Source organism: Hyperolius riggenbachi, chromosome 12 (assembly GCF_040937935.1).
Source record: "Hyperolius riggenbachi isolate aHypRig1 chromosome 12, aHypRig1.pri, whole genome shotgun sequence".
Classification (NCBI taxonomy): Eukaryota; Metazoa; Chordata; class Amphibia; order Anura; family Hyperoliidae; genus Hyperolius; species Hyperolius riggenbachi.
The window spans coordinates 156,867,365-157,011,543 of NC_090657.1; the positions used below are offsets into that span (position 1 = coordinate 156,867,365).

Genomic DNA, 144,179 nt, shown 5'->3' on the forward strand with positions numbered 1-144,179 from the left:
ACCTAAGACCCCCCTGTTGGTGCCTAAACCTAAGACCCCCCAGTTGGTGCCTAAACCTAAGACCCCCCTGTTGGTGCCTAAACCTAAGACCCCCCAGTTGGTGCCTAAACCTAAGACCTCCCTGCTGGTGCCTAAACCTAAGACCCCCCTGTTGGTGCCTAAACCTAAGACCCCCCAGTTGGTACCTAAACCTAAGACCCCCCCTGTTGGTGCCTAAACCTAAGACCCCCCTGTTGGTGCCTAAACCTAAGACCCCCCTAGTGGTGCCTAAACCTAAGACCCCCCAGTTGGTGCCTAAACCTAAGACCCCCCTGTTGGTGCCTAAACCTAAGACCCCCTATGGATAATAATGTTTTACAGACATTAATAAATAAAAAATGTAAATAAAAAAATGTAATTAATTTTTTTGGGTGGATAATAATGTTTTAGAAATAGTGATTTAGTATCTTTATAAACGTTATTCGTCACGGGCTCATTTTGTAAAGTTAAATCATCACAAACATAGTTATAAATCCTTAAAAATCTCCGGGCGCCGTTTGTTAAAACGTTAATAATCTCCGGCGCCTTTTTTTCCCTGTTCGGCGCCCATTAAATGATATTTATAATGGGAGTGAATGGGGCGCCCTTTTTGTTCACTTGTCTCATGCGCCCAAATCTCCTGCTTCCGTGCTCTATAGGCAGTAGCAGTTAGGCCTGAGCTGCAGCCACTAGGGGGCGCTCTATAGGCAGTAATAATGTTAGGCCAGTGCTGCAGCCACTAGGGGGCGCTCTATAGGCTGTAATAATGTTAGGTCAGAGCTGCAGCCACTAGGACGTGCTCTATAGGCAGTAGCAGTGTTAGGCCAGAGCTGCAGCCACTAGGGGGCGCTTGATAGCAAGTAATAATGTTAGGCCGGAGCTGCAGCCACTAGGACATGCCCTATAGGCAGTAGCAGTGTTAGGGGTGTTTCCCAAGGACTCCTTACTGAATAACTGCTGGCTTAGGGCTCCTTCACATCTGAGCCCATTTTCTGCGGTTTAACGCAAAGTTAATACTCTTCATTAACCAAGGTAAAATGAGTCCATAGACTTTCATCTTACCTTTCACATCCGACGCTGCGTTTTGGTGCATCGCGGTTCGACGCACCCGGAAGCTTTTGATTGTCGGGAGCCGACGTTTTCCTGCTCGGCGTTTACCGCTGCTAATTGCGTCGCACCGCAACATCCTGGCAACACGCCGGAGGCCATAATGCGTGAAGGATAACGGCTCCTGCATGCGTTGTCAGATGTGAAAGATCCCTTACTCAGAGGAAGAGCCCTTAACCCGTACACTGTCCAGCCACTTGAACGACTTCTGTATCTGTGTTCCCCACTATTTAGCCCCATCTACACGATACAATTTTTTGTGCGATTCGTTCCGATCTAATTCAACTGATCTATTAAATCAGACATGTACGATCGGGATTTGATAGTGTGGTTGAATGTCATTGCAAAACAATGGCAAAGCGATCACACTACTGATCGAATCCCGATTGGACATGTCGGATTTAATCGATCAATCGAATTTGATCCGATCGAATTGCACAAAAAATTGTATTCGTGTAGATGGGGCTTTTGAGGTGCACTGTGTACAGCACTACATAATATGCTGGTGCTGTATAAAGGGTTAGTATTAATCTGTGCATGCACTGCTTCTTACTGCTGCATGCAAAGTCAAGTCCCAGCACTTGCAGTTGGAGTCCCTGCAGAAAGCTGTGCAGTTCTGTATGGAATCTCCTAAGCCAGGGGTCTCAAACTCAATTTACCTGGGGGGCCGCAGGAGGAAAAGTCAGGATGAGGCTGGGCCGCATAAGGAATTTCACAATCGCGGCGCATCGCCGCCACGGCCCGCCCCTCTCACTCTTCCTTCACAGAGAGGGGCGGGAATAGGCGGTGATCCGTGCGGTGATTGACGTCAGGAGGGGATGAGCTGAGGCTGAAAGCTATGCCCCTTCCAGGAAATGCTGGCGGAATGCCCCCAGGCGATTTGGGGGCTCTGCAGCCCTCGTTTAGCGGCGGGGATGAGGCGGATTACTTGGGAGCACTGAAGCGAACTATAAGGAAGCTTTTGCCGGCGAGGGCCACAAAATATTGTATCGAGGGCCGCAAATGGTCCGCGGGCCGCGAGTTTGAGACCCCTGTCCTAAGCTATCTGCAGAATATGAGGCTGGGTCCTGGTGATATGAAAGGTAAAGTTATCCAGCTGTGACAATTCCCTGCAGCTATACATATGTTTATCCACTAGATGGCGATCTTAGCATGAGAATATTATGTGTTTTTACTATACAGTTCATTATGAATACCATATCTGTCCCTGAAGGGGCCTGATCTGCACAGCACTGTCTGGAGGTCATGTTTCAGGGGATCACAGTTCACGTGTCGGCGTGGTGTTTGGTTTGGGAAAAACACGAATAATGCTGTTTGGGGGAGAATTGGGGTGCTCAGTCTTATTATGCCATTTTGTGTCACCACAATATTCACAGAAAAATGCTCTCAACTTAGTGTGCAAATACTATATTCATATAAACTACCGCAAACTGTGACGAAAGGCACTATCATCTGGCCAAACAGGAGAAAAAGCAACCAATAATCTATTTGTATCTGTGCATAGAGTAATCACAGAGGTGTAAAGGTATGGTGATTAGAGATGTGGCGAACATCTCCAAATCCCTGGGGTTTTTACTACTTCCGGGTTGCACTGACCCGGAGTAGTACGCCTGCGCTGCCTGACGGAGCGCGTCCTAGATCGCGCTCCTGTTGCCAGGCACTTTCTGCGCATGTGCGTAACGTCATGAACGACGTCACGCTCATGCACATAGAGCCCCAGAGGTGTTCGCTGGGCGAACAGTTCGCCGCATCTCTAATGGCGATATAATCTATGTGTATCTGTGCATAGAGTAATCTCTGAGGTTTTAAGGGGCCCATACACTGGTTGATTTCAGCCATCGATCGATCAATTCTATAGAATCGATCGATCAGAAATTGATTCTATCAAATTCCCCATTTGATTGATTTGCAGCTGATTTCGATTGATTTCAATCAACTTGATCTATCTGACAGAATGGAAAATCTAGGTCGATATGCTGCTGGCAGCAAATTGATGGCCCATAGAGTTGCATTGGATCTATTGGTCCCGTAATGCATTTAGATCGATTTCCAATAGATTTCATCCTGAAATCTATTGGAAATCTGTTCCTAATGTGTGGCACACATCAGATAGATTCCTGCCAAATTGGACTTGACAGGCATCTACCAGAAATCTATCTGATGGTCGAATCTGCTGCAAATCTATATGTGTATGGCCACCTTAAGGCTATGGTCAGGGCCGGCCTGCTCATGAGGCGGGGTGAAACATTTGCCTCAGGTAGCAGATCTGGGGGGGCAGCACCCGCCTGTCCATGCGCTGGGGGCCGCGCGCCGAGCTGGAGGGTTAGCGGGCAGAAAAGGGGTATTGGGCCTAGCGGCGGGGAGGGGGGTCGGACCCCCCCTCCCTCGCCTGAGTCCCCCGATCTGCGCTCCCCTCCAGCGTTAAGTACAAGCCTGCATATGATGAAGAGGCAACGGGCGGGGGAATCACTCACCTCTTCCGCGTTCCATCGTGCGCTCCACTGACGTCACTTCCTGCAAGGCCGTCCACTTACAATGCAGTGGGCGGCGTTGCAGGAAGTGACGTCAGTGGAGCACGTGATGGAACGCGGAAGAGGTGAGTGATTCTCCCGCCCGTTGCCTCTTCATCATATGCATAATGCAGGCTTGTACTTAACGCTGGAGGGGAGCGCTGATCGGGGGACCCAGGCAAGGGAGGGGGGGTCCGACCCCCCTCCCCGCCGCTAGGCCCAATACCCCCTTTCTACCCGCTACCCCTCCAGCTCGGCGCCCCCCCCCACGGCTGGGGGGGGGGGGGCGGCGATTTTTTCAAATTTTGCCTCAGGAGGCAAAAAGTCTAGGGCCGGCCCTGGCTATGGTGATATAATCTATTTGTATTTGTACACAGAGTAATCTCAGAGGTGTAAGGCTATGGTGATATAATATTGTATCTATGCATAGAGTCATCTCAGAGGTGTAAAGGTGCGTACACACGCACTACTACAGAGAATGATGGGTCCGTCAGAACGACTGCCCAGCGGGAGGGTCTGACGGACCCATCATTCTCTGTAGTAGTGCGTGTGTACGCACCTTAAGGTTATGGTGATATAATCTAATTGTATCTATGCATAGAGTAATCTCAGAGGTATAAGGCTATGGTGATATACATACAGTCCAGACAAATAAAAGGACTCTAACCATCCACCCAGGCCCACCATCAGGGGGGACACCTAACACTAGAGTGTGACCCCCACCTCCCGATCCAGCCACTGTTACTCACTGAGCCTCTGTCCAGCGGTATTCTCTAATCGGTCCTCAGCTGTGCCTGCCCCTAGTAATCAGTCCTCTGCTGGGGCTGTCCCCTCTAATCAGTCCTCAGCTAAACCTGCCCCCTCTAATCAGTTCTCAGCTGGGCCTGCTCCCTCTAATCAGTCCTCAGCTGGGCCTGCCCCCTCTAATCAGTCCTCAGCTGGTCCTGCCCCCTCTAATCAGTCCTCAGCTTAGCCTGCCCTCTCTAATCAGCCCTCAACTGAGCCTGCACCCTCTAATCAGTCCTCAGCTGAGCCTGCACCCTCTAATCAGTCCTCAACTAGGTCTCCCCCCTCTAATTAGTTCTCAGATAAACCTACACCTTCTACTCAGTCCTCAGCTGAGCCTGCCCCATTTAATCAGTCCTCAGCTGAGCCTGCCCCCTGTAATTAGTCCTCAGCAGAGCCTGCCCTCTCTAATCAATCCTCAGCTGAGCCTACACCCTCTAATCAGTCCTCAGCTGAGCCTGCCCCCTCCATTCAGTCCTCAGCTAAGCCTGTCCCCGCCAGGAAAAAAGCGCGATATAAATGTTATTTGTCTTGTCTCTTGTCTTGTCTAATCAGACCTCAGCTGAGCCTCCACCCTCTAACCAGTCCTAAGCTGAGCCTACACCCTCTAATCAGTCCTCAACTGAGCCTGTTCCCTCTAATCAATCCTCAGCTGAGTCTGTACCCTCTAATCAGTCCTCAGCTAAGCCTGCCCCCTGTATTCAGTCCTCAGCTAAGCCTGCCCCCTGTATTCACTCCTCAGCTAAGCCTGTCCCCTCTAATCAGACCTCAGCTGAGCCTCCACCCTCTAATCAGTCCTAAGCTGAGCCTACACCCTCTAATCAGTCCTCAACTGAGCCTGTTCCCTATAATCAGTCCTCAGCTGAGCCTGTACCCCCAAATCATTCATCATTGATCCTGCCCCATCTGATTAGTCCTCAGCTGCGCCTGCACCCTCTAATCAGTCCTCAGATGAGCATCCACCCTCTAATCAGTTCTCAGCTGAGCCTACATCCTCCAATAAGTCCTCAGCTGAGCCTGCCCCTTCTAATCACTCCTCAGTTAAGCCTACACCCTTTAATCAGTCCTCAGCTGAGTCTGCCCCTTCAAATCAGTCCCCAGCTGAGCTTGTCCCCTCTAATCAGTCCTTGGCTTAGCCTGCCCCTTCTAATCAGTCCTCAGCTGAGCCTACACCCTTTAATCAGTCTTCAGCTAAGCCTCCACCCTCTAATCAGTCCTTAGCTAAACCTGCCCCCTCTATACAGTCCTCAGCTGAGCCTGCCCCTTCTAATCAGTCCTCAGCTGAGCCTGCCCCTTCTAATCAGTCCTCAGCTCAGCCTGCCCCCTCTAATCAGTCCTCAGCTCAGCCTGCCCCCTCTAATCAGTCCTCAGCTCAGCCTTCCCCCTCTAATCAGTCCTCAGCTCAGCCTGCCCCCTCTAATCAGTCCTCAGTTGAGCCTGCCCCCACTAATCAGTCCTCAGCTAAACCTGCCCCCTCTATAAAGTCCTCAGCTGAGCCTGCCCCCACTAATCAGTCCTCAGCTGAGCTTGCCCCTTCTAATCAGTCCTCAGCTGGGCCTACCCCTGCTAATCAGTCCTCAGCTGAGCCTGCCCCGCTAATCAGTCCTTGGCTGAGCCTGCCTCGCTAATCAGTCCACAGCTGAGCCTACACCCTCTAATCAGTCCTCAGCTGAGCCTGCCCATCAGTCCTCAGCTAGGCCTGCCCCCTTTAATCAGTCCTCAGCTGGGCCTGCCCCCTTTAATCAGTCCTCAGCTGAGCCTAACCCTTCTAATAAATCCTCAGCTGAGCCTGCCCCCTCTAATCAGTCCTTATCTGGGCCTTTCCCTTCTAACCAGTCCTCAGCTGAGCCTGTCCTGCTAATTGGTCCTCAGCTGAGCCTACACCCTCTAATCAGTCCTCAGCTAGGCCTCCCCCCTCTAATCAGTCCTCAGTTAAACCTACACCCTCTACTCAGTCCTCAGCTGAGCCTCACCCCTCGAATCAGTTCTCAGCTGAGCCTCCACCCTCTAATCAGTCCTCAGCTGAGCCTACACCAGGGGTCTCAAACTCGCGGCCCGCGGGCCATTTGCGGCCCTCGATACAATATTTTGTGGCCCGCGCTGGCAAAAGCTTCCTTATAGTTCGCTTCAGTACTCCCAAGTAATCCGCCGCATCCCCGCCGCTAAACGAGGGCTGCAGAGCCCCCAAATAGCCCGAGGGGCAATCCGTCGGCATTTCCTGGAAGGGGCAGAGCTTTCAGCTTCAGCTCTGCCCCCCCTGACGTCAATCGCGGCGCATCGCCACCTCTGCCCGCCCCTCTCACTCTTCCTTCACAGAGAGAGCTGCTGATTGACTTTTTTTTGTGAAATCCCTTATGCGGCCCAGCCTCATCCTGACTTTGCCTCCTGCGGCCCCCAGGTAAATTGAGTTTGAGACCCCTGGCCTACACCCTTTAATCAGTCCTCAACTGAGCCTGCCCCTTCTAATCAGTCCTCAGCTGTACCTGCCCCCTCTAATCAGTCCTCAGCTGAGCCTGCGCCACTAATAAGTCCTCAGCTAAACTTGCCCCCTCTAATCAGTCCTCACCTAAACTCGCCCCTTCTAGTCAGTCCTCACCTAAACTTGCCCCCTCTAATCAGTCCCCAGCTGAGCCAACCCCTCTAATCAGTCCTCAGCTGAGCCTGCCCCCTCTTATCAGTCTCCAGCTGAGCCTGCCCCCTTTTATTAGTCTTTAGCTGAGCCTGCACACTCTAATCGGTATTTGTACTCTGTAAAGTGCTGCAGAAGATGTCAGTGCTATATAAATACATAATAATAATATGGTAGGACATTAGCCTATGACTATGGTAGGATTAGATAGTGAGCTTCTCTGAGGACCGTCAGTGACATGACTATGTACTCTGTAAAGTGCTGCAGAAGATGTCAGCGAATTCCAGTAATTTGATGAAAAATTTCCTCTGCAGCGCTATAGCCTTGATTATGGTCTATGGCTTCGCCTGATTCAGGTGCCACATGGTGCTGTGCAGGTGCCCAGATGACCCAAAGATGTCAGTGCTATATAAATGCATAATAATAATATGGTAGGACATTGCACTATGGTAGGATTAGACTGTGAGCTTCTCTGAAGACAGTCAGTGACATGACTATGTACTCTGTACAGTGCTGCAGAAGATGTCAGTGCTATATAAATACATAATAATATGGTAGGACATTAGACTATGACCATGGTAGGATTAGATTGTGAGCTCCTCTGAGGACAGTCCGTGACATGACTATGTACTCTGTAAAGTGCTGTAGAGTTAATCTCCGAAACAGCGTCTGTCACTGTCCCTGGGCTTTATCTTTTATGCTATAAAGAGCTTAAATACATCTTCGTGGTGCTGCTAATCTCTACTCTTCATGCTCTGTAAAGTGCTGCAGAAGATGTCAGTGCTGTATAAATACATAATAATGGTGGCTGGATAGTGTACTGGTTAAGGGCTCTGCCTTTGACATGGGAGACCAGGGTTCGAATCCTGGCTAGGTCAAGTACCTATTCAGTAAGGAGTTCAAGGCAAGACTCCCTAACACTGCAGGGTGGCCTCCTGAGCGCGTCCTAGTGGCTGCAGCTCTTGAGCGCTTTGAGTCCGACAGGAGAAAAGCGCTATACAAATGTTCGGATTATTATCGGATTATAATAATAATATGTTAGGACATTAGACTATGACTATGGTAGGATTAGATTGTGATCTCCTCTCAGACAACAGAGTAACCAAGCAGCCCAGGGTGACCCAAACCACTAGGAATGTATAAGGCGATAATAATATGGTAGGAAATCACACTATGACTATGGTAGGGATTAGATTGTAAGCCCCTCTGAGGACAGTCAGTGACATGACTTTGTACTCTTTACAGTGCTGCAAAAGATGTTAGTGCTATATAAATGCATAATAATAATATGGTAGGACATTAGACTATGATAGTGGTAGGATTAGATTGTGAGCTTCTCTGAGGACCGTCAGTGACATGACTATGTACTCTGTAAAGTGCTGCAGAAGAAGTCAGCGAATTCCAGTAATTTGATGAAAAATGTCCACTGCACCGCTATAGCCTTGATTATAATCTATGGCTTCGCCCAATTCAGGTGCCAGGTGGTGCTGTGCAGGTGCCCAGATGACCCACACGCAGTAGCAGACGCCACTGGGGCTGCCCGCAAATCACAAAACTCAATAGGATTTTCAGTGTGATTTTTTTATTGCGATTGTGGTTTGCAAGAGAGAAATGCAGGATGTTTGTGATCACGCAATCAGATTGGATGCACAGAAAAATGTTCCAGCGACAGGGAACACACTTGCCTTTCAGTTTTCCGCGCGTTTTTCTGCATACTTTTTTTGCACACCAAGGGCTTGATTAATGAAAGCGTGATAACTGCTATCACAGCAGTTATCACGCTATCTGACACGCGCAAAGATTTTTACTTCGAGTGATAAGTGAAGGTTTGTGTGCGATCACGTGCGCGTTTCACGTGAAACACGCACCTGATTGCGCGCAAACCTTCGCTTATCACGTGAAGTAACGATGTGCGCATGAAAACCTTTGCGTGTGGCAGATAGCGTGATAACTGCAGTGATAGAAGTTATCATGCTTTAGTGAGTAAAGCCCCAAGTGTGTTGCTATTCAGGAAAATGTGCACATTTTTTCACAGCAGCTGATGTAATTGATAGAGAAAACTGCCAAATTGTGCAGTCATCATGCAGAATGTCAGTTTTTTTTCTGTGCGCGAAAAACACAGTAAGGGCTTGATTCCCTAAACCATGATAACTCAAATATTACACCTTATCAAATATCATACCTTATGAAAAGATATCACATGTTATCAAAGTTAACACGCCTTATCAGAGTAGCATAGCGAGTGCTACGAACGTATGCCTGCTAATTGGCAATGGCACTCGTTCTGCCCTGTGCCCCTGCGGGTTCCTAGAGCTCGCTATGCTACTCTTATAAGGCGTGTTAACTTTGATAAGGTGTGATATCTTTGATAAGGTGTGATATATTTTCATAAGGTGTGATATCTTTGATAAGATGTGATATTTGAGTTATCACGGTTTAGTGAATCAAGCCCACAGTGTAAACTAGCACATTGATTGAAATGAGTTCTCGCAGAAAACGTGCACAATAATCTGCAGATGTGTTTGCATTTTGCATGTGATTGGAAACGGATCGTAAAACGCAGCAAATCGTGTGTAGCATAAAACAGCCCTGAGTGACGGCCAGGGACACAATCCCCCCCACCCCCCCTTTCTCACCGTCCCCTCCCCCGGCTCCTTGCCATTAAAGGAGCCGCGCTGCTTCTGCCAACTAATTAAAGGGCAAACGCTGGGCTGACCTTCAGGTGTGGCGAGGGATTCTGGGGAGGGAGGGCCGATAGTCAGAGCGAGGAGAAGGAGGGCTGTGTGTATCAAAGGCTCTGTGATGTGATGGGAGGATGCTGATGCTGCTAGACTGCTCAGCCTCCTCTCCTGTCTCCGGCTGTCATGGCGACTGCCAGCAATGTTACTCCTACTAATTGCAGCTGGTGGCCCATCTCTGCTATAGACAATGATGCCGGCAGCACAGAGGAGAGCCAGGAGCATCCTGAAGCCTCCAGCCCGGCTCCCAGGTCCAAGGACAAGCTGGTTCTCTACCACTGGACCCAGTCCTTCAGCTCCCAGAAGGTGAGGCCATGCATGGGGGGGTGGGGGGACGCTGCACCGTACATTGCATGCAATACCACCGAGCCCAGTGCAGGCTGCAGAGACACCCAGGCGGGGGAGAGTGAGGTCATGCATGGGGGGTGGGGGGGGGACGCTGCACCGTACATTGCATGCAAGACCAGCGAGCCCAGTGCAGGCTGCAGAGACACCCAGGCGGGGGGAGTGTGAGGCCATGCCAGGGGGGGACGCTGCACCGTACAATGCATGCAAGACCAGCGAGCCCAGTGCAGGCTGCAGAGACACCCAGGCGGGGGGAGTGTGTGTCCATGCATGGTGGGACGCTGCACCGTACAATGCATGTAAGACCAGCGAGCCCAGTGCAGGCTACAGAGACACCCAGGCGGGGGGAGTGTGAGGCCATGCCAGGCAGGGACGCTGCACCGTACAATGCATGTAAGACCAGCGAGCCCAGTGCAGGCTGCAGAGACACCCAGGCGGGGGGAGTGTGAGGCCATGCATGGTGGGACGCTGCACCGTACAATGCATGAAAGACCAGCGAGCCCAGTGCAGGCTGCAGAGACACCCAGGCCGGGGGAGTGTGAGGCCATGCCAGGGGGGGGACGCTGCACCGTACAATGCATGCAAGACCAGCGAGCCCAGTGCAGGCTGCAGAGACACCCAGGCGGGGGGAGTGTGAGGCCATGCCAGGGGGGGACGCTGCACCGTACAATGCATGCAAGACCACCGGGCAGAGCCGGATTTGTACTCTTTACCGCCCTAGGCCACTGTCACCAGCCTCCCCCCTTCAGAATAGGTAGAGAGATGACCCCCTTCCCTCTAGTATAGGTAGCCAGATGACTCCCTTAATCCCTCCTTTTCCCACACAACCCTTTCAGTATAGGTAGCCAGCTCACCTTCACATCACAGCAGCCATCAGTGTCATTCATTTCTCCACTCGTCTCCAGAGCAGAAACTTCCTCTTCCTTTCCATCTCCAATGCTGCCCAAGTGCATAGCCGCCTGCCACAATGCAAACATGCACAGAGAGCAAGGTGGCTGCTGCAAAGGCGGCTAGTAGCAGAGTACCGCGGTCAGGCACTAGTCTGATGTCCCTTCATTGCAGCATTTGAAAGCATACAAATGCTGCACCAATTTAGCCTGCTGCTTTGGTGCCCTTGCTCCTGTGGTGCCCTAGGCCATGGCCTAGGCGGCCTTGGCCTAAATCCGGCCCTGCTTCCGGGCTCAGTGCAGGCTGCAGAGACACCCAGGTGGGGGGAGTGTGAGGCCATACATGGTGGGACGCTGCACCGCACAATACATGCAAGACCAGCGAGCCCAGTACAGGCTGCAGAGACACCCAGGCGGGGGGAGTGTGAGGCCTTGCCAGGGGGGGACGCTGTACCGTACAATGCATGCAAGACCTCCGGGCCCAGTGCAGGCTGCAGAGACACCCAGGCGGGTGGAGTGTGAGGCCATGCCAGGGGGGGACGCTGCACCGTACAATGCATGCAAGACCAGCGAGCCCAGTGCAGGCTTCAGAGACACCCAGGCGGGGGGAGTGTGAGGCCATGCCAGGGGGGACGCTGCACCGTACAATGCATGCAAGACCAGCGAGCCCAGTGCAGGCTGCAGAGACAGCCAGGCGGGGGGAGTGTGATGCCATGCCAGGGGGGGACGCTGCACCGTACAATGCATGCAAGACCAGCGAGCCCAGTGCAGGCTGCAGAGACACCCAGGCGGGGGGAGTGTGATGCCATGCCAGGGGGGGGGGCGCTGCACCGCACAATACATGCAAGACCAGCGAGCCCAGTGCAGGCTTCAGAGACACCCAGGCGGGGGGAGTGTGAGGCCTTGCCAGGGGGGGGACGCTGCACCGTACAATGCATGCAAGACCTCCGGGCCCAGTGCAGGCTGCAGAGACACCCAGGCGGGTGGAGTGTGAGGCCATGCCAGGGGGGGGACGCTGCACCGTACAATGCATGCAAGACCAGCGAGCCCAGTGCAGGCTGCAGAGACAGCCAGGCGGGGGGAGTGTGATGCCATGCCAGGGGGGGATGCTGCACCGTTCAATGCATGCAAGACCACCGGGCCCAGTGCAGGATGCAGAGACACCCAGGCGGGGGGAGTGTGAGGCCATGTCAGGCAGGGACGCTGCAGCGTACAATGCATGCAAGACCACCGGGCCCAGTGCAGGTTGCAGAGACACCTAGGCGGGGGGAGTGTGAGGCCATGCATGGTGGGACGCTGCACCGTACAATGCATGCAAGTCCAGCGAGCCCAGTGCAGGCTTCAGAGACACCCAGGCGGGGGGAGTGTGAGGCCATGCCAGGGGGGACGCTGCACCGTACAATGCATGCAAGACCAGCGAGCCCAGTGCAGGCTGCAGAGACAGCCAGGCGGGGGGAGTGTGATGCCATGCCAGGGGGGGACGCTGCACCGTACAATGCATGCAAGACCAGCGAGCCCAGTGCAGGCTGCAGAGACACCCAGGCGGGGGGAGTGTGATGCCATGCCAGGGGGGGGGGGGGCGCTGCACCGCACAATACATGCAAGACCAGCGAGCCCAGTGCAGGCTTCAGAGACACCCAGGCGGGGGGAGTGTGAGGCCTTGCCAGGGGGGGGACGCTGCACCGTACAATGCATGCAAGACCTCCGGGCCCAGTGCAGGCTGCAGAGACACCCAGGCGGGTGGAGTGTGAGGCCATGCCAGGGGGGGGACGCTGCACCGTACAATGCATGCAAGACCAGCGAGCCCAGTGCAGGCTGCAGAGACAGCCAGGCGGGGGGAGTGTGATGCCATGCCAGGGGGGGACGCTGCACCGTTCAATGCATGCAAGACCACCGGGCCCAGTGCAGGATGCAGAGACACCCAGGCGGGGGGAGTGTGAGGCCATGTCAGGCAGGGACGCTGCAGCGTACAATGCATGCAAGACCACCGGGCCCAGTGCAGGTTGCAGAGACACCTAGGCGGGGGGAGTGTGAGGCCATGCATGGTGGGACGCTGCACCGTACAATGCATGCAAGACCAGCAAGCCCAGTGCAGGCTGCAGAGACACCCAGGCGGGGGGAGTGTGAGGCCATGCCAGGGGGGGACGCTGCACCGTACAATGCATGCAAGACCACCGGGCCCAGTGCAGGCTGCAGAGACACCCAGGCGGGGGGAGTGTGAGGCCATGCCAGGGGGGGACGCTGCACCGTACAATGCATGCAAGACCAGCGAGCCCAGTGCAGGCTGCAGAGACACCCAGGTGGGGGGAGTGTGAGGCCATGCCAGGGGGGGGGCGCTGCACCGTACAATGCATGCAAGACCAGCGAGCCCAGTGCAGGCTGCAGAGACACCCAGGCGGGGGGAGTGTGAGGCCATGCCAGGGGGGGACGCTACACCGTACAATGCATGCAAGACCAGCGAGCCCAGTGCAGGCTGCAGAGACACCCAGGCGGGGGGTGCAGGCTGCAGAGACACCCAGGCGGAGGGAGTGTGAGGCCATGCCAGGGGGGGACGCTGCACCGTACAATGCATGCAAGACCAGTGAGCCCAGTGCAGGCTGCAGAGACACCCAGGCGGAGGGAGTGTGAGGCCATGCTAGGGGGGGACGCTGCACCGTACAATGCATGCAAGACCAGCGAGCCCAGTGCAGGCTGCAGAGACACCCAGGCGGGGGGAGTGTGAGACCATGCCAGGGGGGGACGCTGTACCGTACAATGCATGCAAGACCTCCGGGCCCAGTGCAGGCTGCAAAGACACCCAGGCGGGTGGAGTGTGAGGCCATGCCAGGGGGGGGACGCTGCACTGTACAATGCATGTAAGACCAGCGAGCCCAGTGCAGGCTGCAGAGACAGCCAGGCGGGGGGAGTGTGATGCCATGCCAGGGGGGGACGCTGCACTGTACAATGCATGCAAGACCAGCGAGCCCAGTGCAGGCTGCAGAGACACCCAGGCGGGGGGAGTGTGAGACCATGCCAGGGGGGGACGCTGCACCGTACAATGCATGTAAGACCAGCGAGCCCAGTGCAGGCTGCAGAGACACCCAGGCGGGGGGAGTGTGAGACCATGCCAGGGGGGGACGCTGCACCGTACAATGCATGCAAGACCAGCGAGCCCAGTGCAGGCTGCAGAGACACCCAGGCGGGGGGAGTGTGAGACCATGCCAGGGGGGGACGCTGCACCGTACAATGCATGCAAGACCAGCGAGCCCAGTGCAGGCTGCAGAGACACCCAGGCGGGGGGAGTGTGAGGCCATGCCAGGGGGGGGACGCTGCACCGTACAATGCATGCAAGACCAGCGAGCCCAGTGCAGGCTGCAGAGACACCCAGGCCGGGGGAGTGTGAGGCCATGCCAGGGGGGGACGCTGCACCGTACAATGCATGCAAGACCAGCGAGCCCAGTGCAGGCTGCAGAGACACCCAGGCGGGGGGAGTGTGAGGCCATGCCAGGGGGGGACGCTGCACCGTACAATTCATGCAAGACCAGCGAGCCCAGTGCAGGCTGCAGAGACACCCAGGCCGGGGGAGTGTGAGGCCATGCCAGGGGGGGACGCTGCACCGTACAATGCATGCAAGACCAGCGAGCCCAGTGCAGGCTGCAGAGACACCCAGGTGGGGGGAGTGTGAGGCCACGCCAGGGGGGGACGGTGCACCGTACAATGCATGCAAGACCAGCGAGCCCAATGCAGGCTGCAGAGACACCCAGGCGGGGGGAGTGTGAGGCCATGCCAGGGGGGGACGCTGCACCGTACAATGCATGTAAGACCACCGGGCTCAGTGCAGGCAGCAGAGACACCCAGGTGGGGGGAGTGTGAGGCCATGCCAGGGGGGGGACGCTGCACCATACAATTCATGAAAGACCAGCGAGCCCAGTGCAGGCTGCAGAGACACCCAGGCGGGGGGAGTGTGAGGCCATGCATGGTGGGACGCTGCACCGTACAATGCATGCAAGACCACCAGGCCCAGTGCAGGCTGCAGAGACACCCAGGCGGGGGGAGTGTGAGGCCATGCCAGGGGGGGACGCTGCACCGTACAATGCATGCAAGACCACCGGGCCCAGTGCAGGCTGCAGAGACACCCAGGCGGGGGGAGTGTGAGGCCGTGCCAGGGGGACGCTGCACCGTACAATGCATGCAAGACCAGCGAGCCCAGTGCAGGCTGCAGAGACACCCAGGTGGGGGGAGTGTGAGGCCATGCCAGGGGGGGGGGACGCTGCACCGTACAATGCATGCAAGACCAGCGAGCCCAGTGCAGGCTGCAGAGACACCCAGGCGGGGGGAGTGTGAGGCCATGCCAGGGGGGGGGGGCGCTACACCGTACAATGCATGCAAGACCAGCGAGCCCAGTGCAGGCAGTAGAGACACCCAGGCGGGGGGAGTGTGAGGCCATGCCAGGGGGGGGGGGACGCTGCACCGTACAATGCATGCAAGACCAGTGAGCCCAGTGCAGGCTGCAGAGACACCCAGGCGGGGGGAGTGTGAGGCCATGCCAGGGGGGGGACGCTGCACCGTACAATGCATGCAAGCAGAGCCGGGACAAGGTCCTCCAGCACCCAAGGCTGAGACACCAAAGTGCGCCCCTCCATCCCTGCCACCCCAGCCATCACACACTGATTGCTATTAGACTAAGAGGCGCCACAGGGCCCACAACCTCCCCAACACCTTAATATCTAGTTATCTGGCTTACAGTCACTGCCATGTATCCCCTTTTCATATTTCTTTCTGCTTCAAACACAATTAGGAATGACAACTGAATGAATTTTGCGCCCCCTCCTACACTGCGCCCTGAGGCTGGAGCCTCTCCAGCCTATGCCTCGGCCCACCCCTGCATGCAAGACCAGCGAGCCCAGTGCAGGCTGCAGAGACACCCAGGCGGGGGGAGTGTGAGACCATGCCAGGGGGGGACGCTGCACCGTACAATGCATGCAAGACCAGCGAGCCCAGTGCAGGCTGCAGAGACACCCAGGCGGGGGGAGTGTGAGGCCATGCCAGGGGGGGACGCTGCACCGTACAATGCATGAAAGACCAGCGAGCCCAGTGCAGGCTGCAGAGACACCCAGGCCGGGGGAGTGTGAGGCCATGCCAGGGGGGGACGCTGCACCGTACCATGCATGCAAGACCAGCGAGCCCAGTGCAGGCTGCAGAGACACCCAGGCGGGGGGAGTGTGAGGCCATGCCAGGGGGGGACGCTGCACCGTACAATGCATGTAAGACCAGCGAGCCCAGTGCAGGCTGCAGAGACACCCAGGCGGGGGGAGTGTGAGGCCATGCCAGGGGGGGACGCTGCACCGTACAATGCATGCAAGACCAGCGAGCCCAGTGCAGGCTGCAGAGACACCCAGGCGGGGGGAGTGTGAGGCCATGCCAGGGGGGACGCTGCACCGTACAATGCATGCAAGACCAGCGAGCCCAGTGCAGGCTGCAGAGACACCCAGGCGGGGGGAGTGTGAGGCCATGCCAGGGGGGGACGCTGCACCGTACAATGCATGCAAGACCAGCGAGCCCAGTGCAGGCTGCAGAGACACCCAGGCGGGGGGAGTGTGAGGCCATGCCAGGGGGGGACGCTGCACCGTACAATGCATGTAAGACCACCGGGCTCAGTGCAGGCTGCAGAGCCACCCAGGCGGGGGGAGTGTGAGGCCATGCCAGCAGGGGAAGCTGCACCGTACAATGCATGCAAGACCAGCGAGCCCAGTGCAGGCTGCAGAGACACCCAGGCGGGGGGAGTGTGAGGCCATGCATGATGGGACGCTGCACCGTACAATGCATGCAAGACCACCAGGCCCAGTGCAGGCTGCAGAGACACCCAGGTGGGGGGAGTGTGAGGCCATGCCAGGGGGGGGACGCTGCACCGTACAATGCATGCAAGACCAGCGAGCCCAGTGCAGGCTGCAGAGACACCCAGGCGGGGGGAGTGTGAGGCCATGCCAGGGGGGGGCGCTACACCGTACAATGCATGCAAGACCAGCGAGCCCAGTGCAGGCAGTAGAGACACCCAGGCGGGGGGAGTGTGAGGCCATGCCAGGGGGGGGGGGACGCTGCACCGTACAATGCATGCAAGACCAGTGAGCCCAGTGCAGGCTGCAGAGACACCAAGGCGGGGGGAGTGTGAGACCATGCCAGGGGGGGACGCTGCACCGTACAATGCATGCAAGACCAGCGAGCCCAGTGCAGGCTGCAGAGACACCCAGGCGGGGGGAGTGTGAGGCCATGCCAGGGGGGGACGCTGCACCGTACAATGCATGAAAGACCAGCGAGCCCAGTGCAGGCTGCAGAGACACCCAGGCCGGGGGAGTGTGAGGCCATGCCAGGGGGGGACGCTGCACCGTACCATGCATGCAAGACCAGCGAGCCCAGTGCAGGCTGCAGAGACACCCAGGCGGGGGGAGTGTGAGGCCATGCCAGGGGGGGACGCTGCACCGTACAATGCATGTAAGACCAGCGAGCCCAGTGCAGGCTGCAGAGACACCCAGGCGGGGGGAGTGTGAGGCCATGCCAGGGGGGGACGCTGCACCGTACAATGCATGCAAGACCAGCGAGCCCAGTGCAGGCTGCAGAGACACCCAGGCGGGGGGAGTGTGAGGCCATGCCAGGGGGGGACGCTGCACCGTACAATGCATGCAAGACCAGCGAGCCCAGTGCAGGCTGCAGAGACACCCAGGCGGGGGGAGTGTGAGGCCATGCCAGGGGGGGACGCTGCACCGTACAATGCATGTAAGACCACCGGGCTCAGTGCAGGCTGCAGAGCCACCCAGGCGGGGGGAGTGTGAGGCCATGCCAGCAGGGGAAGCTGCACCGTACAATGCATGCAAGACCAGCGAGCCCAGTGCAGGCTGCAGAGACACCCAGGCGGGGGGAGTGTGAGGCCATGCATGATGGGACGCTGCACCGTACAATGCATGCAAGACCACCAGGCCCAGTGCAGGCTGCAGAGACACCCAGGTGGGGGGAGTGTGAGGCCATGCCAGGGGGGGGACGCTGCACCGTACAATGCATGCAAGACCAGCGAGCCCAGTGCAGGCTGCAGAGACACCCAGGCGGGGGGAGTGTGAGGCCTTTCCAGGGGGGGGCGCTACACCGTACAATGCATGCAAGACCAGCGAGCCCAGTGCAGGCAGTAGAGACACCCAGGCGGGGGGAGTGTGAGGCCATGCCAGGGGGGGGGGACGCTGCACCGTACAATGCATGCAAGACCAGTGAGCCCAGTGCAGGCTGCAGAGACACCCAGGCGGGGGGAGTGTGAGGCCATGCCAGGGGGGGACGCTGCACCGTACAATGCATGCAAGACCAGCGAGCCCAGTGCAGGCTGCAGAGACACCCAGGCGGGGGGAGTGTGAGACCATGCCAGGGGGGGACGCTGCACCGTACAATGCATGCAAGACCAGCGAGCCCAGTGCAGGCTGCAGAGACACCCAGGCGGGGGGAGTGTGAGGCCATGCCAGGGGGGGACGCTGCACCGTACAATGCATGAAAGACCAGCGAGCCCAGTGCAGGCTGCAGAGACACCCAGGCCGGGGGAGTGTGAGGCCATGCCAGGGGGGGACGCTGCACCGTACCATGCATGCAAGACCAGCGAGCCCAGTGCAGGCTGCAGAGACACCCAGGCGGGGGGAGTGTGAGGCCATGCCAGGGGGGGACGCTGCACCGTACAATGCATGTAAGACCAGCGAGCCCAGTGCAGGCTGCAGAGACACCCAGGCGGGGGGAGTGTGAGGCCATGCCAGGGGGGGACGCTGCACCGTACAATGCATGCAAGACCAGCGAGCCCAGTGCAGGCTGCAGAGACACCCAGGCGGGGGGAGTGTGAGGCCATGCCAGGGGGGACGCTGCACCGTACAATGCATGCAAGACCAGCGAGCCCAGTGCAGGATGCAGAGACACCCAGGCGGGGGGAGTGTGAGGCCATGCCAGGGGGGGACGCTGCACCGTACAATGCATGCAAGACCAGCGAGCCCAGTGCAGGCTGCAGAGACACCCAGGTGGGGGGAGTGTGAGGCCATGCCAGGGGGGGACGCTGCACCGTACAATGCATGTAAGACCACCGGGCTCAGTGCAGGCTGCAGAGCCACCCAGGCGGGGGGAGTGTGAGGCCATGCCAGCAGGGGAAGCTGCACCGTACAATGCATGCAAGACCAGCGAGCCCAGTGCAGGCTGCAGAGACACCCAGGCGGGGGGAGTGTGAGGCCATGCATGATGGGACGCTGCACCGTACAATGCATGCAAGACCACCAGGCCCAGTGCAGGCTGCAGAGACACCCAGGTGGGGGGAGTGTGAGGCCATGCATGGGCGTACGCTGCACCCAGCTAGCATCGCACCGTACAATGCATGTAAGACCAGCGAGCCCAGTGCAGGCTGCAGAGACACCCAGGCGGGGGGAGTGTGAGGCCATGCCAGGGGGGGGGACGCTGCACCATACAATTAATGAAAGACCAGCGAGCCCAGTGCAGGCTGCAGAGACACCCAGGCGGGGGGAGTGTGAGGCCATGCATGGTGGGACGCTGCACCGTACAATGCATGCAAGACCACCAGGCCCAGTGCAGGCTGCAGAGACACCCAGGCGGGGGGAGTGTGAGGCCATGCATGGTGGGACGCTGCACCGTACAATGCATGCAAGACCAGCGAGCCCAGTGCAGGCTGCAGAGACACCCAGGCGGGGGGAGTGTGAGGCCATGCCAGGCAGGGACGCTGCACCGTACAATGCATGCAAGACCAGCGAGCCCAGTGCAGGCTGCAGAGACACCCAGGCGGGGGGAGTGTGAGGCCATGCCAGGGCGGGACGCTGCACCGTACAATGCATGCAAGACCAGCGAGCCCAGTGCAGGCTGCAGAGACACCCAGGTGGGGGGAGTGTGAGGCCACGCCAGGGGGGGGGACGCTGCACCGTACAATGCATGCAAGACCAGCGAGTGTGGGCGGACGCTGCACCCAGCTAGCATCGCTGAGCAATATAATTTTTTGTACCACGCTGTGTAATATGTCAGCGCTTTGTAAATAATGTGTAATAATAACCGCCCTGCGATTGTGTGTCGCAAATCGCACCATATATATATATATATACAGGGCTGGGCCGAGGCATAGGCTGGAGAGGCTCCAGCCTCAGGGCGCAGTGTAGGAGGGGGCGCAGAATTCATTCAGCTGTCATTCCTAATTGTGTTTGAAGCAGAAAGAAATAAGAAAAGGGGATACATGGCAGTGACTGCAAGCCAGATAACTAGAGATTAAGGTGTTGGGGAGGTTGTGGGCCCTGTGGCCCTCTTAGTCTAATGGCAATCAGTGTGTGATGGCTGGGGTGGCAGGGATAGAGGGGCACACTTTGGTGTCTCAGCCTTGGGTGCTGGAGGACCTGGTCCCGGCTCTGTATATATATAAATGTGTGTGTTACAGTAATCCTGCACCGTCACCTTATGTGACCAGCAGCTACAGCTGCACATTATATATTCTATAGGATGATTGCTGACTGGCTGTATATCAGATCTATATGTATATGCATGGGGAATATGGATGTGTGTGTTACAATAACCCTGCACTGTCACCTTGTATGACCCGCAGCTATAGCAGCACATTATATATTCTATAGGATGATTGGTGACTGGCAGTATATCAGATCTATATGTGTATACATGGGGAATATGGATGTGTGTGTTACAGTAACCCTGCACTGTCACCTTGTGTGACCCCCACCTATAGCAGCACATTATATATTCTATAGGATGGTGACTGGCAGTATATCAGATGTATATGTATATACATGGGGAATACGGATGTGTGTGTTACAGTAACCCTGCACTGTCACCTTGTGTGACCCGCACCTATAGCAGCACATTATATATTCTATAGGATGATTGCTGACTGGCAGTATATCAGATGTATATGTATATGCATGGGGAATACGGATGTGTGTGTTACAGTAACCCTGCACTGTCACCTTGTGTGACCCCCACCTATAGCAGCACATTATATATTCTATAGGATGATTGGTGACTGGCAGTATATCAGATCTATATGTGTATACATGGGGAATATGGATGTGTGTGTTACAGTAACCCTGCACTGTCACCTTGTGTGACCCCCACCTATAGCAGCACATTATATATTCTATAGGATGGTGACTGGCAGTATATCAGATGTATATGTATATACATGGGGAATACGGATGTGTGTGTTACAGTAACACTGCACTGTCACCTTGTGTGACCCGCACCTATAGCAGCACATTATATATTCTATAGGATGATTGCTGACTGGCAGTATATCAGATGTATATGTATATGCATGGGGAATACGGATGTGTGTGTGTTACAGTAACACTGGTTGATGTGTTAGCTATTTTACTCATTACCTCCTTTCTCTTGATGCTTTGCTGGGATTTATTGGATATGATGGTTGTGTTGGTTGGATGTTGTGATGGCCGGCCACTCGGTCGGGGCAGGCTGGGCTGCGGAGTGAGGGAGGTGTGCGTGCGCAAGTGGTGGAACGCATCTGGTTCCTCTTCGTGCAGCGCGCACGTTACTTCCGCTTTTGCGGCTCTGCCCCTCGTGGCTGATTATAGACAGTGTATGTATGGTGGCTGGTGTGAGACGCGAATAGCTGTTTGATGGGATGGCCATCTCAGTTTATTTAATTGTTTTATATTATACGGATCTAATAAAGTATTTTTGATATATTTTCAATATAGCGATGTAGAGTAGTTTTTGAGATTACCCGTAGCCTTTTATCCACTCCTCTTAGTATTGATTATATTCTATAGGATGATTGGTGACTGGCAGTATATCACATCTATATGTATATACATGGGGAATAGGGATGTGTGTTAAGGTTCATACACACCTGCCAACTATCTGTTTAACTATCTGCCAAACTTTTCTGTTAAAGGAGAACTACAGCGAAAAACTGTAAAATTTAAAATATGTGCAAACATATACAAATAAGAAGTACATTTTTTCCAGAGTAAAATGAGCCATAAATTACTTTTCTTCTATGTTGCTGTCACTTACAGTAGGTAGTAGAAATCTGACAGAAGTGACAGGTTTTGGACTAGTAATTTATGGCTCATTTTACTGGAAAAAAGTACTTCTTATTTGTATATGTTTGCACATATTTTAAATTTTACAGTTTTTCCCTGTAGTGCCCCTTTAAGCCCCATTCACGTGCTCAACTGCAGTCTTTTATGCAGCACAATTGTCAAACAGCCTTTGTAGTGAAACAAGTTGAAACAACCTAAACAAGTGTTTTGCTATTGTTCAAAAAGCTGATAAGACTGATAAGACCTCAATCCAACAGTTCTTATCAGCTGTTTGAACAATAGCAAAATACTTGTTTTAGTTGTTTCAACTTGTTTCACAACAAAGTTGTATGGGGCTTAACAGACAAGTTTGCCAGATAGTTGGACAGATAGTTGGTAGGTGTGTATGAACCTTTACAGTAACCCTGCACTGGCACCAGTGGCATAGCAAAGGAGTTGTGGGCCCCGATGCAAGTTTTACAATGGGGCCCCCCTAACACTCTATTCATAACAATTGATATGGTGCACCAAAACCTGCCAATGGAAACTACAGTGTCTGAGGTGCAAGAAGGGGATGGGGAACAGTTTGCTAATAATTACCACTATTCACAGTATCTATAGAAGTGATTATTATGGGCACAAGACCAATTGAGAGCTAATACTATAGTTGATGGAGGGCCTAAGGGCCCGGATGCGGTGGCTACCTCTGCACCCCCTATGGCTACGCCCCTGGCTGGCACCTTGTGTGACCCGCACCTATATCAGCACATTATATATTCTATAGGATGATTGGTGACTGGCAGTATATCAGATCTATATGTATATACATGGAGAATATGGATGTGTGTGTTACAGTAACCCTGCACTGTCACCTTGTTTGAACGTTGCGCTGGTGAGCTGGGGGTGCTGATCGATAATGCACTTGCGAGGGGGATAATTGGTACAAACGTGGCCCAATATCTTAAGGTCAATGACCCAATAGTTCCTACGTTTTACAGTTTACCCAAAGTGCGTAAGCGTTTGTCTAACGCCCGATAGTGTCCAGTAGGGATGCTCTCACTGAAAAGATCAGTATTTATATCGATAGGCACTTCCAGCCCCATGTGCAAAGTTTACTATCCTATATAAAAGACACCACACATTTGTTAGGTGTATTGGATGAGATAATGGTGCCACCTGCCACTATTTTGGTGTCTCTGGACGTGGAGGCCCTTTACAGTTGTGTTCAAAATTATTCAACCCCCACTGAAATTGAGTGTTTTGGACAGTTTAAGGGTGGCCGTACATGGTAAATTTTTCATTTTTTTTCCGATTAGATAATTTAGTTCGATTATTTCGTTAGATCGAATATAAAGATTTTTCCAGCATGTCCGATCTGATTTTTCTAAAAAACAAAAACAAAAAAAACGGGATAATCGTTCGAATTTCTTGATCGGAAAAAATATATATCTTCAACTTTCCTTCGATTTGATCATTTAGATCGAAAAAACAGGATAATCTAACGTTTATATTGTACCATGTATGGCCACCATAACATTGATTTTGATCATTTCAGTCATCTTGTTTACAATTAAAACAAAGAGGCACTTGTAAGTCAGACAAATATAACATAACATTTATAATGAAATAACCACAAATGTCTTTTCTGTGCTCACATAATTATCAGTTTTATTCAACCCCCAAGTGACATTCATTCTTAGTACTTAGTACAACATCCTTTTCCAGTTATAACAGCTTTTAAACGTGAAGCATAGCTTGACACAAGTGTCTTGCAGCGATCTACGGGTATCTTAGCCCATTCTTCACGGGCAAAAGCGTCCAGTTCAGTCACATTCTTAGGCTTGCGCACTGCAACTGCTTTCTTAAAGTCCCACCAGAGGTTCTCAATCGGATTTAAGTCTGGTGACTGCGATGGCCACTCCAAAATGTTCCAGCCTTTAATCTGCAATCATGCTCTGGTGGACTTGGAGGTATGCTTGGGATCATTGCCCTGTTGAAAAATCCAACGTCTCCCAAGCCTCAGGTTTGTGACGGACTGCATCACATTTTCATCCAATATCTCCTGGTACTGAAGAGAATTCATGGTACCTTGCACATGCTGAAGCTTCCCTGTACCTGCAGAAGCAAAACAGCCCCAAAGCATGATTGACCCCCCGCCATGCTTCACAGTAGGCAAGGTGTTCTTTTCTTCATAGGCCTTGTTCTTCCTCCTCCAAACATAGCGTTGATCCATGGGCCCAAACAGTTCTAATTTTGTTTCATCAGTCCACAGAACACTATCCCAAAACTTTTGTGGTAGTGTTCTGTGGACTGATGAAACAAAATTAGAACTGTTTGGACCCATGGATACCCGTAGATCGCTGCAAGACACTTGTGTCAAGCTATGCTTCACATTTAAAAGCTGTTATAACTGGAAAAGGATGTTGTGCTAAGCACTAAGAATGAATGTCACTTGGGCGTTGAATAAAACGGATAATGATGTGAGCACAGAAAAGACATTTGTGGTTATTTCATTATAAATGTTATGTTATATTTGTCTGACTTACAAGTGCCTCTTTGATTTAATTGTAAACAAGATGACTGAAATGATCAAAATCAATGTCAAACTGGCCAAAACACTCAATTTCAGTGGGGGGTTGAATAATTTTGAACACAACTGTATTCAAGCATCCCGCATGGCCGAGCTATAAGAGCAATATCGACTTTTCTGAGTGAATGAGGTTGGGAAGAGTCAGGACATAATCTGTTCCTTCTAGCTTTATTAAGATTTTTGCTCAATAACGTTTGTATTTGATGGGGTCCACTACCTCCAGGTGCAGGGGGCGCTGATGGGCACCATGTTTGCCCCGTCATATGCCAACCTGTACCTGGGGGAGTGGGAGCGTTCCATCTTCTCGAGTGATGTCTTTGAGATGTATCTGTGCCACGTTCTTACGTGGCACATGTTCGTTGACGACATATTTATTCTGTGGACGGGCACTTGTGACGATCTGTCCCAGTTTGTCGATAGACTGAATGTAAATGACCGAAATCTCTGATTCACCATGGTCTGCGATGAGACTACAATCTTGTTTTTGGACATTCTGATTTCTATTCTGGAAAATGGGCATATTTCTTTGGATCTTTTTAGAAAAGAAACAGCGACAAACGCACTTTTACACGCCGAGAGTTTTCACCCATTTCACACTATTAGGGGCATCCCCACGGGACAGTATCTTAGATTAAAGCGGAACTGTTCATCAGATGAGAACTTTAAAACGCAAGCTGATTTTTTGCATACCCGCTTTCTGAATGGGGGTATCCCGATGGAGTACTTCAAAAGGCGTTCAATGGGGTTAAGAGTAGGGATCGTTCTAACCTTTTGTGCAGTAGACCAGGTGGGTCGGGTAAGCGGTCAAACACGGACAGTGACTTGCGTTTTGTGACTAGATATTGCGCCCAACACATTGGGTTACACAATATTTTACAGAAACATTGGTATTTACTGTTGAATGACCCGGTAATGGGCCGGGTCATCCCTGAACCTTACTTATCGAAAAGCCAAATCTCTTCGTCACACTCTAGTACAGAGCCACTTTGGAGGAGTAAATCCAAGACAACATTGTATTATTCTCGGTACATATACCAGTGGAGGATGTCCTTATTGTCGGTACATCAGAGTGGGAAGTACTGTCCCACTTCCAAATGGGAGATTATACACGCTCAAGCATTATACCTACTGTCAAACTGAGTTGGTGGTATATTTATTACTCTGCCCCTGTGGGGCTTTTTATATAGGCAAAACCAATAGACCGTTATGGAGACGTATTTCGGAACATATGCAAAATATCGGTAATGAAGAGTCTTTAACTCCGATTGCACGAGACATGTGAGACAATGTCGAACAAGTACAGGCGATAAAATACGGTTCGTGGGGCTTGATAGAGTCCATGGAACCATACGTGGCTGAAATTTTGATAGTTTATTGTTACAATGGGAGACACGTTGGATATATGAGCTCAAAGCTTGTCATACCCCCGGTCTTAACGAGTCTTTTGGTTTTGCACATTTCTTGCCATCATAGTATTATTTGCTGTGCTCTTGATTGACAGGGTGCAATTCCTGTCCCTATTTCAGCCTGAGTGCTCCTGAGCTTGCAACCTGGGTATGCAATTGCTCTCCCGCTGTGTATATACACATTTGAGCCTAATTTAAGGTTTTTGGAGCGCTCATGCACATATAGTGCGATATGGCAGAGCTATGGGTGTGTTAGCATTTTTTATATCAACACACTGGTTGATGTGTTAGCTATTTTACTCATTACCTCCTTTCTCTTGATGCTTTGCTGTGATTTATTGGATATGATGGTTGTGTTGGTTGGATGTTGTGATGGCCGGCCACTCGGTCGGGGCAGGCTGGGCTGCGGAGTGAGGAAGACGTGCGTGCGCAAGTGGTGGAACGCATCTGGTTCCTCTTCGTGCAGCGCGCACGTTACTTCCACTTTTGCGGCTCTGCCCTTCGCGGCTGATTATAGACAGTGTATGTATGGTGGCTGGTGTGAGACGCGAATAGCTGTTTGATTGGATGGCCATCTCAGTTTTTTAATTGTTTTATATTATATGGATCTAATAAAGTATTTTTGATATATTTTCAATATAGCGATGTAGAGTAATTTTTGAGATTACCCGTAGCCTTTTATCCACTCCTCTTAGTATTGATTATATTCTATAGGATGATTGGTGACTGGCAGTATATCAGATGTATATGTGTATACATGGGGAATATGGATGTGTGTGTTACAGTAACCCTGCACTGTCACCTTGTGTGACCCGCAGCTATAGCAGCACATTATATATTCTATAGGATAATTGGTGACTGACAGTATATCAGATCTATATGTATATACATGGGGAATATGGATGTGTGTGTTACAGTAACCCTGCACTGTCACCTTGTGTGACCCGTACCTATAGCAGCACATTATATATTCTATAGGATAATTGGTGACTGGCAGTATATCAGATCTATATGTATATACATGGGGAATATGGATGTGTGTGTTACAGTAACCCTGCACTGTCACCTTGTGTGACCCGCACCTATAGCAGCACATTATATATTCTATAGGATAATTGGTGACTGGCAGTATATCAGATCTATATGTATATACATGGGGAATATGGATGTGTGTGTTACAGTAACCCTGCACTGTCACCTTGTGTGACCCGTACCTATAGCAGCACATTCTATATTCTATAGGATGATTGGTGACTGGCAGTATATCAGATCTATATGTATATACATGGGGAATATGGATGTGTGTGTTACAGTAACCCTGCACTGTCACCTTGTGTGACCCCCACCTATAGCAGTACATTATATATTCTATAGGATGATTGGTGACTGGCAGTATATCAGATCTATATGTGTATACATGGAGAATATGGATGTGTGTGTTACAGTAACCCTGCTGCACTGTCACCTTGTGTGACCCCCACCTATAGCAGCACATTTTATATTCTATAGGATGATTGGTGACTGGCAGTATATCAGATCTATATGTATATACATGGGGAATATGGATGTGTGTTACAGTGATGCTCGAATACCCCTAATCACGAATTAAGAGTAAATCCGGCCACGGCAGAATCGAAATCTAGATAAGCCATGATCGTAATCTGGATCTGAATCGAAAATCCGAATTTGACTCGGATTTTAGCTGTGATTACTTGTAGAGTCTGTAATCATGGCCGTGATCACGAATTGTACTTTAACGTTAATAGCAAAGCCCCCATACATGCTACAATCATCAAAATTGCATGGATTATAAAGGTAAGAAGTTGCTACAACTCAAAAAACAATCTAAAAGAACTATTCGTTTTTGAGAAAATCAATTTTAAAGGGACTCCCAGCTCAAATTAGAATAAAAATATGAACTTACCCGGGGCTTTCTGCAGCCCAGTGCTGGTCGGGAGGTCCCACAACGTACATCCGGGTCTTCTCCCAGTGCCTCTTCCAGAAATGGCTGGCCCACTGCTCCCGACGACACTCAGCCGGTGTGTCAGGCTCCTTTTCCGCATACGTCATGTCTGACGTCACTACGCCGGCCGCCTCACGTCATCACGGCGGCCGGCGTGACAGTACGGCGCATGGGCAGTTTAATCGCGCATATGGTCGCCGGGCTGAGGTAGCTGAATGACAGAACAGTGACTGTTCAGCTGATCAAATTTGGTCTGTCCACATTGAAGCAACGACCTTATTATCTTGGGTGTGGTGTGCCCCCCCCCCCCCCCGACACACTCATATAGCCGGCGGTCATTGCTTCATTGTGATACGCAACCCCCTTCACCGCGGCAAGATAATGATCACGAAGGGGAATTGGCACATGTACATGCCTTATGTTTTGTAGTTGCAGCCGCAGTGCAGCCAGAAAAATTAGGCAGGCATGTACACGCACCAGAAAAATTATTATAGCGGCTGCTGCTAGCAGCAGCTTTAAAAATTCAGGAATCCACCTGGAGTCCTGGACCCTGTTGGTGGTGTCGGAGAAGGCAGTCAAGCGGCCTGCAGACAGAGATGCTGTGTGGGGAGCGACTTAGTCTTGGGGCAGGCAGTCACACGGCGTGCAGGCAGAGATGCTGTGGGTGGAGACTGACTTAGTCTTCGGGCAGGCCTGACCATGCTTTGCAGACCATGTGGTCAGATGGTCCCTTGACCCAACACTGTGTGCCAGAGATGACACCACTTGCCTTTCAACAGTTTGGGTATCGCCTTTTTTGAGAAATAATTGCATATCTTCCATTGCGGTGTGTGGCTTTGCTTTTGTGTGCTGCTTTTCCTCAGGTGGTCATCCCATTGCAGTTTGTGGGATAAGGAAGTTATCCCTACGCGGGTCTTGGCCTTTCAACTGCTCAATTTTCGGTGGCAGAGTACAGATGGCATTGCTCTCATCTGAGGCAGACACAAAAAAATGTCCACACTGCTGGGCCCTGGGGTGATGGCACTTTGGTGGTGGCGGCCGACTGAGTGTTAAAGAGACACTGAAGCGAAAAAAAAATATATGATATAGTGAATTGGTTGTGTACTATGAATAATTACTAGAAGATTAGCAGCAAAGAAAATATTCTCATACTTTTATTTTCAGGTATATAGCGTTTTTTCTAACATTGCATCATTCTATAATATGTGCAGATTACACATCACTCAGCATTCAAAATGAGTCTTTCAGAGCAGTCTGTGAAGTAATGACCTCTCCTCTAGCAGAGAAAAAGTAAACAGTTATCTTACAGTTTAGATAATAAAAGTCAGATAACAGCCCTCTCCACACTAACTTAGTCGGAGAGCTTAATGGCTTGTTTGCATAGAGATAACAACTGGAGTTTCTCAACTCTTCCTGTACTGGAAACAATTAGACTGATGTATCTGATCTTAATGTTTTATTTCTTAGCTGTACTACACATACAAATCATAATATCATAATTTTTTTTCGCTTCAGTGTCTCTTTGAGTGGGGTGCCAGAATCAGAGCAGGAGGAGGAAGATATGTCACGCTTCCGTGCGGAAGCTGAGAAAGATGAGGTGTTCTGTGTTAAATAGTCAACTACGTCCTAACAATATTGGGGGTTGATGGCACGTGCCTTCTTCTGAACACTGTACTTTGGTAGCGGGCCGCACAAAATCACAACAGCGCGACCTCGTACAGACCTGCCAGGTGGCCTGCCTCTGCCTTTTGTTTTGTCCATATTGGGGGGGATGAAGTGAAAGTTATGCACTGACTTGACTAATACAATGTGCAGTCAGTCACACAGGTGCAGTTAACAGGTATGCACGGAGTGGTATATCACACTGCGTGCGCTCACGTAGGTAGGTGGGTGCACTGAAGTGAATAACAGGAAGTAGGTATATGCAGTGATGGGTGTTACATGTGCACCTTTCACACACAGACAGGTACCGGATAGGCACAGTGACACTGTGTGCGCTCACGTAAGTAGGTGGGTGCACTGTAGTGAACACAACAGGTAGTAGGTATATGCAGTGATGGGTATTACATGTGCACCTGTCACACACAGACAGGCACAGTGACACTGACTGACAGGGCTGTGCAGGTCCTTCTCAAAAAATTAGCATATTGTGATAAAGTTCATTATTTTCTGTAATGTACTGATAAACATTAGACTTTCATATATTTTAGATTCATTACACACAACTGAAGTAGTTCAATCCTTTTATTGTTTTAATATTGATGATTTTGGCATACAGCTCATGAAAAACCCAAATTCCTATCTCAAAAAATTAGCATATAATGAAAAGGTTCTCTAAACGAGCTATTAACCTAATCATCTGAATCAACTAATTAACTCTAAACACCCGCAAAATATTCCTGAGGCTTTTAAAAACTCCCAGCCTGGTTCATTACTCAAAACCGCAATCATGGGTAAGACTGCCGACCTGACTGCTGTCCAGAAGGCCATCATTGACACCCTAAAGCAAGAGGGTAAGACACAGAAATAAATTTCTGAATGAATAGGCTGTTCCCAGAGTGCTGTATTAAGGCACCTCAGTGGGAAGTCTGTGGGAAGGAAAAAGTGTGGCAGAAAACGCTGCACAACAAGAAGAGGTGACCGGACTCTGAGGAAGATTGTGGAGAAGGACCGATTCCAGACCTTGGGGGACCGGCGGAAGCAGTGGACTATGTCTGGAGTAGAAACATCCAAAGCCACAGTGTACAGGCGTGTGCAGGAAATGGGCTACAGGTGCCGCATTCCCCAGGTCAAGCCACTTTTGAACCAGAAATAGCGGCAGAAGCGACTGACCTGGGTTACAGAGAAGCAGCACTGGCTCAGTGGTCCAAAGTCCTTTTTTTGGATGAAAGCAACTTTTGCATGTCATTCAGAAATCAAGGTGCCAGAGTCTGGAGGAAGACTGGGGAGAGGGAACTGCCAAAATGCCTGAAGTCCAGTGTCAAGAGTACCCACAGCTGCTGGTGTTGGTCCACTGTGCTTTATCAAGGGCAGGGTCAATGCAGCTAGCTATCAGGAGATTTTGGAGCACTTCATGCTTCCATCTGCTGAAAAGCTTTATGGAGATGAAGATTTAATTTTTCAGCATGACCTGGCACCTGCTCACAGTGCCAAAACCACTGGTAAATGGTTTACTGACCATGGTATTACTGTTTTCAATTGGCCTGCCAACTCTCCTGACCTGAACCCCATAGAGAATCTGTGGGATATTGTGAAGAGAAAGTTGAGAGACGCAAGATCAAACACTCTGGATGAGCTTAAGGCCGCTATCGAAGCATCCTGGGCCTCCATAACACCTGAGCAGTGCCGCAGGCTGATTGCCTCCATGCCACGCCGCATTGAAGCAGTCATTTCTGCAAAAGGATTCCCGACCAAGTATTGAGTGCATAACTGAACATAATTATTTGAAGGTTGACTTTTTTTGTTTTAAAAACACTTTTCTTTTATTGGTCGGATGAAATATGCTAATTTTTTGAGATAGGAATTTGGGGTTTTCATGAGCTGTATGCCAAAATCATCAATATTAAAACAATAAAAGGCTTGAACTACTTCAGTTGTGTGTAAAGAATCTAAAATATAAAAGTCTAATGTTTATAAGTACATTACAGAAAATAATGAACTTTATCACAATATGCTGATTTTTTGAGAAGGACCTGTATATAATGCAAGTGGGTCACACACACACAAAAAATAGATCACAAGAGCAAGATTAGCTCTCAAAAGAGCTGCTGAGGGTTGCTTTTTTAGCAATAACAATCAGCCAGGAGCAAGCTAACAAGCCTACAAGAGCCAAACTAAGCTTTCCCTATGAGAGTCTGCAACAGCTATCTCTTCACTAATTACTGCAGGCACACGAGTGAGTCCACTGCCAGACGCTGCCTGCCTTTTATAAGGGTTGGTGGGGCTCCAGGAGGGAGTGTAGCCTAATTGGCTACAATGTGCCTGCTGACTGTAATGTAGAGGGTCAAAGTTGACCCTCATGTTGCACTATGGGGGCAAACCAAACTTCCGGAAAAGTTCCTGGTTCGCACCGATCGCGAACCACGGAAGTTCGCCGGCGAACCGTTCAGGCCATCTCCAGGAAGGAAATGCAACCGCGGCGGCAGCAGCAGGAGGAGTAAGGTGTGTCATCAGCACTCAGCAGCAGCACAGAAGGCCATGGCAGTATGGCACCAAATGGGTGGTACCACAGCATGAAAATGCCACCCAAAAAGTACAGCATTCGTGGACCCTAGCGGTGGGAACAAAGATGCAGTAGTGAAACACAGCATCAGCAGAAGCAGGAGGAGGAGGAGGACTAAGAGCACTGAGCAGCAGCACAGAAGACTATGGCACCTCACTGGTGGTACCACAGCATGAAAATGCCACCCACACATTACAGCATCTGTGGACCCTGGCGGTGGGAACACAGACTGCAGGAAGGAAATGCCACAGCAGGAGAAGCAGCATGTGACAGCAGCAGCAGCATATGAGGCCATGGGACACGATGGGTGGCACAGCAAAACATTTAATGAACCAGAACAATTAGGAGTAGGTTCTAACTTGCGTTGGAAAGGCAGGCATTATTCAAATTCCCAGCCACTTCATGTCCCCCTGTCACCGACAGCAGAGGCCAGGAACTCACCTTCCACATAAGCCTGGTTAATTTTGACGAAGGTGAGTTTGTCCACAGAGTCGTCAGACAGCTGAGAATGCTTCTCGGTGACCATGCCACCGCCGCACTGAAGCATCACTCGGAGAGGACACTGAAAGGACAGGACTTCCAGGGCATACTGGACAAGCTCCCTCCAGATCTCCAGTGTCTTGACCCAATACTCTGTAGGGTTGATGGAGCTGTCGGTGTCAAGCCCGCTGAATGACCCCATGTAGTCAGACACCACGCTGGTGAGTCGCTGCTGCCGTTTGGAGGAGGATGCTGTGGCTGGCACCTCTGCTCTGGGCATCTCCACTGCATACAGGCTCTTGGTTAGGCTCAGCAGGTCTCTGGGGCGCCGGAAGCTGCTGTTGCCAGTGGCTGCAGGCACCTGTTGCTGGGTTGGCAGAACAGCAACAGTGGGGTTGGAAGGCTGGGGGAATGCTTCCTACAGTGTGCACACAAGGGCCTCCTGCAACTCCCTTGTACGGCGCTCAATGGTGGATGGCGACATGAACTGTCCCAGCTTCCCCTTCAGACACGGATCCAGGATCAAGGTGATCCAGATGTCCTCCCTTTCACGCATCTGGATCACCCAGGGGTCCCTGCGAAGGCAGTGTAACGTTCACAGCCATAGGGAAGAGGCGGGCATTGGCAGACTGTGACACATCTTCATCGTCGTCCCCCGAAAGGACATGCCTGTCTTTGTCTTCCTGCTCCGTGTCCTTCTGAAACCACCACCACCGCACAACGACAGCGGTGCTCTGCTGCTCCCCCTCACCATCTAGGTTAGAGATTTTCAACTCCTCCTCCACTGCCTGAAAGTCCTCCTCCTCCGAGCTGGACTGTGCTGCCTGCTCCTGATCCAGCTGGTTCAGCGCTGCCTCCCCCTCTTCCATCAGATCACACAGCGCCCTGTCCAGCAGGCAAACCAAGGGCACCCATTCACAGACTGATGCCCTCTCCTGGCTCACCATGTTGGTTCCTTGCAGGAAGGGAGCCAGGACCAGGCACACTTGCTGCACGTGTGTCCACTGAGCTGAGGAGATCAGCTGCAGGTTGTGGAGCCAAAGACGTTTGCCTCACAGATGTACCTGCTGACAGCCGTACTGTGATGGCAAAGCTGCTTCAACATCGCCAGGGTTGAGTTCCAGCGAGTCGGCACATCTATGATCAGGTGGTGTGATGGCAGGCCCTTGCGCCGCTGCAGGTCAGCCAGGGTTGCAGAGGCAGTGGCGGAGCTGCAGAAATGGTGCACCAGCTTCCGTGCAGCTTCCAGCAGCTGGTCCATTCCCAGGTAGGTGCGCAGGAAGCGCTGCACCACCAACTTGAGGATGTGGGCCAAGCAGATGTGGTCAAGGTGTCCCAGGTGCAGTGTGGCCACCAGGTTGGCCCAATTATTGGACGCGACTTAATCGACTTTGAGGCCTCTGGTGGTCAGCCACCTCTGCTCCTGTTCCCTGAGGGCGGCCATGAGTTTCTCCTTCCCCAGGCTGACCAATTTCAGCAGCGCTTGGTCAGCTGAGGTGGGCTTGCTTGCGGGGTGTGGAGGGAATGGGATCAGAGGAGCCTGCTGCATCCCCCCTGATCCCACGTGGTGGCACCACCAACTGGCCTGCTGCCATGCCAGCTGCGTTCTTCTCACCCCCCCCCCCCCCCCCCCTTCCACCAATGTCACCCAGTGTGCAGTAATAGACAGGTAGCAACCTGTCCTAAATCGGCTGCTCCAGGAGTCCACAGTGATATGGACCCGCTTGTCCACGGCACGGTCGAACGAACAGGCCATGTTTGCCACCACAAAATCATATCTGGGTTGGCGGTCCTTGAAAAGTAGTGGGGCTGGTAATTTGCCACTCTGGGATCCCAAACTGGAGCAGCACGCGCATATCACTCCCCTCCTGCACCAGGGAGTATGGAAGGAGCTGGGAACACATGGCCCGGGCCAGCAAACCTTTTAGCTTCCGGATGCGCCTGTAGTCAGGAGGCAGAGGCTTGGTCAAACCATGAAAGCTGTTGCTCAGCAGGGTCTGCCAATGTGATGCAGGGGAAGCTGAGGATGGAGCACTGGAGGGAGCAGAAAAGGCCAATGAGGACTGACTGGCCTAACCAGCCTCAATGTCTGTGGCATGAGCTGCTGGGAGCGCACTGGAGGAAGAAGTGCATTTTCGTGCTGTGGCAACTTGACGACCAAGAGGGAGGGATACTGCTGCTGCTCCTAAATGCCGCACGGTGGGTCTCCTGCTCTGACCACCCCCTTCGTGGTTATTCAGCCTCTTAAACTCTGCAAAATCATTCTGGTGATAGCTCTTCAGGTGGGCCTGGAGGGATGAGGTACCCATCTTGGACACGTTGTGCCCACGGCTCAAGGTTTTTTTGCAAAAGTTACACACTGCATAGCTTGCATCCAGGGTGAACAGATGGAAATAATTCCATATTGGGGACGTAAATAACCCCCTATGGCGTGCAGACGGTGCAGTGGCTCTCCCTCTGGTTGGGGTTTGTGTGGTGGTGGTGTTGCTACTGATGGCGGTGCGGACTGAAGCTGCGGCCTATGTTCCACGCCCACTGCTGGACCTGCCCCTGCCTGACATGTGGCGATACAATTGCCTACGCTCCTGTGCCTCATCCTCCTCCGAGCGGTCTTCCGGGACCTCAGGCACGTAAGGATGGTCCTGCCAATTATCCTCGTCGTCAGAAAACATTGCTTCTCCTGACCACCCTACCACCTCTTCCGCCCCAACATCCCCGGACACAGACCTCTCTTCATCCTCAAAATCTGCTTGTGCTGGCCCGAGCACAACCTCCTCCACATGAGGCCCCATTGACTCATCATAGACAGCCGTCAAGACTCTCCCAGATGCCAGACTGAGGGACAGAACACTCTCAACCAGGGAGGGCTGACCACCGGCTGCTGGGGTGGATGTCACAGCAAGCAGGGGGTGTTGCCTGCTGCTAATGCTGCTGCTGGGAGTGCTGGTCACAGCGGAGGTCTGGGAACAAGTAATGTGCTGCTCCTCCACCATCATCTCCACCACTGCCTCTCCCGAATGACCACACGGTGACCCAAGGTGCTGAGAATGGGTGTCAACAGCGCCCGCCTCTCTGCTGCATCCCCTACAGCTGAGCTTCCTCTCCCTGACCAGTCCCAGACACGGCGGCCATACCACTCCCTCTCCTGCCACAGCCCCTCCCAGCCATTCTCTATGCACAGGATTTGAAGGTGGAAAGTGTGCCGCTTTTTTCTGTCAATAATATGTGTGCGGGGACAGACGGAATATAACAGGGGGCTTTATTTATTGATCTTTTTTTTTTAAACAGACAGACAAGGAAAAAAAATGTGCTGATGGCGCAAATGCTTAATACAGTAATAGAGCACGAAAATCAGTCAACACGTGCCTGCCTGCACTATGGAAAGTAAGTGCACGCTGGCACAGTACAATGTCACTGACTACACTAAGTGACTACAACTAACTTATAGAGAACCTGAACTGAAAATAAAAAGTCAAAATAACCATACACAGGTCATACTTACCTCCTGTGTAGTCTACTCCTCAATCTCTTTCTCCTCTTCTACGTCCCGTTTGTCCACTGTGATCAGTGGAATTATCCGTCCTCCATTTTAAAAATGGCCATTACCCCATAACAGCTTCTTGGTCAGCACACTGTTAAACTGTAATATCACCCACTTGAGCCATATGGATAAATGGACATTACCGGGCACATCAGTTGTAACTGACAGCTGCTGATATATAACTGACAGCAACTGCTATATTTCAGTTCTTTTTTTATTATTCATGTCTACAAAATTTACAATAAAAAAAACACAGTTCAAACTATATATAAGCTCCATCTGACTTGCAAATACAGTGGTTTACAATGGCCATTATTTACTATAAGTTGAACTATACAAAACAGCCTATTTTCTATTCACAATAATTCACAATATATTTCAGTTCTGACAAAATCTTGTCAGAACTGGAAGTGATCACTGTAAGAAGAAAATGGTGAGCTTCTGAGAGGAACTGATGGCGAGGAAAGTATGTAATATTCATTTGCGGGTACATCAAGTGTTTATTTTAAATCATTTTACTTGCCTCAGTTTCCCTTCAAAGAGACTCTGTAACAAAATGTTCAGCCTTATTTCTTCTATCCTATAAGTTCCTATACATGTTCTAATGTGAATATGAAGAGGAAAAAGCACTTGCATGAAATGCAGCAGGGGTGGATACTGCCACACTGGGCTTACCTGCAGAGTGCTCCAATGGTAGTCCACGATTTCAAACAGAAGAGAGGAAGGAGATGGGCACAGCTGCTAAAATACCCTTTTTTGTGGCTGGGTTGACATAAAAAGCTTACAGCAGTGGGGGAAAGGACTGACAGCTGTTTCGCAGGGACTAGCCCTGCTTCATCAGAGATGTCTCTGATGAAGCAGGGCTAGTCCCTGCAAAACAGCTGTCAGACTTGTCCTTTCCCCCACTGCTGTAAGCTTTTTGTGTCAACCCAGCCACAATAAAGGGTATTTTAGCAGCTGTGCCCATCTCCTTCCTCTCTTCTGTTTGAAAACATGTTCTAATGTGGTCTGTCTTACTGCAGCCTTTCCTAGTTGCACAGTGGCTGTATTATCTCTGTTATATGATCTAATCTTCTCTCCTCTGACGACTTTGTCGGGCTCAGGCACTCAGGCAGGGATGTGCTGCTCTACTTGTGATAGGATAGAAGCTACACACACCCTCTCCACACCCCCTGCAGGCTCTGTGTAAGTCACAGACTGAGCTACTCTCAGCCAATCACAAGCTGGTTAGAAAACAAGTCTTTTGTTTGTAAACACTGCCTAAAACTGGCAATTACAAGCCAGGATTGCAGCAGGGAGTGGCAGAAACAGCACAGAGGGGCCCAGGAGAAAATAATGAATAGAATGGTATGCTTTTTATTGTAAGAATTTTAGAGTACAGATTCTCTTAAGGTGATCACTGGCTGCTTAGCTAAATACAAGTATCAAATACAGTAATAGAGCACGGAAATCAGTGAACACCTGCCTGCGCTACGCACAGCAAAGTAACTGCACACTGGCACAGTACAATGTCAATGACTACACTGAGTGACTACAACTAACTTAGGTTGATCACTCACTGGCTGGCTAGCTAAATACCAGTATCAAATACAGTAACAGATCAGTGAAATCAGTGAACACCTGCGTGCACTAAGCACAGCACTCAGTACACTGTCACTGATAACTACACTGACTACAGCTAACTCAAGTTAATCACTGGCCTAGCTAGCTAAATACAAGTATCAAATACAGTAATAGAGCAATGAAATCAGGGAGAACGCTGTTTTACACACAAAAAAATGCTCTTGCTTTCCACAATATGGCCTAGAGATGCTCTCTCAGTGCCACAGAGTTTAGCAAGCACGGCGCTCTCAAAATGGCTGCCACTATATATACAGGAGGGGAGGGCAGAGCCTCCACTCCTATGATTGGTTGGTGGGCCTACACTGGGGGCCTGTGATTGGCCCAGTAATGAAATTTCCCCAATCACGGATTTCTGTAATATCGGCCGAATCGGTGATTGAAATCCGTGATTGCTGTCCGAACACGGATTTCAATCATGTCTCTGTAGATGTCCTGGTGGGAATGACATTGGGATGGTACTTGGGTGATGTTTGCTGGATTCTCTGTAGATGTCCTGGTGGGAATGACATTGGAATAGTACTTGGGTGATGATTGCTGGATTCTCTGTAGATGCCTTGGTGAGAATGACATTGGGATGGTACTTGGGTGATGATTGCTGGATTCTCTGCATTTGGAGATGTCCTGGTGGGAGTGACATTGGAATGGTACTTGGGTGATGATTGCTGGATTCTCTGTCGATGTCCTGGTGGGAATGACATTGGAATGGTACTTGGGTGATGTTTGCTGAATTCTTTGTAGATGTCCTGGTGGGAGTGACATTGGAATGGTACTTGGGAGATGTTTGCTCGATTCTCTGTAGATTTTCTTGCAGGGATGACATTGGGATGGTACTTGGGTGATGTTTGCTGGATTCTCTGCATTGTCGATGTCCTGGTGGGAATGACATTGGAATGGTACTTGGGTGATGTTTGCTGGATTCTCTGTAGATGTCCTGGTGGGAATGACATTGAAATGGTACTTGGGTGATGATTGCTGGACTATCTGCATTGTAGATGTTCTTGCAGGGATGACATTAGAATGACGCTGTCAGTAACCGCTCCAGATGTTTGTTGTAGATTCGCCTGGTGATCACCGAGAAGGGCTTGCCATGTGAGGAGCGTGATGTCAGCCTTCCTCTTGCAGAGCAGAAGGAAGCATGGTTCATGCGTCTCAACCTTGGAGAGGAGGTTCCCGTGTTACTCCACGGCGACAATATCATCAGCAACTACAACCAGATCATCGACTACGTGGAGAGCAACTTTGTAGGAGGTAAAGAAACCACAAGGAGAGAGATACACGGGACAGGAACAAGTCCAATCTGACATCAGTACTTTATATGTGACAAGTGTTCTCTATTGTGCTCAGCAGATGTTGCATTATCCATTCATGGGGATTATTTTGATCTGTTTGCCATTATTATTATTTAGAATGTATATTGTGCTGACATCTTGCACAGTGCTTTAAAGAGTACATAGTTATGTCACTGACTGTCCTCAGTGGAGCTCACAATCTAATCCTGCCATAGTCTAATGTCCTACCATATTATTATTATGTATTTATACAGAATTGATATCTTCTGCAGCACTTTACAGAGTACATAGTCATGTCATTGACTGTCCTCAGAGGAGCTCACAATCTAATCCTTACTATAGTCATAGTCTAATGTCCTACCATATTATTATGTATTTATACACAACTGACATCTTCTGCTGCACTTTACAGAGTACATAGTCATGTCACTGACTGTCCTCAGATGAGCTTACAATCTAATCCTACTATATTCATAGCCTAATGTCCTACCATATTATTATTATTATGTATTTATATAGCACTGACATCTTCTGCAGCACATTACAGAGTACATAGTCATGTCACTGACTGTCCTTAGATGAGCTCACACTCTAATCCTACCATATTCATAGCCTAATGTCCTACCATATTATTATTATGTATTTATATAGCAATGACATCTTCTGCAGCATTTTACAGAGTACATAGTCATGTCACTGACTGTCCTTAGATGAGCTCACACTCTAATCCTACCATATTCATAGCCTAATGTCCTACCATATTATTATTATGTATTTATATAGCAATGACATCTTCTGCAGCATTTTACAGAGTACATAGTCATGCCACTGACTATCCTCAAAGGAGTTCACAATCTAATCCTACCATAGACATGTGTCTATTGTAGTCTAGGGTCAATTTAGGGGGAAGCCAATTAACTCATCTGTATGTTTTTGGGATGTGGGAAGAAACAGGAGTGCCTGGAGGAAACCCACGCAGAGACAGGAGAGCATACAAACTCCTCTAAGACATACATTGTAATCAGCACATGTATAATATAATAAAGCCAAACTTGAGTAAAGGTCAACCAATACAAATTCTGAGAGTAGGAGAAAGTAAGTCCAAGAAAAACATGTAGCCAAGAAAAACATCCTTTATCTAACGCTACCTGCATAGAAAAATACAAGAATAGCTACAGGACTCCAGAATATTTCATGTATCCCAAAATATTCCTATGTCTCCTAATGAGTCTCCCCAGATCTCCTAAGGAGTCTTCCCATATCATCCTCAGCTTGCATTGTGGGCAGTGTAAACACACTATATGGTTGTATCTGCATCAGTATTGTGCGATTCCTGCGATAGCTCCGTTTTCCCCATTTCAAAGCTTTAAAAATGTCCCCATATACCTTCATATTTGTGCTACCAACAATGTTCATGTGATCATGGCTGCTTCCTCTTGTCTAGCCAATGGTAGACTCCAGACAGCTGGACTGTCCGATCCACGCCACCTGCTGATGTCACCAATCTATGACTTCTCAGTGGCAGACTTCAAACAGCTGCTATCAGGCTTGTCTTGTCAATGACTATAGTTCTGGCTGTATACCCATGTGACTGACCTATAGCCCAGCCCGCAACACCTGTGCAAACTCCTACCTAACACAATACTACAATACACCCTGCAGGTAGATGTAGCATACAGACTGACAGATAGTAATCCACCAAACAGAATCTGATAACTCTGGCAATGCAATGGGCACAGTGTATACAAGGATATATATATATATTATATATATATATATATATATATATATATAGATAGATAGATAGATAGATAGATAGATAGATAGATAGATAGTCACCTGTGGTCTAGTGGATGAGACTATCCAGACGAGTGAATAAAATGACAGCAGTGTCAGGAGTTCCTGGTGAGTAGCAAGGTAGACCCGATACACTTCCTAGAATAACGTAGTCAGAGCAAGTCGAGGTCGGTCCAGCCAGAGTTCATGCAAACCCTAGTCCAAAGCAGAGGGTCAATCCAGGCAGCAAGCAAAGCGTAGTCCAGGTACAAGAGCAAGGTCGGCAACAGGAAATCCAGCAGAGATAAACGTGGTCAGGATACAAGGCAGTCGGCAGCAACAGGAATCAGAGGTTAAACGTGGTCAAGGTACAAGGCAAATAGTCCGTAACAGGAATCCAATAGCAGTGAGCGCAACCCAACAACAAGCCAAAGCTAATGCTATCATGGGCGATGACTGGGGGCGTTCACCAAGTTTAAATACAAGGACTAAGCAATCAAACATAAGCAGAATTGAAAACAACCAATAGTGTAGTGATCCAGCATGTCAGCTGGTCAGCTGACGCGCATGCAATGTGAAAGTTACTGTTTACATCTGCAGAGCGCATATTGAGAATGCATCCTCCGCCTATCCAATGAGAGCTGAGAAGTCTCCTGCGTTCCAGTGACGTCAGCGGCTTTCTGAGACCCGGAAGTCGGAGCTGAAGCCCGAGTCTCGGCATTCCGCCGCTGACGTGAAGCGGCGGACCTTACAGCTGCACTGTCCTATCCACACCCCCTGCCGATGTCACCGATCTGTGGCCTCTCAATGGCAAACTCCAGACAGCTGCACTGTCCAATCCACGCCCCCTGCTTATGTCACCAATCTGTGGCCTCTCAGTGGCAGACTCCAGACAGCTGCACTGTTCAATCCACGCCTCCCTGCGGTCATCAATCTGTGGCCAATGGCAGACTCCAGACAGCTGCACTGTCTAATCCACACCCCCTGCTGATGTCACCAATTTGTGGCCTCTCAGTGGCAGACCCCAGACAGCTGTACTGTTTAATTCACGCCCCCTGCTGATGTCACCAATCTGTGGCCTCTCAGTGGCAGCTTGGCCTCTCTTACATGTCCTGATTGGGCTGTGCGTACCAAATTGGCCACACATCTTCCCCTTTCATCTCCTCCTGATTAGCATATGGGAAATATAAGCAGCATAACACAAAAATGAAGCTATTTGGCAACATGCACTGGTGTTAGTGAGGCATAATCAAGAGTTTACAATGAGACGGAGACTACTTGTTCTGCAGCAACCTAGCCTCTTGAGAATGTTGTATCCAATGTGGAAATTCCCAGAAGATGTGTGATGTGTGTTGTCCATGTCTTGCAGAACTCATTCCTCAGCTGATCCCAGAATCAGGAAGCCTTCTTCACTCCAGAGTCATTCAGTACAGAGATCTTCTGGAAAGCCTACCAATGGATGCCTACACACATGGGTGCATTCTTCATCCAGAACTCACTATAGACTCCATGATCCCTAAGTACGCCACTGCTGAGATCCGACGTAAGTCTCCAGCCTCATTACAAGGCCTCTTACTAGTAAGTCCAGATGTGTGTCCAGGGATGGCCTTCAGCTGAGGTGAATTTATATAAAGATCTTCTGAAGTAGCTGGTCTTCTCTGCAGTCTTCCCATGGGGTCACTTGTGAGGGCCATGGTCCTGTCAGTAAGCGTTGTTCAATGTTGTGCTTAATGAGAAACCAAATACCATCACAGCCTTGTGATTGCATACAACAGAGTCTTTATGTCCTTCAGTAAACCTTGCCTGCATTGGCTGAGATTCTGAATCCTGGGTGACTGCCAGGGGAACACTGGAACAAAACCCTGACAGTAACAATGGTGTTAATGGTAGCTGAGATGGTGGAAAGTGAGGTTGTGAGGATATTGGGTCCACTAGCTGAGATATTTATTTATTGTATTTAAAAAGCGCCAGCATATTATGCAACGCTGGACATTAGTTTAGGTTACAAACAATATTTAGGGGTGACATGCAGCAATATGACAATACAGGAATACAAAAAAACTAGATCAGGCAGCACAGTATGAGTACAAGGTAATGCTCAGTCAGTCACTGGATGGGAGCATGGAGATTAGGCAAGTTAGGTTCACTTAAATGCATAGCATGGATATAGGTCTTAATGCAAAGAGAAAAGGTGTGAGCCACATGGTGAAACCTCCTCGTTCAGACAAGTGTGAAATGATGGTCACATGACAACAGCAGGGCGGTCCCTGAGTAAGAAACCAATGCTGTGGAGGGAGGGGCTACATGAAAGCATTGGCATGAGTGTTGGTGTGGAGGTGTAGGACTGGCAGCAGGATGTCAGGCCACCCTGGTCCACTGTTACTGGCAGCATCCATCCCTTCCCATAACCTAAAATACTATACCCCCACTGCACATACCTCCCAACTTTCTGAGATGAGAAAGAGGGACACTTAAGCCACGCCCCTGCCACACCCCCATCACACCCCTAGTCACTCATACCATAAACAACGATTCATTAGAAAAATATGGTGTAGAATGTCCAGGAGCACCAAGGGCTTGATTCACAAAAGTGTGCTAAGTGTTAACACGCCAGTGAAAAGCCACTTAGCACGTGCTAACATACTTTGCACGTGCTAACTAGGGTGCTAAGTAGTTAGCAACTGCAAACTACTTAGCACCGTAGTTAGCACGTGCAAACTACTTAGCACCCTAGTTAGCATGTGCAAAGTACTTAGCACTGTAGTTTGCACATGCTAACTAGGGTGCTAAATAGTTTGCACGTGCTAACTACAGTGCTAAGTAGTTTGCACGTGCTAACTACTTAGCACCCTAGTTAGCACGTGAAAAGCTTTTAGGCGTGATAACTGAGTTATCACGCTTTTCGTTAAACAAGCCCCAAGAGTGGCCAAAAAGTGTGTGTGCCCAGGTCCTCACCCCTGTACCAAGGGGTCTCTCAAACAATATGATATGACTTTTTGGGCAACTTGACAAAGGCCATTCTGGCCGACACAGCGGGCTGTCGTCGTCATTTTGTTTCATGCTACAATAAAGTAACTGAGCTAATTAAAAACAGAGTGGTGCCGGCCCTTTTTGCTTCTTGATAAGAAAAATATGTTTTATAATTCAAACCACACTGGTCCTTCCTATCCTGGTTCATTTTCCTTCATATTAATATATTAAAATTAGTAATATATCAATTTAAAGGATGACAATAAAGTTTAGAGTCAATCAAACACATCTTTAGTAGAGAAATATAGATATTTACATAGAAAGAGGGACAACGTCCTAAAAGAAGGACAAATGAGTAGGAAAGAGGGACAGAGGGACAGGGCTCCCAAAGAGGGACTGTCGCCTTCAAAAGAGGGACAAATGGGAGCTATGTCACAGCAGCCCCACCCCAAACCATAAAATACTATTCTCTCTCCATGCCTAGCATTCCGCCCCCAACCCTGTATCGATGTGATGTGGAGACCTATAACGATGTGATGTGGAAGCCTGCAACGATGTGATGTGGAGGCCTGTAACATAGCTTCCAGGTGTAACCCCTTTTGAGAGACAGTCCCTCTTTGGGAACCCCGTCCCTCTGGGTGTCTGATTGGCAGAGTATTCTAGTCAGTAGTTCTGGACAGCATGAAGCTCACACTGCTGTGTTTTCTGTATGTGATTTAGGCTCTCTCTGATTTGCAGATTGTTGTAGTCAGCAGTAGTTCTGGACAATATGAAGCTCACACTGCGGTGTTTCCTGTGATTTAGGACATCTCTGATTGGCAGATAATAGATTAACAGAGGCGCCAACATGATAAAAAACACTAAAAGAACTTAAAAACCCATCTTGGTAATAGAGGAGGTAGTGGTGGACTTACCTCCTCCAAGCAGAACATACGACTGTGGCTTTTCAGTCAATTTTATTGGATACACCAAATAAAGTGCAACGAATTTCGCATGATACAACCCCGCTTCATCAGGCAATAACAGATAGGAGTAAATAGCATCTACCAGTATCATCAACACTGAACGCCTCTGTGAAGAGGCGCTCAGCATTGATGATACTGGTAGATGCTATTTACTCCTATCTGTTGTTGCCTGATGAAGCGGGGCTGTATCCCGCGAAACGCGTTGCACGTTATTTGGAGTATCCAATAAAATTGTTTTGACTGAAAAGCCACAGTCATATGTTCTGCTTGGAGGAGGTAAGTCCACCACTACCTCCTCTATTACCAAGATGGGTTTTTTAATTCTTTTGGTGTTCTTTTTATCCTGTTGGCACCTTTGTTGTCCTATTATCTACATCAAGTCCACCCTTGGTGGAGGGTTGTACCCTTCCTCCTTCTACTACAGAGAGCGACTTTTTAATCCTGAGTGGGGTCAGGACAATCTCCCCACCTGCTTTGACAGTGGTTCCCTAATTGGTAACCCTGCTTTGTGAGTATTACATTAATATTATTACTCTTACAATTATACATTACCAGTACATACTACACTATATTGGGCTCTTGGTGTTCTCTTTTCGCATCTCTGGTTGGCAGAATGTTGTGGTCAGCAGTAGTTATGTACAATATGAAGCTCACACTGCTGTGTTTCCTGTGATTTAGGACATCTCCGATTGGCAGAATGTTGTAGTCAGAAGTAGTTTTGGACAATATGAAGCTCACACTGCTGTGTTTCCAGTCTGTGATTTAGGACATCTCTGATTGGCTGAATGTTGTAGTCAGCAGTAGTTATGTACAATATAAAGCTCATACTGCTGTGTTTCCTGTGATTTAGGACATCTCCGATTGGCAGAATGTTGTAGTCAGCAGTAGTTATGTACAATATAAAGCTCACACTGCTGTGTTTCCGGTCTGTGATTTAGGATATCTCTGATTGGCAGAATGTTGTAGTCAGCAGTAGTTATGTACAATATAAAGCTCATACTGCTGTGTTTCCTGTGATTTAGGATATCTCCGACTCCGATTGGCAGAATGTTGTAGTCAGCAGTAGTTATGTACAATATAAAGCTCACACTGCTGTGTTTCCTGTGATTTAGGACATCTCTGATCAGGGGAGGACTGGCCAGGGGGGAAGGGGGGAGATTTCCCCCCAGGCTGCCTCTCATTTAATGATTTAGGGCTGGCACTGTGCCTAGTGAATTCAGGTATTTGTATAAGGCAATGTGAAACACTAGGCTGAATGAGGGAAATAAACGCCCAAATACAGAGCAATTGCAGGGCGGGCAAGCTAGTAAATATACACAGCATGATACAGAGCAGAGGCTTGCCTGCAGGGTCCGTGGGAAAAATCTGTCTGGTCTCTCACCATTGTTAACTGCATGTGCACAGCTACATAAGATATTATCTAGGTTAAAAAGTTTTTGACAGTCCCTAGACCCCAGAAGGGCTGCTTGCAGACAGTCCCTAGACTCCAGAAGGGCTGCTTGCAGGACTTGTGTGTAAGAGATAGAAACCCTGACTGTTGTAACTTAAAATGTATTATGTACCACCCGGTGCCAGTGCATTTATAGTTTACCTGTAACACTGTCCCTTGAGTGTCCTTGCTGTATTTCCCACGTGACTACCGGCATATAGCACGTGGGGCACGTGTGTGATGTCGTTTGGGCTGGGGCTGTCGTGAAAACGGGCCTCTAGTTTGTGTTTTCCCCCCAGGCCAAAAGGTCCCAGTCCTCCCCTGTCTCTGATTGGCATAATGTTGTAGTCAGCAGTAGTTATGTACAATATGGAGCTCATACTGCTGTGTTTCCTGTGATTTAGGACATCTCTGATTGACAGAATGTTGTAGTCAGCAGTGATGCTGGACAATATGAAACTCACACTGCTGTGTTTCCTGTGATTTAGGATATCTCTGATTGGCAGAATGTTCAGGGCCGGATTTGTACTTTCCAGCGCCCTAGGCCGGCTGTCACCAACCAGCCTCCCCCATTCTGTCCAACTGCTACTAGTGATGTCCGTCGTACTCGGCAAATAAACTGATTCTGATCACTGGGTTACATGGGCTCCTGTCTGTTTTGCTGCTTTGCCCCCCCCCCCCCCCCCCGTTCAAAGAGGCAGTGCATGCTCTGTCCACTCCATGTAATTTTGCACTCCAGCCTGGATGCGCAACAGCCGATAGTGTTCAGGGCTTGCATAATTCAGAAATGACGCTCAAATAGGAGCAGCACTTCTCAAGTACACATACGCATAATGGCCCATACTCACGGGCAACTTTTTGGGCCTGTCGCCAGCACACGTGAGCGTGTGGGCGACAGGCCGGCGACTGCTCCTCGCCAGGTCCCTCCGCATACACACGCGGAAGAGGGACCAGCGGCGCAACGGAAGCTGTCGCCGACGTTCCTCCTCCCCCCCGCCGGAAGCTCCGTATTCCTCAATGGAGGTTGCTGTTGCTAGTCCGCGTACTCACGCGGACTAGCGACAGTTGCGGCGGAGTTGCAGCGGCAACTGTCACCAGGCGATTGAGCAGTTAAATCGCCTGGCGACATCAGCGACGAGCGACAGTTTGGGGTGCGCGCCCGTGCAACGGTGCATACTCACAGGCGACCTGTCGCCGCAACGCACGCGCGCCGCGTGTTGCGGCGACAATTGTAGCCCGTGAGTATGGGCCATAACACTCCAAGCCTCAGCTGCTGTCCACCTGCATACAGGAGTGCGAAATTACAAAAAGCCAGAGAGGACAGAGTATGCGCTGCTTCTTTGTCCTTTGTGCGACTTGCTTCAGTCAGATTCACAAACAGGTGATGGTGCAGCGCAAAGGAGAGAAACCCATCCAAAACAGAACAGGTAAGTAGAAGGATCCAGCACTACACACGCTGGCATAGATGTAGTGTAATGCTAGGTACACACGATGCAATTCTGACAGATTTACTGTCAGATTGATTATTTCCAATGTCTGATCTGATTTCCGATCAATTTTTCAATCGATTTTCCGTTCATTTCTATGAAAAAAATCATTCAGAAAATCTATCGGATAGCAGATCGGACATGTTGGAAATAGTCGATCTGACAGTAAAGCTGGCCATACACTAGGCTGATTACCCACCGATCGAAAGCAGATTCGATCACTGGGATCGAATCTGCTGTCAAATAGTTCACGCAACACGCTAATTTTCGATCTATTTCGGCCCGAAATAGATCGGTCCCGTCAATCGCGCCTTGCGGGAAATTACCGTCGATCGCAGCGGGTAAGGAGCGCCTCGCTAGCGGCGTACGACCGACGCAGGTATACATTACCTGAAGCTGAATCACCTCCCGGCTCCCGGCAGGCATCTTCTCCGCATCAACTTCCGCATCCCGGCATCCGGCATAACTTCCTGTGTCACTGCAGTGACAGCGGAAGTACAAATAGAGGGCGCTCTATTTGAACTTCCGCTGTCACTGGAGTGACAGAAAGTTATGCCGGGATGCAAAGAAGATGCCCGCCGGGAGCCGATGCGGAGAAGATGCCCGGGACCAGGCTTCAGGTAATGTATGCGGGGGCCCGGGGGCGACAGCGGCAGCTCAGCAGATTGTAATCGGTTTCAGGCTGAAATCGATTCACAATCTGTTTGCAGTAAAGGCAGCCATACGATCCCTCTCTGATCAGATTCGATCAGAGAGGGATCTATCTGTTGGTTGAATCTGATGGCAAATCGACCAATGTCTTAAATCTGTCAGAAAATTGCATCATGCGTACCTAGCATAAGCTCAGGTGTACTTTTCACAGTGACAATTTAGCACTTGGGGCAAGTTAAGACAGATCTTAATCAGTCAGCAGGAAGTTTTTACATTTTGTAATAGAATGATAATATTTATTGGCTAACCAAAAGAAAACAGTGAGCCTTTTGGCTAATGAGCCATCTTCAGACTTTGTTCCTGTATACAAGATGTTAGGCACACAGCTATATATACAGTCAGCAGGAGATGTATACATTGTTTTGTAAATATAAAAAAAAAGTAATACAGTTGTCATTCTGTTTCAAAACATCCTGCTTTCACTGATGGCTAACACAGAACAATGCTTTGCTGCTTCTAAAACATGTCAGGAAAGAGTTAAACTGTAGCACAGAGAGAATGTTGCTGTCATTCCCTAGGAAAGAAAAACAAACCATAAATCTAACAGGTCTCAGGTCTTTAACAGCTCTGACCAAGTAATAAACATCAGTGAGGGGGAGAGCAGAGCTGATAATTCCTGTCCATGAATGCGTGCTGCATAAAGAAACTAATCTGAACTCAAAAGTTCTACTACTTGAGCCCATATATTTCTCTTCTCGCAGCAGCTTGTATGTCCCCACTCATTATACTAAGGACAAGATCCTCAGATGACAACAGATGCTGACTGTCATCACACACACTCTGCACATCACACACACTCTGCAGTGAGAGAGATGCAGGGATCGCTGGAATTCAGGCAGAATACAGCAAAGCAGAAATGATTTACTTTGACATGTGACCTCTAATCTCTCCAAGTCCTGCGCCCTGCTGAATTTTATCGCCCTAGGCCTTGACCTTTGTGGCCTTCCCAGAAATCCGGCCCTGAGAATGTTGTAGTCAGCAGTAGGTCTGGACAATATGAAGCTCACACTGCTGTGTTTCCTGTCTGTGATTTAGGATATCTCTGATTGGCAGAATGTTGTAGTCAGCAGTAGTTATGTACAATATGAAGCTCATAATGCTGTGTTTCCTGTGATTTAGGATATCGCTTGTCATGAACCGACCCCACGCAAGCCTGCAGAGACAGTTTCTGACTGGGGTTTTTTCTCATTTCGACCAGATCGAGAGTGGGAGCAGCCTTATTCAAGCTGATAAAAAACGGTCTCCCTCACAACACACACTGCCACCACCAGCAGCTGCTAGACACTTCGACAATTGCCACTCTGCTGTCGAGTGGCCTGTGCTCCGTCCAGCGTTTTGGTATTTGGGTCAGTTTCGTGCTTAAGTCAAAATACGGGAACACCACACACAAACTCTCACACGGTAGCGGTGTACAAACTGAGCATTCAATCAGACGCTGAACTTGTAACACAAATTACACTGCAGTCTCTCTCTAGGAATGCTAGCTCTTAGTACATCAGAAGACCAGCTTATTAAATAAAGATTTAATATTCCAAAAAAGGTGGAACAGTGCAGAAAGAAATATATACAAAACATTTACAAAAAACAGTAAAAAAAAATTACAAAAACACACAAGACAGTTTGCAAATCTAAACAGAAATTGAACTTTTACCAGCGCAAAGGTCCAACTTGGTCGTGGAAGGACACAAGTTCTGATCAGGAATCAGGGACCTCTCTAGCTCAGCGCTACCTTCAGGAAAAGACAGGTTCTGAATCTTCCATGCTGACTTTTATAGGAAGGTGTGTAGCCGTAGGCTATCCAATGTTCAGATCCAAAATTAATCTAATTTCCTCAGCTTGTGACAGCACCGTTTTGCAGAGACTTCTGTAACATCCTCGCTTGCTGTGATATGCAAATTTCAAAGGTTCCTGTTCCACTTTCAACCTCCCAGACTCAATTGTGCATTTGAACAACAAGTGGCTGTTTACATGTATACAGAGTTCAAAGCAATGCAGACACCTTTCAGGCAAAACAGACTATTTCTGACAACTGGTTGGTTAATTGTCTAATTAACCATTTCCTTGCGCTGGGACCAGCTGGATTTGTCCTAATTAAATGTTCAGGTGTCTTTGGGCTATTCACTTAACTGGTCTATTCAAATTAGATTCACAACCCTTTTCCTGAAACATGCAAATTTACCATTTCCAGGTGACACTTATTTCAAAACCCACAGCCAGACTGGCTTCTAACAGACATACACATATGAGATGGTGCACAGCAGACATAAAATGAAAAAATATGGCTTCCACGAGATACACGTTCAAAAATGGCTTCTATATTATATACGACATCCCAATACAACATCACATCTCTGATTGGCAGAATGTTGTAGTCAGCAGTAGTTCTGGACAATATGAAGCTCACACTGCTGTGTTTTCTGTGATTTAGGACATCTCTGATTGGCAGAATGTTGTAGTCAGCAGTAGTTCTGGACAATATGAAGCTCACACTGCTGTGTTTCCTGTGATTTAGGACATCTGGCCAATGCCAGCACAGAACTTCTGAAGCTGGACAATGAGGAACCTCAGCTTACAGAGCCTTACCTCTCCAAACAGAAGAAAGTCATGGTAAGTTCTGTGCACAGGAGATTGCCACAGGCGGCCAGCTTACATGACATGCAAAGCAAGGCAGTTACTTCTATTCCAGTGATAATTTGCCTGTTCTGCTGTCACTTCATGCCCCTCTCCAGTAATTTTGGTTACTTATGGTCTCTGTAATGTACAGCTCTGCCACAGGAGACATGGGAGGAAGTGGGTGTCATGTGACTGCTATCCTGAGGCAGCACGGGAGAGCTGACTTGGGGTAGCACTAGGGGAATGGTGGCATTGCAGGGGAAGAGTGGTGCTATGTGGGAGGGGTAGCACTGTGTGGGAGGGGTGACACTGCGTGGGAGGGGTGCCACTGCAGGGAAAGAGTGGCACTATGTGGGAGGGGTGACACTACGTGGGAGGGGTAACACTGCAGGGGAGGGTTCTGAATGCAGCTAAACATGATCTTTTTTCCATCTTAGGCAAAAATACTGGAACATGACAATGTGAACAACTTGAAGAAAATCCTTATTGAATTAGCCATGGCTCTGGACCAAGTAGAAGCAGAGCTAGAGAAGAGGAAGATTGAATATGAAGGTATTGTACATTTATAAAGGAACTATCACCTGCAGCATCAGTATTTTACAGCTAACACCCTTATGCTTCCTGAGTACCTCCGGGAGGGGTAAGGGACCACCGGGGACATTGGGTTAAATGTTACTTCCTCCCTCTAAACCTGGTATAACCCTCCCGGTGCTAAATGTTACCCCTACCTCTAATCCTGGTATAACCCTCCCGGTGCTAAATGTTACCCCTCCCTCTAACCCTGGTATAACCCTCCTGGTGCTAAACGTAACCCCCTCCCTTTAAACATGGTATAACTAGTGGCGTAGCTAAGAAGCCGTGGGCCCCAGTGCAAGTTTAGCATTGGGGCCTCTCAAGCATGCTATAGATAACAATTGATACAACACACCAAAACCAATAAAGGACAACCACAGTGTCAGATGTACAAGAAGGGGATGGGAAACTGTTAATGATCACTACTATTCATATCAACTATATAAGTGAATATTATCAGCACAGGACCAATAAAGAGCTAATATTGTGTTTGAGGGGTGGGTCCCTCTAGCTCCAGGACCCCGATGCGGTTGCTATGCCATTGAGTATAACCCTCCTGGTGCTAAACATTACCCTGCCCTCTAAACATGGTATAACCCTTCCAGTGCCAAATGTTACCCCCTTCCCTCTAAACATGGTATAACCCTCCTGGTGCAAAACATTACCCCCTCCCTCTAAACATGGTATAACCCTCCCAGTGCTAAATGTTACCCTCTACCTCTAAACATGGTACAACCCTCCTGGTGCTAAATGTTACCCCTTCCCTCTAAACATGGTATAACCCTCCTGGTGCAAAACATTACCCCCTCCCTCTACACATTGTATAACCGTCCTGTTGCTAAACATTATCCCCTCCCTCTAAACATGGTATAACCCTCCCGGTGCTAGATGTTACCCCTTCCCTCTAAACATGGTATAACCCTCCTGTTGCGAAACATTACCCCCTCCCTCTAAACATTGTATAACCCTCCCAGTGCTAAATGTTACCCTCTACCTCTAAACATGGTATAACCCTCCTGGTGCTAAATGTTACCCCTTCCCTCTAAACATGGTATAACCCTCCTGGTGCAAAACATTACCCCCTCCCTCTACACATTGTATAACCGTCCTGTTGCTAAACATTATCCCCTCCCTCTAAACATTGTATAACCCTCCCAGTGCTAAATGTTACCCTCTACCTCTAAACATGGTATAACCCTCCTGTTGCGAAACATTACCCCCTCCCTCTAAACATTGTATAACCCTCCCAGTGCTAAATGTTACCCTCTACCTCTAAACATGGTATAACCCTCCTGGTGCTAAATGTTACCCCTTCCCTCTAAACATGGTATAACCCTCCTGGTGCAAAACATTACCCCCTCCCTCTACACATTGTATAACCGTCCTGTTGCTAAACATTATCCCCTCCCTCTAAACATTGTATAACCCTCCCAGTGCTAAATGTTACCCTCTACCTCTAAACATGGTATAACCCTCCTGGTGCTAAATGTTACCCCTTCCCTCTAAACATGGTATAACCCTCCTGGTGCAAAACATTATCCCCTCCCTCTAAACATGGTATAACCCTCCTGGTGCTAAATGTTACCCCTTCCCTCTAAACATGGTATAACCCTCCTGGTGCAAAACATTACCCCCTCCCTCTAAACATTGTATAACCGTCCTGTTGCTAAACATTATCCCCTCCCTCTAAACATGGTATAACCCTCCTGGTGCTAAATGTTACCCCTTCCCTCTAAACATGGTATAACCCTCCTGGTGCAAAACATTATCCCCTCCCTCTAAACATGGTATAACCCTCCTGGTGCTAAATGTTACCCCTTCCCTCTAAACATGGTATAACCCTCCTGGTGCAAAATATTACCCCCTCCCTCTAAACATTGTATAACCCTCCTGTTGCTAAACATTATCCCCTCCCTCTAAACATGGTATAACCCTCCTGGTGCTAAATTTTACCCCTTCCCTCTAAACATGGTATAACCCTCCTGGTGCAAAACATTATCCCCTCCCTCTAAACATGGTATAACCCTCCTGGTGCTAAATGTTACCCCTTCCCTCTAAACATGGTATAACCCTCCTGGTGCAAAACATTATCCCCTCCCTCTAAACATGGTATAACCCTCCTGGTGCTAAATGTTACCCCTTCCCTCTAAACATGGTATAACCCTCCTGGTGCAAAACATTACCCCCTCCCTCTAAACATTGTATAACCCTCCTGTTGCTAAACATTATCCCCTCCCTCTAAACATGGTATAACCCTCCTGGTGCAAAACATTACCCCCTCCCTCTAAACATTGTATAACCCTCCTGTTGCTAAACATTACCCCCTCCCTCTAAACATTGTATAACCCTCCTGTTGCTAAACATTATCCCCTCCCTCTAAACATGGTATAACCCTCCCAGTGCTAAATGTTACCCTCTCCCTCTAAACATGGTATAACCCTCCTGTTGCGAAACATTACCCCCTCCCTCTAAACATTGTATAACCGTCCTGTTGCTAAACATTATCCCCTCCCTCTAAACATGGTATAACCCTCCCGGTGCTAGATGTTACCCCTTCCCTCTAAACATGGTATAACCCTCCTGTTGCGAAACATTACCCCCTCCCTCTAAACATTGTATAACCGTCCTGTTGCTAAACATTATCCCCTCCCTCTAAACATGGTATAACCCTCCTGGTGCTAAATGTTACCCCTTCCCTCTAAACATGGTATAACCCTCCTGGTGCAAAACATTATCCCCTCCCTCTAAACATGGTATAATCCTCCTGGTGCTAAATGTTACCCCTTCCCTCTAAACATGGTATAACCCTCCTGGTGCAAAACATTATCCCCTCCCTCTAAACATGGTATAACCCTCCTGGTGCTAAATGTTACCCCTTCCCTCTAAACATGGTATAACCCTCCTGGTGCAAAACATTACCCCCTCCCTCTAAACATTGTATAACCCTCCTGTTGCTAAACATTATCCCCTCCCTCTAAACATGGTATAACCCTCCTGGTGCAAAACATTACCCCCTCCCTCTAAACATTGTATAACCCTCCTGTTGCTAAACATTACCCCCTCCCTCTAAACATTGTATAACCCTCCTGTTGCTAAACATTATCCCCTCCCTCTAAACATGGTATAACCCTCCCAGTGCTAAATGTTACCCCTTCCCTCTAAACATGGTATAACCCTCCTGGTGCAAAACATTACCCCCTCCCTCTAAACATTGTATAACCCTCCTGTTGCTAAACATTATCCCCTCCCTCTAAACATGGTATAACCCTCCTGGTGCAAAACATTACCCCCTCCCTCTAAACATTGTATAACCCTCCTGTTGCTAAACATTACCCCCTCCCTCTAAACATTGTATAACCCTCCTGTTGCTAAACATTATCCCCTCCCTCTAAACATGGTATAACCCTCCCAGTGCTAAATGTTACCCTCTCCCTCTAAAACATGGTATAACCCTCCTGGTGCTAAATGTTACCCCTCACTCTAAACCTGGTATACCCCTCCCGGTGATAAACATTACCCCCTCCCTCTAAAGCTGGTATAACTAGTGTTGGGCGAACAGTGTTCGCCACTGTTCGGGTTCTGCAGAACATCACCCTGTTCGGGTGATGTTCGAGTTCGGCCGAACACCTAATGGTGTTCGGCCAAACTGTTCGGGTTCGCCCGAACTGCTCAATGGCCGGCCGAACAGGGCGGAAATTCCCCCCACCCCCTCCGCTAGCGCTCCCTCCTCTGCCCGCTTCCCCATAAAAAAAGTTTAATGCAAGTTAAATAGTACCGGTGGCTGGCAGTGGAGTGAGGAGGAGGAGTCCGAGTAGGAGAGTGACGCGCTGAGGCCGGGCAGCGGGCGGTTCAGCGGTAGTACCCTTGTGGTACTTCCGCCCTTTCTCTGACCTCACGTCCTCTACGTGATGATGCGTACCCTCGTATGCAGAGGACCTCCTCCTCACTCCATTGCCAGCCACTGGTACTATTTAACTTGCATTAAACTTTTTTTATGGGGAAGCGGGCAGAGGGGGGAGCGCTAGCGGAGGGGGTGGGGGGAATTTCCGACCCCCCCCCCCCCCCCGCGATCGGGGCATGCTCCCCCCTTATGCCTGCGACCCCATAGGGCCCCCAAAATGGGCATGTTCGGGGGTCCCATTGACTTCCATTGAGTTCGGGGTTCGGGCCGAACATCTGGCCCATGTTCGGCCTGTTCGGCCCGAACCCGAACATCCAGGTGTTCGCCCAACACTAGGTATAGCCCTCCCGGTGCTAAATCTTACCCACTCCCTCTAAACCTGGTATAACCCTTCTGGTGCTAAACATTAACCACCAGCCTGCTGTACTGGCCGATTGACCAGTCTGGCCTGCTGTACTGGCCGATTGACCGGCCTAGCCTGCTGTAGTGGCCGATTGACCCCTCCCGGCCTGCTGTACTGACGGATTGACCCCTCCGGCCTGCTGTACTGGTGTATTGACCCCTCCAGCCTGCTGTACTGGCTGCTCTGTGGGCTTACAATAGCATATCAAATATTTATACAATGGGAGAATTCTGCTTACTAGGCAGAAGTTCTCAACCCGCTCTATATGTTGGCTTTGCTTCTTTCTCCCCCTCCTTCTGTAATGCTTATTCAAAGAATTAATAATGGATGTGACCTTTACTGAGTTCCATTAGAATCTAATCTCACATTTCCACTTCCTTTTACTGTAATTAGCATAAGAAGAGCTGTAACCCTTCCCCCCTCCCCCCCCCCCCATCTGAAGGAGGAGGTGGAGTCCCCACTGAAATTAAAGGCTCAGTCCACCCAAAAATGATTGGTCAGGAGAACTGCGGAGGGCAGAACCAGGCACTGGCTTTTTCAGTTTCATAAGTGAGATCTGTAGCCCCACCCCCTACGATGTTCATTACAGTGAAAGAGTCAGAAAGAAGTGCAGATAAATGAAGACCACCAGCAACACCAAACGTCAAAGGACTGCAACTTCTTTCTTTGGTCATCTATTCAAAGACTTCTCCTTAGCAGGGAAATATTTTCCCCCAGCCTTCTCTGGCCTGGTCCTCAAGTTGTACCAGAGGTAGCCCTCAAAATTCCTGCCACGGGCCAGCCTGCTGGCAGTATTTTTCTATGGTGGGAGACAGGTGTCTGGGGAATGGGGATATCAAGGACAACCAAGATCAGAGGCTGGTGTGGGGAGGAGCCTCAGAGTGTTGTGTAGGCTGGTAGCCAGAAAAAAATTGGAACTGGGTTTGAAAGTGACACTACCATTACAGCGATGATCTCAGAAATGGTACCTGGATTTATTTTTTATGCAATTATGACACGAGTAACCCCTTCATGTTGGCTCTCGTTGTTCACTGAAGATCAATTGTGTTGTCCTATAACGTCCAGCTTGATAGAAGCTCAGTAGATCCAACTAATGCTTTGTCCAAAAGGGACGATATTGGTTCTCCAACCCCAACCAAGTGCATTATTCACCTGAAGATGAAATGTTGTCCATTGCAGTCCAGCCTGGCGGAAGCTCAGTAGATCCACCCATTGCTTTTTCCATAAACGTAGGTATTGGTGGTCTTTCTATAGGTATGGTGGTCCATCTGTAGTTGTGGTATTTCATCTAAAGTTGTGGTGGTCCATCTGTAGTTGCGGTGGTCCCTCTATAGTTGCAGCTTTCCATCTGTAGTTGTGATGGTCCATCTCTAGTAGTTGTGGTGGGCCATCTCAAGTTGTGGCGGTTCATCTCTAGTTGTGGCGGGCCATCTATAGTTGTGGCGGGCCATCTATAGTTGTGGCGGGCCATCTCTAGTTGTGGCAGGCCATCTCAAGTTGTGGCGGTTCATCTCTAGTTGTGGCGGTTCATCTCTAGTAGTTGTGGTGGTCCATCTCTAGTTGTGGCGGGCCATCTCTAGTTGTGGCGGTTCATCTCTAGTTGTGGCGGTTCATCTCTAGTTGTGGCGGTTCATCTCTAGTAGTTGTGGCGGTCCATCTCTAGTTGTGGCGGGCCATCTCTAGTTGTGGCGGGCCATCTCTAGTTGTGGTGGGCCATCTCTCTAGTTGTGGCGGCCCATCTCTAGTTGTGGCGGCCCATCTCTAGTTGTGGCGGCCCATCTCTAGTTGTGGCGGCCCATCTCCAGTTGTGGCGGTCCATTGTGGCAGTCCATCTCTATTTGTGGAGGTCCATCTCTAGTAGTTGTGGTCCTAGTGAGCCAAAATGACTTGCTTTCGTGTTCTAGAAATCTTGTGAGAAGAAAGCGGGAGATGTAGAAAGAAGCCCCGTGAATGCTGCTGGCAGAAGGACATTGAGATTTATTTCCCTTATATTAAAAGCTGCTTACGTCACATTTGCCAGGCAAGTCCCCACAACTTGTAGACCTAGAGCATTGCTTATGGAGATGTTCTCTGAAGGGCCACCAAACAGGAATGGCCATTAGTGATGGCAGAACAGTTTGCTGGGATATTTAATGTGAACTTTCCTGTCAATAGTTTGCGTTCCCATTTATCATTAAAGTCAATGGCCGCCAACTTTAGCGGTTAATAGCAAAGCAGGGTATCTTATGGAGGACAGAGGGAACAAGGGGATTTTTTTTTCAAAAAGACCTTGGGATCTATTCACAAAACTTCTCATAAATGTCTTATTTATTACCTAAGTGATAAAAAATAACCTTTCAGCACATTTACAAGCAAAATAATCACTCAATGTAATTTTTTCCTTATTAACTTCATTGCAATGACTTTTCTTACCTTAATTATATAATATTTTTGCTCTTTGGGAGCTTAAAAATGTAATATAGATAAGGTGAAAACAGAGGAAAAAAGTTGAAAAAGCTTTGTGAATCATGCCCCTTGTAGTTTTGGAGAAAATTGATTTTAAAGTTAAGATAGGAAAAAAGTATATACTGTACAGTATTTAAATGCGGTAAATGACAGATAATGCATCAACCTACTGGTAATGTAAATTTACATATATCAAAAGAAAGAGCAGTGAATTTCATGACGGGGTTTCCAAGGGGTCGGTACGCAGTATGCTGTGTGTAGTGACCCCCTGGAAATCCATGGAAGTGGCAACGCTTTGGCCAGGGATCGCAATATGTTCATATAAGGATCCCTGGAAACTTTACCTATTTTTTTTTTTTGACCATTAACATTTTCTTTGTTTACGGCCTAGGGCCGTTTTTAGTGGCAGGAGGTGGGCACAGAGCAGGAGGGGGAAGCAGCGGGCAAACACAGCAGTGGGGAGAGGGGGGGCTCCCCGACTCCCCCTCCTTCACCTTGGGCCCCCTTCAGCAATCCCTGCTCCAGAAGTGAATGCAATGTGCAGGGAACACAGAACTCACCTGTTGCATGGAACTCCGCATGCCGCCAGTCTTCTCTGTCTTCAGCGCTCCTCCCCCCTCCAGAAGTGAATACAGTGTGCAGGGTACAGAACTCACCTGTTCCACATTCCATGGAGCTCTGCATGCAGCCAGTCTTCCCTGTCTTCAGCGCTCCTCCCCCCTCCAGAAGTGAATACAGCCTGCAGGGAACACAGGACTCACCTGTTCCATAGAGCTCCACATGCCACCAGTCTTCTCTGTCCAGCGTTGCTCACTCTACTTCCTGATTAATGGAAGTGAGCGGCGCTGGAGAGAAGACTGGTGGCATGTGAACCATGATCGCATGGAACGCGGAAGAGGTGAGACCTGTTTTGCCTGCACACGCCCGCTGTGCTAATTCCTGGAGGGGGAGCACTAAAGGGGGGCCCGAGGTTGGGTTTGGGGCATCCAAAGTTTCACAGTGGGCCCAGTGATTTCTAGCTACGCCAGTGGTTGTAGCCACAATAACCTGTGGCCGGAGACACTGTGTATTGGAGACTAAACCTGTATGAAGGAATTTATCCCATTAAAATTTTATATGAACACGAATTTGCAGGGTTGGGGATGCAAGAAGCACTGATTGTATATATTGATTTCTTCATCACCTGATAATGGGCAGATGTGCCTGAAATATTGTATTTTGTAAGTATGCCAAGTCCCCAGTGTCCTACACACTGCTCTACCTCATATTATGTAAGTATTAAGACGAAGTCCCAGGTGTCCTACACACTGCTCTACCTCATATTATGTGAGTATTACGGCCAAGTCCCCGGTGTCCTACATATTGCTCTACCTCGTATTATGTAAGTATTACGGCCAAATCCCAGGTTTGCCACATATGGCTCTACCTGGTATTATGCAAGTATTATGGCCAAGTCCCTGGTGTCCTACACACTGCTCTACCTCATATTATGTAAGTATTACGACCAAGTCCCAGGTGTCCTACATATTGCTCTACCTCATATTATGCAAGTATTACGGCCAAGTCCCTAGTGTCCTACACACTGCTCTACCTCATATTATGTAAGTATTACGACCAAGTCCCAGGTGTCCTACATATTGCTCTACCTCATATTGTGCAAGTATTACGGCCAAGTCCCCAGTGTCCTACACACTGCTCTACCTCATATTATGTAAGTATTACGACCAAGTCCCAGGTGTCCTACATATTGCTCTACCTCATATTATGTAAGTATTACAACCAAGTCCCAGGTGTCCTACATATTGCTCTACCTCGTATTATGTAAGTATTACGGCCAAATCCCAGGTTTGCCACATATGGCTCTACCTGGTATTATGTAAGTATTACAGCCAAGTCCCAGGTGTCCTACATATGGCTCTACCTGTCCTCACCTGCCCTGGAACTCTCAAACAGCTGGAGTAAAAGATTTGCCCACAAGCTGGGAGGGAGGAGCTACTTCCAGCCACCCCCCCTGAGCTGAAGGAAATACATTTTGCAGTCACACATGTGGAACTAATATCTGGTGGGGTCCATAAACCTTGGAAGTTAAGACGATTGGAGGCACTGATGTCAGGGTATCTAATAAAAATAATGCTATCATTTGTATAGCCCTTCTCTCATGTAGGACTCAAAGCACTTGAGAGCTGCATCCACAAGGGAGCACTCAGTAGGCAGCATTAAGGAGTCTTGCCCAAGGACTCCTTACTGTATGAGGGTGAGCTGTTTTTCCACAGTCCCACATCTGCAGTTTGAGAATTATGGTGCGATATGATTATACATTATAATAGTTATATTTTATATTTCCCAGGACGGAAGTGTGATCTATACCTTTGTGGAAACACCTTTACCTTAGCCGACATACTACTGGGAGCCACGTTACACCGACTCAAGTTCTTAGGACTTTCCAGGAAGCACTGGGAGGACGGCAGCCGACCAAACTTACAGTCTTATTTTGAGAGAATACAGAAGCGCTACGCATTTCGGCGGGTGCTGGGCGACATCCACACCACCCTCCTGTCCGCCGTCTTACCCAACGCATTCCGCCTGGTCAAACGGAAGCCACCCTCCTTCTTCGGGGCTTCCTTCCTGATGGGCTCGCTAGGAGGGATGGGATACTTTGCCTACTGGTATCTGAAGAAAAAGTACATCTGAGGGTCTCGCGGGCTGTGTGGTATTAGTAAATCTTAGTCAGACAAAGCCAAACAATTGTCACCACTAAACAAAAATATCCTTAACGCTAATGTCAACATTCCATTATAGAACACCTTATAGAACCTTATATTGCAACAAAATTACTATGTTTGCAAATATCTTTTGTAGGATCAAAAAAAATTAAACAAAAAAATAGTCTAGACTGTTGCATATTTAGTAGATAATCTCAAACATCTGGAATTTACTCAGTTCTGATGTGTCAAGTCTACCTGTTCCCTGTGTTCGCTGTACTACCATTGTGTTCCCAGGGCTGGGGGTGTATCCAGGCCACACTGTCTTCTAGGCTGTACCATTGTGTTTCCAGGGCTGGGGGTGAGTCCAGGCAGCACTGTCTTCTAGGCTGTGCCATTGTGTTCCCAGGGCTGGGGGTGTATCCAGGCCACACTGTCTTCTAGGCTGTACCATTGTGTTTCCAGGGCTGGGGGTGAGTCCAGGCAGCACTGTCTTCTAGGCTGTGCTATTGTGTTCCCAGGGCTGGGGGTGTATCCAGGCAACACTGTCTTCTAGGCTGTGCCATTGTGTTACCTGGGCAAGGGGTGTGTCCAGGCCACACTGTCTTCTAGGCTGTGTAACCATTGTGTTCCAAGGGCTGGGGGTGTGTCCAGGCAACACTATTTTCTAGGTTGTGCCATTGTGTTCCCAGGGCTGAGGGTGTATCCAGGTAACACTGTCTTCTAGGCTGTACCATTGTGTTACCAGGGCAAGGTGTGTGTCCAGGTCACACTGTCTTCTAGGCTGTGCCATTGTGTTCCCAGGGCAGGGTGTGTGTCCAGGCCACACTGTCTTCTAGGCTGTGCCATTGTGTTACCTGGGCAAGGGGTGTGTCCAGGCCACACTGTCTTCTAGGCTGTGTAACCATTGTGTTCCAAGGGCTGGGGGTGTGTCCAGGCAACACTATTTTCTAGGTTGTGCCATTGTGTTCCGAGGGCTGAGGGTGTATCCAGGTAACACTGTCTTCTAGGCTGTACCATTGTGTTACCAGGGCAAGGTGTGTGTCCAGGTCACACTGTCTTCTAGGCTGTGCCATTGTGTTCCCAATGGGGGGTGTATCCAGGCCACACTGTCTTCTAGCTGTACCATTGTGTTTCCAGGGCTGGAGGTGTATCCAGGCAACACTTTCTTCTAGGCTGTACCATTGTGTTCCCGGGGGGGGGGGGAGGTATCCAGGCCACACTGTCTTCTAGGCTGTACCATTGTGTTACCAGGGCGGGGTGTGTGTCCAGGCAACACTGTCTTCTAGGCTGTACCATTGTGTTCCCAGGGCTGGGGGTGTGTCCAGAGCAACACTGTCTTCTAGGCTGTGCCATTGTGTTCCCAGGGCTGAGGGTGTATCCAGGTAACACTGTCTTCTAGCTGTATCATTGTGTATCCAGGGCTGGAGGTGTATCCAGGCAACACTGTCTTCTAGGCTGTACCATTGTGTTACCAGGGCGGGGTGTGTGTCCAGGCAACACTGTCTTCTAGGCTGTACCATTGTGTTCCCAGGGCTGGGGGTGTGTCCAGAGCAACACTGTCTTCTAGGCTGTGCCATTGTGTTACCAGGGCAAGGGGTGTGTCCAGGCCACACTGTCTTCTAGGCTGTGTAACCATTGTGTCCCCAGGGCTGGGGGTGTGTCCAGGCAACACCATCTTCTAGGTTGTGCCATTGTGTTCCCAGGGCTGAGGGTGTATCCAGGTAACACTGTCTTCTAGCTGTATCATTGTGTATCCAGGGCTGGAGGTGTATCCAGGCAACACTTTCTTCTAGGCTGAACCATTGTGTTCCCAGGGCGGGGTGTGTGTCCAGGCTACACTATCTTCTAGGCTGTGCCATTGTGTTACCAGGGCAAGGTGGTGTATCCAGGTCACACTGTCTTCTAGGCTGTACCATTGTGTTACCAGGGCGGGGTGTGTGTCCAGGCAACACTGTCTTCTAGGCTGTACCATTGTGTTCCCAGGGCTGGGGGTGTATCCAGGTCACACTGTCTTCTAGGCTGTGCCATTGTGTTACCAGGGCAAGGGGTGTGTCCAGGCCACACTGTCTTCTAGGCTGTGTAACCATTGTGTCCCCAGGGCTGGGGGTGTGTCCAGGCAACACCATCTTCTAGGTTGTGCCATTGTGTTCCCAGGGCTGAGGGTGTATCCAGGTAACACTGTCTTCTAGCTGTACCATTGTGTATCCAGGGCTGGAGGTGTATCCAGGCAACACTTTCTTCTAGGCTGAACCATTGTTTTCCCAGGGCGGGGTGTGTGTCCAGGCTACACTATCTTCTAGGCTGTGCCATTGTGTTACCAGGGCAAGGTGGTGTATCAAGGTCACACTGTCTTCTAGGCTGTACCATTGTGTTACCAGGGCAAGGTGGTGTATCCAGGTCACACTGTCTTCTAGGCTGTACCATTGTGTTACCAGGGCAAGGTGTGTGTCCAGGTCACACTGTCTTCTAGGCTGTGCCATTGTGTTCCCAGGGCTGGGGGTGTATCCTGGCAACACTGTCTTCCGGGTTGTACCATTGTGTTACCCGGGGGGGGGGGGTGTATCTAGGCCACACTGTCTTCTGGGCTGTACCATTGTGTTCCCAGGGCTGGGGTGTATCCAGGCCACACTGTCTTTAGGCTGTACCATTGTGTTTCCAGGGCGGGGTGTGTTTCCAGGCAACACTGTCTTCTAGGCTGTACCATTGTGTTCCCAGGGCGGGGTGTGTGTCCAGGCCACACTGTCTTCTAGGTTGTACCATTGTGTTACCAGGGCAGGGTGTGTGTCCAGGCAACACTGTCTTGTAGGCTGTGCCATTGTGTTCCCAGGGCAGGGGGGTGTATCCAGGCAACACTGTCTTCTAGGCTGTACCATTGTGTTCCCAGGGCGGGGTGTGTTTCCAGGCAACACTGTCTTCTAGGCTGTGCAATTGTGTTCCCAGGGTGGAGGGGGTGTATCCAGGCCACATTGTCTTCTAGGCTGTACCATTGTGTTTCCAGGGTTGGGGGTGTATCCAGGCCACACAGTCTTCTAGGCTGTGCCATTGTGTTCCCAGGGCGGGGGGTGTATCCAGTTCACACTGTCTTCTAGGCTGTGCCATTGTGTTCCCAGGGTGGGGAGTGTATCCTGGCCACACTGTCTTCAAGGCACAGCTTTCTGTTCTGTAACCTCTGCACCGTCTGGTCCACTGTGGTGGAACTTATGTCACAGATAGGCCTCAGCACATTACATCACGGTACAGCTGTACTATCGAGAGGGGAAGATGGACAACAAATAAGTGGACAAGGGGAACAGAGATGGACAATACTACTCATTTGTCAATGGTCATTTAGCAATCAGCCCTGGTAAATCACATCATGGGGTAGCCATATTCCCAGGCAAGTATTGTATTGGGTTTGTAGCAGGTTTGATTTTCTATCTTGACCTAAGTACGTCTTTCCGCCATCTTCCACTATTGTGTGGTGTGGGCAGGACCTGCTAGACCTGAAACAGTGTGGCTTGACCAAAGGACCCAGCCCTACCAGTAAACAGAACTGGAAGACAACTCATGGGTTCTCTAGAAATTAGACTTTAGTTACTGGGGATAAGCAGTAGTGTGGTGGTGTGAAATATACACAAAATGGCTGCCTCAGAAGTGCACAGAGGACAGGTGCTCTTGTTGAGTGGTGGCCACATCCCCACCTAAACACAAAATGGCTGCCTCAGCGGTGCACAGAGGACAGGTCTTCTTATTGCCTGATAAGTGGTGGCCACATCCCCACCTAAACACAAAATGGCTGCCTCAGCGGTGCACAGAGAACAGGTCTTCTTATTGCCTGATAAGTGGTGGCCACATCCCCACCTAAACACAAAATGGCTGCCTCAGCGGTGCACAGAGGACAGGTCTTCTTATTGCCTGAAAAGTGGTGGCCACATCACCACCTAAACACAAAGATTCCCAAATGACCAAAATCAAGCCATCATCTTTGTAAACACACTTCTTATTTTTTTAAGGTTATGAAATAATAAGAGCACAGATTAAACCCCCTTCCATAAATCGCTGGAGACCTAGGAATGAAATTGTGTGTCACTGTTTTGATTTATTGTGGTTTGATTGCAAGTTTGAATTTTTTTTTATTATTTCATTAAAAAGAATATTTTTAAACTGAGGTGTCCTTGCTTTTATCCTCCTGATATATTCTACAAAGCTTTGCAACTTTAGCAGGTGTAGGCATTTCTTACAACTTCCAGGAAGAGAACAACAGAGTACCCTCTATATGAGGGGACTGTTAATAACACTTAACTTTTAATAATGATTTATAAAATTCACTAACTAACTGCTTTCATAACAAATACATACTCTGTGTAAATAACTGAGCTAGGGGTACATTATAAGTACAACAATGTGATTGCAATCACACCCCTTCAGCTCAGCGATATCATAAAGTATATTACACAATACCCCCCACCAAAAATAAACCCAACATGTTTCACTTCTAAAATGAAGCTTTTTCAAGGGAAAACATAATGTGCTTTAAGTGCAATAGTGCTAGGGTGTAAAATACAAGATAATAAAATAACAAAGAGCTAGTGAGCGTGTCCGCTCATGATAGCAGTCAAAGTCAACTTCCAGGAAGTCCAGGAGAAAATGGTCCACACAATGTCCACAATCTGAAGTCTTTATTATGTACGTATCCAGTGTAATGACCAGCCATCACAAAGAGCGTACATGTTTTGGACTGTTGCGGTCCTTAGTCATAGTTGGCAGATAATGGCACCATTCCCATTTGGTGGCAAGGGACATTCACCAAAAAGGTGGAGTTATTATGAAAATGGCTTAGGACCACACCTCTAACCAAAGGTGTGAAAAGCATACATCTAAAACCAAGATGTAGACAAATGGAAGAAAACACTATGTACATATATAAAAATGTACAGTTCACGGATACCAATGCTATAACAGAAATATAAATATAAGTACACATAGGGACATATCCTCGACATACATAGGAAAGCAGTGATTACCAGTGGTTATAAATAAGTCATAGGATGGCATGGAGGGGGGAAAAGAGCAGGCACCACCCCGATAGAGGCTAAGTAGTCAGCGCCACAAGAGTTAAGACCATGGGGGGCCTTGTGCCAACTCTAAAGATCCACAGGGCCTCCCGACTCAATAATTGTTTAAACGGCCAACAGATTGTGAATACTATTAATAAATTGTGTAGGTAAGCTCTTATACCACATAGAAGTAGTAAAATTGGCCAATCAAAATGGGTGTATGAACCCTAACATTCTGACACAAGCAACTCCTTATTCTGCTTTATGAGATAATCCAATCAAAAGAAATAAAAAAAAAAAAATATTGACCATTAGGGATGGTCAATGAGATGCAAATTTTTCCAAGTTGATGCAGGATTATGCAAAGTTTGTATGCCGCTTGAAAATGGACCAATAAAACCACTTGGCTACATTTGGTTCATTTTGAAGCTGCACAAATCTGCATACAACATCTGCATAATCCAGCATCAACTTGGAACCATTTGTGGTGTTGTAGAGTTTAAGTGATGTCATGGTGTATAGAGCCTATAGTGACATTGTCGCAACAGCCAAACATGCATAGTTATCTCTGAGGAGGTAGCAGGGGAGGCTGGCAAATTACGACCTAACAGAAGAACAGTAGCTATCAACATGTAAAGATCGGTGTCAACACGCAGAGAGAATCTGATTATTGGTGGGCTGCAGACTCACCAATAATGCAGATATAGATCGGATTATGAATGATCTGCAGAATCACTAATAATCCAGGTATGTCTAACCTCTGGACACCTGAGACGTGAGTGTACAGTATCACAGTAACACTTTGAGAGAGAACTGCCAGGAAGACTGGAGGCAGTGAGGAGAAGGAAATTCACCCCTAGACGTGGGTGAATTCCCTTAGGCCAAAGGCTCCCTAGGAGAGGGACCTAGGCCTGGTTGCAGGAAGCCCTGCTGCTAATATGAACAGATTTGCCCTATCTGGTTGTGAGATCCTATCTCACTACAGCCTAGTGGCGAACCAAGGAAGTACAGATATACAGTGCTAGTCTTGGGTGTGTGGTCCGTAGTTACAGCACCCTGGAACTGGTCTAAAGCATAACATAGAACTGACACAGTATCCTAGTCTTGGGTGTGAGGTCCGTAGTCACAACACCCTGGAACTGGTCTAAAGCATAACATAGAACTGACACAGTATCCTAGTCTTGGGTGTGAGGTCCGTAGTCCCAACACCCTGGAACTGGTCTAAAGCATAACATAGAACTGACAGTATCCTAGTCTTGGGTGTGAGGTCCGAAGTCACAACACCCTGGAACTGGTCTAAAGCATAACATAGAACTGACACAGTATCCTAGTCTTGGGTGTGAGGTCCGTAGTCACAACACCCTGGAACTGGTCTAAGCATAACATAGAATAACATAACATGAGAAGGTAATCTAGCTCAGTGTGGATTCCCAGGTCCGTCCTGGTTCAACCACACTGTAGGATCTGACTGAGGTCTGTGTGCTAACACGTTAAGCATTTGCAACGGCAGACGATGTGAGACTGAGGGACAAGTGGTTATATAGTGCAGCGCTGGCCAGCGCCGCCCAGTCCCTTCCAGCCAATCCGCATCCATCCTTGGATCAGCTGATCGGCGGGGTCAGCTGATCCCTCTCTGCTTCCCATAAAGCTTCTGTCTAGCCGCGCACGTGTATTCCGCAGCCTATGTGCACAGGAAGGCTGTATAGCATCAGACACATGTCGCCGCGTGTAAACCGCCGGAGCAGACCCGGAAACGGCCGCCATGCCGCCAGAGCACGCGACGGCCATTCCGCAATCCTTCACACAACAGTGAAGACTTAGCCTCACATATCGTCCAACTCCAGACCCCATACCGATGCATCATATCTTATTTAAAGTGTCACAGCCTGGCAAAGGGTTAAACCTTCCCAGCTATCACAGGCAGAGCACAGGGTTAATTAGCTCTCAGCCCAGCATCAAAGCTTCTGGAGCTGAGTATTAGTACATTGTTTACCCCTTCTCGCATCAGCCTTGGACAGAACCTCATACTGTCTCCAAACTTCTTTAGATGAAATCAGAATTCACATATCTGCAGGTGGTAAACTCACCAGGGAAAGCGACTGAGGCTAGCCGTGTTTCCCCCAGCTCCAGCTGCTCTACCAGCATGCAAGCTAAAATCCATAACCCTGAATCCAAACATTCATGGTTTTCTGGACACTGGAAGAATGTTAATCACATCATTGTGACAAGAATTATTATGCCCAGCCTGGCATATACTCTACAAAGTTTTCAGGCATATCAGTAATACTTTACAGTTTGATACTCATGTTTCATATGTGTGAATTCCTAACGCCTTGCTGAATGCAAATCCGTTTTTGGCTGATTGCTCCGTGCATATAAGTCTGAACAGCTATTCTGCCTTCTGTTTAACTGCTAGAGATATTTTGGCAGTTTTCATGTACTTTTTGTGTATAGTTTATATAACAAAACTAACAACTTAACCACTTAATGAATTTGCTCCAGGATATCCACGCTCCCAGAGACTTCATCTTAGCTCCAGGGGCGTATGTATACGTATTTCACCAAGATCGCTGTATAAGGGCGCGGCAGCGTGCATGCTCATCACCTCCCATTAGTATGCTAATTAGTGAATTGGGAACATTTCACACTCACTGATCTAAGTGCCGGTGACCAATGATCACCGGCATCAAAATGGGGGACTAGGGAGGAGAGTAGTAAGGAAAGAGGGAGGAGCAAGTTAGTAGGAAGGAAAGAGGAGGAGCAGGGAGGGAAGAGGATGAGCAGGAAGAGAAGAGGAGCAAGGAGTGAAGGTGGAGAGTAGGAGGGAAAGAGGGAGGAGCGAGTTAGTAGCAGGGCTGTGGAGTCGGTACAAAATTCCACCGACTCCTCAGGTTAGGATTCCGACTCGGACTCCACTAATTTGCATATTACAATCTTGTTGATTGAAAGTATCCTCTATAATAAAATCCCTGCGTCCTGCTGTCCCTGTGTAGCTGGGTCCGTGCTTTTTGCTAGTGCGCGGCGGGTGTGCGCACATGCGCAGTAACATGCGGCGGGGGCGGCGAGAAACCCAGACCTAAATCCGTTTTTAAACGGGCTTGGGTCTGCTAGTGTAACATACAGTGGTGTGAAAAACTATTTGCCCCCTTCTTGATTTCTTATTCTTTTGCATGTTTGTCACACTTAAATGTTTCTGCTCATCAAAAACCGTTAACTATTAGTCAAAGATAACATAATTGAACACAAAATGCAGTTTTAAATGATGATTTTTTTTATTATTTAGTGAGAAAAATAACTCAAAACCTACATGGCCCTGTGTGAAAAAGAAATTGCCCCCTGAACCTAATAACTGGTTGGGCCACCCTTAGCAGCAATAACTGCAATCAAGCGTTTGCAATAACTTGCAACGAGTCTTTTACAGCGCTCTGGAGGAATTTTGGCCCACTCATCTTTGCAGAATTGTTGTAATTCAGCTTTATTTGAGGGTTTTCTAGCATGAACCGCCTTTTTAAGGTCATGCCACAACATCTCAATAGGATTCAGGTCAGGACTTTGACTAGGCCACTCCAAAGTCTTCATTTTGTTTTTCTTCAGCCATTCAGAGGTGGATTTGCTGGTGTGTTTTGGGTCATTGTCCTGCTGCAGCACCCAAGATCGCTTCAGCTTGAGTTGACGAACAGATGGCTGGACATTCTCCTTCAGGATTTTTGGGTAGACAGTAGAATTCATGGTTCCATCTATCACAGCAAGCCTTCCAGGTCCTTAAGCAGCAAAACAACCCCAGACCATCACACTACCACCACCATATTTTACTGTTGGTATGATGTTCTTTTGCTGAAATGCTGTGTTACTTCTACGCCAGATGTAACGGGACACGCACCTTCCAAAAAGTTCAACTTTTGTCTCATCGGTCCACAAGGTATTTTCCCAAAAGTCTTGGCAATCATTGAGATTTTTTTAGCAAAATTGAGACGAGCCTTAATGTTCTTTTTGCTTAAAAGTGTTTTTTTCGCCTTGGGTATCTGCCATGCAGGCCGTTTTTGCCCAGTCTCTTTCTTATGGTGGAGTCGTGAACAATGACCTTAATTGAGGCAAGTGAGGCCTGCAGTTCTTTAGATGTTGTCCTGGGGTCTTTTGTGGCCTCTCGGATGATATTTCTCTGCGCTCTTGGGGTAATTCTGGTCGGCCAGCCACTCCTGGGGAGGTTCATCACTGTTTCATGTTTTTGCCATTTGTGGATAATGGCTCTCACTGTGGTTCGCTGGAGTCCCAAAGCTTTAGAAATGGCTTTATAACCTTTACCAGACTGATAGATCTCAATTACAGTACTTTTGTTCTCATTTGTTCCTGAATTTCTTTGGATCTTGGCATGATGTCTAGCTTTTGAGGTGCTTTTGGTCTACTTCTCTGTGTCAGATAGCTCCTATTTAAGTGATTTCTTGATTGAAACAGGTGTGGCAGTAATCAGGCCTGGGGGTGACTACAGAAATTGAACTCAGGTGTGATAAACCACAGTTAAGTTATTTTTTTAAACAAGGGGGGCAATCACTTTTTCACACAGGGCCATGTAGATTTGGATTTTTTTTTTCTCACTAAATAATAAAAACCATCATTTAAAACTGCATTTGGTGTTCAATTATGTTATCTTTGACTAATAGTTAACGGTTTTTGATGAGCAGAAACATTTAAGTGTGACAAAAATGCAAAAGAATAAGAAATCAGGAAGGGGGCAAATAGTTTTTCACACCACTGTAAAATGCATCTCTTAACCATCTTAGCGGTATGGACGAGCTCAGCTCGTCCATCACCGCCGATGGCTGCCGCTCAGGCCCTGCTGGGCCGATTTCGATGAAATAAAGTGCAGCACACGCAGCCGGCACTTTGCCAGCCGCGTGTGCTGCCCGATCGCCGCCGCTCTGCGGCGATTCGCCGCGAGCAGCGGCGAAAGAGGGTCCCCCCAGCCGCCTGAGCCCTGCGCAGCCGGAACAAATAGTTCCGGCCAGCGCTAAGGGCTGGATCGGAGGCGGCTGACGTCAGGACGTCGGCTGACGTCCATGACGTCACTCCGCTCGTCGCCATGGCGACAGGAGAAGCCAAACACGGAAGGCTGCTCATTGCGGCCTTCCGTGTTAATTTTAGCCGCCGGAGGCGATCAGAAGAACGCCTCCGGAGCGCCATCTAGTGGGCTTTCATGCAGCCAACTGAAAGTTGGCTGCATGAAATAGTTTTTTTTTAATTTACAAAAAACCCTCATGCAGCCGCCCTGGCGATCTTAATAGAACGCCAGGGTGGTTAACTGCCAACGCTTAGGAATTTTAAAAGACCACTGAAGTGAGAGGGATATGGAGGCTGCCATCTTTATTCCCTTTTAAACAATATCAGTTACCTGGATATCCGGCAGATCTTCTGCCTCTAATACTTTTAGTCATAGACTAAAACTAGTCCTTGGTAAGAGTTCTTGTAGAAGGTACTGACAGGAACAAAGAACATCTATCAGGCCCTAGGCAATGTAACTGTGGGTACATGTAAGAGTGATGTGCAGGTACTCTGCTGGGGAATGAGGCTATTCTTCCTCTATTACACATTCTTCATGTACGATCTGAACCAGGTTTATGGGTGATAGACAACACCTCTGTGTTCAATGTGCACAACATTCTCAGTGGATTCCCTGCAGCTCTGTGGGGAGTGCATATGTAGAGTATAGTACTACTGTGTAACAAAATAAACTTGAGACAGATGAAATTAAAGTTTTATACATACCTGGGGTTTCCTCCAGCCCCCTTCTGGCTAATCAGTCCCTTGCTGTCCTCCTCCACCACCTAGATCTTCTGCTATAGGTCCAGGTACTTGAGCCAGTTGGGCGTGGTGCGCATGCACACACTCCACCACCGGGAGCGTACTACACTTGCGCAGATGCAGAATGCTCCTGGCTGTGGGAGCAGCACGCGGCTAAATTGAGCCAACTGGCTGAATTACCAGGACTCATAGCAGAAGATCCAGGTGGCGGAGGAGGACAGCGAGGGACTGATTAGCCTGAAGGGGGCTGGAGGAAGACCCAGGTATGTATAAAAAAAAAACAAACCCTTTTCATCTGTCTCAGGTACCCTTTAACCTCCTGAGCGGTATGGACGAGCTCAGCTCGTCCATCACCGCCGGAGGCTGCCGCTCAGGCCCTGCTGGGCCGATTTGCTTCAAATAAAAAGCAGCACACGCAGCCGGCACTTTGCCAGCCGCGTGTGCTGCCTGATCGCCGCCGCTCTGCGGCGATCCGCCGCGAGCAGCGGCGAAAGAGGGTCCCCCCAGCCGCCCGAGCCCTGCGCAGTCGGACCAATCAGTTCCGGCCAGCGCTAAGGGCTGGATCGGAGGCGGCTGACGTCAGGACGTCGGCTGACGTCCATGACGTCACTCCGCTCGTCGCCATGGCGACAAGGAAAGCCAAACAAGGAAGGCTGCTCATTGCGGCCTTCCTTGTTTGTTCTGGGCGCCGGAGGCGATCGGAAGAACGCCTCCGGAGCGCCCTCTAGTGGGCTTTCATGCAGCCAACTTTCAGTTGGCTGCATGAAATAGTTTTTTTTTAATTGAAAAAAAACCCTCCCACAGCCTCCCTGGCGATCTCAATAGAACGCCGGGGAGGTTAATTCGTAGTCATCAAACCAAATTTTAACATATCAAATTATTTGATTTCATGAGCAAAGGGAGTGCATAAATTTGCATAAACCAGCATCTGCGCAGAATTATTTCCAGCTCATTGATCATCTCTGTTAGTGACACGGCTACACATTAGGCTTTATTCTTACAGCATAGATGTTATTTAGTATATATAAGAGATTCCTGTGTACACATCATATATACTGTACAGTCACAATCAGATATGCATATCGGACTTTAAACTTACGGGGACTGCTTTATTGAAGCAGCATAAGTAACTATATTTTGATTCGTTTATTTTATTTTTGTGGACTAAGCAGAGCTATTACTGTATATATAAATTATTTATGATGACTATTATCTGAGAAATAGAACATTTTATCATATTTTCTATTTTAATTACAGTTTAAATTCATTAGGAGTCGGAGCATTTTTTCCCCGACTCCAGGTACCGAAAAATTGCTCAGACTCCTCAGCCCTGGTTAGTAGGAAGGGAAGAGGAGGAGTATGGATGGAAGAGGAGGAGCAGGAGGGGGAAGGAGGAGAGTAGGGAGGAAAGAGGGAGGAGCGAGTTAGTAGGAAGGAAAGAAAAGGAGCAGGGAGGGAAGAGAAGGGGCAAGAATGTAAGGAGGAGAGTAGGGAGGAAGAGGAAGGGGCGAGTTAGCAACAAGGAAAGAGAAGGAGCAGGAAGGGAAAATGGGGAGCAGGAAGAGGAGAGAGGAGTTAGCAGGAAGGTTAGTGGGGGACAAGGAGGGAAGATGGAGAGGAGAAAGGGAAGATGAAGACAACCCAACAAACCTGGGGTCAGGGAGAAAATATAGCAGAGCGAGTTAGCAGTAAGGAAAAAGGAGGAGCAGGGAGGGAAGGAGAGTAGGAAAGGAGTAGGGAGGAGCGAGTTAGCCGGAAGGAAAGTGGAGGAGAAGAGAGGGAAGAAGCAGGGAGGGAAGGAGGAGAGTAGGGAGGAGCAAGGTAGTAGGAAATAGGAGAGGTATCACAGGCCCTCTAGTGGCCAGACCGCTCAAAGCCTTCCAATACATTTCAACCCACAGGTTGTTCAACCTCTTGGAGGCAATCGATGAGCTGAAACCGCTGGAATTTGGCCACAGACAGGCTAAAAGGGAGCGTGCGAGCAACAGTAACACAAACTACACACTATTTCAGGGGACCAAGCTGCCACCACCTCTGTAGAAGGACAGAGGACCTACACTCACTGATTCTAAATACTAAATAATAAGAATAATAATTCTAAGACCTGCAAATAAAAACCATTAAAGCGGACCCAAACCAAACTTTTTTTAATTAAAAATATTTAGTTGCACCACTCTGACACATACAAAGATAAATAAACACTCCTTCAAACCTATGATCATTTCAGTGCATGCTTTTCACCCTTCTCTTTTCATAGCTAGGGTTATACTGGGGGCAGCCATTAACAATTCCTCCATTGCCGGACACCATCTACTCCACCAGTTTGCCGGAAAAATCCCGGCAATTTGAAAGGAAGGGAGGGGTTCCTCCAATAAATGTAAAATATTTTATATTTGTCATCATGCAGCTGAAAAAAGGCTGCTATTTATTATTATAATTTACAAAATAGATTTTATTTCTGAAATCTTGTATTTTTAATTTGGGTCCACTTTAAAACACACTAATCTGGCTATACGGACAGTAGTAGTGACTCCTTAGAAAGCCAGGATTCGTTCTGTGTGGTTGAATAGTAGGTGTTGCTGAGAAATAAGTGACTTTAGAAGTCTTTTATTTATCAATGCAATATAAATAATACATACAGAAAAGCATGAAAATTAACGATTAAAGAGAAAAGCAACCCAGTGTAAAATAAAAAGGAAGAAAATGAACAAATAAATACTTAAGTTCAGATAAAATATGTCCCTTTGCGGAAGTCTGAGCACATGGAAACCCTTTGTTCAGGGTCAGAGTACATACAAGATAGCCGTTAGCTCGGTCCTCAGGCTAGCGGCATGCTCTCATGACAGTGGTAACGTGGAGAACTGGGTAGGAGCTCCAGTCAAGTTCTTTTGAATGACCCCGCTTTTTTGGGCGGGATCTCTGGGTCGGCCCATGGGCTGGACTGGGTGTTATTTATCTTTTGGGCGGACCGTTTGAGTTCACAAAAATATGACATTTCCATATTTCCTCGGACGCCCCTCGCACACAAATAATCACAGATTCATAATCCTCAGAATGACAATTCCTATGATATCAAACATGCCTACCGTATAATGTTCAGTTCCTGAGAAGTGTAATAACTTGGTCGTGGCTTACCCCCACCCATTAATATTGGTATCAAAATGTTCAGCAAGACGCCACAAACCAAATGATAGGACTCCCATAACTATCCTAGGTACGGTATTCCTTAAACAAGAAAAAAATCATACCTTGCATCTATTTACAATCTGCTCTTAGGGCCCTTTCCAACTAGCAATCGCGCTGAACGCTAGTGATTCAGCAAAAGTGCTAAATTTCCCGGCGATTACCCGACGTTTGCGATCGCGATTTTGCTATGCTATGCACTGCATACCAAAATCGCGGCAATAATCGTTCCGCCGCGCGTTCGCGTCAGTGTCAAAAACGAATCGCGGTAGTGGAAATAACCTACCGCGATTCCTATGTTATTTAGCAAACCCTAGCGATTGTAAAATCGCTAGCGGTTTGCGATTCAGCTAGCGTAAATGCGCTAGTGGAAAAGGGCCCTTAGCGGAGTCAGCAAGTCTGGTCCAAATGCAAATCCAAAAAAGCTTTATTGGCAGGACCAAATACATTTAGCATTGCCAAAGCAAAACAAAACATTAAGGGAAGGATATAGGATATAGGTAAACAGTCCATAGGAGTGTGGAGGATGTAATGGATGGTATGGGGGGGATGAGATATATAGTCCATAGGGGAGGGGGGTATAGGTATACAGTCCATAGGGGAGGGGAGTATGGGGTTATACAGTCCATGTGGTATCATGTTCCTCTCAGTTGGTGGCAGGCAGTGATATATCGGGCTGCTATTTGCACAGTTTTTTCCTCTTCCCCCAGTATGATATAGTTTCCTCTCCTCATCTGTGAAGATGAAATCTGGGATGTGGGCGGAGAGTCTCTGGAAGTGGGCAGTCCTCAGCGGTGTATATTTGCTGCAGTGTAGCATGAAGTAGGCCTCATCCTCCAGGACCCTCTGGTCACATTGCCTGCACAGTCTCTCCTCCCGGGGCTTCCATGTCTGTCTGTGTAGCCCTGTCTCTATCTCCAGGTTGTGGGCGCTCAGACGGTACAGGCTCAAGGCCTGTCTGTCTTTGTGGTGGTGTAGCCTCTCCAGATATGGAGCCATTGTGTATTCCCTTTGTAGTGATTGATAGACGGCGAGTTTCTGGGAGTTCTTTATGTCCCTTCTCCATTCCTCTAGGTCAGGGCTTTTCAACCTGTGGTACGCGTACCACCAGTGGTACTTTGCTGTTGGTCAGGTGGTACATTCCAAGTTTGTCTGCTACTTAATTGCCCACCTGCTACTTGTCCTGTCCCTTCCTGCCTCCACAAAGTTTGGCTAGCCCTCACTCGCTCCTCTACCTCCCCACCAATGCCTCCTGCTATTTCCCTACCATATGCCCCCCCCCCCCCTTTCTTAAAGTGTACCTGTAAGAAAAAAGTGCCCCGGGAGGAGGAAGCCTCTTGATCCAAAAGAGGCTTCCCCCTTCCTCCTCAGTAGAGGGGATCCAGCGCTGGAACCCCTCAAAGATCTTGTTAGTGTGACTCTGGAAACAGCCGAGCCTGATCTGGTCAGATCTATTGTGCTGGCACACTGGTGGTACTTCACATTTTTCAGGTGATAAAAGTGGTACAATGAGTGAAAACGTTGAAAAGCCCTGCTCTAGGTATCGGTCCTTGCAGCTTTCTATCGTTCCTTTTATTTGGGCTTTTGTCAGCCTGTGTTGGTGGTCTTGGCTGGGCTGGCTGTTGACGCTTTGTTTCAAAGCGTGCAGTATGGACTCACCACCCTGGCTCCTGCCGAGTCAAAGCTATTGTTGGCTTCCTCTACTGAAAGGATAGCCATTTGGTGCTGTTGCTGGCAGAGCTTTTCACACCTCGGTGTCATTGGTCCATGAAGGAACTCCTTTTGAACCAGTTAATTGAAAAACATTGGCCTGATTAGAAAAATATATTTAGGAATAGAAAGCTCTATCAGCTACAAAATAGGGCAGACCCCTAGACTCTGCACTCTGCTAAGAGTACACATCCAATTTGGATTGTCCCGTTAATCACAATCAGTGCAGAAAATGATTGCATTTTTTCACGGCTCTTCTGTGACAAGGAGTATGGAGGGAAGCAGGGAGAGGAGGAGCAGAGAGGGAATGTGGAGAGTAGGGAGGAGCTAGTTAGCAGGAAGGAAATTGGGGGGAGGAAAGAGGGAAGGAGCGGATGGAGACAACTTAACAATCCTGGCAAATAAAAACCCAAAACACACCAAGTGGATTTAATAATAAAAAATTTATTTTATATTTAATTTTTACAGGCATTAAATCTGAACCCAAACTGTATTTCCAACGTGGATTCCAAAAAGCCAACAAAACATAAAATAAACCCCAAATTACAAGAGATGCAGCCCTGCAGCGTACCTCAGAGTACCTCACCTCTCCTCGCTGCGTTACACATGGAAACCCCCCGCTCCTCACCATGTATGGCTGCAATGCAGAGTTCTACAGCCTGTGATGCGGGCTGTGTCTGCTGATGTGGGATCACCACCTGTAATGTCCTCCTGCTAGGTCACATCCAGGGAGGGGCGGGAAGGCATTGCTCTCCTTCACATTGGGGTAGTAATATAGTCACTACACTGCAGTAAAGTCTTACACCTGATAAGCAGAGAGTAATGCAGGTAAAATCCCTCACCATGTTCTGCTTACCCTGCGTAAAACTTTACACCCCGCTATTCTGATTACTGCAGTGATGGAGGACAGCCAATCACCTCAGAACAGTCTCACTGACCCTTTCTATCGAGGGCAAGTGTGGCAACCTGGGAAGTATGTGGGCAGCAGATCACTGCCATACACACAGGTTACCATGGCAGCCGTAGAGAGGTTACATACTGCAGGAAAATACTACAAGTCTATACAATAATACTGAGCGACAAACACAACTTCTGGAGTTGCCATGGAGATAGGATGATGACGACATGTCACTGGGTGACTTCACCCTCTTTTCACAGCCCGGTGCTGGGGAAGGTGAGTATTACTGCTGTATAATAGGTATTTCCCCAGCACACGTCACTAGGTAACTCCTCCTACTTCTCACAGCCCAGTGCTGGGGAAGGTGAGTATTAGTGCTTTATTATAGGTATTTTCCCAGCACGTATCATTATAGGAATAAGTGGAACAAGTACATAAATAGGATAACATGGAAAGCATTGCAGCATATACAGTATAAGTAGAGGAGTATAGCTTTCCATAGTACATACAGTATTTTACAGCAGCAGATCTGACCACTACTATGTCCCACAATGACTGCGCTATAGCGCTGTAGTGTTACACCATGGAGCTGTCAGTGTTATCAGAGGGCATCTATGGGTGGCTTTTTCATATGGCAGAACTCTGTATAACCTATCACTAGTGATAGTCAAGTCTATGAGAATGCCTGGAGGAGCATGTGACTTGTTTGTTCAGCGCTGATTTGCTGTGATCACATCCTGTTTAGCACATGATCATAACTAGCAAATCACAGATTGACATATTGGTCACCTGTCCACACGCTTCTCCATGACTTCTCCTAGACACGACCATCACTACCTACAGCTGAAACTCTAAAAATGAAACTAATGTGCAAAAGTCCTCTTATGTCACAAATTCAACGTAAAAAGGTGAAACTAATATATGAAATAGACTCATTACATGAAAAGCGAGATATTACAAGCCTTTATTTGTAATAATTTGATGATTAGGATTACAGTTTATAAGAACCCCAAAATCACAATATCAGCTCATTATGCTGGATACACACGGTTCGTTCCTGCGCTCGATTCCCGTCGATGCGCCGCTCGATTCCAGTCGATTCGTTTATTTCCGACATGTCCGATTCGCGGTTCGATGGATCGTTAGGTTAATTTGCCATACTTTACTTGGCAATTGACCTAAAAATCATCAAAATGCACTTGGAAATGTTCGGGAATAATCGATTCGTCGGGAATCGAGCGGTGCATTCGATGCGGGAATGAACCGCGTGTATTCAGCAATACTGTGAGAATGTTCAATATTCTAGGCTCAAAGTGTCAGACTCTAATCAGCTAATTCATCCAAAACACCTGCAAAGGGTTCCTATTTCATATATTAATTTCACCTTTTACGTTGAATGACTTAAATAAATGGACTTTTGCTCAATTTCGCGAGTTTCATCTGTATTACCCAGCAGCTGAATTCAGACAATCCAACCAAACACCAGTTTTAGCGACAGATTTAACCTTGTAATAAAAAATATATATAGTAAAATGAATTTATTTAAAAAAGCAAGACTTGGCAGCCTGTAAAAATGATTCAGCTTGTTTTTCCTGTCAGTTTTTTTGCCGTTAGTGAAATCTATAGAATTGCTTATCGGCCCATCCCAGTCAGTAATTGCTATTATAATTCAGACTTGACATGGAGGTCCTGCCTCATGACGTATACATTGGCCTGGATTCATCAAGCATTAGCGCATTCAGTAATGCAGTAAACAGTTGACTTTACCGAGCACTTAGGAAAATGTCAATTCATAAAGGCTGTTACCGCATGGCAAGCTGAAATTACTAAGCAGTGAGGTAAATTACCGCCTTGTGCGGTAAATTCCTCAACACACGTCAGCACATGTCAATTCATGAAGATTAGAACAGGCGGTAAAGCCCATAAACAAGTTCCATAATTACCGGCAGCTTTGATGTGGCGGAAACCACCAAATCCCATGAGTGACAGCAGCAGAGAGCCAATAGGAACAGCCTCCCCCTCATGCTACTCCGGTAGGCTGCAACATCTTCTTGGGAGGAACAAGCCTCTCTACCCCCCAGGCAGCAGTGCAGAGAGCCGGCACAAAAGAGGTTTCCCCTGCGGCCCTTCAGACGTTTAACCCTTAAGGTTCCCGTTAGGTGATTTCCCCACTAGCTCCTTCGCATCTTCAAAGCATGGCATGTGTAATGTTTCTTAGAAGTTAATCTAAACACAGGCAATTAAATATTAAATCAAACATGAACATCTCAAGGGATGCCTTTTACTATTTTAATGCCGTTGGTGGAAGAACAGCATGTAATAAAACAAAGACCTACTCTGTTACCGCACAGGTCTTTTCCGGTAAATTACCAAACTTCTACCACACCTGTGAAAATCTTTATGAATTGCCAAAAAAAAGTCCAAAATACTGAATGAGGTATTTTACCAACCTGATTTATTTTATTGCACATCCGTTTATGAATTGAGGCCATTGTACACAAGCGGCTGACTGCACATCTGCCCAACAGTCTGAGCTGATCCACCGCATGAATAGGGCGATATCAGTTGCTCGTCATCTGGCTACATTTCTAACCCGATTGTCACCCATATACGAGAACACCGGACATCATAAAGGACTTCTGTTAAGTTTGTGTACACAGATATAGTCAGAGAACATCCCCACTGATCACTTTTCAAAAATGGTAAAAAAAAAAAATAAAAATAAAAAAAAAAAAAAGGTATAAATTACAAACATTGTCCCTGTTAACTCCTACTCCAGGGATATTTTGTGCATTTCTACTTTAAAATGTCAGATAAAAGGCTACTTAGAACACGGAAGCAGCATAACTTCTGTAAAAGATTTGGACTACTGTGGATTCTGGCTAGTGTGTGTTCAGTCTGCAGTTTGAAACAGTAAGATTACATGTGTGTAAACCATGACTGCTCATACGTAGCTCCTGTGTCTGGGAAGGCAGTGTGGTACGCTGGCTGGGGAGGGGACATCCCTGCCATAAGCTGGATATTAGAGAAGGTGACCCCAGGAGACATTGTGAGCACATGGCTGCCCGTGTACACTTGGGGACACACAGTAACCAGATTACTGATAACTCTGGTGGCATCTAAAACTTGTCAGACAGCCAGACACAAGCAGGACAGAGAGGTAGCCGATCAGATCCCAGAAACAAGCAGGACAGACAGAGGCAGCCAATCAGCTCACAGACACAAGCAGGACAGACAGAGGCAGCCGATCAGATCTCAGACACAAGCAGCACAGACAGAGGCAGACGATCAGATCCCAGACACAAAGAGGTCAGACAAAAGCAGCCGATCAGATCCAGCTTCCAGCACATGCAGGACCTCCACAGACTGGACTACGTAAACCTATGCCTATATAGAGACATGATGTGAGAGAGCTATAACATGAACCCCCAGATACAATATACAGCCCTATCTTTCTATCAAGGGGTAGAGAGCTAGAACATGAACCCCCAGATACAATATACAGCCCTATCTTTCTATCAAGGGGTAGAGAGCTAGAAAATGAACTTCCAGATACAATGTACAGCCTTATCTTACCATCAGGGGGTACAGAGCTATAACATGATCCCTCAGATACAATATACAGCCTTGTATTTTATCAGGGGGTACTAAGCTATAACAAGATCCCTCAGGTACAATATACATCCTTATCTTTCTATCAGGGGTACAGAGCTATAGGATGATCCCCCAAGTACAATATACAGCATAGTCTTTCTATCAGGGGGTACAGAGCTACAACATGAACCCCCAGATACCATATACAGCCTTATCTTTCTATCAGGGGGTACAGAGAGCTATAACATGAACCCCCAGATATAATATAGAGCCTTATCTTTCAATCAAGGGGTACAAAGAGCTATAACATTAACCCTCTGGTACACTATACAGCCTCATCTTTCTATTAGGGGGTATACAGTGATTACATGAACCCTCAGATACAATACGCAGCCTTATCTTTCTATCAAAAGGTACAGAGCTATAACATGAACCCCCAGATACAACATAAAGCCTTATCTTTTTATTAGGGGGTACAGAGGAATTACATGACCCCCAGATACAATATACAGACTTATCTTTTTATCAGGGGGTACAGAGCTATAACATGAACCCCCAGATACAATGTGCAGCCTTGTCTTACCATCAGCGGGTACAGAGCTACAACAAGAACCCCCAGATACAATATGCAACCTTATCTTACCATCAGGGGGTACAGAGCTATAACATGAACCCTCTGGTACACTATACAGCCTCATCTTTCTTATCAGGGGGTACAGAGCAATTACATGAACCCCCAGATACAATATACAGCCTTATCTTTTTATCAGGGGGTACAGAGCTATAACATGAACCCACAAATACAATGTACAGCCTCATCTTTCTATTAGGGACTACAGAGCTATAACATGAACCTCCAGATACAATGTACAGCCTCATCTTTCTATTAGTGGGTACAGACTACAGAGCTATAACATGAACCTGCAGATACAATGTACAGCCTCATCTTTCTATTAGGGGGTACAGAGCGATTACATGAACCCCCAGATACAATATACAGCCTCATCTTTCTATTAGGGGCTAAAGAGCTATAACATGAACCTCCAGATACAATACACAGCCTCGTCTTTCTATCAGGGGGTACAGAGCTATAACACGATCCCCCAGATACAAAATACAGCCTTATCTTTCTATCAGGCGGTACAGAGCTATAACATGAATCCTCTGGTACAATATACAGCCTTATCTTCTATCAGGGGGTACAGAGCTATAACATGATCCCCCAGATACAATGTACAGCCTCATCTTACCATCAGGTGGTACAGAGAGCTATAACATGAACCCCCAGATACAATATAAAGCCTTATCTTTTTATCAGGGGGTACAGAGAGCTAACATGAAACCCCAGATACAATATACAGCCTTATCTTTCTATCCGGGGGTTCAGAGCTATAACATGACTTGTTCCACAAACTACCAATACTAAAATTACAAAATGCATCCTACATTATAATTTCATATTAATCAACCATAATGAGAACACGAATTAATAAATAGGTGTGTGTAGAACGTAAAAATGTGTTTCTTTACTTGGATTGGACACCAGTACTGCCCAGAGGAACTAGTACTGAACACAATGGCTACGAAAAAGCTAGACATCCCCCCCTTCCCGTGGATAAATGGTCACCCTCCCCCTCAGTCCTACTACTGCAATTACAGAAACACTGGCTACAGAAGCGTGCTGTATGCAATGGCAAGTCATGTGATCAGCAATTCTCTGACTGGCAGACAAGGCCCCACACAACTCGGCAGTCCAGGACACGCCCTCTCCCATAAGGCACTACAGACACACCGGCTACAGAAGCATGCTGTATCCAATGGCAGGTCATGTGGTCAGCAATTCTCTGACTGGCAGGGAAGGCAACCACACCCCTCGGCAGTCCAGGACACACCCTCTCCCAAAAGGAACTACAGACACCATGCCCCCAGGAATTCAGGAGAAGAGAACCCGGCAGTCACACAACCACCAATGGCCAACACAGGCCTTTGCTTTGGTGTTTCTGTAATTACAGAAGCAGCACATAGTAGTGCAAGGGGTCAGGCATAACCTGTCAGTTTCTGGCTTTATAGTGGGACTGTGAGACATTCTGAGAAAGGGAGAGCACCTGTCATGCTTTTATTGCTGTTTGTGCCCTAATGGAGGGAATTTCCATTTGTGTGCTACAAGATCTCATTACACCTGTCCTCACAGATAACATCTGGGTGATGGATACATGTCTTGTGGTGTCCAGGTCTGACGACCAGGGGTGGTCTGTATATTAGGTGGATAGTGTATTATATGTATTATAGACATATAGGCAGATACCACAGGACTCCTTCACGGGTCTTATGGAGTCCAGGTCTGACCACCAGGGGGAGCTGCACTATATTATAGGCGGATAGTGTATTATATGTATTATATATAGTCAGATACTACAGGACACCTTCACAGGTCTTGAGGAGTCCAGGTCTGGATGGTACAACACCATTAAGCTGGTGGTTTAGAGACTGAACAGTATACAGCTCAGTATAAGAATCCATAAAGAATTGAGATCAGTAAAGGGGAATGGTAGGCCAAGCTCAGAGCACAGGTAGTGGGAAATCTCTCCATCAGAAAGCCAGTGATAAAAGCCTTCACTTCACCAACCCCCCCATTACTGGCTGGTGCTCCGCCCTGAAACAGCTGCACAAACAATACATCTTTGGTGAAATATTTTGAAGTTGCTCCTGTAAGTCAGTGTGGGAGTTCCTCGCAGCAGCCAGTCAGATTCCAGCACAGGAAAGTAAGAATGTGACTGGCTGCTGTGAGTAACTGGTTTCCAATACTGATGAGAGACAATGCCCACGCTGCGTTCCAGAGATAATACAACGCATGGCACAGCTATTTGGCTTTTCGGTGGACTCTTTTCTGAGATGCACGAGGTGGAAGTCCTGGGGAGAAAGACTTGAGATACCACCAGCGATAGGTGGCGTACCAGGCCAGGACACCAAAGAAAGTCCCAAACAATTTCTGCACCGGAGTATGGAAGTAAACGGCAGTACAACAGAACATCCACGCCCAAATGGACGCCAGAACGGTGAGCAAAACCGCCAAGAGTTCTATCAGCGGCTTCATTCCGTGCTTCCGAACTCGCTCATCCTGTAAAATGGCAGCTTCCTCCAAAATCATCAGAACACAATATGGCAGCAGGAAGGAGTGGCCAGAAATGTCAAATCCTTCCCAGAATCCTCCGCTCCTGATGCACGCCCTCTTGTCTGTGTGCTCAGTCTTGTTCTCGCGCTCCATTTCCGATACAAAGCAGCTGCCTGTGGCATTTTCAATGTAGATGAAGAGACTGGTGCAGGCATGCCAGATGATGGTCCCCACAAGCAAGGAACTGATCCGGCGGAGAGTTGTGAGAACGCTGCGTGTCACCACATACGTGCTGAGACCAACGAAAAACAGGAGCAGCACCAACGTCCAGCCCCACGACAGCTTCACAAAGTACCTGCAGAGGGCGGAGCACAGAACGTGTCAGTTACAGCCTGCTGAACTGCAGAGAATGTTAGTTACATGTCAGGTACATGTCAGTTACTGCATGCAAGAACAGCACAAAATACCCGCAGGGGGGGGGGGGGGGGGAACACACATTTACACAGTTACATGTCAGTTACTGGGAACAGCACAAAATACCCGCAGAGAGGGAAGCTCAGAGCATGTCAGTTACAGCCTGCCGAACAGCACAAAATACCTGCAGAGAGGGGCGCACAAAGTGTGTCAGTTACATGTCAGTTACTGCCTGCTGAACTGCAGAACGTGTCAGTTACTAATAACCCACTGACCGAATGGGGTACCAGGGAAGAAAATTGAAATTGCACTAGAAGTCCTTATGGACCAGCCCTATAGGTACTTAAAAAAAACGGTATCTTTATTAGTAAAAACAGTAAGTACTGATAAAATGAGGGAATCACTCCAATCTGAGTGATCTCTCAATATACATATATGCAAGTCTGTGCTTATTATCACTCCTACTGAACTTATAAACCAGGGTGTCGTTGCTGATCCTCGTAGTTCCCTACTGTACATGGGAGCGTGGTTTAGATAGCCCTGTTGTGCTATTGTCAGCTATCGTTATGTCGGCGGTGATAAAGTTATAGTAGCACTGATCACGATTTCGGTTTAAATTTGATTTATCTTTCAGGCCTAATGTATATTGAGACTGGAGTGATTTCCTCATTTTTATCAGTACTTACTGTTTTTACTAATAAAGATACTGTTCTTTTTAAAGTACCTATAGGGCGGGTCCATACGGAAGTCTAGTGCAATTACATGTCAGTTACTGCCTGCTGAACAGCACAAAATACCCGCAGAGAAGGGAACACAGAGCGTGTCAGTTACATGTCAGTTACTGTCTGAACAGCACAAAATACCCACAGAGAGGGGAGGAGCACAGAGCGTGTCAGTTACTGCATGCTGAACTGCAGACTGCGTCAGTTACTGCATACTGAACAGCTCAAAATATCTGCAGAGGGGGAGCTATATGCAGGGGAGGACTGGCCAAGGGGGAAGGGGGGAGATTTCCCCCCAGGCTGCCTCTCACTTAATGATTTAGGGCTGGCACTGTGCCTGGTGAATTCAGGTTTTTGTTGTAATGCAATGTGAAATACTAGGCTGAACAAGGGAAATAAACACCCAATTACAGAGCAATTGCAGGGCGGGCAAGCTAGTAAATATACAAAGCATGATACAGAGCAGAGGCTTGCCTGCAGGGTCCGTGGGAAAAAATCTGTCTGGTCTCTCACCATTGTTAACTGCATGTGCACAGCTACACAAGATATTGTCTAGGTTGAAAAGTTTTCGACAGTCTCTAGACTCCAGAAGGGCTGCTTGCAGACAGTCTCTAGACTCCAGAAGGGCTGCTTGCAGACAGTCTCTAGACTCCAGAAGGGCTGCTTGCAGACAGTCTCTAGACTCCAGAAGGGCTGCTTGCAGACAGTCTCTAGACTCCAGAAGGGCTGCTTGCAGACAGTCTCTAGACTCCAGAAGGGCTGCTTGCAGACAGTCTCTAGACTCCAGAAGGGCTGCTTGCAGACAGTCTCTAGACTCCAGAAGGGCTGCTTGCAGACAGTCTCTAGACTCCAGAAGGGCTGCTTGCAGACAGTCTCTAGACTCCAGATGGGCTGCTTGCGGACAGTCTCTAGACTCCAGATGGGCTGCTTGCGGACAGTCTCTAGACTCCAGATGGGCTGCTTGCAGGACTTGTGTAAGAGATATAAACCGTTGTAACTCAAAATGTATTATGTGCCCTCCCGGTGCCAGTGCATTTATACTTTACCTGTCACGCTGTCCCTCGAGTGTCCTTGCTGTATTTCCCACGTGACTACAAGCATATAGCACGTGGGGCACGTGTGTAATGTCATTTGGGCTGGGGCTGCCATGAAAACGGGCCTCTAGTTTGTGTTTTCCCCCCAGGCCAAAAGGTCCCAGTCCTCCCCTGGCTATATGTCAGTTACTGCCTGCTGCATAAGACGCAACTTGGCTAATGGCCAAGGAAGAAATTACAAGACACCAAACTTTTCATACATGCCCTCGCCATCTCCCGCTTAGACTATTGCCATTTCCCTTTTCTCTGGCCTCCCCTTAAACTGCATGGCCTCCCTTCAATCGGTAATGAATGCGGCAGCCAGACTGATAAACTCCTCCCATCGCTCCGCCTCCACAGCTCCCCTCAGTAAAGCCCTCCACTCGCTTCAGGTTCAACTTCAGTGTTCTCCCCAGAGATTTTCTCCAGCCGGGCTGCGTGAAATAGTAGCCGGGTGGGACGAAATGAGAGAATGCAGAGCCAGTGCTTTATGAATAGAGGCCATTGTGCTCTGTACAGCACTGCGGAATATGCTGCCGCTATACAAATAATAATAATAATACAAGGAGTCTGCATGTGTGTATGTTTTTAATTTAGTTCAGATAAACTTGATTAGGTTTTAGACAAGTAAAGGGGACACTATGATGGGCATCTGATATCACAAAACGCAGTCATATCTGTGCTGATAGTATAAACATGTAACTTCACACTGAGCATGCATGATACTCAGGAGGGCAGCTTCCAATGATGCGTCTGATTGCGCTGCCAGTTAATTTGCGCTGCCCCGCATGCGCAGTAGGAGCATGTGCGGCCACATTTCCTGTTTAATTATGCTGCTGGTAAATTTTACCACCAGCATAATTAACTTCACACTGGGCATGCGTGCTACTCAGTGTGGAAGGGAGCTTCCTGGCAGCACAAGCACAACATTACACCCTCATGGGACCTTCAGTGGTCCAGTCCTGAGCGCGGGTCACACAGTCCACTCACAAGTTCAGCAGGCCCCGCCCCCCACACTTTGAAGCGATTCCTCTTGTCGCTGGCGCTGCGGCAAGACTTGGGCAGCAGGCAGACCTCCTTCAACAGCTAGGCCCCGCCCCTCAGCACTCACACGTTGAGCAGGTTCCTCTTGTTACTGAAGTAAGATTCGGGAAGCGGGCAGAACTCCTTCACCAGAGAGCCGCACAGCGCTATCCCCAGCAGCCCGAGCCAGGCCGCCCTCCGCACCCCATCACTGAGCGGCCAGCGGCGGCATAACGAGGCACAGCGCTCCAGCGGCTCCATCCCGACCTCTCACTGCTAGCTCCGCCCACTGACACCCACGTGACCCCCGGCCTCTCAGTGCCAGCTCAGCCTACTACCACTCACGTGATCCCGACCTCTCACTGCAAGCTCCGCCCACTAAAAACCATATGACCCCCGGATTGTCACCACCAGCCACGTGACCCCGGCTTCGGAAAGTCCGGATCTTTTCAATGATCCGAATCTCGAATCATTTTACTAGGGAAGCATTCGGGGGTGAAATGACTAGGTAGCAGGACAGAACTTTCCCTGCAGTGGACAGAGAAGGGGGGATGGTGGACAGAGAAGGGAGGAGGTGGACGAAGAGGGGTGAGCAGAGAGCAGAAATGTTTTTTGCACACATTACCCACATTTTGCAATCATATGCTTTAAATATATTTCACCTATATGTTAATCTGTATACTTTGAATGCAAACGTCAGTGAAAGAAAGCATTCCCCAATCTGTCCTTTTCTCACCTGGAACACTCATACATTTTGGGAGAAGTTAAATGCAGCTGTTTAGAGCAGAGTGCAGGAGGATCATATTGCACTGTGCTTGCCCTGTCATTCTAGCCCAGCACACTGTCTGCAAAGTTACTGAGCTGTGCTTCTGAGCCAAAACTTTCCCATTTGTTTACTATGCACAACTACGGAACAGCCTAAAATGAGCAGCACATTACAGCCAGTACGTGTGCTCTACACATATCTGGCAGTGGCACTCATGTCCCCTCTACCTGTCCCTGTGCAAGGCTGGCTCCCCTTGAACTGAGCGATCCATCTCTGCTCTGCTTCCAGGACCCCCCTGCCCGCTGAGAGGGGGGGGGTGCTGCTCCTGGCTCCACCCCCTTTGTGAACCGAATCGTTCATTTTGATGATCCGGATGATTCGACTCACAAAAGAGATTCGGATCAAAGATCCGAATCGTTCATGATCCGGACAACACTATTCACTGCCAGCTCCACCCAGCCTTCTTCACTGAGTATCACGCAAGCTCAGTGGGAAGTTAGATATTTTTTTCCTAAAATATCTCCGCTTGCGCACTACGTACACTATCAAAATTTTCAGGGTAGGAATTGCAGCCCCGAGCCCCGCTGGTTCCAGAGATTGATTACAGCAAACCTATCTCGGGAACCAGCGGGGCGTGGGGCTGCAATTCGGCACGGAGCTAGATAGGGGTGCTCCCCTCTCTACCCTGAAAATTTGGGGCGTTTACCTGGTGCAGATGTGGAGATATTTAGGACGTTTTATGTGACAGCACAATTAAATGGGGCGCAGGCGCCTACTGCGCATGCGGGGCTGCACAACGTGCGGGGCTGCACTATCAGTCATTACACCTGCCTCCAATCGCTGGCAATCCTGTCAATGCATGCTCCGTCCACGTGACCCCGCTGTGTAACCGGCGCATGCGCAGTAGGATCCTGCTTCCTCCCGTTGTATGTCACAGCGCCGCTCGTCATCACATGAATGGGCAGCCTGTTTTTACATCTTCCCAGATAATGTGCACAGTGCACATTTGACAAAAGCCCAAATAAAAGGGACTATAGAAAGCTCCAAGGAATGATACATAGAGGAATGGAGAAGTGACATAAAGAACTCCCAGAAACTCACTGTCTACCAATCACTACAGAGGGAGTACACAATGGCTCCATATCTGGAGAAGCTACACCACCACAAAGACAGACAGGCCTTGAGCCTGTACCGTCTAAGTGCCCACAGCCTGGAGGTAGAGACAGGGCGACACAGACAGACATGGAAGCCCCGGGAGGAGAGACGGTGCAGACAATGTGACCAGGGGGTCTTGGAGGATGAGGCCCACTTCCTGCTACACTGCAGCAAATACGCACCTGTGAGGACTGTCCACTTCCAGAGACTCTCTGACCAGATCCAGGATTTTACCTCCACAGATGAGGAGAGGAAACTCTACATCCTACTGGGGGAGGAGGAAACAACCGTGCAAATAGCTGCCCGATATGTCACAGCCTGCCACCAACTGAGAGGAACATGATACCACATAGACTGTACACCCCCAATACCCCCTGTGGACTGTATATCCCTGTCCGCCATACTGCCCCTTACATCCTCCACACACCTATAGACTATATACCCCAACCCCCTATATCCTTCCCCTATTCCCACAATCCCCCCCCCCCCCATGTTAATGTCTTTTTTGCTTTGGCAATGCTAAATGTATTTGATCCTGTCAATAAGGCTTATTTGGATTTGGTGTGGCCTCTGCACACCCCATATGCTGAGTGTACGGAGGCCCCTCCCCCCGGCCTCTGTGCGCATGCGCACCTCCTCACTGTGCTTCCCTGGGAGCCCCAATCCCTCTTATGTGATTAAAGGAATCATCAGCCATAAGATGCTGCCCCCTGATATACACTCACCTAAAGGATTATTAGGAACACCATACTAATATGGTGTCTGATCCCCTTTCGCCTTCAGAACTTGCCTTAATTCTACGTGGCATTGATTCAACAAGGTGCTGAAAGCATTCTTTAGAAATGTTGGTCCATATTGATAGGATAGCATCTTGCAGTTGATGGAGATTTGTGGGATGCAGATCCAGGGCACGAAGCTCCCGTTCCATCACATCCCAAAGATGCTGTATTGGGTTGAGATCTGGTGACTGTGGGGACCATTTTAGTACAGTGAACTCATGTTCAAGAAACCAATTTGAATTGATTCGAGCTTTGTGACATGGTGCGTTATCCTGCTGGAAGTAGCCATCAGAGGATGGGTACATGGTGGTCATGAAGGCATGGACATGGTCAGAAACAATGTTCAGGTAGCCCGTGGCATTTTATGGCTGATGATTAGAGATGTCGCGAACGTCCGATTTTCGATTCGCGAACCCTGTTCGCGAACCTTCGCGAAAAGTTCGGTTCGCGAAAAAGTTCGCGAACCGCAATTCATTTCAATGGGGAGGCGAACTTTAAAATTTAGAAAAAAATTTACTGGCTAAAATCTTGATGGAAAGCATGTTTCAAGACTTCTAACTCCTCGGGTCTCATCTGCCAGGGAATTCCAGTATTTCACAAACCAGCTTACATAACGTGACTGGGATTTGAACCCAGGTCTCAGTGTAGGTAACTGACATATCCATTATACCACCAACACTACTAGCTGAAAGTAGCCTAGCCTGTACCATTTATGCTCAATGCAAGAGAAAAATTAGACAAGACAAATAACATTTATATCACACTTTTCTCCTGGCAGACTCAAAGCACCAGAGCTGCAGCCACTAGGGCACACTCTATAGGCAGTAGCAGTGTTAGGAAGACTTGCCTAAGGTCTCCTACTGAATAGGTGCTGGCTTACTGAGTAGACAGAGCCAAGATTCGAACTCTGGTCTCCTGTGTCAGAGCCCTTAACCATTACACCATGCAGCCACTGCTTACAGATATGTAGCCAGACATGGCCTTGTCTTTTGTGTTCAACAGTTGTCAAGAGAAAAATTAGACAAGATAGCAGTGTTAGGAAGACTTGCCTAAGGTCTCTTACTGAATAGGTGCTGGCTTACTGAACAGACAGAGATGAGATTCGAACCCTGGTCTCCTGCGTCAGAGCCCTTAACCATTACACCATGCAGCCACTGCTTATGGATATGTAGCCAGACATGGCCTTGCCTTTTGTGTTCAACAGTTGTCCAAAGAGAACCCCAGATAGCCAGGTAGATTCATCTCTCTCTCTCTCTCTCTCTCACCAACACTACATGCTGAAGCCAGCCTAGCATGTACCATTTATGCTCAATCCATTTATGCTCAAAAATACAATTCCACGGAAAGCGGTGACCATCCCTACTAGAGAGAGAGAGAGAGAGAAAGATATGAATCTACCTGGCTATCTGGGGTTCTCTTTGGACAACTGTTGATTTGAACACAAAAGACAAAGCCATGTCTGGCTACATATCCGTAAGCAGTGGCTGCATGGTGTAATGGTTAAGGGCTCTGCCTCTGACACAGGACACCAGGGTTTGAATCTTGTCTCTGTCTGTTCAGTAAGCCAGCTCCTATTCAGTAGGAGACCTTAGGCAAGTCTTCCTAACACTGCTACCTTGTCTAATTTTTCTCTTGACAACTGTTGAACACAAAAGACAAGGCCATGTCTGGCTACATATCCGTAAGCAGTGGCTGCATGGTGTAATGGTTAAGGGCTCTGCCTCCGACACAGGAAACCAGGGTTTGAATCTCGTCTCTGTCTGTTCAGTAAGCCAGCACCTATTCAGTAGGAGACCTTAGGCAAGTCTTCCTAACACTGCTACCTTGTCTAATTTTTCTCTTGACAACTGTTGAACACAAAAGACAAGGCCATGTCTGGCTACATATCCGTAAGCAGTGGCTGTATGGTGTAATGGTTAAGGGCTCTGCCTCTGACACAGGAGACCAGGGTTTGAATCTTGTCTCTGTCTGTTCAGTAAGCCAGCACCTATTCAGTAGGAGACCTTAGGCAAGTCTTCCTAACACTGCTATCTTGTCTAATTTTTCTCTTGACAACTGTTGAACACAAAAGACAAGGCCATGTCTGGCTACATATCCGTGATCAGTGTCGGCATGGTGTAATGGTTAAGGGCTCTGCCTCTGACACAGTAGACCAGGGTTTGAACCTCGTCTCTGTCTGTTCAGTAAGCCAGCACCTATTCAGTAGGAGACCTTAGGCAAGTCTTCCTAACACTGCTATCTTGTCTAATTTTTCTCTTGACAACTGTTGAACACAAAAGACAAGGCCATGTCTGGCTACATATCCGTAAGCAGTGGCTGCATGGTGTAATGGTTAAGGACTCTGCCTCTGACACAGGAGACCAGGGTTTGAATCTTGTCTCTGTCTGTTCAGTAAGCCAGCACCTATTCAGTAGGAGACCTTAGGCAGGTCTTCCTAACACTGCTACTGCCTATAGAGTGTGCCCTAGTGGCTGCAGCTCTGGTGCTTTGAGTCTGCCAGGAGAAAAGTGTGATATAAATGTTATTTGTCTTGTCTAATTTTTCTCTTGCATTGAGCATAAATGGTACATGCTAGGCTACTTTCAGCTAGTTTCAGCTAGTAGTGTTGGTGGTATAATGGATATGTTAGTTACCTACCATACACTGAGACCTGGGTTCAAATCCCAGTCACGGTATGTAAGCTGGTTTTTGAAATACTGGAATTCCCTGGCAGATGAGACCATCCTCCCTCCTGTAGGAGGGAAATAGGTGGAGGGAGGAGGGTACAAGAGGCTAATTAAAATTTCCTTAGCAGAGTGTGTAGCAGCTGTCCCTTAATTAATTAGTATAGGCAGACGAGTGAGTCAAATTGCTCAAGGACCTTGACTTGTATAAAGGGGGGTGGGGCTCCAGGCGTGAGTGCAGTCTGATTGGCAACAATGTGCCTGCTGACTGTGATGTAGAGGGTCAAAATTTTGCTCAATAGAGCATTATGGGGCGAATCGAACTTCCGGGAAAGTTCGCCATTGGTAGGCGAACGCGAACCACCGAAGTTCGCCTGGAACCGTTCGCCGGCGAACCGTTCGGGACATCTCTACTGATGATTCCTTTAATAAGAGTCTGAAGACTAAAATAAATCAGATACTTATCTGACGAATGGGAAGCTCTGGGTCCTATAGAGCCCTGCTATTAGCAGTTTAATGGGGGGCTCTATAGGACCCGTAGATGGGCAGTCACATGTGCACAGTACAGAGCCACCCGAGTGCCACCGGAGCCTTCCACAGGCTCCTCCATTTGTAGTGTATGGCCCGTGGCAGATCAGAGGCTGCTCTCTTCTTCTGCAGAAGGTTCTGGAGGCACTCGGGTAGCTCTGTACTGCATAAGAGAGAGGGCGGTGACATGTGTACAGTACAGAGCCACCGCGTGCCTCCGGAGCCTCCTGCTGCAGCAGAGAGCAGCCTCTGACCCATGGGCTGTACACTGCTAATGGAAGACCCTGCAGGAGGCTCCTGTAGATGGGCAGCTCTGTACTGCATGAGAGAGAGGGCGATCACATGTGCGCAGTACAGAGCTGCCGAGTGCCTCCGGAGCCTCCCGCAGGCTCCTCCATTAGCAGTGTACGGCCCGTGGCATGTCAGAGGCTGCTCTCTGCTGCTGCAGAAGGCTCCGAAGGCACTGGGGCAGCTCTGTACTGCGTGAGAGAGGGGGCGGTCACACATGTGCGGTACAGAGCTACCCAAGTGCCTGCGTTTTATCCGGGCTAAAAACCGGAGCCACTGATACGTTTTTAGAACAAGTGTGAACCTACTCTCAATCTATCTTGTGACCGAGCATGGCTCTGGGGCTGCATATTTGCACAGACAGCTCCAACAGGGTCCCCTTCATACTCATAATTTGGGGTTTGTGGGGTGTGTAAGAGGCCCTCAATGTAAAGAGTTTTGGGTGAGCAGTATGTGAGAATACACTGCGCATGCGCTTCATGCCGAGCAGTAGGGCAGCAAACACCGGCATTTCCCCGCCACTTCCTACAAATGAAGACAGCTGCCTAGGGCCTGATAGATGCCAAGGGGCCTGGTTGTCACCTTTTCTCATCCAAATTCCTCATCTTACCAAAGAAGCAAATATGCAGTGTGAGACTGGGCCACCGGGAGCTTGGGAATTTTCCCGGGGGGCCTTCTAATTGGTGCCCATCTAATTGGTGCCCATGCCAAACAGGAGGGGGCACAGGCAGCGCAGGAAGGGGGACAGTGGGCACAGAGCTGCTGGGAGGGGGGGAAGCTCGACGTTCCCCCTTCAGAATTGCAGCCAGCGGCAGCGAGCGGGACTCACCGAGAGCAGCCGCCAGAGCTCGGCGTGCCGCTGGTTTGGTCTTCCACACTGTCCAATCAGGCTCTCACAGGAAGTACGGCGAGAGCCTGATTGGACAGAGCGGAGGATCAGGCCAGCGTCATCGTGCAGAGCTCTGGCTGCTGCTCTTGGTGAGTCCCGCTCCCTGCCGCTGGCTGGCTGCAATTCTGGAGGGGGGAGCGTAGAATGGGGCCTCCTAGGCGAGGGAGGCCTCCTGCGGCTCTGTGCCCACTGCTCCCCTTCCAGGCTGGGGGCACCCTATAGACTTGGCTACCAATACTGGGGACCCCCATAGACCTGCCTACCTAAACTGGGGACACCTATAGACCTGGCTACCTAAACTGGGGACACCTATAGACCTGGCTAAGTATACTGTGGGGACACTTATAGACCTGCCTACCTAAACTGGGGACACCTATAGACCTGGCAACGTATACTGGGGCACCTATAGACCTGGCTACCTATACTGGGAACAGCTATAGACCTGGCTACCTATACTGGGGAGGGATACCTATAGACCTGGTTACTTCCACTGGGGACACCTATAGACCTGCCTACCTATACTGGGGACATTTATAGACCTGGCTACTTATAGACCTGCCTACCTAAACTGGGGGCACATATAGACCTGCCTGCCTAAACTGGGGAGGGACACCTATAGACCTGGCTAACTAAACTGGGGACATCTATAGACCTGGCTACCTATACCGAGGGCACCTGTAGACCTGACAACCTATACTGGGGGCAACTATAGACCTGGTTACCTATACTGGGGACATCTATAGACCTGGATACCTATACTGTAGAGGGACACCTATTGACCTGGTTACTTCCACTGGGGACACCTATAGACCTGGCTACCTATACTTAGGGCAACTATAGACCTGGCTACTTATAGACCTGCCTACCTAAACTGGGGACACCCATAGACCTGGCTACCTTTACTGGGGACACTTATAGACCTGGCTAACTAAACTGGGGACACCTATAGACCTGGCTAACTAAACTGGGGGCACCTATAGACCTGGCTACCTATACTGGGGACACCTATAGCTAACTACCTGTACTTGGGGACACCTATAACTTGCTACCTATACTGGGGACACCTAAAGCTTGCTACCTATACTGGGGGTGCCTATAGCTAACTACCTATAATGGGGACACCTATAACTTGCTACCTATACTGGGGATGCCTATATCTAACTACCTATACTGGGGGCTCTAGGCCCTATATATGACACTTGCCTCGGGACCTGCTTACTCTAAGGCCACCCAGAAAAGCACCCAGCCCTCCCCAGCCAGCGCTGGCTACCTAATACTGATATATATGGACACATGACTACTTCTGTTTTCTGGGGAACATGGCTACTTAATTTATGGACACAGGGCCCATTTGGCTACTAAATTATTTTATTTTGACACACCTGGCTATTTATTTTGTTCATTGTAAGGCACCTGGCTACTTAATTATTTTATCTGGAGGTGTGTGACTACTTAATATTTTTATTTAGCGGCATTTGACTACTTGATGAATTATCATGAGGCATATAACTACTTGATTATTTTATCTAAGGTTTATCTGGTTAGACCCACTCTCTGAGAATAACACCGCTACTTATTTTTTGTATTGTTATTGTGTGTATTTTTGGGATCTGCCAATGACCCATCATGACCACGCCCATGTTCCAGTGCATGGGGACACACCTTTTTTTTTTGCTGCGGCATGCTGCGCGCCATGTGAACATCTCCCTCTTATGGACTGTCCTCAGAAGTGCTCACAATCTATTCGCTACCATAATCTAATGTCCTACCAAATTATGTGTTTCTGTAGAGTACATGCGTATGTTTCCCACTATCTTTTTAACATATCCTGCAAATTTGGTGTTGCTAGGATGTAAAGTGAACCAGAGACGAAGCACCCTCATGTATTTTACCATATATATCAGTGGGAACATTAGAGAAAACACGTGATCCGTGATTACATGCAGTTATTCGACTCAAAACCGCACTCGAGTCGGAAATCTGTTTCTATTCGTGATCGTGATCACGAGTCAGTTTGAAAGTGGGCGGAGTCGAATTCATGATCACTCGAATCGTGATTGGGGGTATCCGAGCAACCATGGCTGCAGCTCTTAAGCGATTTGAGTCCAACAGGAGAAAAGCAGTGTACAAAATGTTTGGATTATATATTTGGTATACACCATTGTCTGTATGTATTATGTACCCCATGTTTGTTTCTTACTTTGTCCAGACCACGGAATATGTTGCTGCTGTATAAATCAATAATAACATCTTGCCTAGGGCCCCATTTTGAGTTGTTGATCCTCTGGGTGGTGTGCAGCCATGGCTTACTAGAGAAGTACAGACAGCCTTCTGACTGGGTGAGAATTCCCGATTCCTACCACCAGAGGGTGCTGTTTGCTCAGCAAACCTCTGGCTGAGCACCTTCCATGGATTAGCCTCTTATACAGGATCTTCTCAAAAAATTAGCATATTGTGATAAAGTTCATTATTTTCTGTAATGTACTGATAAACATTAGACTTTCATATATTTTAGATTCAAATACACACAACTGAAGTAGTTCAAGCCTTTTATTGTTTTAATATTGATGATTTTGGCATACAGCTCATGAAAACCCGAAATTCCTATCTCAAAAAATTAGCATATTTCATCTGACCAATAAAAGAAAAGTGTTTTTAAAACAAAAAAAGTCAACCTTCAAATAATTATGTTCAGTTATGCACTCAATACTTGGTCGGGAGTCCTTTTGCAGAAATGACTGCTTCAATGCGGCGTGGCATGGAGGCAATCAGCCTGTGGCACGGCTCAGGTGTTATGGAGGCCCAGGATGCTTCGATAGCGGCCTTAAGCTCATCCAGAGTGTTGGGTCTTGCGTCTCTCAACTTTTATCTTCACAATATCCCACAGATTCTCTATGGGGTTCAGGTCAGGAGAGTTGGCAGGCCAATTGAGCACAGTACTACCGTGGTCAGTAAACCATTTACCAGTGCTTTTGGCACTGTGAGCAGGTGCCAGGTCGTGCTGAAAAATGAAATCTTCATCTCCATAAAGCTTTTCAGCAGATGGAAGCATGAACCCACTTTTGAACCAGAAACAGCAGCAGAAGCGCCTGACCTGGGCTACAGAGAAGCAGCACAGGGAAGGATCTGGGGGCGGGTCTCTTGCCCCAGGCGCAGTTTGTTGAATTCTTAAAAAGGCGGCAGAATTTGGATGGGGAAATAAACACTTGGCAGTTGGCAGCATTGATAGGCGGGCGCGGGAGCGTGACGCGTCGGCGAGTCTGGCTTATGTGTCGCTGGTAATGACGAGTGAGACTCGTCATTACCAGCAGGGAGATCTCTAGCTCCTTCGCGGCATTCCTCCTGTTCTATTCCCCCCCCCCCCCCTGTGTATAGCAATCCCCCCCCCCCTTCTTCCTCTCTGAGGGTGGCGATTTACTAACCCCCCTTTGTTGCAATCCCCCCCTTCTTCCCCTCCAAGGGTGGTAGTTTACTGACCCCCGTTTGTTGCTATCCCCCCTTTCATCCACCTCCGAGGGTGGCGATTTACTAACCCCCCCCCCAACCGTGTGTGTGGCGACTACCCCCCCCCCCTCCCCCCCCGCAGCCATCCCCTGTTCGGTGTAATAATACATACCGAGCCTTCGATCCTGCGGATGGATGTCACACAAGTTCTGCGCTGACACAGCTCCGTCTTCCCTGCCGAGGACACAGACACTCTGCTTGGTGACGTCACTAAGCCGCGTGTCTGTGTCCCGACAGAGAAGAAGGAGCTGCAGAGCTTGTGTGACATCCGCAGGATCGAAGGCTCGGTATGTATAGTTGCACCGGGCAGGGGATGACTGCGGGGGGGGGGGGGGGTCGCCACATGGGGGAGTTCAGTAAATCGCCACCCTTCGAACAGTAGGGATAAGAGCATAGGCGCCAAAATCCGACCTTGCCCCAGGCACAGCTTGGTCTAGATCCGTCCCTGATCACCACTACCACCAAGCTTCACATTTCGGCTTTTGCCTGGCTCCCTCCAGACAGGATGCTTGGCACGGAGACCAGAGGGATATCTGAGGAGCAGAGGGCCTGCTGGGATATAACTTATGATATATGCCTTGCAATGTTCCGTTCAGCTCTGCTTTGACCCCACTCTGTTGCTGTAATGATGATATCACCACCACCAAGTTTCACATTTGGGCTTGTGCCTGGCTCTCTCCAGACAGAATGCTTGGCACGGAGACCAGAGGGATATCTGTGGAGCACAGGGCCTGCTTGGCACGGAGACCAGACCAATCAGTGTTGGCTCTTGTTTGTCACAGTGCAGACATCCTTTGGGAACTCTGCTGCACATTCTGAGTATTCTTCCGTGAATTTACTGATGCTGACACATGCAGAGCCTGCAGGAGAGCTGTGCTGAATGCTGTGCTGGTGTGATGTCACATGTAGAGCCTGCAAGGAAGCTGTGCTGGTGTGCTGACACATGCAGAGCCTGCAGGACAGCTGTGCTGGGTTGCTGACACACGCAAAGCCTGCTGGAGAGCTGTACTGAATTCTGTGCTGGTGTGTTGAAGCATGCAAAGCCTGCAAGGAAGCCATGCTGAATGCTGTGCTGGAGTACTGACACATGCAGAGCCTGCTGGGGAGCTGTGCTGGGGTACTGACACATGCAGAGCCTGCAGGGAAGCTGGCAGCATTGATAGGCGGGCACCGGAGCGTGACGCGTCGGCGCGTCTGGCTTATGTGTCGCTGGTAATGACGAGTGAGACTCGTCATTACCAGCAGGGACTGACACAGGCAAAACCTGCAGGAGAGCTGTGCTGAAGCTGTGCTGGGGTGCTGAAACATGTAGAGCCTGCAGGGGAGCTGTGCTAAATGCTGTGCTGGTGTGATGACCATGCAGAGCCTGCAGGGAAGCTGTGCTGAATGCTGTGCTGGGGTGCTGACACATGCAGAGCCTGCAAGAGAGCTGTGGTGAATGCAGTGCTGGTGTGATGACACATGCAGAGCCTGCAGGGGAGCTGTGCTAAATGCTGTGCTGGTGTGATGACACATGCAGAGCCGGCATGGGAGCTGTGCTGAATGCTGTGCTGGGGTACTGATACATGCAGAGCCTGAAGGAGAGCTGTGCTGAATGCTGTGCTGAGGTGCTGACACATGCAGACCATGCAGGGGAGCTGTGCTGGAGTACTGACACATGCAGAGCCTGCAGGGAAGCTGTAACAAATGCTGTGCTGAGGTGCTGACACATGCAAAGTGGGCAGGGGATCTGTGCTGTGCTGTGTTGGTATGCTGATACATTCAGAGCCTGCAAGAGAGTTGTGCTGAATGCTGTGCTGGTGTGCTGACACATGCAGAGCTTGCAGGGGAGCTGTGCTGAATGCTGTGCTGGGGTACTGACACATGAAGAGCCAGTAGGGAAGCTGTGCTGGTATGATGACACATGCAGAGCCTGCAGGGAAGCCATACTGCATGCTGTGCTGGGGTGCTGACACATGCAGAGCCTGCAGGGAAGCTGTGCTGAGTTCTGTGCTGATACATGCAGAGCCTGCAAGAGAGTTGTGCTGGTGTGCTGACTCATGCAGAGCCTGCAGGGAAGCTGTGAAAAATGCTGTGCTGAGGTGCTGACACATGCAAAGTGGGCAGGGGATCTGTGCTGTGCTGTGTTGGTATGCTGATACATTCAGAGCCTGCAAGAGAGTTGTGCTGAATGCTGTGCTGGTGTGCTGACACATGCAGAGCTTGCAGGGGAGCTGTGTTGAATGCTGTGCTGGGGTGCTGACACATACAGGGCAAGCAGGAGAGATGTGCTGAATGCTGTGCTGGAGAACTAACACATGTAGAGCCTGCAGGGGAGCTGTGCTGGGGTGCTGACACATGCAGAGCCTGCAGGGAAGCTGTACTGAATGCTGTGCTGGGGTGCTGACACATGCAGAGCCTGCAGGGAAGCTGTGCTGAATGCTGTGCTGGCATGATGAGACCTGCAGGGCCTGCATGGAAGCTGTGCTGAATGCTGTGCTGTTGTGATGACACATGCATAGCCTTCAGGGAAGCTGTGATGATTGCTGTGCTAATGTGATGAGACATGCAGAGCCTGCAGGGGAGCTGTGCTGAATGCTGTGCTGGTGTGCTGACACATGCAGAGCCTTCAGGGAAGCTGTGCTGAATGCTGTGCTAGTGTGATGAGACATGCAGAGCCTGCAGGGAAGCTGTGCTGAGTGTTGTGCTGGGGTGCTGACGCATGCAGAGCCTGCAGGGAAGCCGTGCTGAGTTCTGTGCTGACACATGCAGAGCCTGCAGGGAAGCTGTGCTGAGTGCTGTGCTGGGATACTGACACATGCAGATCCTGCAGGTAAGCTGTGCTGAGTGCTGTGCTGGAGTACTGACTCATGCAGAGCCTGAAGGGAAGCTGTGCTAAGTGCTGTGCTGGGGTGCTGCTGACACATGCAGAGTCTGCAGGGGAGCTGTGCTGAATGCTTTGCTGATGTGATAAGACATGCAGAGCCTGCAGGGGAGCTGTGCTGAATGCTGTGCTGGCGTTATGAGACATGCAGAGCCTGCAGGGGAGCTGTGCTGAGGTGCTGCTGACACATGCAGAGCCTGTAGGGAAGCTGTTCTGAGTGCTGTGCTGGAGTACTGACACATGCAGAGCCTGCAGGGGAGCTGTGCTGAATGCTTTGCTGATGTGATGAGACATGCAGAGCCTGCAGGGGAGCTGTGCTGAATGCTGTGCTGGCGTGATGAGACATGCAGAGCCTGCAGGGGAGCTGTGCTGGGGTGCTGCTGACAAATGCAGAGCCTGTAGGGAAGCTGTTCTGAGTGCTGTGCTGGGGTACTGACACATGCAGAGCCTGCAGGGGAGCCATGCTGAATGGTGTGCTGGGGTGCTGATACATGCAGAGCCTGCAGGGGAGCTGTGCTGAATGCTGTGCTGGGGTACTGACACATGCAGAGCCAGTAGGGAAGCTGTGCTAGTATGATGACACATGCAGATCCTGCAGGGAAGCCATACTGCATGCTGTGCTGGGGTGCTGACACATGCAGAGCCTGCAGGGAAGCTGTGCTGAGTTTTGTGCTGACACATGCAGAGCCTGCAGGAGAGCTGTGCTGGGGTGCTGACACATGCAGAGCCTGCAGGAGAGCTGTGCTGGGGTGCTGACACATGCATAGCCTGCATGGGAGCTGTGCTTAGTGCTGTGCTGGGGTGCTGCTGATACATGCAGAGCCTGTAGGGAAGTTGTTCTGAGTGCTGTGCTGGGGTACTGACACATGCAGAGCCTGCAGGGAGCTGTGCTGAATGTTTTGCTGGGGTGCTGCTGACACATGCAGAGCATGCAGGAGAGCTGTGCTGCACGCTGGGCTGGTGTGATGACACATGCAGAGCCTGCAGGGAAGCTGTGCTGAATGCTGTGGTGGGGAGCTGACACATGCAGAGCCTGCATGGAAGCTGTGCTGAATGCTGTGCTGGGGTGCTGACACATGCAGAGCCTGCAGGAGAGCTGTGCTGAATGCTGTGCTGGTGTACTGACACATGCAGAGCCGGCAGGGAATCTGTGCTGAGTGCTGTGCTGGGGTACTAACACATGCAGAGCCTGCAGGGAATCTGTGCTGATTGCTGTGCTGGGGTGCTGCTGGCACATGCAGAGCCTATAAGGAAGCTGTGCTGAGTGCTGTGCTGGGGTACTAACACATGCAGAGCCTGCAGGGGAGCTGTGCTGAATGCTTTGCTGGCATGATGAGACATGCAGAACCTGCAGGGGAGCTGTGCTGAGTGCTGTGCTGGGGTGCTGCTGACACATGCAGAGCCTATAAGGAAGCTGTGCTGAGTGCTGTGCTGGGGTACTAACACATGCAGAGCCTGCAGGGGAGCTGTGCTGAATGCTTTGCTGGCATGATGAGACATGCAGAGCCTGCAGGGAAACTGTGCTGAATGCTGTGCTGGTATGATGACACATGCAGAGCCTGCAGGGGAGCTGTGCTGAGTGCTGTGCTGGGGTGCTGCTGACACAGACAGAGCCTATAGGGAAGCTGTGCTGACTGCTGTGCTGGGGTACTGACACATGCAGAGCCTGCAGGGGAGCTTTGCTGAATGCTGTGCTGGGGTGCTGATACATGCAGAGTCTAGAGGGGAGTTGTACTGAATGCTGTGCTGGGGTGCTGCTGACACATGCAGAGCCTGCAGGAGTACTGCTGGTGTGATGACACATGCAGAGCCTGCAGGGAAGCTGTGCTGGTGTGATGACACATGCAAAGCCTGCAGGGAAGCTGTGCTGAATGCTGTGGTGGGGTGCTGACACATGCAGAGCCTGCAGGGAAGCTGTGCTGGAGTGCTGACACATGCAGAGCCTGCAGAAGAGCTGTGCTGAATGCTGTGCTGGTGTACTGACACATGCAGAGTCTGCAGGGAAGCTGTGCTGAATGCATTTCTGGAGTACTGACACATGCAGAGCCAGCAGAAGAGCTGTGCCGAATGCTGTGCTGGTGTACTGACACATGCAAAGTCTGCAGGGAAGCTGTGCTGAATGCATTTTTGGAGTACTGACACATGCAGAGCCTGCAGAAGAGCTGTGCTGAATGCTGTGCTGGTGTACTGACTGACACATGCAGAGTCTGCAGGGAAGCTGTGCTGAATGCATTTCTGGAGTACTGACACATGCAGAGCCTGCAGGGAAGCTGTGCTGAATGCTATGCTGGGGTGCTGACACATGCAGAGCCTGCAGGAGAGCAGTGCTGAATGCTGTGGTGGAGTAATGACACATGCAGACCATGCAGGAGAGCTGTGCTGAATGCTGTGCTGGTGTGCTGACACATGCAGGGCCTACAGGGAAGCCATGCTGAATGCTGTGCTGGGGTGCTGATACATGCAGAGCCTGCAGGGAAGCTATGATTAATGCTGTGCTGGGATGCTGACACATGCAGAGTTTGCAGGAAAGTTGTGCTGAATGCTGTGCTGGAGTACTGACACATGCAGAGCCTGCAGGGGAGCTGTGCTGAGGTACTGACACAAGCAGAGCCAGCAGGTAAGCTGTACTAAATGCTGTGCTGAGGTACTGACACATGCAGAGCCTGCAGGGGAGCTGTGCTGTGCTGAGGTACTGACTCATGCAGAACCTGCAGGGAAGCTGTGCTGAATGCTGTGCTGTTGTGATGACACATGCAGAGCCTGCAGGGAAGCATTGCTGAGTGCTGTGCTGGGGTGCTGTCATATGCAGAGCTGCAGGTAAGCTGTGCTGAGTGCTGTACTGGGGTGCTGACACATGCAAAGCCTGCAGGAGATCTGTGCTGAATGCTGTGCTGGTGAACTGACACATGCAGAGCCTGCATGGAAGCTGTGCTGAGTGCTGTTCTGGGGTACTGACACATGCAGAGCCTGCAGGGGAGCCGTGCTGAATGGTGTGCTGGGGTGCTGATACATGCAGAGCCTGCAGGGGAGCTGTGCTGAATGCTGTGCTGGGGTACTGACACATGCAGAGCCAGTAGGGAAGCTGTGCTAGTATGATGACACATGCAGATCCTGCAGGGAAGCCATACTGCATGCTGTGCTGGGGTGCTGACACATGCAGAGCCTGCAGGGAAGCTGTGCTGAGTTCTGTGCTGACACATGCAGAGCCTGCAGGAGAGCTGTGCTGGGGTGCTGACACATGCAGAGCCTGCAGGAGAGCTGTGCTGGGGTGCTGACACATGCAGAGCCTGCATGGGAGCTGTGCTTAGTGCTGTGCTGGGGTGCTGCTGATACATGCAGAGCCTGTAGGGAAGTTGTTCTGAGTGCTGTGCTGGGGTACTGACACATGCAGAGCCTGCAGGGAGCTGTGCTGAATGTTTTGCTGGGGTGCTGCTGACACATGCAGAGAATGCAGGAGAGCTGTGCTGCACGCTGGGCTGGTGTGATGACACATGCAGAGCCTGCAGGGTAGCTGTGCTGAATGCTGTGGTGGGGAGCTGACACATGCAGAGCCTGCATGGAAGCTGTGCTGAATGCTGTGCTGGGGTGCTGACACATGCAGAGCCTGCAGGAGAGCTGTGCTGAATGCTGTGCTGGTGTACTGACACATGCAGAGCCGGCAGGGAATCTGTGCTGAGTGCTGTGCTGGGGTACTAACACATGCAGAGCCTGCAGGGAATCTGTGCTGATTGCTGTGCTGGGGTGCTGCTGGCACATGCAGAGCCTGCAGGGGAGCTGTGCTGAATGCTTTGCTGGCATGATGAGACATGCAGAACCTGCAGGGGAGCTGTGCTGAGTGCTGTGCTGGGGTGCTGCTGACACATGCAGAGCCTATAAGGAAGCTGTGCTGAGTGCTGTGCTGGGGTACTAACACATGCAGAGCCTGCAGGGGAGCTGTGCTGAATGCTTTGCTGGCATGATGAGACATGCAGAGCCTGCAGGGAAACTGTGCTGAATGCTGTGCTGGTATGATGACACATGCAGAGCCTGCAGGGGAGCTGTGCTGTGCTGGGGTGCTGCTGACACAGGCAGAGCCTATAGGGAAGCTGTGCTGACTGCTGTGCTGGGGTACTGACACATGCAGAGCCTGCAGGGGAGCTTTGCTGAATGCTGTGCTGGAGTGCTGATACATGCAGAGTCTAGAGGGGAGTTGTACTGAATGCTGTGCTGGGGTGCTGCTGACACATGCAGAGCCTGCAGGAGTACTGCTGGTGTGATGACACATGCAGAGCCTGCAGGGAAGCTGTGCTGGTGTGATGACACATGCAAAGCCTGCAGGGAAGCTGTGCTGAATGCTGTGGTGGGGTGCTGACACATGCAGAGCCTGCAGGGAAGCTGTGCTGGAGTGCTGACACATGCAGAGCCTGCAGAAGAGCTGTGCTGAATGCTGTGCTGGTGTACTGACACATGCAGAGTCTGCAGGGAAGCTGTGCTGAATGCATTTCTGGAGTACTGACACATGCAGAGCCAGCAGAAGAGCTGTGCCGAATGCTGTGCTGGTGTACTGACACATGCAAAGTCTGCAGGGAAGCTGTGCTGAATGCATTTCTGGAGTACTGACACATGCAGAGCCTGCAGAAGAGCTGTGCTGGTGTACTGACTAACACATGCAGAGTCTGCAGGGAAGCTGTGCTGAATGCATTTCTGGAGTACTGACACATGCAGAGCCTGCAGGGAAGCTGTGCTGAATGCTATGCTGGGGTGCTGACACATGCAGAGCCTGCAGGAGAGCAGTGCTGAATGCTGTGGTGGAGTAATGACACATGCAGACCATGCAGGAGAGCTGTGCTGAATGCTGTGCTGGTGTGCTGACACATGCAGGGCCTACAGGGAAGCCATGCTGAATGCTGTGCTGGGGTGCTGATACATGCAGAGCCTGCAGGGAAGCTATGATTAATGCTGTGCTGGGATGCTGACACATGCAGAGTTTGCAGGAAAGTTGTGCTGAATGCTGTGCTGGAGTACTGACACATGCAGAGCCTGCAGGGGAGCTGTGCTGAGGTACTGAAACAAGCAGAGCCAGCAGGTAAGCTGTACTAAATGCTGTGCTGAGGTACTGACACATGCAGAGCCTGCAGGGGAGCTGTGCTGTGCTGTGCTGAGGTACTGACTCATGCAGAACCTGCAGGGAAGCTGTGCTGAATGCTGTGCTGTTGTGATGACACATGCAGAGCCTGCAGGGAAGCATTGCTGAGTGCTGTGCTGGGGTGCTGTCATATGCAGAGCTGCAGGTAAGCTGTGCTGAGTGCTGTACTGGGGTGCTGACACATGCAAAGCCTGCAGGAGATCTGTGCTGAATGCTGTGCTGGTGAACTGACACATGCAGAGCCTGCATGGAAGCTGTGCTGAGTGCTGTTCTGGGGTACTGACACATGCAGAGCCTGCAGGGGAGCTGTGCTGAATGGTGTGCTGGGGTGCTGATACATGCAGAGCCTGCAGGGGAGCTGTGCTGAATGCTTTGCTGGCATGATGAGACATGCAGAGCCTGCAGGGAAACTGTGCTGAACGCTGTGCTGGTATGATGACACATGCAGAGCCTGCAGGGGAGCTGTGCTGAGTGCTGTGCTGGGGTGCTGCTGACACAGGCAGAGCCTATAGGGAAGCTGTGCTGAGTGCTGTGCTGGGGTACTGACACATGAAGAGCCTGCAGGGGAGCTTTGCTGAATGCTGTGCTGGGGTGCTGATACATGCAGAGTCTAGAGGGGAGTTGTACTGAATGCTGTGCTGGGGTGCTGCTGACACATGCTGAGCCTGCAGGAGTACTGCTGGTGTGATGACACATGCAGATCCTGCAGGGAAGCTGTGCTGGTGTGATGACACATGCAAAGCCTGCAGGGAAGCTGTGCTGAATGCTGTGGTGGGGTGCTGACACATGCAGAGCCTGCAGGGAAGCTGTGCTGGAGTGCTGACACATGCAGAGTCTGCAGAAGAGCTGTGCTGAATGCTGTGCTGGTGTACTGACACATGCAGAGTCTGCAGGGAAGCTGTGCTGAATGCATTTCTGGAGTATGACACATGCAGAGCCAGCAGAAGAGCTGTGCCGAATGCTGTGCTGGTGTACTGACACATGCAAAGTCTGCAGGGAAGCTGTGCTGAATGCATTTCTGGAGTACTGACACATGCAGAGCCTGCAGAAGAGCTGTGCTGAATGCTGTGCTGGTGTACTGACTGACACATGCAGAGTCTGCAGGGAAGCTGTGCTGAATGCATTTCTGGAGTACTGACACATGCAGAGCCTGCAGGGAAGCTGTGCTGAATGCTATGCTGGGGTGCTGACACATGCAGAGCCTGCAGGAGAGCAGTGCTGAATGCTGTGGTGGAGTAATGACACATGCAGACCATGCAGGAGAGCTGTGCTGAATGCTGTGCTGGTGTGCTGACACATGCAGGGCCTACAGGGAAGCCATGCTGAATGCTGTGCTGGGGTGCTGATACATGCAGAGCCTGCAGGGAAGCTATGATTAATGCTGTGCTGGGATGCTGACACATGCAGAGTTTGCAGGAAAGTTGTGCTGAATGCTGTGCTGGAGTACTGACACATGCAGAGCCTGCAGGGGAGCTGTGCTGAGGTACTGACACAAGCAGAGCCAGCAGGTAAGCTGTACTAAATGCTGTGCTGAGGTACTGACACATGCAGAGCCTGCAGGGGAGCTGTGCTGTGCTGTGCTGAGGTACTGACTCATGCAGAACCTGCAGGGAAGCTGTGCTGAATGCTGTGCTGTTGTGATGACACATGCAGAGCCTGCAGGGAAGCATTGCTGAGTGCTGTGCTGGGGTGCTGTCATATGCAGAGCTGCAGGTAAGCTGTGCTGAGTGCTGTACTGGGGTGCTGACACATGCAAAGCCTGCAGGAGATCTGTGCTGAATGCTGTGCTGGTGAACTGACACATGCAGAGCCTGCATGGAATCTGTGCTGAGTGCTGTTCTGGGGTACTGACACATGCAGAGCCTGCAGGGGAGCCGTGCTGAATGGTGTGCTGGGGTGCTGATACATGCAGAGCCTGCAGGGGAGCTGTGCTGAATGCTGTGCTGGGGTACTGACACATGCAGAGCCAGTAGGGAAGCTGTGCTAGTATGATGACACATGCAGATCCTGCAGGGAAGCCATACTGCATGCTGTGCTGGGGTGCTGACACATGCAGAGCCTGCAGGGAAGCTGTGCTGAGTTCTGTGCTGACACATGCAGATCCTGCAGGAGAGCTGTGCTGGGGTGCTGACACATGCAGAGCCTGCAGGAGAGCTGTGCTGGGGTGCTGACACATGCAGAGCCTGCATGGGAGCTGTGCTTAGTGCTGTGCTGGGGTGCTGCTGATACATGCAGAGCCTGTAGGGAAGTTGTTCTGAGTGCTGTGCTGGGGTACTGACACATGCAGAGCCTGCAGGGAGCTGTGCTGAATGTTTTGCTGGGGTGCTGCTGACACATGCAGAGCCTGCAGGGAGCTGTGCTGAATGTTTTGCTGGGGTGCTGCTGACACATGCAGAGCATGCAGGAGAGCTGTGCTGCACGCTGGGCTGGTGTGATGACACATGCAGAGCCTGCAGGGAAGCTGTGCTGAATGCTGTGGTGGGGAGCTGACACATGCAGAGCCTGCATGGAAGCTGTGCTGAATGCTGTGCTGGGGTGCTGACACATGCAGAGCCTGCAGGAGAGCTGTGCTGAATGCTGTGCTGGTGTACTGACACATGCAGAGCCGGCAGGGAATCTGTGCTGAGTGCTGTGCTGGGGTACTAACACATGCAGAGCCTGCAGGGAATCTGTGCTGATTGCTGTGCTGGGGTGCTGCTGGCACATGCAGAGCCTGCAGGGGAGCTGTGCTGAATGCTTTGCTGGCATGATGAGACATGCAGAACCTGCAGGGGAGCTGTGCTGAGTGCTGTGCTGGGGTGCTGCTGACACATGCAGAGCCTATAAGGAAGCTGTGCTGAGTGCTGTGCTGGGGTACTAACACATGCAGAGCCTGCAGGGGAGCTGTGCTGAATGCTTTGCTGGCATGATGAGACATGCAGAGCCTGCAGGGAAACTGTGCTGAATGCTGTGCTGGTATGATGACACATGCAGAGCCTGCAGGGGAGCTGTGCTGTGCTGGGGTGCTGCTGACACAGGCAGAGCCTATAGGGAAGCTGTGCTGACTGCTGTGCTGGGGTACTGACACATGCAGAGCCTGCAGGGGAGCTTTGCTGAATGCTGTGCTGGGGTGCTGATACATGCAGAGTCTAGAGGGGAGTTGTACTGAATGCTGTGCTGGGGTGCTGCTGACACATGCAGAGCCTGCAGGAGTACTGCTGGTGTGATGACACATGCAGAGCCTGCAGGGAAGCTGTGCTGGTGTGATGACACATGCAAAGCCTGCAGGGAAGCTGTGCTGAATGCTGTGGTGGGGTGCTGACACATGCAGAGCCTGCAGGGAAGCTGTGCTGGAGTGCTGACACATGCAGAGCCTGCAGAAGAGCTGTGCTGAATGCTGTGCTGGTGTACTGACACATGCAGAGTCTGCAGGGAAGCTGTGCTGAATGCATTTCTGGAGTACTGACACATGCAGAGCCAGCAGAAGAGCTGTGCCGAATGCTGTGCTGGTGTACTGACACATGCAAAGTCTGCAGGGAAGTTGTGCTGAATGCATTTCTGGAGTACTGACACATGCAGAGCCCGCAGAAGAGCTGTGCTGAATGCTGTGCTGGTGTACTGACTAACACATGCAGAGTCTGCAGGGAAGCTGTGCTGAATGCATTTCTGGAGTACTGACACATGCAGAGCCTGCAGGGAAGCTGTGCTGAATGCTATGCTGGGGTGCTGACACATGCAGAGCCTGCAGGAGAGCAGTGCTGAATGCTGTGGTGGAGTAATGACACATGCAGACCATGCAGGAGAGCTGTGCTGAATGCTGTGCTGGTGTGCTGACACATGCAGGGCCTACAGGGAAGCCATGCTGAATGCTGTGCTGGGGTGCTGATACATGCAGAGCCTGCAGGGAAGCTATGATTAATGCTGTGCTGGGATGCTGACACATGCAGAGTTTGCAGGAAAGTTGTGCTGAATGCTGTGCTGGAGTACTGACACATGCAGAGCCTGCAGGGGAGCTGTGCTGAGGTACTGAAACAAGCAGAGCCAGCAGGTAAGCTGTACTAAATGCTGTGCTGAGGTACTGACACATGCAGAGCCTGCAGGGGAGCTGTGCTGTGCTGTGCTGAGGTATTGACTCATGCAGAACCTGCAGGGAAGCTGTGCTGAATGCTGTGCTGTTGTGATGACACATGCAGAGCCTGCAGGGAAGCATTGCTGAGTGCTGTGCTGGGGTGCTGTCATATGCAGAGCTGCAGGTAAGCTGTGCTGAGTGCTGTACTGGGGTGCTGACACATGCAAAGCCTGCAGGAGATCTGTGCTGAATGCTGTGCTGGTGAACTGACACATGCAGAGCTTGCATGGAAGCTGTGCTGAGTGCTGTTCTGGGGTACTGACACATGCAGAGCCTGCAGGGGAGCCGTGCTGAATGGTGTGCTGGGGTGCTGATACATGCAGAGCCTGCAGGGGAGCTGTGCTGAATGCTTTGCTGGCATGATGAGACATGCAGAGCCTGCAGGGAAACTGTGCTGAATGCTGTGCTGGTATGATGACACATGCAGAGCCTGCAGGGGAGCTGTGCTGAGTGCTGTGCTGGGGTGCTGCTGACACAGGCAGAGCCTATAGGGAAGCTGTGCTGACTGCTGTGCTGGGGTACTGACACATGCAGAGCCTGCAGGGGAGCTTTGCTGAATGCTGTGCTGGGGTGCTGATACATGCAGAGTCTAGAGGGGAGTTGTACTGAATGCTGTGCTGGGGTGCTGCTGACACATGCAGAGCCTGCAGGAGTACTGCTGGTGTGATGACACATGCAGATCCTGCAGGGAAGCTGTGCTGGTGTGATGACACATGCAAAGCCTGCAGGGAAGCTGTGCTGAATGCTGTGGTGGGGTGCTGACACATGCAGAGCCTGCAGGGAAGCTGTGCTGGAGTGCTGACACATGCAGAGCCTGCAGAAGAGCTGTGCTGAATGCTGTGCTGGTGTACTGACACATGCAGAGTCTGCAGGGAAGCTGTGCTGAATGCATTTCTGGAGTATGACACATGCAGAGCCAGCAGAAGAGCTGTGCCGAATGCTGTGCTGGTGTACTGACACATGCAGAGCCTGCATGGAAGCTGTGCTGAGTGCTGTTCTGGGGTGCTGACACATGCAGAGCCTGCAGGAGAGCTGTGCTGGGGTACTGACACATGCAGATCATGCAGGGAAGCTTTGCTCAATGCTGTGCTTTTGTGCTGACACATGCAGAGCTGCAGGGAACTTGTGCTGAGTTCTGTGCTGACACATGCAGAGCCTGCAGGGAAGCTGTGCTGGGGTACTGACACATGCAGAGCCTGCAGGGAAGCTGTGCTGAGTGCTGTGCTGGGGTGCTGTTGACACATACAGAGCCTGCAGGGGAGCTGTGCTGAGTGCGTTGCTGGAGTGCTGCCATATGCAGCGCTTGCATGGAAGCTGCACTGAATGCTGTGCTGGTGTGATGTCACATGCAGTGCCTGCAGGGGAGCTGTGCTGAATGCTGCGCTGGTGTGATGAGACATGCAGAGCCTGCAGGGGAGTTGTGCTGAATGCTGTGCTGGGGTGCTGACACATGCAGAGTCTGCAGGGAAGCTGTGCTGAGTTCTGTGCTGACACATGCAGAGCCTGCAGGGAAGCTGTGCTGAGTGCTGTGCTGGGGTACTGACACATGCAGAGCTTGCAGGGAAGCTGTACTGAGTGCTTTGCTGGGGTGCTGCTGACACATGCAGAGCCTGCATGGGAGCTGTGCTGAATGCTGTGCTGGGGTGATTAGATATGCAGAGCCTGCAGGGAAGCTGTGCTGAATGTTGTGCTGGTGTGATGACACATGCAGAGCCTGCATGGGAGCTGTGCTGAATGCTGTGCTGGGGTGATTAGATATGCAGAGCCTGCAGGGGAGCTGTGCTGAATGTTGTGCTGGTGTGATGACACATGCAGAGCCTGCAGGGGAGCTGTGCTGAATGCTGTGCTGGCGTGATGAGACATGCAGAGCCTGCAGGGATGCTGCGCTGACTGCTGTGCTGGTGTGATGAGACATGCAGAGCCTGCAGTGACGCCGTCCTGGTGTGATGACACATGCAGAGCCTTCAGGGAAGCTGTGCTGGTGTAATGACACATGCAGAGCCTTCAAGGAAGCTATGCTGTGTTCTGAGCGTTTGCTCAGGTATACTTGAAGGTGCTAATACATGATTTAATTTCTCAACTATTTATTTTTTAAGATTTTGATCTATTAGAATATTTTAAGAAAATTACCACACCCTATTCAATTTTCAAAGCAATCAACCTGATTTTTCCAACACATCTGATCAGATTTTTATAGAAAAATGGAATAATCGATTGAAAAAAAAGATCATTTTTTATTTCTTCTGTATTTGGTTGGTTAAATAAATGATTTAATTGTACTATGTATGGGCACCTTTAGTGACATGAGAGAACGATTAGGGTGTAGGTGCCTGATGTTAGTGTTATGAGGCAGGGATTAGACTGTAAGCTCCTGAAGTCAGTGATCTGAGGAGGGGGTCGCCCTGCCCCAAATAAGAGACCTGTAGGCACATGCGGCCTTATGGGAAATGCTGCCTTGGTGGGAATAGTTTGGTAAATGTAGAAGTTCACGTCTCCTATAAACATTGGCGCACGGCCGTAGAGCTCAGTTATGTTTAGCTGAGGCTGTAAAAGTTTATTGGGAAATTTCCATTCCTGTCTTGTGGTTTCCCGTTAGGCAGGTGGGGGTCATTCTTACTGACGTTGTTTATCAGAAGGGTCATCTCCGCTACGCCAGCTGCTGCCCTGTGAGCGGAAACATCTGACCCTTACTATGGTGTACTCAGCTGTGCCCCCCTCATCACAATAGGTCTGGCCTTATCTGGGGATGTACAGTACTTTAGGAAAGGCTTGTGGGAAAGAACGTTCGTATAATCTGCTCCACTACCTAATATCTGGGCCTCACATGGGCAGCTATGTGTCCAGGACAAACTCTTCTGGCAACTATGCATGGGTGTAGCTAGAAGGGCCAAATAGCAAGGTTTTGGTTGGGGTCACTGCACACCCTGAAAAAAAACAGTATAAGGTAGCCTTTGTGCCCCACCCCGCCAGAGGTGCCCCCCAACATTAGGTAGCCGGAGGTTCCCTCTGCACTAGGTAGCCACAGCCCCTCTCATCAGTATTTGGTTGTCAGTAGAGTATCCCAGTATTGTTAGCCAAAGGTACCAACTGTATTAGGTAACCAGAGGTATCCTCCCAGTATTAGGTAGCCAAATGTTCACCTCAGTATTTAATAGTCAGAGGTGTTTCCAGTGTTGGGTAGCTTGAGTTGCTCCTAGTTTTAGGTACCCCCAATAAAGGTAGCTAGATGTACCCCCCAGCATTGTTAGCTCCCCAGTTTTGGGCAGTTAGATGCCCCTAGTATAGGTAGGTAAAAGCAGCTCTCCAGTATTTGTATCCAGGGGTGCCCCAGTATTTGGTGACCCACTAACGTAGCCAGCCAGAGCCACACGTGAAGTGTCCCTGGATCTTAAACTTAGTACCTTTTGTACGCATGTGCGATTTCTGAAGTCTTAATGACACTATGGTAATGAACACAATTCATGCATGGAAACATGCCATTTCTGCCATATCTATGCGGTAACCGTCGTGATGATGAGGCCCCAAAATTGGTGCAAACTAATAGATCACGCAAAGTTGGAGCTCTCTTGAAAGACTTAACAGGCGGCTGACAAATTTCTGGAACCTGTGTGATACCATCTCGCAGTATATGCCAATTGTTTCTAACCATTTTACCAATTTTCACACTATGCACATTAAATTGACTTACAAATGGTAACCTACCCTGGTTACGATTAGATCCACGGTGATGTGGAATGGACAGGGACTGACGTGATGTCTCCAAAACATTAACTGGATAGTCTCTAGCTAGAAACCTCCTGGCCGGCTTATCTAATTTGAATGTTAACACAGCTAGTTCCCCATCAGGGCAACAGTCAATGGGGGGATGTAGGTGTGTCTCTGTGATGTAGGTGTGTCTCTGTGCACAGATAGAAAGGTGAGCTTCCATTGGTCGGCTTATCTAATTAAATGTTAACACTGCTCGTTCTCCAGCTGGTATTGCAAGGGCGACAGAAGTCACTCACCTGGAAGCACTCTGGCAGGGGGAGTGGGGAAACACTTGGGCAGCGGGACACAGCAGGGGAGGGGGGACAAGGTGAGGGAGTGGGGACACACGGCAGGGAGGGGGCATGGCTGGGAAGGGGGGACACAGCGGGGGAGGGTAGACACTGCGAGGGAGGAGGGACACACAGTGAGGGAGAGGGGCACATCTGGGAAGGGGGGACACAGCAGGGGAGGGGGACACAATGGTTTGGGTGGCAGTCAGGAATGTTATGCAGATTATAAGCAGGCATGGTAGCTGCAGACACTAATGCATTCTAACACTTTGTATAGCAATGTGTGTGAAAGCCTCATATCATCAGCATTACATCACATAGCATGGAAAATATACCCAGGGTTATATATATCTCCAACAGATCCAACTCCATTCTAAAGAGTCACTCCACCCTACCTCCTGCACCTCCTGCTAAAGAGCCACTCCACCCTCTCTGCTGCACCTCCTGCTAAAGAGTCACTCCACCCTCCCTGCTGCACCTCCTGCAAAAGAGTTACTCCACCTCCCTGCTACAACTCCTGCTAAAGAGTCACTCAACCCTCCCAGCACACAGCATAGGCTCCTCCCTGCTGCAACTCCGTGCTAAAGAGTCACTCCACCCTTCTAGCACATAGCATAGGCTCCTCCCACCTATCCTCCCTGCTGCAACTCCATGTTAAAGAGTTACTCCACCCTCCCAGAACACAGCATAGGCTCCTCCACCTATCTTCCCTGCTGCAACTCCGTGCTAAAGAGTCACTCCACCCTCCAAGCACACAGCATAGACTCCTCCCACCTATCCTCCCTGTCATGATATTGCAGCTAGTTATGATGTTGGGATAATATGCAGAACACAGAAGCCATATTTTCCCATTTTTCTGCCTGTGTCACATGTGTATGTCTGCTAAAAGGAAGCTGTTACCTGGAGTTACTAGCTTGGGGCAAGGAAATTGCTCATTAGGCCACTAGTCAGTCACCTTTGATCTGCTGTCTCAGGTGGGATTGTCTGTGAAACTATGTTTGCATTAAGTTCCTGGGGTAGCAGGGAACTGCTAATTAGCAGCCACTTGAGGAAGAATAGGCTGGTCTGCATGGATTTTGAACTCTGTAGACAGCCCATTGTCCCAATATACAAAGCAAGACTACCAGAGTCTGGGGACAGTGTAAGCTAACACAGGAATGTTTGAAGTTTACATATGACAGCCTACTGGAAGTGGGTGAAGTGTTTGAAGTCATTTTTGATACAATTTTACCTGTGGTCTGAATATTGGTCTGGAGGCGTTGGAGTGTTTGAAATCTGTAAACTTCAGAAGCTGACACAGGAACCCTTTGAAGTTTGCATATCACAGAAGGGATATGACAAGCGTTCTGTGCAAACAATTTGGGACTGACCCTTAAATACCCCAGGCCACCAAGCAGACTATATAACTCAGCCTGGGACAGTCACAGATCATCTTCTCTTGGAGGTAGCGCATAGCTAGGGATGATCCCGCGCGAATCGGAAATGGTGTTCTCCCGCCAACCACGTTCTAACCTACGCTGGTAACGTTATTTATTTCCCTTTTATTTTTGGCAACTTGTCTTGTTGTGTATCCTTGTAACTTTGATTTTGTAACTTTTTACTTTGTTTTTGTAAATCTTTTGTATATATTATTTTCTGCATTGTTACACTTTTTTCCAGGAATATTAAAGCGTTATTTAATAAGTTTGACTTCTGCTGTACTAAACTAACACTCGTAGCCTAGAAGGAGAGACTGCAGTGTAGCTTGCATTACAAGTCAGTGCCTGATTGTGCCGTGCTACTTTACGATTGTACTGTGTGTGTGTGCGTGGTGTTCTCAGAGCTGGGACAAGGTCCTCCAGCACCCAAGGCTGAGACACCAAAGTGCGCCCCTCCATCCCTCCCACCCAGCCGTCACACACTGATTGCTATTAGACTAAGAGGGCCACAGGGCCCACAACCTCCCCAACACCTTAATATCTAGTTATCTGGCTTGCAGTCACTGCTATGTATCTCCTTTTCTTATTTCTTTCTACTTCAAACACAATTAGGAATGACAGCTGAATTAATTGTGCGCCCCCTCCTACACTGCGCCCTGAGGCTGGAGCCTCTCCAGCCTATGCCTCGGCCCGGCCCTGGACCGTGTTGTTAAGCTTGGGGGTGTATTCTCCACGGTCAGCACGTGATGCATAAGCTGACAGGAAAGAGGTACACACACCAGCACAAGGAATCAGGATATCCCCAGTTTAGTGGAGGAGAGGACTGACTCCGATAGGAGATTGTGGCGCACAGAGCCGGTGCAGATCCGAACAGCCACAATCAATACTTTCGTGATAACGTCTCAGCGCAAAGTAGCGCTGAGCGCATAAACCAGAACTGAGGAGATCAGGGCAGGTAGACAGAATGAACGCTTGCTTAACTAGCCACTACTTAGTGACAGCAAGCGTCCACAACAAGACAGACTGGAATGAGGCAGCCAATGCGTTTGCAGCGATGGCGTGCCTCACAAGTACAGGACAGGATAGTCAGGAAATAGCAGGATCAAGATAGATGAACGTAACACAGACAAATATACAATAAGTATGTTTTCCTAGCGTATTACAATTACAGCTATCAATAAAACTATTTGTAACGTCTGACTAACATATGTATATATCGGCAATGAACCGATATATGACATAAGCAGGAACACTGACTAGCACTGGCGCAATACAGGGAACAGGACTCAGAAGGATTCGCTATCTCTTCGCAGAGATGAACGCAATCCACAAACGGTAACAGGACAGGATTCAGAAGGATTCGTTATCTCCTCGCAGAGATGAACGCAATCCACAAACAGGACCAGGAACAGGATAACTAGCTCAGCACGGGTGATCACGATACGCGCAACCACCAAAACGTGCTGGAACTGACTAACTGAACACAGGATATAAACAGTTCGTGTACGTATATATCAGCGTCACTGATGTATCAACGTAACACGAATACAAGGAAAATAATAAACGTGCAAGTATGCGTATATATTGGCGATGAACCAATATATGACACAAGACAAGCAAAGTAACAACTTCTCGAAACAAGAGCAGAACTAGGAGGACTCGCTGACCCCTTTGCAGGAGTCAGCGCAGTCCACACGGACTAGGAACGAGGTGGGGCACGAGCAGAGTAACAGACAGAATCTGAGACTATGGTAGCCCATGAGGCATTGCAGGAAGCAGTTTGTTATACTGAGGTCATCCAATGGGAGCAGACCTGCAGATTCCCACACAAGTGAATGGTAATTAATCACAGGCTGATAGCAGGAAAAGGCAGACAATGATATGCAGCCTGCAGGAAAGGGATTGCCCCTCCATTGCAGCAGACAATGTTTGTTTACACAAAAGCATATTAAACTGTCATTAACTTCAGAGCGACTGCAGATGGAATCAGCAACTAGTTTAAGTGCAAACCAAACTATGCAAGCAAATGCATGTAATGACATTAGAACTGCTTGGTTTGCAATACCACTGCAGTCAGCAGTAAACGCTGCAGAAGCGATCATAACAGTACCCCTCCCCCCCTTAAACACAGCCTCTGGACGCCTATAAAAACTGACATATTTCTCCTGAACCACCCAAACCAAAAAATCAGAAGTGGGAAATCCAGCAAACTGATCTGACTGAAAATTCATGAAGGTCGGATCAGCCCGACAAAACCAAATTCCCGAATCAGTCTCACCAAAACTAGACCAATTGGAACCAGAACCTACCGAACCATGCCCGTCAGCACTACAAGCCTCAGTGTGATACCCATCAGAACCACGACTTCCAGAAAAAAAAACCAAGAAACTCTCTGAGCGATACCCACCGCCTTCCAGGGACCGTCCAAAAACGCCAAAGCCTTTGCAATGCCCACCGGAACTGTCCTTACCAACACAAAACCCACTGTTGAACCAGTCCAAGGTACCAGGACAAGTTTCCTCAGAGATCTCCCAGAACACTTGGAAACTCCAAAGAGATCCCCACAGGTCAGAACGCCCCTTAGGCTCACATGGAGAACTATCAAGAACCCCTATGGAACCCAGGGCAACTCCAGAATCAGGGTCACAAGGACAAACATCAAGATCAGGGCTTTTAGGGACCAGAACCATCTCCGGGCATGCAGGCCAACCGGCAACATCAGAACATGTCTCCACTAGGGAAGCACGTGAGCACGCTAACACAGACACACTTGGGCACTCTGGCATACGAAGCACATCTGGGCACACCGGCACAAGAGAAACCTCTGGGCATGTCAAGGAACTGCGAACCTCAAAGTCAGTCAAGACAGGACCGAAACCAGAACTGGGCAAAAAAAATTCATCATGACTAGACTTCACAGTTACTGGATTCTCACTAAAAACTGCAGGATCAGACTTAGATGTCGCTGATTCCAGCAAGGTTATTAACAAATCATGTTCAGGGGCATTTACAAGACAGGGCAAATCTTCTGATGTATGCACTGAACTAGACAGGGTTCCCATAGCTTCTTCTGGACTAGACAGAGACTCATCAAATACACTGGATTGGAGCTCATGAAGGTCTGCAAAACAAGTCAGCATTGCAGCAATCCCCACTGAACTAGGCAAAACTGAGAAACTCACTGGACAGGAAGGGGACTCTGGAACTACTGCCACACCGGCCAGAAAACCAGAATTTTCCAGGATACAGGGCTGGGTTTCAGAAACACTCATTAACCCGGACTGAAATTCTGAGATTTCTATTATTTTTTCCAGCGAGTCAGAATTATCCATGTTACAGGGCAATACTTCTGAAACATTCAGAGGACAGGGCTGAAGTTCCCTGACTACTGTGAGATCAGAGAGGGACTCAACATCTTTAGCTAAATCAGACTGTGTACAGGGCAAGGTATCAAAAACGCTTGCTGACAAAGACAATGTTTCAATAGCCTCTGCTTCACTGGGCAGAGATTCATCAAGTTTTATTAGAGCAGACTGTAATTCCAAAACAGCTGCTAAACAAGTGAATACTACTGCAACACCCACTGAAGTAAGCAGTGCCTCAGACTCCTCTACTAGAGGATCTTAAGTATCCAAAATACTGGGTGAAGCATAAGACTCTGCGACCACAGCTTCACTGGACAGGATCACTGAACAGGCCATATCGCAGGGCAAAACCATGGAAGCACCTGCTGGACAGCATAATGATTCTGTGACCTGAGCTTCATTGGGAAGATCTACTGCACAATTCATGGTACAGGGCAAATTTACTGGAACATTTTCTGAACAAGGTAATAATTCTACGATTTCAGGTTCACATAGCAGATGCTCTGAGCTATTCACGAAACTAGAGCGAGGTGTAGAGACAGGAAGATCAAGACACAAAGTTTGTGCATCTGAAGCACTATTCAATTGTAAAATTGGGAAATTCAGATACTGGGGTTCTGAGGTTTCTAGACAGGATTGCTGGGACTCAGAAACGAATGTAGTGCATCTATTGGCATCTGCTGGATCAGACAGGAGTTGAACTTTATTAACACAGGTAATTTCTGCAGAAGTGTTTGCAGAGACAGGCAAGATTTTTCTGGTGTCTGTTTCACTGAACAAAGACTAATGAGTACTGGCTAGGCTGGACTCAGAAGTCAACAGGACCTCTGGATTCTCTGCTGAGAAATTTGTGCAGGGCAAAGTTAAGAAAGTATCAGTGGCTTCTGTTTTACTGGGAAGTAACACTGAGTTATCCATGGTACAGGGTGGAGTTACAGGAACATTCACAAGACATGGCAGGGACTCAGTAACTGGAGAAGTGGGACAGTCTCCAATTGACAGTGTGTCTTCCCTGGTATCAACTGATTGAATCGCATAAAAATCATCCAAAATCATTTTCCACACATCGATCAATGGAGCCACAAAGTCATACCCACACACACCAGTTTTTATTAGGTTATAGGCAGACTTAATGCATGCATTCAATACTAATTCACTTTTTGCACTGTAAAACTGACAAAATGAACTTGCATCTTTCTTCCATTCATAGACCAGGGCTTCCATCTCTCCCTTCTCAAATGGAGGATCCCATGCATATTTAACAGCTGAGCATTCAAGCTGATCATAGTTTGCAAATGTGTTAGTGGCAGAAACATACATTGGGTTATTTAGCAGGTGATTGGCTGATTTCTTATTCCTAAGGATCTCCAATACCTGTAGCAAGTGTTGAACTGTAGTGTATGCAAATTTCCCTTGCTGCACGAATAAATTGATCTGTTTAATACTCTGTAATATATCTTCATAATCATATTCAGATAATTCATTTAAACAAGAACTTTTATTTTCCCTGGCTAGCAATGAAAGTTCATTAGTAGTTTCATAGGTCCATTTGACTCCCCTGAATGGTGACTGAATTTCATTATCGGCTAATGGCGGAGTCTCATTACAGATCTGATGCGCAGTCGCTAAGGGCAACGACTCCGCTGATTGTAACGCTTTTCTTTTGGAGCGTTTACGTTTGGCTTTAGACCCTGCTGCCTTAGGTGATTTATTCAAAGCAGAAGAAAAGTTATCAGAACAATTATCTGCTTGCTGATTATTTTTGTAGGCAGTAGAAGGAGCAGCTGATTGACAAGCTGCCAGGAGCTTATCAAAAGGGGTAGGCAAATCGGTTTTGCGCAGCCAGTTATGGATCACAAACGCTAGAAATTCCAGCGGTCTTTCTTTCAAATTCGTATGATCCAAGACATCGTACGCCCACTGGAACAAATTTCCCTTAAACAAAACATAAATTAACTGGGGGGCCCACGTTGAAACAGGAGTAGCCTGGAGCTCGGGATTGGCCAAAAACCTGGTACATTCAGAAAAAAACTCATTTTCTGTTTCAGAATTAAGTTTCTCAAATTTCTTAAAGAAACATGAACCATAACAAACAGTGTCATTTTTACTGGAACCCCCCCCCCCCCCCACAATGGGGATTGGTAATGGGGCTACCATAATGTTAAGCTTGGGGGTGTATTCTCCACGGTCAGCACGTGATGCATAAGCTGACAGGAAGGAGGTACACACACCAGCACAAGGAATCAGGATATCTCCAGTTTAGTGGAGGAGAGGACTGACTCCGATAGGAGATTGTGGCGCACAGAGCCGGTGCAGATCCGAACAGCCACAATCAATACTTTCGTGATAACGTCTCAGCGCAAAGTAGCGCTGAGCGCATAAACCAGAACTGAGGAGATCAGGGCAGGTAGACAGAATGAACGCTTGCTTAACTAGCCACTACTTAGTGACAGCAAGCATCCACAACAAGACAGACTGGAATGAGGCAGCCAATGCGTTTGCAGCGATGGCGTGCCTCACAAAGACAGGACAAGATAGTCAGGAAATAGCAGGATCAAGATAGATGGACGTAACACAGACAAATATACAATAAGTATGTTTTCCTAGCGTATTACAATTACAGCTATCAATGAAACTATTTGTAACGTCTGACTAACATATGTATATATCGGCAATGAACCGATATATGACATAAGCAGGAACACTGACTAGCACTGGAGCAATACAGGGAACAGGACTCAGAAGGATTCGCTATCTCTTCGCAGAGATGAACGCAATCCACAAACGGTAACAGGACAGGATTCAGAAGGATTCGTTATCTCCTCGCAGAGATGAACGCAATCCACAAACAGGACCAGAAACAGGATAACTAGCTCAGCACGGGTGATCACGATACGCGCAACCACCAAAACGTGCTGGAACTGACTAACTGAACACAGGATATAAACAGTTCGTGTACGTATATATCAGCGTCACTGATGTATCAACGTAACACGAATACAAGGAAAATAATAAACGTGCAAGTATGCGTATATATTGGCGATGAACCAATATATGACACAAGACAAGCAAAGTAACAACTTCTAGAAACAAGAGCAGAACTAGGAGGACTCGCTGACCCCTTTGCAGGAGTCAGCGCAGTCCACACGGACTAGGAACGAGGTGGGGCACGAGCAGAGTAACAGACAGAATCTGAGACTATGGTAGCCCATGAGGCATTGCAGGAAGCAGTTTGTTATACTGAGGTCATCCAATGGGAGCAGACCTGCAGATTCCCACACAAGTGAATGGTAATTAATCACAGGCTGACAGCAGGAAAAGGCAGACAATGATATGCAGCCTGCAGGAAAGGGATTGCCCCTCCATTGCAGCAGACAATGTTTGTTTACACAAAAGCATATTAAACTGTCATTAACTTCAGAGCGACTGCAGATGGAATCAGCAACTAGTTTAAGTGCAAACCAAACTATGCAAGCAAATGCATGTAATGACATTAGAACTGCTTGGTTTGCAATACCACTGCAGTCAGCAGTAAACGCTGCAGAAGCGATCATAACAGGTGTTCTCGTAATCGGCCTAAAGCGCAAAGCTGACCCGAATATGAAAACGCGGATTGCATGCAGATTACTCGACAGCAGAGCGGAAGCAGCTAGTGGTGGCAGTGAGAAGTGTTCTGAGGGGTCACAGCCTTGTTTTAGCTTGAATAAGGCTGCTCCCCGCTTGATCTGATCAAACCCGCAGTCGGGAACCGTATATGCAGGCGTGCCGCGGGGCCGGTTCCTGACACTCCCTACTGCAATTCCTTGCTAAAGAGTCACTCCACCCTCCTAGCACATAGCATAGGCTCCTCCCCACACCTATCCTGCCTTCTGCAAAACCTTTTGTTTGAGGGTTTGATGTCTGTTTATCTAATGTAATCTGGGTGTTACGGATTTGCCTTTGCCACCTACGCAATCGTATGAAATCGCATGAAATCGATTATTTATTCGTTATGCGCAACAGTGACAAGCGCGTTAATATCACGGTCACCGCACGAGAAGCGCAACAGTGACAAACGTACCAACTCTGACTAACACATGAACACGGAAAACAAAGACAAACAGATAGCGGGAACGCTTGCTAATCGGTTGCCTAACACCAGACAACAGCAAGCGTTCGTTCCAGACAAAACAGACTGATGGAATAACCAGTAGCAACCGCTGCCAAGGTTATACTCCAAGACACAGACAAGGGAGATCCACAACCTCTAGAGCTAGGGCGAATGCGATCAAGGAACAGGACTGAACGATTCACTATCAGCCACCGCGGGAGATAGTGCAATCGCAAGGACAGGACAAGACAAGACTAGGCAGTACACATAATACACAAAACTGACTGCACTAGTAGTAGTGCCAAATGCACTCCCCAAGAAGTAACTACACTAGGATATTTTAGCAACAAGATACAAAGAGGCTGAGGCTCTAAGGTCAGTCTCACAAAACAGAACCTATGACGAGCAAGGAATTCTGGGAGGATGTGACATTTATACTGAAAACCTTCAAGGCAAGCAGAAATGCAAATTGCAAGATAAGTGGATGCAAATCAGTCACCACAGCAGCAAGCCTCCCGAATCTTGCAAGCTGACAAAAAGGCCTCTTTTCCCTGGACTGAACTATGCAGCCTGCATAGGAAACCAACAAACTGTCCAGAGAATCAAGGCCAGCAGAGCGGATTCTGACATCTATATCTTGTTTTTTTTCGGACACCAATTAGGCTTTCTTTGGGTGGTACATTTTGTTAAGAATTATTTTTTTCTTAATGCATTTTCACAGGAATATTAAGAAAAAAATGGAAAAAATTCATTATTTCTCAGTTTTCGGCCATTATAGCTTTAAAATAATACATGCTACCATTATGTCCCTATCGCAATGTATGGCGCCAATATTTTATTTGGAAATAAAGGTGCATTTTCTCAGTTTTGCGTCCATCACTATTTACAAGCTTATAATTTAAAAAATGTTCGTAATATACCCTCTTCACATGCATATTTAAAAAGGTCAGACCCTTAGGTAACTGTTTATGTTTTTTTGTTTTGTGTTTTAATTGTAATTTAAATTTTATTTGGGTAATTTTTGGTGTAGGAGGTAAACAGTTACCGTAATTTTAAATGTAATAGTGTGGGTTTATTTTATTAAAAATGTATGTAGATGTAGTTTTACAATTTGGCCACAAGATGGCCACAGTGAAATTTTTTTTTGTAGCTCTGAAAGCAAAGTGCCTCCAGGAAGCCTATGGAGGATGGAAAACTTTTATTTTGTAAGAAAGACGGTGGCTTCTGATGAGAAACCGTCGGTCTATCTACGGGGGACTTAGATCAATGAATGGGAACTATGTTCCCATTTATTGATCTCTGGGCTAACAGGGGACAACACGTGCGTGCGCAGGCGTAGGAGCGCACAAGTGTGCAGCAGTGCTACAGCAGCCGCCTGGACGTGACAAGCACGTCCAGGTGGCATAAATGGTTAAATAACAAACCTGTCTCTAGACCATGAAAATCACACTCCTACCCTAGCCAATTAAAGCTTTACCTTCTTCTCAACCCAGATAGGTGACGTGAATAGCTGACTACACAGAAGTAGTATTCCGGCTGTGGGCGGGGCTGTTGCTGTCTTGATTGCATCATTTCTCTGTTCAGAGTACAGATTGGTAGGACACAGACTGAATCTTTTGGAGGAGATTGCAGCCTACAGCACCGACAGTCTGTGGTTCAGCATTGGCTCCTGACCACTGACCACCGCTCCTGATTGTACAATTTGATATCTGTATGTGTGGTGGGACTTTAGTAAATTGGTCCCAGGTTGTGTCTGATGTTCCCCTTGAACCGGTGACTTGTGTGAATGTTGTCAGCAGTTTTGTTACATAATAAAAGCACTGTTTGATTCCCGTGGAAAGTTGCGTATGTGGGCTGCACAGGTGTCTCTTCCTTGGAAATCTGCTAGGCCAGCATGTTCTGAGCGTTTTATGACGGGGAAATGCCTCGCTTCACGCAAACGTTTTCCATGACAAAGCTGAACGGAGCGCTTGTGTGAAGATAGCGAGCGACATGACTGAACGCCACTGGAAAAACACAGCCGCTGCCTCCACATGGGAAATGTTCCATTACAGCATGGGGAGCGGCGCACGGTGATCAGTGATGGCCCGAACAGTTTCATCAGTTTATGGTCACCTCGGGTTCACTTTAAAGTCACTGGCCGCTGACTTTAGTGGTTAACAGTATAGCCCCCATATGGGCTACAATCACCACTGCAGGGCACGTTGAGGAGGGTTCAGGGCAGTGGGGACAAGAGGAAAAAATGTTTCACGAAGACCTTGTAGTTTTGGAGAAAATCGATTTTGCAGTTACAATAGGAATAAAGTCTACAGGATCTTCTCAAAAAATTAGCATATTGTGATAAAGTTCATTATTTTCTGTAATGTACTGATAAACATTAGACTTTCATATATTTTAGATTCAAATACACACAACTGAAGTAGTTCAAGCCTTTTATTGTTTTAATATTGCACGGTGGTGTAGTGGTTAGCTCTCTCGCCTTGCAGCGCTGGGTCCCTGGTTCGAATCCCAGCCAGGGCACTATCTGCAAAGAGTTTGTATGTTCTCTCCGTGTCTGCGTGGGTTTCCTCCGGGCACTCCGGTTTCCTCCCACATTCCAAAAACATACGGATAAGTTAATTGGCTCCCTCTAAAATTGGCCCTAGACTACAGTACTTACACTACATAATATAGACATATGGCAATGGTAGGGATTAGATTGTGAGCTCCTTTGAGGGACAGTTAGTGACAAGATATATATATATATATATATACACTGTACAGCGCTGCGTAATATGTCGGCGCTATATAAATACTAAATAATAATAATAATAAAAAAATGATTTTGGCATACAGCTCATGAAAACCCAAAATTTCTATCTCAAAAAATTAGCATATTTCATCCGACCAATAAAAGAAAAGTGTTTTTAAAACAAAAAAAGTCAACCTTCAAATAATTATGTTCAGTTATGCACCCAATACTTGGTCGGGAATCCTTTTGCAGAAATGACTGCTTCAATGCGGCGTAGCATGGAGGCAATCAGCCTGTGGCACTGCTCAGGTGTTATGGAGGCCCAGAATACTTCGATACAGTGGCGTAGCTAAGGAGCTGTGGGCCCCGATGCAAGTTTTACAATGGGGCCCCCCCAAGGACTCTATACATAACAATTGCTACGGCGCACCAAAACCTGCCAATGGCAACTACAGTGTCAGAGGTGCAAGAAGGGGATGGGGGACAGTTTGTTAATGGTTACCACTATTCAAAGTATCTATAGAAGTGATTATTAGGCCCACAGGACCAATAGAGAGCTAATACTGTAGTTGAGGGAGGGCCCTTCGGGGCCCCTCTGGCCCAAGGGCCCCGATGCGGTCGCTACCTCTGCACCCCCTATTGCTACGCCCCTGCTTCGATAGCGGCCTTAAGCTCATCCAGAATGTTGGGTCTTGCGTCTCTCAACTCTCTCTTCACAATATCCCACAGATTATCTATGGGGTTCAGGTCAGGAGAGTTGGCAGGCCAATTGAGCACAGTAATAACATGGTCAGTAAACCATTTACCAGTGGTTTTGGCACTGTGAGCAGGTGCCAGGTCGTGCTGAAAAATGAAATCTTTATCTACATAAAGCTTTTCAGCAGATGGAAGCATGAACCCACTTTTGAACCAGATACAGCGGCAGAAGCGCCTGACCTGGGCTACAGAGAAGCAGCACTGGACTGTTGCTCTGTGGATTAAAGTACTTTTTTCAAATGAAACCAACTTTTACATGTCATTCGGAAATCAAGGTGCCAGAGTCTGGAGGAAGACTGGGGAGAGGGAAATGCCAAAATGCCTGAAGTCCAGTGTCAAGTACCCACAGTCAGTGATGGTCTGGGGTGCCATGTCAGCTGCTGGTGTTGGTCCACTGTGTTTTATCAAGGGCAGGGTCAATGCAGCTAGCTATCAGGAGATTTTGGAGCACTTCATGCTTCCATCTGCTGAAAAACTTTTGGAGATGAAGATTTCATTTTTTAGCAGGACCTGGCACCTGCTCACAATGCCAAAACCACTGGTAAATGGTTTACTGACCATGGTATTACTGTGCTCAATTGGCCTGCCAACTCTCCTGACCTGAACCCCATAGAGAATCTCTGGGATATTGTGAAGAGAAAGTTGAGAGACGCAAGACCCAACACTCTGGATGAGCTTAAGGCCGCTATCGAAGCATCCTGGGCCTCCATAACACCTCAGCAGTGCCACAGGCAGATTGCCTCCATGCCACGCCACATTGAAGCAGTCATTTCTGCAAAAGGATTCCCGACCAAGTATTGAGTGCATAACTGAACATAATTATTTGAAAGTTGACTTTTTTTGTTTTAAAAACACTTTTCTTTTATTGGTCGGATGAAATATGCTAATTTTTTGAGATAGGAAATTTGGGTTTTCATGAGCTGTATGCCAAAATCATCAATATTAAAACAATAAAAGGCTTGATCTACCTCGGTTGTGTGTATTTGAATCTAAAATATGTGAAAGTCTAATGTTTATCAGTACATTACAGAAAATAATGAACTTTATCACAATATGCTAATTTTTTGAGAAGATCCTGTATATTCAAATGCGATTAAATGACAGATAATGTATCAACCTAACGGTAGTGTAAATTTACATACAGAATTGGCAAAGTATGGCACTCAACAAGCAGATAAGATACCCGTAAGTCGTAAAACCCTACAGGGTAATTAGTCCCAGTGTATCACATACACCGTACTACAGTCCCAATGTAATTTATCTTCCAGTTCGTTGTTCCTCTACATATAAATCACTAGACAAAAATGCTCTCACCAGACACTATGGCCGACCACAACAGACTCGCTTTTGGCCCAGCCAGCAATTTCCACACAGTGGGTCTTGGTGTCCTTCCAACCTAAGGTAAATCAGAAAGGTATAACAATAGTGTGATACTGCTTAGAACACATATACACTTTTCCCAGCACCCGTGCTCTTGGATCCTGCTATCACACCACTGTGCAGAATATAATACTTTGCAGAAATAAACATTGTGGCCTCTCACCAGATTACGTGTCTGACCAAGATGGACCAGCACATACGCTTTTTCATATCCTCATCAATTGGCTAACATCTTCAGCAAACAGTCGTTCTTGGATGGCTCGCATCAAAGAAATGGGACAGCAATAGTGTGATACGGTCTTTACAGTTGACCTATGCTTAAAACTTTGTCCTACACAACACGGTGCTCCCAGCACACACCACAGGCCCATCAAGTGATATGTATATTACAGAGAGCCTCTCACCAAATGCTGTGGCTGACCCGCATGGACCAGCATAACCACTTTTTCAACAATCCTCCTCTCTTTGCTGCCCGGTGTTCAAACCAATGCAAGCTCCAGAAAATACTGACATAGTATAGTACCGTTTTATCCTTTAAAATATAGATAAAAGAGTGCACTCACAAATATAGTTTAAAATGCGCATATCAGAATCTCTCCCCGAGTTGGCCAGCGTCTCCTCCGCTGTTAGGCTCCGCCTTACTAGTTTTGTTGCAATGACTCATCAGGGGCATGATGAGGCTGTAAGCTGTGTGTGTATATATATATATATATATATATATATATATATATATATATATATATATATATATATATATATACATATATATATATATATATATATATATATATATATATATATATATATATATATATATACATACACTTTTACTAGAGGGGTGGTAGAAGCGCATGACTTTGATTTACATAAATTGTACTAAATTTACATACAGTTTATCAAAAGAAAGAGCAATGAATTTCATGACAGAGTTTCCAGGTGGTCAGTACGCACTGCAGAAAACGTGGCAGCCGCAATATGGCTGTATAAAGATCCCTGGAAACTTTACCTATTTTTTGGATCATTACAATTTTTTTTTGTTCAAATGTGGGAGATTTTTTTTAAAAAAAATGACGTGGGGTCCCCCCTCAGTTTGATGTATGTGAAACATGCACAAATAAAGTTTTTTTAGAAAATAAAATTATAATTTTTGGAAAAAAAAAAAAAACAGTTTACCCCCTCCCCTCTCTGTACCTGTCTGAAGCTATGATTGGCTGTAGAACATCTGATGGGTATGGCTTCAGCTTCAAAGCAATCATTACCCCTCCCCTTTCTGTACCTGTCTGAAGCTATGATTGGCTGTAGATCAGCAGATGGGTGTGGCTTCAGCTTCACAGCAAACACTACCCTCACCTTTCTGAAGCTATGATTGGCTGTAGATCAGCAGATGGGTGTGACTTCATCTTCACAGCAATCATTACCCCCTCCCCTCTCTGAAACTATGATTGGCTGCAGATCAGCAGATGGGTGTGGCTTCATCTTCACAGCAATCATTACCCCCTCCTTTTCCTGTATGCCCGTTTGAACTGAGTGCTTTGAGGATCTGTTGGAGCAAGTTGTTTTCTGTAATATTTAGGGCTCAAAGCTCATGGAAATTGTAACTTCCTTTTGTGAATATACCTCCCATGTCTCTTGTCCATGGATTCTTTGTTATTTCTTGGATCAGGGGTGTTACCAGGATGTGGCACAGGGGTGTGGCTGGGGCAAGGAAAGGTGGCTGGAAGGTGTAATGGTTAAGGGCTCTGTCTCTGACACAGGAGACCAGGGTTCGAATCTCAGCTCTGCCTGTTCAGTAAGCCAGCACCTATTCAGTAAGAGACCTTTGGCAAGTCTCCCTAACACTGCTACTGCCTATAGAGCGTGCCCTAGTGGCTGCTGCTCTGGCGCTTTGAGTCCGCCAGGAGAAAAGCGCTATATAAATGTTATTTGTCTTGTCTTGTCTAGTCTAGTGTCACAGCGGTGTTACCAGGATTTGGCAGGGGCATGACTGGGGTGTGGCAAGGTAGTGTCACAGGGGTGTTACCAGAATGTGGCAGGGGCTTGACTGGGGCAAGGCAAGGTAGTGTCACAGGGGTGTTACCAGAATGTGGCAGGGGCGTGACTGGGGCAAGGCAAGGTAGTGTGTGTCACAGGGGTGTTACCAGAATTTGGCAGGGGCGTGACTGGGGTGTGGCAAGGTAGTGTCACAGGGGTGTTACCAGAATGTGGCAGGGGCGTGACTGGGGTTTGGCAGGGGCATGACTGGGGCAAGGCAAGGTAGTGTCACAGGGGTGTTACCAGGATGTGGCAGGGGGGTGGTGCGCTGGTGGGAATATATGGAGAGATTTTAAGAGGCTGACAGCCGCAGGGAAAAAAAGAGTTCCGTGCCTAGCAGGTCTGGTGGAGATGGCCCGGAATCTCAGGCCTCATAGAAGCGGACAGAAGTAGCGGTGGCCTTGGTGGAAGGATCGTTGGTGATCCTCAGCACCCTAAGCGCAGTCTTGTTTTGTGTAGGAGTGCAAGAGAGGGGAGCGGTCCCTCAATGATGCTCCCCGCCGACCTGATGATCCTCTGTAGTTTGAGTCTATCACTGGCGGTGGCGTTAGCAAAGCAGACCAAGTTGGAGGAGTAGAGATTTGACTCAATGGTGGCGGAGTACAAACATGTCAGAATCTCCTCAGTTGGCGGAGGAAGAAGAGTCTCTGCTGGGCTTTCCGCTGGGTGGCAGTGATGTTGAGCTTCCAGCTGTGATCACTGGAGATGGTAGAGCCCAGGAGATGGGTGCAGGGTACTCTGGCAGTTATTGGTGTAAAGAGAGAACAGCAGTGGAGAGTGGACACAGCCTTGAGGTACACCAGTGTTGGTGATCATTACTTGTGGGTGGATGTCCCCTAGCTTGGCAATTGGGACCTGTTAGTAAGAAAGTCCGAGATCCACCAACGTAGGGTAGGATGGACTTCAAATATGGCTAGATCTTACTGAATAATGCTTGGGAAGATCTAGCCGTACTCAAAGTCCATTCCACGAGCTACAGCGGCAAGATGAGAGCGAGTCTGGACACAACAGGGTGACAGGAGAGCCCATAGATCATCGATGTAAGAGTAGATCTCAGGTAAATTAGAAATGATGACTGTAAAAGGCCAGGAACATCTTGTGCTCGCAGACCTCCATCACCCACCGAGAGACAACAGAGACCCCTTTCCTATAGACATTCCTTCCTCACACTGAAATATGTTGTAACTCCGTACCGGAATGTGGATGGTCTGACCCTCCTCACATCCCCGAGAGCTCCAGGTTCCTGGAAAATGCCGCGATCGGTCAGCTTACCGGAATACAGTCGTGTAACTGTAAACACAACCTCCGTACAATGCTGCAGAGGAATCGGCTTCATAACTGGAAATGGAACAGGACAGTATCTGGAACATGCAATAATAATCCAGGGACTATGAGGCTTTGTTAACATCTAAAATTTAAATCACTGACGCCAGTGATTTTCGTTTTTTTGCTATTTTTTACCCCTTCCCGGCGCTTACCTGCACGTTGTGCTTTTGTGTAAAGCGCTTTTCAAAGGGCTTTTGCAGAGCGATTTGTTTTTTCACTTCCTGACGCAAGTTAGGAAGTGAACGCTTTGACCCGGAAAATAATAAATACAATGTATTTATTCTTAAAAGCGCTGGGGAAATCGCTATACAAAGCACTTTATCAAGCTCTTTGCGATTTACCTATACCATCCATTGAGGCAAATGGCCCCCAAAATGGTACAGGCAGCGCTATGGTGAGCGGATCGGAATTGAACTGCTCAGATGTAGTGTTGTCATTTCTGGATTTGAAACGGACTCACGAATTCGACCCATTTTTTTCCCGTGAATGAGGCAATCACGGAAATTTACGGCCGTGATCAAGGAAAAGTGTTTTAGCTAATAGTAAAGCCCCCATACATGTTACAATTAGTGTTGGGCGAACACCTAGATGTTCGGGTTCGCGAACGTTCGCCGAACATCGCCGCGATGTTCGGGTGTTCGCGCCGAACTCCGAACATAATGGAAGTCAATGGGGACCCGAACTTTCGTGCTTTGTAAAGCTTCCTTACATGCTACATACCCCAAATGTGCATGGTATGTGCACCTTGGGAGTGGGTACAAGAGGAGAAAAAATATTTGAAAAAGAGCTTATAGTTTTTGAGAAAATTGATTGTAAAGTTTCAAAGGAAAAACTGTCTTTTAAATGTGGAAAATGTCATGTTTCTTTGCACAGGTAACATGCTTTTTGTCGCCATGCAGTCATAAATGTAATACAGAGAAGAGGTTCCAGGAAAAGGGACCGGTAACGCTAACCCAGCACAAGCAGCAGAACACGTGATGGAACAGGAGGAGGCGCAGGAGGAGAAGGCCACGCTTTTTGAGACACAACATCCCAGGCCTTGCATGAGGACAAATAGCGTGCGGATATAGCAATGCTTTTTGCCGCCATGCAGTCATAAATGTAATAAAGATGAGAGGTTCAATAAACAGGGACTGGAAACGCTAACCCAGCAGCAGCACACGTGATGGAACAGGAGGAGGCGCAGAAGGAGAAGGCCACGCTTTTTGAGACACAACATCCCAGGCCTTGCATGAGGACAAATAGCGTGCAGATATAGCAATGCTTTTTGCCGCCATGCAGTCATAAATGTAATAAAGATGAGAGGTTCAATAAACAGGGACCGGCAACGCTAACCCAGCAGCAGCAGCAGCAGCACACGTGATGGAACAGGAGGAGGCGCAGGAGGAGAAGGCCACGCTTTTTGAGACGCAACCCAGGCCTTGCATGAGGACAAAAAGCGTGCGGATATAGCAATGCTTTTTGCCGCCATGCAGTCATAAATGTAATAAAGATGAGAGGTTCAATAAACAGGGACTGGAAACGCTAACCCAGCAGCAGCACACGTGATGGAACAGGAGGAGGCGCAGGAGGAGAAGGCCACGCTTTTTGAGACACAACCAGGGGCGTAGCAATAGGGGGTGCAGAGGTAGCGACCGCATCGGGGCCCTTGGGCCAGAGGGGCCCCAAAGGGCCCTCCCTCAACTTCAGTATTATCTCTCTATTGGTCCTGTGTTCATAATAATCACTTCTATAGATACTTTGAATAGTGGTAATCATTAAAAAACTGTTCCCCATCCCCTTCTTGCACCTCTGACACTGTAGTTGCCATTGGCAGGTTTTGGTGCGCCGTATCAATTGTTATGTATAGAGTGCTTGGGGGGCCCCAATGTAAAACTTGCATCGGGGCCCACAGCTCCTTAGCTACGCCACTGGACACAACATCCCAGGCCTTGCATGAGGACAAATAGCGTGCGGATATAGCAATGCTTTTTGCCGCCATGCAGTCATAAATGTAATAAAGATGAGAGGTTCAATAAACAGAGACCGGCAACGCTAACCCAGCAGCAACAGCAGCAGCACACGTGATGGAACAGGAGGAGGCGCAGGAGGAGAAGGCCACGCTTTTTGAGACGCAACCCAGGCCTTGCATGAGGACAAAAAGCGTGCAGATATAGCAATGCTTTTTGCCGCCATGCAGTCATAAATGTAATAAAGATGAGAGGTTCAATAAACAGGGACTGGAAACGCTAACCCAGCAGCAGCACACGTGATGGAACAGGAGGAGGCGCAGGAGGAGAAGGCCACGCTTTTTGAGACACAACATCCCAGGCCTTGCATGAGGACAAATGGCGTGCGGATATAGCAATGCTTTTTGCCGCCATGCAGTCATAAATGTAATAAAGATGAGAGGTTCAATAAACAGGGACTGGAAACGCTAACCCAGCAGCAGCACACGTGATGGAACAGGAGGAGGCGCAGGAGAAGGCCACGCTTTTTGAGACACAACATCCCAGGCCTTGCATGAGGACAAAAAGCGTGCGGATATAGCAATGCTTTTTGCCGCCATGCAGTCATAAATGTAATAAAGATGAGAGGTTCAATAAACAGGGACCGGCAACGCTAACCCATCACAGATGGTCATTGTTCATGTTACTTGGTTGGGGTCCAGGAGTGTTGCATAGTCGTTTCCAATCCAGGATTGATTCATTTTAATTTGAGTCAGACGGTCTGCATTTTCTGTGGAGAGGCGGATACGCCGATCTGTGACGATGCCTCCGGCAGCACTGAAACAGCGTTCCGACATAACGCTGGCTGCCGGGCAAGCCAGCACCTCTATTGTGTACATTGCCAGTTCGTGCCAGGTGTCTAGCTTCGATACCCAATAGTTGAAGGGTGCAGATGGATTGTTCAACACAGCTACGCCATCTGACATGTAGTCCTTGACCATCTTCTCCAGGCGATCGGTGTTGGAGGTGGATCTGCACGCTTGCTGTTCTGTGGACTGCTGCTGCATGGGTGTCAGAAAATGTTCCCACTCCAAGGACACTGCCGATACCATTCCCTTTTGGGCACTAGCTGCGGCTTGTGTTGTTTGCTGCCCTCCTGGTCGTCCTGGGTTTGCGGAAGTCAGTCTGTCGGCGTACAACTGACTAGAGGAGGGGGAGGATGTCAATCTCCTCTCTAAAGTCTCCACAAGGGCCTGCTGGTATTCTTCCATTTTGACCTGTCTAACTCTTTCTTCAAGCAGTTTTGGAACATTGTGTTTGTACCGTGGATCCAGAAGGGTATAAACCCAGTAATTGGTGTTGTCCAGAATGCGCACAATGCGTGGGTCGCGTTCAATGCAGTCTAGCATGAATTGAGCCGTGTGTGCCAGAGTCCTGCCAGAATCCTCATCATCCTCTTGTGAGTGTTGTGATAGTTGTTGTGATGCATCATAGTCGTCACCTTCTTCCTGGTCTGCTTCTGCTGACCATTCGCGCTGAATTGTGGAAGTCCAACGTGCACCGCTCTGGCCCTCGTCAGTGGTGGCAGGAAATTCCTGCTCCAACTCCAGCTGTTCCTCCTCCTCTTCTTCGTCATAGCTGCTGGGGCCAGCGTTTCCTGAGGTGGATGGCCTAATGTTGGTACCATCACGCTGATCGTTTTCTCCTTCAGATTCCCCCAGTTGCATCATGACAGCTGTTTCCTTGATTTTCAACATTGACCTCTTCAGTAAACACAGCAGTGGTATGGTAATGCTGATTGAAGAGTTGTCACTGCTCACAAGCAACGTGGATTGCTCAAAATTTTGGAGGACTTGGCAGAGGTCCAACATGTTGGCCCAATCGGATCCACAGAAGCTTGGCAGCTGTCCGGATGCGCCTCGGTACTGCGCCGTCATGTACTGGACCACTGCACTTTTCTGCTCGCAAAAGCGGGCTAGCATGTGCAGCGTAGAATTCCAGCGCGTAGGGACATCACACAGCAAGCGATGGTGGGGGAGATTGAAGCGCTCCTGCATCTTGGCGAGTGCCCCCGAAGCAGTACTGGAATTTCTACAATGTTTGGCCACTCGTCGCACCTTCAAAAGAAGATCGGCCACGCCTGGGTATGTCCTCAGGAACCGCTGAACTACTAGGTTCATCACGTGCACCAGGCAAGGGATGTGTGTCAGCTTAGCCAACCTTAAAGCGCGAATGAGATTACTCCCATTATCACACACAACCATGCCCGGTTTCAGGTCCAGCGGTGCCAGCCACAAATCCGTCTGTTCCTTTATTCCCCTCCAAATTTCCTCCCCTGTGTGCTGCTTATCCCCAAGGCAGATCAGCTTCAGCAACGCTTGCTGACGCATGCCAACAGCTGTGCTGCACTGCTTCCACGATCCTACTGCTGCTGGGTTAGCGTTTCCGGATGAGGTACAGCTTTGAGATGCGTTGGAGGAGAAGGAGTCAGAGAGGTAGGTGCTGCTGTTGTTATCCAGTGGGAGGGACGGCGGTGCAGCTGTTTGCGGCGTGGGCAACACCCGCGCCGTAGCAGGTGAGGAATCGCTGCCAGGCTCCACAAGGTTCACCCAGTGCGCGGTAAGGGAGATGTATCAACCCTGGCCGAACGCACTCGTCCAGGTGTCAGTGGTGAGGTGAACCTTGCAGGCAACGGCATTCTTCAAGCTTCGGGTTATTTTGCTGACCACGTGCTCATGCAACTCAGGCACTGCAGAGCGCGCAAAGTGGTAGCGGCTTGGAACCACGTAACGTGGGATGGCCACTGACATCATGCCCTTGAAGCTGTTTGTCTCCACCACTCGATATGGCAGCATTTCGCAGGCCAGAAGCTTGGCTATGCTGGCTGTTACTGCCACGGCCCGGGGGTCATTTGCTGGCAATTTCCTCTTGCGCTCAAACATCTCCGAGACAGACAACTGAACCGTAGGGCTGCACACTGAAGGGCTGTTGGTTGTTGTGTTTGATGAACACTGGGAGACCTCAAGAGCACTACTCCGGAAAGTGACAGTGTCAGCGTCGTCTGATGTTTGTGAATGTTGTGAACCACACAATGGCTGGGCTACTGCTGCTGCTGAGGCGGGTCTGGTGACCCCAAGGGAGGCAGTGTTACTGGTACCCTGTCCTGCCGCGTTTGCCCACAGAGTGGGATGTTTGGATAGCATGTGGCGGCTCATGCTGGTGGTGGAGGGGTTAATACTTTTCCCCCTGCTCAGGCAGGTCTTGCACACCTTGCAAATCGCCATAGTACTATCCTCAGTGCAGTCTTCAAAGAAAGCCCAGACTTTGGAGCACCTGCCTTGCTGGCGATTTCTGTTTGTGCCTCTTTTGCCTCTCACTTGAACTTCCACGCTTGTGGTGCCTGAAATTGCGCGCCGCCTACCTTGTGGCACAAGGCGAACTCGTGCAGCAGTGGGTTCTTCAACAGACTCATCTGTGCTGCTGCTACGACGGCGATGTTCTCGTTCACAAACAAAATCTGGGTCTATGTCCACAATGTCCATACCCTCCTCTTCCATCTCCTCAAACTCATCATATGTCATTGTGGGGGGCCGCCGCCGTGGAGTAGAGCTCCCCAGAACAACCTCTGCGCAGCTCACTCCAACGTCGTCTTCCAGATCTTGTCGGCCGACCTCCTGCAATTGCAACCCCTCCTGCCCAACTTGCTCTGGGATTTGGGTTTCAAAGTCCTCGGACTCGCCTTGTATTTCAGTGCGCGGTGCATTTCCCACAGTTAATGGTTGTGAATCCGGGCACAACATTTCTGGCTGTTCCTCCATTGACCTTTCAAAGGTGGAAGTTTGTTGGGCTGGGAATAGCTCCTGCGAATACCCCATTGTGTCCTGAGGTAATTCATCGGACTGGTTATCTGGCAGTTGTGTGCGTGGTGTCGCTGCCGGTTGTGTCAGCTTTGTGCCCACTGGCTCCTTGTAACTGGCTGAGGACTCGGACCTCGTGCGTGATGTTCTGGTGCTGCTTAACCCACTGCTGGACGCTTGAGAGGTCATCCAAGTAATTATCTGGTCCTGTTCTTTTGGATTTGTGAGGGTTGTTGTCCTGGACAACATGGGCGGTATTGAGTGGGTTTTCTTGGGTGCTCCCCTGTGGCCTGTACGTGAACCGTCAGGGGAAACACCTCTTCCCTTGCCCCTCCCTCTTTCACCGGATTTCTTCCTCATTTCACTTATCCTTAAAGTACACACTGACTGGCAGCAGTACAGTGGCAGTACAGAAATGCTATACAGTGGTGGGTGAGCGGTGTACCACTATTCCCAGCAGCGACACAAAGCACAATGCTATACAGTGGCGGGTGAGCGGTGTACTACTGTTCCCAGCAGACACAGAGTGGCAGTAAACACAATAATGCTATATAGTGCTGGGTGAGCGGTGTACACAGAGTGGCAGTAAACACAATGCTATATACTGTGGCTGAGCGAGCGGTGTACTACTGTTCCCAGCAGACACAGAGTGGCAGTAAACACAATGCTATATAGTGTGGCTGAGCGAGGTACACAGAGTGGCAGTAAACACAATGCTATATAGTGTGGCTGAGCGAGCGGTGTACTACTGTTCCCAGCAGACACATAGTGGCAGTAAACACAATGTTATATAGTGTGGCTGAGCAAGGTACACAGAGTGGCAGTAAACACAATGCTATGTAGTGTGGCTGAGCGAGCAGTGTACTACTGTTCCCAGCAGACACAGAGTGGCAGTAAACACAATGCTATATAGGTGTGGCTGAGCGAGGTACACAGAGTGGCAGTAAACACAATGCTATATAGTGTGGCTGAGCGAGTAGTGTACTACTGTTCCCAGCAGACACAGCGTGGCAGTAAACACAATGCTATATAGTGTGGCTGAGCGAGGTACACAGAGTGGCAGTAAACACAATGCTATATAGTGTGGCTGAGCGAGCAGTGTACTACTGTTCCCAGCAGACACAGAGTGGCAGTAAACACAATGCTATATAGTGTGGCTGAGCGAGGTACACAGAGTGGCAGTAAACACAATGCTATATAGTGTGGCTGAGCGAGCAGTGTACTACTGTTCCCAGCAGACACAGAGTGGCAGTAAACACAATGCTATATAGTGTGGCTGAGCGAGGTACACAGAGTGGCAGTAAACACAATGCTATATAGTGTGGCTGAGCGAGGTACACAGAGTGGCAGTAAACACAATGCTATATAGTGTGGCTGAGCGAGCGGTGTACTACTGTTCCCAGCAGACACAGAGTGGCAGTAAACACAATGTTATATAGTGTGGCTGAGCAAGGTACACAGAGTGGCAGTAAACACAATGCTATATAGTGTGGCTGAGCGAGCAGTGTACTACTGTTCCCAGCGGACACAGAGTGGCAGTAAACACAATGCTATATAGTGTGGCTGAGCGAGGTACACAGAGTGGCAGTAAACACAATGCTATATAGTGTGGCTGAGCGAGCAGTGTACTACTGTTCCCAGCAGACACATAGTGGCAGTAAACACAATGCTATATAGTGTGGCTGAGCGAGGTACACAGAGTGGCAGTAAACACAATGCTATATAGTGTGGCTGAGCGAGCAGTGTACTACTGTTCCCAGCAGACACAGAGTGGCAGTAAACACAATGCTATGTAGTGTGGCTGAGCGAGGTACACAGAGTGGCAGTAAACACAATGCTATATAGTGTGGCTGAGCGAGCGGTGTACTACTGTTCCCAGCAGCGACACACAATGACTGGGGGGACCCTGGCTAGCGTGGCTGGAGCGCAAACTACCCTGCCTGCCTACCCAAAGCTAAACCCACAGACAAATGGCGGAGATATGACGTGGTTCGGGTATTTATTTACCCGAACCACGTGACAGTTCGGCCAATCACAGCGCGTTCGGGTCCGAACCACGTGACCCGTTCGGCCAATCACAGCGCTAGCCGAACGTTCGGGGAACGTTCAGCCATGCGCTCTTAGTTCGGCCATGTGGCCGAACGGTTTGGCCGAACACCATCAGGTGTTCGGCCGAACTCGAACATCACCCGAACAGGGTGATGTTCTGCAGAACCCGAACAGTGGCGAACACTGTTCGCCCAACACTAGTTACAATCACCGAAATTGCATGGGTTATAAAGGTAAGATGTTGCTACAACTTAAAGGCGTTATCAGGGAAAATAGCTAAAATGAGCTTTACTCAGCGGCGGGGAGCAGAGCGGTCGGTGTGAGACAGTCGGCTGCAAGGGGCTGGAAAAAAGCCCCAGGTGAGTAAAGCTCATTTTTGCTATTTTCCCTGATAACTCCTTTAAAAAAATTCAAAGAGAACTTTTAGTTTTTGAGAATCGATTTTAACATTTCAAACAGAAAAGTACTCATGATTAAAAAGCCGGCAAAACCCGCCGACTTTAGCAGTTAATAGCAAAGCCCCCTTACATGGTAGGAACATCAAATTTGCTAGATATGTTAAGAAGATAGAAGAACAGTGGGAACAAGAGGAAACACCTTTTTTTTCAAAAAGACCTTATAGTTTTTGAGAAAATAATTTAAAATTTCAAAGGAAAAAAGTATACAGGGAGTGCAGAATTATTAGGCAAGTGGTATTTTTGAGGAATACTTTTATTTATTGAACAACAACCATGTTCTCAATGAACCCAAAAAACTCATTAATATCAAAGCTGAATATTTTTGAAAGTAGTTTTTAGTTTGTTTTTAGTTGTAGCTATTTTAGGGGGTTATCTGTGTGTGCAGGTGACTATTACTGTGCATAATTATTAGGCAACTTAACAAAAAACAAATATATACCCATTTCAATTATTTATTTTTACCAGTGAAACCAATATAACATCTCAACATTCACAAATATACATTTCTGACATTCAAAAACAAAACAAAAACAAATCAGTGACCAATATAGCCACCTTTCTTTGCAAGGACACTCAAAAGCCTGCCATCCATGGATTCTGTCAGTGTTTTGATCTGTTCACCATCAACATTGCGTGCAGCAGCAACCACAGCCTCCCAGACACTGTTTAGAGAGGTGTACTGTTTTCCCTCCTTGTAAATCTCACATTTTATGATGGACCACAGGTTCTCAATGTGGTTCAGATCAGGTGAACAAGGAGGCCATGTCAATAGTTTTTCTTCTTTTATACCCTTTCTTGCCAACCACGCTGTGGAGTACTTGGACGCGTGTGATGGAGCATTGTCCTGCATGAAAATCATGTTTTTCTTGAAGGATGCAGACTTCTTCCTGTACCACTGCTTGAAGAAGGTGTCTTCCAGAAACTAGCAGTACGACTGGGAGTTGAGCTTGACTCCATTCTCAACCCGAAAAGGCCCCACAAGCTCATGTTGACGTTTCAGCTAGTGTGCCTTGTTCAGTGGTGGTCGTCTTTCAGCCTTTCTTACCTTGGCCATGTCTCTGAGTTAGTGTTGGGCGAACATCTAGATGTTCGGGTTCGGGCCGAACAGGCCGAACATGGCCGCGATGTTCGGGTGTTCGACCCGAACTCCGAACATAATGGAAGTCAATGGGGACCCGAACTTTTGTGGTTTGTAAAGCCTCCTTACATGCTACATACCCCAAATTTACAGGGTATGTGCACCTTGGGAGTGGGTACAAGAGGAAAAAAAAATTAGCAAAAAGAGCTTATAGTTTTTGAGAAAATCGATTTTAAAGTTTCAAAGGGAAAACTGTCTTTTAAATGCGGGAAATGTCTGTTTTCTTTGCACAGGTAACATGTTTTTTGTCGGCATGCAGTCATAAATGTAATACATATAAGAGGTTCCAGGAAAAGGGACCGGTAACGCTAACCCAGCAGCAGCACACGTGATGGAACAGGAGGAGGGTGGCGCAGGAGGAGAAGAAGGCCACGCTTTGTGAGACACAACAACCCCGGCCTTGCATGAGGGCAAGAAGCGTGCGGATAGCAGGCTTTGTACCGCCATGCAGTCATAAATGTAATAAAGATAAGTGGTTCAATAAACAGGGACCACGCGGCAACGCTAACCCAGCAGCAGCAGACGTGATGGAACAGGAGCAGGCGCAGGAGGAGAAGGCCACGCTTTGTGAGACACAACAACCCAGGCCTTGCATGAGGGCAAGAAGCGTGCGGATAGCATGCTTTGTACCGCCATGCAGTCATAAATGTAATAAAGATAAGTGGTTCAATAAACAGGGACCACGCGGCAACGCTAACCCAGCAGCAGCAGACGTGATGGAACAGGAGGAGGCGCAGGAGGAGAAGGCCACGCTTTGTGAGACACAACAACCCAGGCCTTGCATGAGGGCAAGAAGCGTGCGGATAGCATGCTTTGTACCGCCATGCAGTCATAAATGTAATAAAGATAAGTGGTTCAATAAACAGGGACCACGCGGCAACGCTAACCCAGCAGCAGCAGACGTGATGGAACAGGAGGAGGCGCAGGAGGAGAAGGCCACGCTTTGTGAGACACAACAACCCAGGCCTTGCATGAGGGCAAGAAGCGTGCGGATAGCATGCTTTGTACCGCCATGCAGTCATAAATGTAATAAAGATAAGTGGTTCAATAAACAGGGACCACGCGGCAACGCTAACCCAGCAGCAGCAGACGTGATGGAACAGGAGGAGGCGCAGGAGGAGAAGGCCACGCTTTGTGAGACACAACAACCCAGGCCTTGCATGTGGACAAAAAGCGTGCGGATATAGCAGCAATGCTTTTTGCCGCCATGCAGTCATAAATGTAATACAGATGAGAGGTTCAATAAACAGGGCCCGGAAACGCAACACCATCCCAGATGTTCATTGGTCATGTTACTTGGTTGGGGTCCTGGAGTGTTGCGTAGTCATTTCCAATCCAGGATTGATTCATTTTAATTTGAGTCAGACGGTCTGCATTTTCTGTAGAGAGGCGGATACGCCGATCTGTGACGATGCCTCCGGCAGCACTGAAACAGCGTTCCGACATAACGCTGGCTGCCGGGCAAGCCAGCACCTCTATTGCGTACATTGCCAGTTCGTGCCAGGTGTCTAGCTTCGATACCCAATAGTTGAAGGGTGCAGATGGATGGTTCGACACAGCTACGCCATCTGACATGTAGTCCTTGACCATCTTCTCCAGGCGATCGGTGTTGGAGGTGGATCTGCACGCTTGCTGTTCAGTGGGCTGCGGCTGCATGGGTGTCAGAAAATTTTCCCACTCCAAGGACACTGCCGATACCATTCCCTTTTGGGTACTAGCTGCGGCTTGCGTTGTTTGCTGCCCTCCTGGTCGTCCTGGGTTTGCGGAAGTCAGTCTGTCTGCGTACAACTGGCTAGAGGAGGGGGAGGATGTCAATCTCCTCTCTAAAGTCTCCACAAGGGCCTGCTGGTATTCTTCCATTTTGACCTGTCTGACTCTTTCTTCAAGCAGTTTTGGAACATTGTGTTTGTACCGTGGATCCAGAAGGGTATAAACCCAGTAATTGGTGTTGTCCAGAATGCGCACAATGCGTGGGTCACGTTCAATGCAGTCTAGCATGAATTGAGCCATGTGTGCCAGAGTCCTACCAGAATCCTCATCATCCTCTTGTGAGCGTTGTGATAGTTGTTGTGATGCATCATAGTCGTCACCTTCCTCCTGGTCTGCTTCTGCTGACCATTCGCGTTGAATTGTGGAAGTCCAACGTGCACCGCTCTGGCCCTCGTCAGTGGTGGCATGAAATTCCTGCTCCAACTCCAGCTGTTCCTCCTCCTCTTCTTCGTCATAGCTGCTGGGGCCAGCGTTCCCTGAGGCGGATGGCCTGATGTTGGTACCATCACGCTGATCGTTTTCTCCTTCAGATTCCCCCAGTTGCATCATGACAGCTGTTTCCTTGATTTTTAACATCGACCTCTTCAGTAAACACAGCAGTGGTATGGTAATGCTGACTGAAGAGTTGTCACTGCTCACAAGCAACGTGGATTGCTCAAAATTTTGGAGGACTTGGCAGAGGTCCAACATGTTGGCCCAATCGGATCCACAGAAGCTTGGCAGCTGGCCGGATGCGCCTCGGTACTGCGCCGTCATGTACTGGACCACTGCACTCTTCTGCTCGCAAAAGCGGGCTAGCATGTGCAGCGTAGAATTCCAGCGCGTAGGGACATCACACAGCAAGCGATGGTGGGGGAGATTGAAGCGCTCCTGCATCTTGGCGAGTGCCCCCGAAGCAGTACTGGAATTTCTACAATGTTTGGACACTCGACGCACCTTCAACAGCAGATCGGGCACGCCTGGGTATGTCCTCAGGAACCGCTGAACTACTAGGTTCATCACGTGCGCCAGGCAAGGGATGTGTGTCAGCTTAGCCAACCTTAAAGCGCGAATAAGATTACTCCCATTATCACACACAACCATGCCCGGTTTCAGGTCCAGCGGTGCCAGCCACAAATCCGTCTGTTCCTTTATTCCCCTCCAAATTTCCTCCCCTGTGTGCTGCTTATCCCCAAGGCAGATTAGCTTCAGCAACGCTTGCTGACGCATGCCAACAGCTGTGCTGCACTGCTTCCACGATCCTACTGCTGCTGGGTTAGCGTTTCCGGATGAGGTACAGCTTTGAGATGCGTTGGAGGAGAAGGAGTCAGAGAGGTAGGTGCTGCTGTTATCCAGTGGGAGGGACGGCGGTGCAGCTGTTTGTGGCGTGGGCAACACCCGTGCCGTAGCAGGTGAGGAATCGCTGCCAGGCTCCACAAGGTTCACCCAGTGCGCGGTAAGGGAGATGTATCGACCCTGGCCGAAC

The 144,179-nt window shown here is 48.9% G+C and overlaps 2 protein-coding genes across 3 annotated transcripts; one reads left to right on the top strand and one right to left on the bottom strand.

Annotated features, from left to right (window-relative positions):
- Positions 1–9,715: 9,715 nt before the first annotated feature.
- Positions 9,716–62,338, top strand: GDAP1L1 (ganglioside induced differentiation associated protein 1 like 1). Of its 2 annotated transcripts, none has more exons than XM_068262622.1 (6): positions 9,716–9,772; positions 38,940–39,132; positions 42,319–42,492; positions 51,024–51,118; positions 51,562–51,676; positions 60,794–62,338. In XM_068262622.1, the coding sequence occupies exons 2-6, from the start codon at positions 39,027–39,029 to the stop codon at positions 61,135–61,137; spliced, it is 834 nt and encodes a 277-aa protein (XP_068118723.1). In that variant the 5' UTR covers positions 9,716–9,772; positions 38,940–39,026; the 3' UTR covers positions 61,138–62,338. The 2 variants fall into 2 exon arrangements, with proteins under 2 accessions (XP_068118723.1, XP_068118722.1); XM_068262621.1 differs by lacking the exon at positions 9,716–9,772 and adding an exon at positions 9,827–10,094.
- Positions 62,339–77,300: 14,962 nt separating this feature from the next.
- FITM2 (fat storage inducing transmembrane protein 2) lies at positions 77,301–87,993 on the bottom strand. The gene is made up of 2 exons (XM_068264060.1): positions 87,801–87,993; positions 77,301–84,835 (listed from the first exon to the last, which is right to left on the bottom strand). Exons 1-2 carry the CDS (start codon positions 87,971–87,973, stop codon positions 84,229–84,231), a joined length of 780 nt encoding a protein of 259 aa, XP_068120161.1. The 5' UTR covers positions 87,974–87,993; the 3' UTR covers positions 77,301–84,228.
- Positions 87,994–144,179: the final 56,186 nt, after the last annotated feature.

What these genes read in the sequence shown, in the direction of transcription:
- GDAP1L1 (XM_068262621.1), top strand. Translation starts at nt 9,915, where the DNA reads ATGGCGACTGCCAGCAATGTTACTCCTACTAATTGCAGCTGGTGGCCC. An exon ending in AGTCCTTCAGCTCCCAGAAG is followed by an intron (nt 10,095 to 38,939) that starts GTGAGGCCATGC and finishes TGTTTGTTGTAG; the next exon opens with ATTCGCCTGGTGATCACCGA. An exon ending in GGAGAGCAACTTTGTAGGAG is followed by an intron (nt 39,133 to 42,318) that starts GTAAAGAAACCA and finishes CATGTCTTGCAG; the next exon opens with AACTCATTCCTCAGCTGATC.
- FITM2 (XM_068264060.1), bottom strand. Translation starts at nt 87,973, where the DNA reads ATGGAGCCGCTGGAGCGCTGTGCCTCGTTATGCCGCCGCTGGCCGCTC. An exon ending in AAGAGGAACCTGCTCAACGT is followed by an intron (nt 84,836 to 87,800) that starts GTGAGTGCTGAG and finishes CGCCCTCTGCAG; the next exon opens with GTACTTTGTGAAGCTGTCGT.